The sequence below is a fragment of the Parambassis ranga genome, chromosome 10 (assembly GCF_900634625.1).
Source record: "Parambassis ranga chromosome 10, fParRan2.1, whole genome shotgun sequence".
Taxonomy (NCBI): domain Eukaryota; kingdom Metazoa; phylum Chordata; class Actinopteri; family Ambassidae; genus Parambassis; species Parambassis ranga.
Window position 1 is genome coordinate 9,212,097 of NC_041031.1, and position 127,252 is coordinate 9,339,348.

The window sequence follows — 127,252 nt, forward strand, 5'->3', positions numbered from 1 at the left end:
AGCACTGTTCAATATGTTCATCAGTATGCAGTCACTTATATATATCGAAAGGGGGTACAACACCGATTATGCTAAACTTAGTGTCTCAATCTCTCAGCAAATAGCTGTGAACCCATAAACATGTTGCAACACATGGCAAAGCTTTATTTTCATTCGAATTCTGTTGTTGGGGATCTCTCTCACACCTGACTGCTCCTACTCGTCCCAAATGAGCAAACGACAACATCTGGAGTCTTACAGGAAGTAAAGCTCTGAGGACAAGGAAGAGCAAACACACACACCCAGCCTGAAATAATGCACACATCACACACCACTGTATCTGTGCAGTGAAGTTTTGCTGCTCTTGTTTTAAAATGATGATCAGAAGAAGTGAAACTCTTTAAAAGGGGATATGTTTCAGACAGACGGGATACTCACACTAAAAAGAGAGAAATACAAAGTTGTTTACAGTTCAAAGAACAGGCGGATAGAATGAGAGTGTTTTTTCATGCAGTTGCACTACAAAAACTGTTCAAATGAAATTTTTTAAAAATGTTTTCTGTTCATCATGCTGCAAACAAAGAGCAGAATATCCATTAAGGGAGAGCATTTCCGATTCATATCCATTCATTAGCACTCACTATGTGTCCTCTTACTTATTTTCCTAAGCTAAGCAGTTGTATCATCATTTAAATTGTGGTTCACATGCACTTCATGGTGTGTGTCAATATGTGAACGCATCACCGTTCACATGGCCTTCACAGCTGTCTGCTCGGTTCAGTTCAAAACAAGCACAGGTTAACAGCTCAGCAGCCTGTCATCAGAATGGGATTGTTACTCTGGTTTTTGTAGTCTTTTATTGTGCTTTAAATGAGAAAGTAACATACTGTGAATTACCACTGAGCTGACAACAGTGAGCTCGCTCATTCTTCGCTGAGGAGCTCCGCTGTTAGAAGCTAATAATTCAAGTGACAGTTGTGATTCGGGGCTTTGAAAAACACGTTGATAGAGATTTGTTAGAACATGTGCTGAAGAGCTGTACTGGAAACACACCAGCACCAGTGAGTAAAATATATCTGTATTTAGAGCATGGTAGATAGTAGATACAATCCAGATACAATACTAGTATCGGGAAATATGTCAAAACATACCTCAGATCCACTCCAAAATAAACAGTTTAATGCTAATCATGTATGAAAAATTATACTTAGGTAAAAAAGATAAACTTTAGCAGGAACATGTAGGTTTGGTCTCATAATCATAATATTTTGCTTGAAACAATCAGCCTGAAAAGTGTTCAAAAATACACCTACCTACCTCTAACACTTACTAATTGCATACCGGTACTTAACCTTAAAAGATGACAACTTGTAGAATGTGCTAAAAAAAAAAATTCTTGATGAACAAGAGTACACTGTGTAACCTACTGTATGTAGGTGAATCCACCAATTGCTATTTCTGTTTGTATTCTGTTTTGTGATTTTTAGAGAGATCCATGCTAATTGTTTCCTCTCATTGTGCTTTATGAAAAGCTAAGCTAAGCTAATCACCTCCTAGAATGTGCAGAGATAGGAGTCAGGTGTGTTGTGGTTAAATTTTTAGCAAGAAGGCAGCTAAGTGAAGACCTACACATATAAAAGTGCTTCATAAATCTTCCTGACAGCTACGATTATGAGCCAACAGTCTATATGTTTCATTCAAACTCAAAGTAAGAGCCGTCCACTGAAAGTTGCACCAAGTATTTATGGTTGCTTGTCACTTAAATGCCACGTTGACTCAGTTTATTTATATCTTGATCATTCAATGCATTTGTGTGTGTGTGTGACAGAGAGAGAGAGAGAGTGCTACCATGATGACAGCCAATTAATTCAGCTCTTGGGGACTGGGTGAGGAGAAACAGTGACTTGCGGGCTGCATTAGTCATGCAGTATGGCAGCACTGGCATCAGGGAGCTCTCATACACTTTAAAGGTGACTCTGTGCATGTGTATGTGTGTGCCCACATTTGTTGTTGTGCCTCTTCTGCTATCCTGTCATCCCTCCCTCACCCATGGGGGCCCAGCATGAAACAGCCTCATGACTTAAGGATACCATCAACGTCGACGAGTGCAGCTGGAGAAGCTGAGTGTCAAACTTCCAACAAAGCATTTAACAAGCAGAACAGTGCGCAGTGCTAACAGCTCGTTCAAAGACTATGGCATAGTTTACCCCCTACAAGCACACAAACAAACATCTTTATTATACCTGATGTAATGCTGAGTCCAAAGAGACATGAGGAAAGCTTAAATAAAAAGAGGTATTCTGCAGGAAGCATCGGTGTATAAATGTAATAATCACAGCAAAGTGGGTCACACACACACTGTATACAAGTAATTAAATACCCATCTGTACACTCGCTTTGATACAACCTGACCCCAGTTGGACTTGCGCAGAATAGCAAGGACATTCGTGAAGAATATTTACTCCGACATAACACACACTCAGGTATGAGAATGTGAAGGACACACACATATGACTCTGCTCATTGAAATGATTTTACACTCCTTATCCATCAACTCCGGCCACGAACAGCCTGTGTAACAGCTTGAAATCCACTATTCTAAGGTCACAACAGATTCTACATTAGTCTCAGACTCAGTTCTGTTGTCTCAGACACTTCTGCTTCCTTTCTTTAAAAGTTACAAAAACAGGCGTACATGCCTGTCAGCCAACCTGATGGGATGTGTGATGTTAGGTGAGACGTACTAAGTACATGAAAAAGTCACCCAATTTAACCTGTGACACATATAAAGTTAAACAAGTCCAAGTTAGAGAAGAAGAATTACCAGGTCTGCATCCACCCTCTGCCACTGCTGCTATTTTGGTAAAGTGCTTCACGAGTGCTGCAATCATTTTCTACTCATGGTTGAGGTTAGATTAGTCATTAAAACAGAACACCTTGAGGTTAGGAGTTAAAAACCAGGGTAAGGTTGTGGTTAGTCATGCTGACTGTCACATAGAAAGACGTCTCAGTCTGCATAAAACAATGCAATTAAATGACATTAATATTTTACTAGGGGAAAAAAGCACATGCTCCATACATAAAACACAATTGCGGTGGTGCAGTGGGTAACACTGCTGCCTCACAGCAAGAAGGTGTCTGGTTCCACATACCAAAGATGTGCATGTTGATTAATTGGGGGCTCAAAATTGGCAGTAGGTGTGAATGTGAGTGTGACTGGTTGGTTGTCCTTGTGTGGCTCTCCAATAGACTCTCGTCCATTGATGAGACCCTATGGAACAAAGCGGGTTAGGTAAATGGATGGATAGTTGCTAAAGAGAATGAAATGGAGGTTTTTGAGATACATGTAACAAAAATAACACATCTATTGTAAATTTATTAAATATATTACTGACAAGTAAAGTAAAAATTATTTGTTTGTGACCTGCAAATTCTACAGCAACATCTTTAATTACACAGTTTAGTCATTTATACTTCAAAAAGCAGCAATGCATTTCAGCTAACATTGGTTTGTAGACAACTTAACAAAACAGTTTTGATATGAATTATAAGAGCATACGCAGTCTTTTAAAGGACCACTGTGTAGATTTTGGTGACCTCCATTGGTAAGACTGCTCATTACAACCAACAGCATCCTTGTCCATCCCCTCTCTCTTTCCAAGTGTGACCATTATGTTGATATATGAATGTGATAGGCCCTCTCTGTAACCAGTCCTTGGTTTGAAGCTACAAGCTAAGAAATCAGCTGTCAGACAATGTTGTTGTATTTTGTGCCTGCAAACACAATAACAACACATATATAAATAAATTAAAGTTTAACTTTCCTGCTGGGGACTGAAAAATTCCACCTTAAAAAGGCCACGCCTGTTGTTACAGGAACACAAAAACATAAACAGAGACACTGTATTCTCTCTCAGCTAGTAGATCCTGCCTGGTATCATACATACTGGTCTTTGAATTGACTGACATACTTAATGCTAAACCTTTCATAATGCATCCCACACCAGAAGATGGTGCAGCGTAGTGATGAGTTGGCGTGGGTGTAATTGCAGAGGTCTGCGTGTCTTCATGACGATCCTCCATTCTGCTGGTTGAAGGCAGGTTGTCTCTGTGAGAAACAGATGATGAAGAGGACCAGTAGGTGGCTGGTGTGCTGCCTCAGCCAGTACTCTGCTTACAAAGGGCCATTAGCCAAGGTCTGCAGCTGACAGATGAAGGCCCCCTGATGGTGCAGGATCACGCTGTGATTTACAATCTTTATATTTAACCAGAGAGAGATTAATTATTACCGGCAAATTGACAGGTCCTGGGAGAAACGGGAGGTTTCTGACGGACATTGCCATTCCTCACAGCACTTCCTGCTAGAGGGCTTCGCTCCTGACCTTGGGATGCCGGGCATGTTGGACCTCCTGCCTCCTCTCAGCAACACCTCTCTGGTCTTTTCTCTTTAATAACCATCCTTTATTCTTTGCAGGGATGCCACTCATCCTTGGTCCGGTTTTTAGTCGCACAATGGTTTTCAAAGTAAAGCAGAGACTCACTGTCAAACAGAATTCACGTATATTTTTGACTTGTAGACTTGTGTTCAAGCATGTGTTCAAGAATGAGTGAGTGAGTCAGTGTGTATGTGTGTGTGAGGCAAAACAAGCCTTGCCCAAAGCAAGAAAACAAAAGAAACACACTTCCACTCTCTCTTAGTTTACTGATGCCCCACAGATGTTCTCAGACACTTTTTGGCATCCTGTGTGAGGTTTTGTGTCATCGCTCATGTGAGTGACAGGCTTGGTCAGGTTACTTTTGTGGGGTACATTGTACTCACCAACAGGATGCTAAATGAGATTTTCTTCACAGCGACAATAAAAAAAAAATAAGGGTTGTCTTTCACAGTGAAATATTCAGACACTGAGACTTCTAGTGTTGTTCTCGTTCTCACACGGTGATGCACTTTTTTCAGATTATTCCATTTGGGAAGGATTTTCAAAATATCCCTCATGTCAGTTGAATGAAATAGGCAGTAGATAGGTTGCTTATGTTGCAGTCTAGATGAGGAGGAAGAAAAGCAATAAACTGTTTATATATGTGGACATCTTGCAATGGTATGTGCATACTCAAATTCGCTGGGATTCACCTTTGATGTCAGTGCCAGTACGGTACTTTCAGTTTCCCAGTTGGTTATTTCAGGAGGATTGATCTCACTTACTGGCCTCGAAAATCTGAGGTGACTGCTTACATTGCTAACAACATTTGCTTTCCCAACTTTCTGCATAGAAACAGGTGTGATGTCATTCTCAGTTCCAACTTCCATTTTTCTCACTGGGGGTAACAGAATGATTAAAAAAGATATTCCACGCACGTTTTACTTTACCATAACACGTTTTTAACTCTCTGTGTAATTTGCACATCAAACATAGTTTTGCCACATTCTCAGCATCTGCTTTGTTTTCTTCCAGTGCTGCAGAGAGAACAAACATTCGGGAAATCAAATCTCATTTCTGCCAGTGAATTCAGTCCACAGAGAGACACGTTAGTCAGCACTTAACACCGGCGTTACCCGACTGTCAACTACCTTCTATCTCCAGCTGAGTAAATCATACAAATGAAATTTGGCTTGTTATCTACCGCAGATCTGAATGCAGCAGGACGCTGACACAGAAATTCCCTTTTTGAAAATGAATAAAGAGAAACTACGGTCTCACTTGACAACAAAGTGCAAACACAACAATCCTGCATTAGAAAATGATCTGATTCACAAGTAATATCAGACTGTGAGTCAAACTATAAGGGGGGGACGTGCTGCCCAGGCTTGCAAATGAATGAGCTATCACAGGAATAACACATCCTTTACACCTCTCATCTTATACAACAGCTTTCACTTCCTTGCAGCTCCAGCTTCTTTACAAGTCCCCCACCTCTCTCCCCCTTTCCTTACCCCTCACCCCTGCCATGCCATCCTCATTCATCTCTGTTCGCTGCTTACCATTGCCAAGAAACCCACCCATGGCACTTTCACTTGAAACCAACGCTTGCACTATGCAGGCTAAGGATCACAATGAAGGACAACATGCTAATGATTTCCATTCAGTCTAGCCTCTGGGGCTCAGGAATATACTATGTCTGGAATAAATCCTAAGATTTATGGCATCAACATTTTATCTTCTTTGAAGTGCAGGAATGATCCGGAATGGGGCCGCAGGGCTGGACGGGGAGTGCCATGCAGGAACCGTGCCCACCTTTGTTAATCCTTTGGCACCCCCACCAGCTCACATTACAGATCGAAATCACTGAAGGATTATAACAGCAAATCAGCTCTGCTCAGTTTAAGATGCAGTTTACCATCAGTAAGTCTCTGCCTTCCCTCCACCTTCCCTCATTTCTCTCTCTCTCTCTCTCTTTACCACCCTTAAATCACACCCCCTCCATCTGATGTTAGAGCTTTAAAAGGAGAGATCACACCAATCCAGAGTGTCAGCATGGGAACAATTAGCAGGCAGGTGCAGAAAATTGCTCTTTTCATAATGAGGGTTATTTTTACATGCCCCCACCATGAGCTGGACATGCTGCCTCATTGTTGCTCAGACTCACGGTTCAAGACTGCTACTTGTTCCACATCCTTTTCCACCACGATTCAAATGTAAGCCACAAACATAAAGGCTGCGAAATCTGACATCCGCCCAGATGTCACTTCAGACTGAGACATCAGCGATTCTCAATCCAATTACATTAATCGACCATAGAAAATCCATACTGAAGGTTGATGAACAATCTTTACTGCCGAATTACAGGGATGGCATGATTATAATTGAAGCTGGTTGTGGCTGTCACTATCTGTCTAATGGAATAATCTTGTTGAACTAACCCTCTGACCGTGATCATGACAGACATAATTATCAATTTTTTTTGTAAATATTGTGCTGCACTCTTTACGTCATCCTGATTTCTCGTCAGTATGGAGACTGTGGTTTAAATGCAGGACGGCTCACTTTGTTTCTAAACACTTCTGGCTATAATAGACAAGGGGGGAAGAGGACAGGTCAAAGAGGATGACAAGGAAGATGTGAGCAGTCCACCATGATTTCCAAAGCATTGCACTGACATCACAGACACTGAAGGTCATGTGCTTTTAAAGGATTGCTTATTGAAAACAACCTGCAATGATTCGCTGATGCCCATATGACTTTATAACAGCTCGCACTTTGTGCAGCAAGTTTAATTCAGTCCACAAGGTCAGAAAGGTCAGTGGACAAAGTGTTGCTCATCTTAACTGAGTCACAGCCACATGCTGCTCCACTCAGCTCCAAACGCAGAGCACTACTGCTCTCTACTGACTGCTGTACCATTCACCAGCTGAAATGATGCTTCCTTATCAAGATGTAGTCTGTCCCTGATAATTAAAAGCATCATGAAAACAGAGTGATGCCACAATTTGCTTCTTTGCTAGAAAGTGTGGGTGGATTTTTTTTCTCCAACAGAGGAGTTTAGAAGAAAAAAAAGGGATATGATCATGCTGTGGCTTGTATTATAAGGGATGTAATCCCCTGTGATCTGAGCGGGGCCTTATTACTATACGATACACATCTTTATCCTCACAGTAAATAGCTTTTCTGATTGCTGACCATCGCTGAAGCCTCCAGAGATATGCCCTCCTTGGACAACAATCTGTTTTCTACGTGTTTGGCAGACGGTGGGTAAATAAGCCTATCAGCTCTTAACGGATCATTTAGCCTGAGGAGTGTGTTATGGTATTTATATAATCACTGTGTTTGTTTCTCTGATTAAAGAATGAACCCTCCCCTTGTTTGATTTGAATGGTTGCCTGTGGCAAGTGTATTATGCTGTCTCCACCTTGTGGTATCAGATGATATTACACGATTTTCTATGTAGATTTTTTTTTTGCAACAATTGAGGCACACGTTTATAAATTCTTCAAATACACATATACACATTATATTTTCTCATAATATTTGCTACTTCTATACAGTTCACTTTTAAAAAAAAATAAATAGACTCTTGTCCTTTAACCTGCACCATGAAATTAGATATATTTCAATAAATGTTCAATAAAAGTTCATGAACGACCTGGAAAATATATATTATTGTAGGATGTAAAATAAAGCACAGAGCTGTGATATCCAGCTTAAAATGTGTAGTACCATCAACACCACAAAATCATGTGATACATGATACATCATCACCTTTCTGACAGAGTGTGAGGGAAAATTAGAAATGACTTCCACAAAGGTGAAAAACAAATGTTTTCTATTTTCTGAAACTAATATGTAAATTATTTTAAATGCACTTTTTTAAAAAAAAAAAAAGAAGTTCTTCATTATGAAGAGTTGTTGAAAGTTTAGTTCACTCATGTCCTTGTCTGCTCGTCAAAACATCACATAATGGCGCAGTAGCCTGGGCATCCATTACAGACTGTAAGTGTCTATTCACTGCTGACAGCTCTCAGAGTCCCTGATGCTTAAGTGTCTGGAAGCCTTTCTTCTTCTTTTGATGGACTGGGTCTTTACAGCCTACTCTACGTTTGTCTATCTGCCATATGGTGTGCTGCTACATGAAAAAGAGCACACTCAGAAGTGTATTTTTTTTTATTTTAGGCTGTCAAACATGAGGCAAAACTCAGCCACGGCCCATTATAAATATTTCCCCTAACAACTCAAACTAGGCACCACCTTTGTTTTTATAGTTGATGATGATGGTGATGAAAATGTCACTATAATAAATATTATTGCTGCAGCTGCATCAAAGTATGTGTATCGTTTCTCTTAGTTTAGGCCAGTTTGATTCAAATACTGATTTTTCTAGGGCTTACATTAATATGTGCATGTACTTAAAAGTCTGTTATACAGTTCTTATGCTAATATTAGTGCTCTGATGTTTTGGTGGGCCAACTTGAAATGTGTAAATGAAACACATTAACATTTTATTAATGCATATAGTCCTATATATATAGGCCTATTAATGCTGCTTAGCTGTCTTAGCAACAGCGGTAGAAAATAGACCATTGTTGTCACTTAACAGCAGTGTTTTTTATAGTTTTTGTGGGCCACGCGTCTTACAGTAGGCGGCCCCATAACTCCTGTGATCACTGGTGCAGCTCCGGCTCTTTGTTGTCTCCTCACACAGAGTAAACTGCGGTCCCCGCGGGCCCCGTCTGTCTCCCGCATCAAAGGTTAAAAAGGCACCCCGCAGAGACTTGGTTTGAGGCATCGCGACATTTCCACTTCCACTTCACTGCAGAAGGGAGCAGTTATCCTCGCGATGACCGTGGAGCCCATTGTGATGAGGTGTAGGCTACTGAACAGGTCTGCACATTCAGCACACTCAGCACAAATGTACACGCAGCGCAGCTGAACGGGAAAAGTCTCTTATTATTGTCCTTCTCAGAGTTCATCAATTAGCCTTTCTGCCACAGATAACATTGACTTAATGAACCGTTCCCTTAACTAGAATATTACTTCCCCCTTCCTAAATTAATGAGGCCGCTAATTGTCCTAATTTGCGTCTGAAACCCGGGCATTAAGATTTCTCTCTCTCTCTCTCTTTCTCTCTGTGCTCACCAGAACCACCTCCGTAGCTTCGGGTGTGAGGGGATAATTACAGACTAAAGACCGCTCGCAACATCAAGAGGTTCACTGTTCCTAGTGAGGAAAAAAATGGAAACACTCTGTTGTTCCTAAATTAAAGAGTCTTTAATTAAAACACCGGGCAAAGCGATGGCTCACTGTGGAGAGCAGTCAGGAGGAAATCCTCTCTGCGTCAAACTAAGTTTACACCAGTGTCCGTTTGTTATTCATGCTGCAGGAAAGCTGTCTGCAACCAAGCCGAGGCCCAAATAAATACCATGATACAGGTTGTATTGGTTTTGTAATTTAAGTGTAATTTATTCATTTTACTTATATATTTATGAATATGTTGAGACTGTATTGGAGGCAATGTCATCACTATAGGTACAAATTCTGATTTTTACTTTTTTATTTTTATCATTTCTAAAGTCAACAGATGAGATTGAATTTTTCAGTAACATCTCTCTATCTCTCTCTCTCTCTCTCACACACACACACACATACACATATTCCTACAATTGGTTGCAAATTCACAAAGGGTACTTCCAGCATCATACATACATGAAAGGACTGAAAGGCAAAACAGACATATGTCTGTAACAGGCCAGAAATGACAACATTCAGCTCCCCTCTCCCTTCACTGAGAGAGTCTTTGAGTTTCCTGTTGCATCCACCACATTACAATGTGTGGTGAATCTCTCTAGTAACAGTTAAACAGCGACCATGTGAAGTTGTGTTGACACAAGTAGGCGCTGCTGCTGTGGATGGTTCAGGTCGGGATAAAGTGTTGGGACTGATGCCAGGTTCCATCATAGGCAGCTGCATGTGATTCCCAGGTTGCTGTGTGAGTGACGTGTTGTGAAAGCGCTGATGAATTGTGAAACGACTGACGCACTTTGTGCAAACTACACCATCCAGAAGCTCCAGTGTGTGTGTGTGTGGTGCAAGTCAAGTGTATAGGGTCTTGTAATGCAAGCACCGTGACGTGTCACTTTCTTCTCTCAAGTAGCTATCAAAGTATAAAGCAGAGCGGTCTGCCTCTGCTGAAGGTCACTACAGGTTGACCTCAGTGTGTTCCTCACAGCTTCTCAGCCTCTGCCGCCACTCCCCTTGCTCACGCCCAGCACCAGATGGGAAGTGTAGCTGCATTTTTTAAAGCCTGCACGCAGGGTTGCAGGCTGTTGCGCTGGCAGTGGGGCTGAAGGAATGAAATATTCATGGAGTCCAAAAAATGAATGGACACCCGGGGAGGAAGAACGTGCCGATTTATTAAACTAAGACCAGGCCTCATTAAACTGCTGGCAGCAAGGCAGGTCACGGTGATTTTCTTTACCAGTGCTTGACCACGACATTCTCCACACACACACAAGAAAGAAAATAGGCTACTAAATCCAAAACTCCTCCAAGTACCTATAGAGCATCTGAGCTCTGCTCTGGTGCTGAAGTTGCTCCTCTCCTAATGAGTGATTAGCGCTTGTTGTCAGAGCAGTGAGTGTCAGTGTGAAAGCTCAGTTGTTGCTGTGGGCAGCATATGGGAGACGTGGGTGACACTGAGGTGTGTAGCTTTGTGTGAAGTGCCAAGGGACACCAGCTGATAGGCACAGGCCAGGGGCCACGTAACTATAAGCAAAAATTGTTGCCTATAATAATTTGAATCTATCTTCTTCATGTGTTAAAAAACAAAATGATAACAATAAAAACAAAACAGCTCTAAAAACATGACACATTATAAAGGAACTTTATTTGTATTATGGCCTCTGAATGTTTTTGTCCTCGCTAAATGATTCATAAATTGCCTTCAGACAACTTATCAGTTATCATGACTCTGCTGGCTGCAGGCAGGTGTGTCTCAAGTCTTGCCTCCCACCTGCTCGTTTTATTATTCTTCTGCAAATAATCCGCAAATGATTGTGCATATTTTACAGTTTGTTTGAGAACAAACCTGAGCTGCCAGACCTCTCGAGGGCTGGCCCCCGTTAAAGAGTCGGTTAGTCTGTTTTGCTCATGAGAAAGAGGTCAAAATTTAATTTCCACCGAATGGGGTGATGATGAGGAAGATGAAGATGAGATGATAAAATCCATATTACCTGCACCAATTTAAAAAGCGCACAAGTAGCTGCACAATAAGTGAAGTGTTTTGGCATGTGCTCTTGTTACTAAATTATTAATGGAATATGAAGACGAGACTATAGTGAAGAAAATCTTAAAATAATTTACGCCCTCTTCTCCAAAGCTTTCCAAACATACAGTATGCGCCACGCTCCTAAATGATTAATACGTTCGGCTCCCCTCTGTGTGAGGATAACAACAAGGTCGTGATTGAGTTACAAAGCACAATGGGAGAAAAAAGTCGAGCTTTGTCTAATTGTTCTTTGACAGGGTCAGAGGGGATGGTGCGATTGGCTGCCGCCTCCTGAGGCTGAAGGGCTGTCAGGAGTTCTGGGAGTGACACCAAGGTGACTAAGGGGAGGCTGGAGCCTATAAATTGTAAGCGCAATGCAAACCAGTTCACACACTGGGCATCAGCCAAAGAAAGTCTTTTTAACGACTTTTTCCTGCCGTGCAGCACCACAGGCCATTAACAGTGATGGCAGCAAAAGCAGAGCTTTCCAACTGGCCAGACTACCCAGAGGATTTCAGCCTGGCCCACATCAACTCCAAAACGTGGATTTCTTCTAACTCCATCCGTGCGTTCTCGAGGAGGGACGCGCACGCAGGTGCAGACGCAGGTATCTCACTGGAGAAACTTGTGCCAATGAGTAAACTCCCGGACTGCGTGTCCGTCACAGGTATTACACAGGCGGGCCCCGGTGTGGCAGCAGATGCAGACAGGAGCAGCCACTTCGGCCCTCAGAGACACCGGCGCGTCGCAGCCAACGCCAGGGAGAGGAGAAGGATGCACGGCCTGAACAAGGCGTTTGACGAGCTGAGGAGCGTCATCCCCTCCCTGGAAAACGAGAAGAAGTTATCCAAGTACGACACCCTGCAAATGGCGCAGATTTACATCACAGAGCTGTCCGAGCTCTTGGCAGGCGTGGTTCACCAGGAGTGCAAGAGTCCACGTCCAGGCTCTGCGGACAAGACCTCCAGGATGAGTCTGATTCACTCTCTCAGGCCTGGAGCCTCTGTCCAACCCCAGAACCTGCTGACGGGAGAGCCCTCGCCCTCCCTGGGTCACCTGATTATACTCGGACCTACGTCTGACTTGGATAAATCAGGGACTTCCAACAGCAGTGATGGAGAATCTTCTCATCTGAGTGACATGGAGGAAGGACAGAGTGGGAGACAGTAACCACTGAGTATAGATATGTCATATATCAGTAATAACTGTCTAATGAAGAACAGGTGGAGCTTGATTAATTTTCTTCCTGAGGCCACGATAAACTCTGGCTGTTTAATGCACTTTATATGTCCTGAACCACTACTGACGCTTGTCTTATTAAAACAGGTATTTTTTTATTTATGTATAGCTGAGGGTATTTTATAAGGGTTGTTTTGCTACAATAAAGATATACTTAAGACACAAGTGTGCATATTCAGTTACATTATTATGAATAAAACATGCAGCAATCACACAAAAACACATTTTGGAATTTCTCTGCCTGCCATTTTTTAAAAAGCACATAATATTCCAGCAGTTTAAAAAAAAAACAATAAAAATCCACAGCTAAAGAAAAAATAAACAAATAGCAACAAACTAGAATGCTTTACTGTACCATGAAGGGATTTTATAGCAATGCATCATCCTTTATGGCAATGCAACATAAGTAATCACTGAAAAAATGTGGGGCTGCCCTCTCCATAGGGAGGAGGAGGAAAGGGAGGAGGGGGTTGGAACTTTGCCAGGTCCTTAGAAAGGATTTCTGCCAGCCTGTGCTTAAAACTGCCAGGAGTCTCTGTGGGGGCCACGAGGGCAGAGCAGCCGACGGCCTCCTCCATCTCCTCCATCTCCTCCATCTCCTCCATCTCATCCAATGCCTGCGCCTCAGTGTTGTTCTCCGGCTCAATGAAGTTATTCACAGGAGGAAGATTCTGGTTTCGGGGTTTGGGCAGTGGGGCATTAGGAGCTGATCTGGGGAGCATGTGGGGAGAACTTGCGGGGGGGAAGAAGGACAGCTTATTTGAGGGAGAATCAAACAATTTCAAATCGGAATAAATGCACTCTAAATCCTCCATCTCAGTATTATACTGATCTTTCCGGGTCAGTGGAGGTGTCTCTCTCCTCAGGTTGTAGTAAATGGTGTCATCCTTGAAGTCACCCATGCTGAGAGCATCCAGGGAGTGACATCGGTGTTCCTCGTCATAAGGCTCCTCACCGACAAAAAAAGAACAGCTTTGCTTTGGTTTTTTTTACAGAGATGTCATTAATAGTGGAGTAGTGGTTGGCAGACTCATCCTCTGTGTCGGCAGAAGCTTCTGCGGGGCTGTAGGCAGGAGGACCAGCAGGCTGATTGGCTGTGGCTGGGAGGGTAACATCAGATATGTTAGGTAATGATCTTCTGTTGACCCTGACACACTGGAACTGTCGGTCCCTCTTTGTGGCGCACTCCTTGGAGATAGCCTGGAAGATCTCAGGTCCATGTGGGGTCAAGAAGATGAAGACTCCTTCTCCTGACTCACAGCGACGGCCTGCTTCAATGCTGAAACCACCCTGCAAAAAAAAAAAACCAACCCATTGACAGAAGTTGGTCACTGTCTAGGGACAGTGGCTTCATATTCATAGATTAGAGTGGTATTGTCATTCTCCTCTAATTCTCAATGGGTATGTTTTACAAAATATTATATACCTCCACCTGTCCAAATTTGCGTAACAGCCTATATGGCCAGCTGTAGATGACATGACCAGTGTTGATGGCCAGCAGAGACAGTGCCTCTGTCTCTATGGAGATCAGGTACTCCCCTGCCAGCCTGCACCTCTTTGATGCCTCTGTGTTCTGGACAGTCACTTGGTGCTGGTTAGAGGGAAGAGTTAGATCTAAACATAGAAAGACATGATCACACACTGAGGTCAGAGCAGTGTAACTACACATAAAAAAGGTCTACACAGCAAAATGTCAGTAAATGGGCTCAAATTATTCAAAATATATTTTCATATTGAAAATGGATGACTAAAAATTGCTTGCATTCCAGTAAGCTCTCCACGTGACGGGGCTGCCCGTGATGGTTCACATTAGGAGATAAAGGAAATGCATTTGTAGTCACAGCTGTCTGACGCTAATACATTCTGGCTTTCATGTTTGAATAAATTAGTGGCTGCAGCTGCTGCACACACACACACACACATAAGGTTTCTGCTGATGTCATAAATTTATGATGCATCTTCTTAGAGTATTAGCTCAGGCCAGACTATTTATGGGTACCAGAACAAGATTTTGAAACACGAACAAGTCAAAGTGAACTTCTTGACACAACTAATCCTTTTGATATGCTCATATATTCCCACATCTGACATCTTCACCATTTACTTTACTTTATTTATTTTGTATAGGATTGCTTTGGACTGATCAGGACATTACCGCTCTTCCATGATGAGTAAAGGTCATTATCCTCCATGGTCAAGCCACTTCCTCCCTTAAAATCCCCTTTGTCTGAGTCTCCAGGATCCTTCTGTATACAGAGTGGCACAGTAAACATCATCTGCAGTGTGCACCTCCCTCTTATCACCATTTTATGACTTCAAAGTAGTAAGATGTAAGAAAGAACATAGCTTGTGCAAGCACAAGAATTAGAGAAGTGAAGCAAAAGAAGTTACAGACGCCATATCAACTTCCTCATTGTGTTATCTGTCCATACCCGTGGGTAAGGTCAATCCTCAGCTTTCCCAAAATAAGACACTGATATGAAATTAAAGAGGGATGTCACACTGGGTAGGATATTGGATACCTGGAAGGCTAGAAGACAGAGGGCACTCAGCCAGTCTTGGCTAGTGGTGGAGGCTAAGGTGTAGGTGCACTGTGTGGTGTTTAGGTAGAAAGCTGTGCACCCGGCAGGGCAGGACTCCTTTGCAGCTGGGGTAACACTGAGGCAGTCACGGAGACGCACCACTTTCCTCTCGGGTGTTTTCACCCGAGAAGTTTTCTTCTGGTCCGTAATCAAAGAGCTGTCAGTTACAGTGTAGATCTCCAAACGGCCAACTCCTGTAGAGCTGGCCTTAAAAAGCACCATCCAGATTTTCCTCCATGTTCTCTGTTGAAGGAAGAGTAATGGGAAGTGATTGTTCTTAGAAGGTGCTAGACAGAACAAAAAAAGACAATTACGAACAAGGCTAAAACTTAAAAAAAGAAAACTTCATCATCATGTATGACCCACAGACCAAGTCCTTGTGATTTCCCTGTACTTTACTTACTTAGGTATTTTTAGACTGCACATTTATTCACAGCATCACCCTTTCGTTATACAGAGGTTAAACAGTCGAGCTTCACTTCACACATTCTGACAAACATGTTGCTAAAATAACCTAACTGGCACCCACAAGTCTTTAAAGCTTGATCTGTTATATTTTTATATACATTTGCTCGAATATGTCATTTACAACACAATTGACTTGATTTTATTGTAAAACAGCTGTTTATATTTTGACATTGAGAAACTATAGTTCTCTATGCAACCAGATTACACACTGAACCTCTGATGAGGTGAGCCTTTGTGATGTATTTAACTGTTAAGTATCATGAAAGCTGAGGATTTGACCAAATAGCAGTTACTAAGAGTTTAAAGTGAGCCTAGTTAGGAGTCCCTTGAAAATAACTCACAGCTTGGAAGAGCAGCAAAACGTTGCTTCACACTCTCGAATTGTAATTATCTCTGTGACCGAGACTCTTCACTGACAATACAATAGCAGCACTGTAACAAAAACGTGTTGAATAACCATCAGACTTACTTTTCCAAACTTGACCCCCTGTAGATACAACATCCCTTCCTTGAAGATGACATCCATACCTGCAAACCCTGCCTTTGAATCTCTTACTCTGAAATGAGTGCTGCTGTGTGGTCAACACGTAATAAAGAAGTTAAAATTAGGTTTCCTGAACAATAGTTTCCTTTACGTCACCTGCAACCCTAAACAAAAAAAAACCAATCAGCATCTCTAATCTATAACTTTACAGTTGCAACAGAAACACACGAGTTGTGTGTCACCATTTGCTTTAGTCAAACTTCCTTTTGCATTATTCTGCCTGTTGTGGCAATTTCCTGAATACAGTACCGTTAGCACTTTGCCTTTCCTCCACATATAACAAAATAGAATAACAAATATAGTAGTTTTATTTACAATCTGAGATTCCAAACTGTATGTTACAAAGACACAATATGCAAAACAAATAGGAAAAACTTAACAGACCAGGGCCAGAGACAATCATTTCACCTAACACACCTACTTTAGGTAATGTTAAAATACACTTCCTTAGATCAGTGACACGTTACTAACTTCAGCTTCCTCAGAAGTGTTTTTCAGTTACACTGAACACTGAAGGTTTTTTTCTCTCTCTATTTAAAACTCTTAAAAGTCCATTGAGCTATGAGCCAGGTAGTCTTTCCGTCCAATGTTGGTGACCTGCTTGGTCTGCATGGCCTCCAACTTGGGACAATCTGTGATACGATGGCCAAGACCACCGCAGAATGTACAGCCCCTCTCTCCTGTGAGGACACAAGAATTAGACGTGTTAGAAAAGGTTGAATGTTGGCATCTGTGGGGACAGGGTTTGGTTTAAAAAACTCACCTCCAATATCCAGCATGGTCTCATCTCCTGTCTGGAGTACCTGCAGGACTGGAGGAACCTTCTGCTTGGCTTCAACAAGCAGAGCTTTCAGGTCCATCAATACTGACTCATCTATTGGACATAGATAAGAAATACACATACTGTAAACATGTTGTCATACAAGTCATGCAAGCATGAGGGGATCATTCTGATTATTACTCATGTTGTATGCAGTATATAATATAAACAAAACTGGAATAAAATTATGTATATGAGTCACTCACTGTGCTTTTAGATTATTTAAATATAGATAGATATAGATTTGGATTGCAGGAGGTTTATTGCTTTCTAACTGCGTCAACACTGTCCATATATTCCGTTTGCCTTTTCCATGACTTTGCATTGTCTTTAGTGTAAATTGTGCCATTTTTATTTATTGTCACTAAACCTGTAACTGTAATGTGTCTTTGACATGAGAGAAAAATCTGAATCCAAGACCTCTTTTTTTGTAGATATATAACTGACTGGTTTCAACATTCTTACTGAGACACGGTCAATACTCCACTCCATAATGAATGTGATTTTTGTCTTACCGCAGCCTTTATTGATGAACGTTGTGGCAATACCAGTCTTGCCTGATCGGCCAGTTCTTCCAATTCTGTGGACTAAAATAAGAACATTTTTTGGAATACCAGCTTGAGGTGTGTAATCATTTTAAGTGAGAAAAGCCAATTATACATTATACATATAGTATATCTTATTACCATAGTTTTCTATCTCTTCTGGCATGTCATAGTTCACTACATGTTGAATTGCTGGGAAATCCAGACCCTTGGAGGCAACATCTGTGGCGACGAGGACATCTTTCTTTCCTTCCTTAAATGCTTCTATGGCTTTAGTTCTTTCTTCCTGATCTGAAACAAAATATCAACAAATGTCACTTTAAACAGCACTGTCCAAGCAAAGAAACGAAGTGACATTTGCAGGGAAGATGGCACCTGGTGGTAATGATCAGCAACTACAGGAAAATTAAAGATTAAGGTTGGTAAGGCACTGAGCACTGAAATGTGACAACCCTTTGTAAGTACTATTACTATGTATTAAACTATGTATTTTCATGTGTAGAATAGAGCTGTGCATACCTTTTCCACCATGTATGGCCACTGCCTCCACCCCCTTAAGCAGGAGATACTCATGGATGGCGTCAACGTCAGCCTTCTTCTCAGCAAATATAAGCACCTGATGTAACGAAGAAATAATTCTGTGATGTCTGATTTCATGTATATGAGGTATGAAAGTGTTAAAATGCGTGGTTGTACTGACTGGAGGTGGTGTTTTCTGTAGACACTCCAGGAGATAAACCATCTTGGCCTCCTCTTTGACATACTCCACTTCCTGCACACATATAAAAATATTCAGCTCATGCAATTTTGACACAAGCAGGTTTGTAATTTGAATGCAATCCAACTCCCCGACTGATGAACATACCTGGATAACATCCAAGCTGGCAGCTCCAGCTCTGCCAACGTTAATAGTGATGGGTTTGACCAGAGCACTCTTAGCAAAGTTCTGGATTTTCTTGGGCATAGTGGCACTGAAAAGCAGTGTTTGTCTTTGTCCCTGTAAGCAAACAAGTTATTTTTTATTTTTTGTCCAGTGTCAAGTAATTGAGTGCAGCAGCTGGACGACAGGCTCCTTGGCAAGATGTGGGTAGCTCTTGGATGATAGTGAAATTTTCTACCTCTGAAAACATTCGGACTGTGTGAGAAACCTAAATGTACTGAGAAGCAGTGAAAAATGTCAAAATAGCCACATGATTTTTACTGTGCGAAAATGAGGGAGAGAGAAACAGCCAATGAGAAAGATCACAGTAATGTGTAATTCAGCTGATAAAGAAGTAGGTTGTGTGTGTGTTATAGACACCTTGTGATGTCCACCCATTTGTTGGAATCAACAGTTTTATTATCTGATTATTGAAAGTTAATATTAAATCTGTGCCTCACCTTGAAATAGGAAAAGATGGTCCTGATGTCTTCTTCAAAACCCATGTCAATCATCCTGTCAGCCTCATCCAGAGCCAAGTAGCGGCATATGTCCAGACTAACCATCTTCTTTTGAAGCAGGTCCATCAGTCTTCCTGGGGTTGCAACCATCATGTGCACACCACTATAAACAAGAAGAGTCAGAGAGAGTCACAACAAACTAAAACACTATTCTCTCATTGTTGTTAAGTTTCAATCAATGCAGCAACATTTGCTCCTTTCATTATTTTGCTCGTCTCTGAATGATACAGCTGAGACATTCAATTTTGGCTCATCACTGGTTCAAACTAAAATTCTGAATAACGTCCAATTTTTTTCCCCTCATAATGCGTCAATCTTACTTACTGTTTCACTACTTCCATCTGCTCCTTAACAGACATTCCTCCTATGCAGAGGGCCGAGCGCAGCTGAGGGGCTCCTTCCTCCTCCAGCAGCTTGCAGTAATATTCTATGATACCATGCGTCTGTCTCGCCAACTCTCGCTGGAATAAAAGACAGGGTAAAAAAAACACGCTTAGGGAAGTATGAGTATAAGAGACACAGCTTATGTCATCATATCCGCAGGGTAAAATGCGAGAAATGTGTTACATGTCTTTAATCAGGTTTAAAACTTCAGATGTGTCAAAAAAAATTACCATACACCTACTGTGTATTTAGAGACAGACACATTTACCAGACATTTATTAGAACGCTAATAAATCTGACAATGTACTGTATTTAAGGATGTAGCATCTATAAAATAATTTGATCTTACTGAAGGACAGATGATAAGTCCATATGGTCCCTCTCTCTTAAAGAATGGCAGCCTTTTCTCCTGCTCCAGAGCAAACATGATAATCGGCAGAGTGAAAACCAAAGTCTTCCCTGATCCAGTAAAGGCGATGCCAATCATGTCTCGACCTGACAGACTACAGAAAAACAGTGTTGGTTTGGGAATAATTAACTGTACTCAACCAAGACAAGTCACAACATTTGCATCATAGCTTTATATATACTGGACTTACACTGTAGGGATTCCTTGAATTTGAATTGGTGTCGGGTGCACGATGCCCTTCTTTTTTAAGCCTTTTAGAATTGCTGCAAACACAATAAAGGTTTGTTAATCATGTGAGGCCACTTAAGGCTTCATACAGAAAGACAAAGTATGATATTAGTGAGGTGTCACCTGGTGGAAACTTCATCTCCCTGAAGCTTTTGATTGGAGGAGGGATGCCATCTCCATCAACCAGAATGTGAAATTTCTTCCTGACACGTTCATGCCTGGTGTCTGGCATATTAAGAATATAGCGTGGTGCCTTCCAGCTATAAAGAAAATTGAAGTTACGGTAAACAAATGATTTCAGAAAAACTCAAGAATCAAAATGTGACTTAGCAGAATTCACTGCGCCCACCTTGTTTTTATGGGGTCATCATATATAATACCTTTGGCCATTTCCTTCACAGACATCAAAGCTGGAAGAAGAGAAGTGAAAGTGACCAGAATTAGTTTTGATAACTTATATTTGAAACATTTCTTTTGACCACATACTGTAAGCCACATGCATTTGGAAATATTAATCATATATCATCACATACTGTAAAGCCAAAAGTTGAATGTGGCTTCACTGCCAAGCAGATTAGTACTTTATCATGCATGTAGCTTTGGACAGTGTTCAAATTTTACCTCTGCCCTCTGCCACACTCTCAAGAATCTTTTCTTCCTCTTTCAGTTGCTTCTCTTTGGCTGACTCCTTTCGAGCTATGGAAACAAAAACAAAGCAGGTGATGTAGTGTGGACTGGATGATCAAGTAAAACATGGTGAAAATGACTAAACAGATTTGCAGTCGGTCTTTTTTTATCCGAGTACCTTCGGCTTTCTCTTTGAGATGCTGATGCTGGTCAAGGAGACTAACATTGGAGCGTGGACCGAGACCCTCATCTTCATCCCTCTGCTCTTCACCACTGTCTTTCTGTTCATCATCCACTGCCTTCCCTCGCAGACGTAACATCTTCTGTAGCTATAAGTATATTATGTTAAAAAAAATGCTCTCCATCTCCAAAGAGTTTTAATGCGAACGCTCCACAGTAACTTACCATTTGTTGCTTTCTGATTTTAACAGGAACATATGGAACGTAGTCGTCATCCTCTGAACCTTCAGAGCCGGATCTTTCATCCCCCACATTGGATCTCTGAACACATTCATCAAATAACACTTTATTCGTGCATCATTTTGTTACATATATCTGTAGACAATATATGAAAATGCTACTAAATGACAACTACCCAGCAAACATACTAATTTCATACAGTGAAATGTGTTAGATGTATCAGAGTAGAGATGCATACTAGCATACATCTATCATTATTATACCCCACATATGTTAAATAACAATTTGTGAGTGTTATCTAGTATGTATTTGTGCTACACACTTCTGCAAACTCTTTACATTAAGACCGGTTTCTGTGTGTAAATCGAAACAGCATATCCACACAAACAGCCAGTGTCTCATTTTCAGACAAGCTTTAAGCAATCACATCAGCTATGAGCCGCAACGTTTTATATTTAACTCTACTACAAACGCAGGCTATGTTACTCTTGGATGGTTGTTATTTCTTAACAAAAACGTCACCATTACGTTTTAAATATGGGTACGATAACACCGTTTAGCTAATGCTAGCTATGATACACTCCGTACTCTTTAATCTAAACGTGTTTAATCAAGATAAATACATCCTGGTCCACCACGGTAGTCTGACATTTTTCATTAACCTACTGTGCCTCCTTTGCGCCTTAATATAGTTATATAACAAATATATAAAACATATATGTAAGCTAGCTGGGCATTAGCTAACGCTGAGCTAAAGAGCTAGCTAACCTTAGCTAGTGTAGTCCTAGCATAGTGCGAACGATAAAATACGTTAAGTTTACCTTTTTTGGACGACTTTCGGTCTCCATTTCCATTTTGAGATACACTAATGTTTTATGTCCCAAAGTAACAGAGTTATAAAGCAAAACCCAGACACACACACATACGTCAACCAACGTAACCTAGCAGCATGTTTACACAAGTGGAAGTTTTGCTACTGTACAGCTGGATCCATACTCCGCGAGACAAAGACATTTTTCCCCCCTGCAGACGTTACGCCCACAAAATGACGTCATTTTTTGTCTCTGACCGCCCGCTGATCCGCACTCCTGTGCACAGGGTCCGGGCCGAACTTTGTCTTTCAAGGCTGTGCGGCAACCATGCTGTGATTGGTCGGAATTTATTGTGGGCGTGATGAAAGTGGAGAAGCGCAAGAGCCTCTCCAGGTATATAGGTGTATAAACAGCACTGATTCAACAGATTTAGATAAGACCATACCGGTTTGCATGATGAGCAATAAAAGAAAGAAAGAAAGGCAAGTCAGGGTGATTTGTCACCAATAACTCCAGACAGCCATTCACACATACCAGATGGTGACTGTTATTACCATTCTATATACTCCTACATACCCGGGCATAACAGGCTCGTTAACAATGTCTGTATATCTTTGCTATTGTTACTTTTAATGTCGCATCTTCACAGCTCATCACCGGACAGTTTGAAGTATCGCAGGCACATTGGAACACAGTAGATGTGCAAATGTGGTCATAAAGGCACAAACACTGAATCTTTGCTATTGTTACTTTTAATGTCGCATTTTCACAACTCATCGCCGGACATCTCACGCTGTTGCAGGCACCCTCTCTGTATAATGCCCTCTTGCCATGGCACAAGTCCTTGTGGTGTGTAAAAAAACTCAGTAAAGTCTTTCCTTATAGTTTAGTGGGCGGGCCGTATGAGGAGTTCTGCACACACGCGTCTCGCGGAGTATGGTACCTCAGTGCGGAAAAGACATTTTTTTTGTATCTCTTTACCACCCGTGGAGCGCGTTCTCCGCTCTTTGTCTCGCGGAGTATGGATCCAGCTTACGGGAGGCTGGAAGGGTCAAACCTTATCGAGACGCAGCATCCGAACAAAGCGAAAGCCTGGCGGTGAAGAACCACGCTGCTGTATGATGGATACTATTGGACAGACTTAGAAAGCAAACACCACACTTATTTTTTGTCAAACTGTATTGTTTTTAATCTTTCCGAACGAAAGATTTTTCACAGTATCAAAAGTGAATTTAAAAAAAAAGAAACAAGCCAACATACACTTGGCTATTATTGGTATAGTATAAATCTACATTCGAAACATTAAGATCATCTTCTCTAACTGAATATAACCTGGAAAGCATCAGAGATGTTGATGAAACAAAACCTCAGCACAGATTCAGGAAACAAATCATCCAACTCAAAAAAGCCATCAGCTAAGACAATGACACTGGTGCAGAACCCAAGACCATAGTTGTACCATAGGATCTCTTCTGTGATATTTATGTTTAGCAGAGGTGGATGTTGCCACCAAGTTCATACTACAGGGAGGGAGGGGGGGTATGTTGAAAATGCATCCCTTACTCACACAACCCTCAGAAACACAAGACAATGGCTCAAAGGGGCCTAAAAAATCCACTCAGTATGTACAAGCATAAAATCAACAAGGTGTCATGGCTTCAACGTTAAAAAGAACATTGCACACTGGTGTAACTGTTACTGCTAGGACATGGGATAAAAACAGATTGAGTGGGATAGGGGCAAATATATGGCCGCTGGTGGTGATAAATAGATCAAATCTGGGGGCGGGGAAACAAGATTTCTTTCCTTCATATCATGCATAGGCATGGGTTAAATAATGGATTTAGGATTTTAAGATTTACTCTGTGGACCAGTTGTAAGAGCAATAAAGACATAAGTGTATAAGCTTTAGAAAACAGTATAATTACTAAGTCAAGTGTTCCTGTGCAATGTCTACCTTTGATATCTAATTTTTTTTCCCCAATTGTTAAAAATTTAGACAAATATTCCAATAAAAACTATAAATAACCACCAGATGCACTGCAGCCTGAGTAACCCTCACTGTATTCTGCAGATGAGAGGGGTACAAGTGTTGTTCTTTAAATTAGGTCAAACAGCTGTCTTGTGTCTTCTTTGACAGTCATACAGTATAAGACAAATGGTCTAGTGTCTAAAATTGCTGTAGTGGGTCTAACTCTAGCAGTGCATAATGTAATGTATGATGAGCACCGAATCGAGAATTGGAATTCAGAAGTTTAACCACGTTAAAATGTCTCATTTGTGATAAAAACATTTATTTCATGTAAGGTAATTGTTTACATACTACATACGTCAGCACATGATTGCAGTGGATTCAACAGACTGGTTTCCATTTTTTGCATCTCTCATTTAGTGAACACTGCAGTAATAGCAAAGGGTAGAGTTGGCCTTAAGAATGCTCCCTGGCTTGTCAGTCGCACGTTGTTGTTTCAGTCTTCTGAATGGAGAGTATGGTGTTTTTTTTTTGAACCAGGGTCCCTTGGCTTAGTAAGGAAGAGGAGAAAAGTGGGAATGAGAGAAGGCCTCGGGCCAAAGAGGGCTCTACTGAAAGAGTTTGTGGTGCGAAGTTTTTTCTCTGGCACTCATCCAAGTTATTGAGCTGCATTGGAAGGAACCTTCTTGAGGCTAAAGTTGGACCAGTTCACTGCTACCTTCTGGCGGGTTTGCTTAGCAGAATCCAGGCAAAACCTACAAGGGAGCAAGGACAGACAAACAAAGCAAAAGAAGGAGATCCCCACTCGGTCAAATAGTTTATTTAAATAAAGCAGTTTATTGTATTTATATCACCCTACAGTGATGAACTTACCTTTTAAAATATTCCACTTCCCGATCAATCTCATCCATTTCTGTTGGATCCACATCTTTAGGGAGAAATACGTCATCTAAGGAGTGAAAGTTCAGATTTAAAAAAAAAAATTAAAAAAAATCAAACTTTATTAAATCATTGTGCACACTTGATTGATATATTCGCCCATACCAATAGCGCTGCTGGATTTTTCACCCTTGTTCTTATTCTTCTTGTTTCTTCCCTTGGATTGCTGCTGCTGTTGCCCATTTGCTGGAACAGTGGGGTGAGCTTTGTTTTCTGAATCCTGCTCAGGCCGTCCTCCTCGTGTCTCTGTGTCACTTCTCCCCCTTTGTGCCATCAAAGGTCCGTTTGCTGCATGTTTGGATGATCTACCCTCCTCAGCTTTCTTAGGCCCATTTCTCTGGTTTTCTGCTGAGTGCTGAGTCTGTCTGTTTCCAGACTTCAAGCTGTTAGACAGCATTTCTTTAAACTCATTGGTTCTTTGCGCTTCATTCCCAGAGGCAGCTTTGGTTGGTTTGTTGGAATTCTGCTCTGACACACACAGCTCCTGTCTCTGCTGCTGTTTCTTATTCTTCTTGGCCTTTGCACCCCCATTTCCAACTGTTGTGTTCTTGGGATCAAGAGTCTCCTCTTTTGATTTAGCTGTTGTTTGGACTGGCACCTGTGGCAAACTGTCAGATCCACTGGAAGTGCATCTTTCTGGGGAGCGAACTCTTATGAGCTTTGAGAGACTGGGGGTTGTGTGCAACCGTTGAATGTCCTTTGAAGCAACACTAACTCCTGATGCAGTAGTGGTTGTGGTGCTTGTGGTGGAGTTAGAGGATGAGACTATGGATGTGTCCTCCCACCCATTAACTAGGTCCAGGTGGCTCTTAAAGGATCCAAGTGAAAGTGGAGAGAGGTCAAGGTCTATTTGCTGTAAGTCAGAGGAACCGTTCAGATGGGACAGTAAATGATTTCCCTCCAACGTCGCCGCCTTCTTTGGGAAGTCGTTGACATCCAGATTAAGGTCATACATGCTAAATGAGGCCCGGATCGAATCTTTGATGGTGTTTTTTATCTCTTCTAGCCGACTTGTAAGAAAACTGTTAACACGCTCAAGTTCAAGCTGTGGCCAGTCCAGCAACCGACTGGCTTCTGGCCCATCAGACATGGGCTCGTCCACGGGCTCACATGGATTGGAGTGGGGGTCACTGCCTGCAGCATCCATGTTACCCTGCTGAGCTTTTTCCTGCAAGAGATGTGATAAACAGACACCCACGTGTAAATGGGTAAGTTCACACAAAGTGAAATGTTGAATGATGAACATAACAAAGAAGTTAAACTGGCATAAACTTGACATATACAATAAATACAAAGTTAGTTAAGTTTCCACACCTTCTTCTTTTGTTTGTGTCGAGCCCTTTTGGCAGCCTTGGCACTGTTGACAGGTTTGGGCTCTGAACTGTTTATGAAGTCTAACAGCTCGTCCACGTCCCGGTTGTCAATGGCACCAGCCACTGTCAGTTCTGTGTCTTGACGTTGAGGCAGCTCCTCCTTACGCCGGGTCAGACGTGAGCGTAGCTTCTCCCGGATCTCTGCGTAGTTTCGGCTAGTTGGTGCAGCAGGAGGCTGTGACCAAACAACAAAGCAACGTCTTACATTTATAAATGTTTAGAAAACAATGTAGCTTTAAAGGTTAATGGCTAATAGAAAGTACCGCATTGTGTCCAAAGAACTCGCAGTAGCAGCAGTCACAGTACTTCCCATCCTTCTGGTTAGTTGAAGAGGAGGCACAGGAGCTTCTCTCAGAGCTGCTGTCTTCATCCTCACCTTCCTCCAGCTCAGGCGAAGGATGGCACAATGTCCCATTAGTCACTTTGTGCCCCTTACATGTTTGATCCCTGCAAAAATAATAATAAAAAATGTATTTATATTCAGAATATCACACACTGATATGATTTCTCAGTTTAACTAGTTAAAGAAAACCAGTCTTGATATATGAACACTAACCTGCAGGCCCCAGCTGTTAGATGGCCAACGTTGGAAGGGGCCACCGTTCCCGGGCCGTGTCCATTACAAGAGTGGTTGCAGCCCATTACTGGCGTGCCCAGTTTGCTATGTTGTGTGTTCACAGGAGGAATGTGGGAGTTTTTGCATGGGCTGGGCTTGTGGACTGATGTTGGGCTGTCTGGAGAATTGAGTTTAGCTGCAGGGCCATGAAGGTTTGGTACCAGTGGGGAAAAGGGAGCGTGCGCTGCCACAGCTGTGCCGCAGGAGGAGGTGACATGGCCATGCTGCCCAGAGTTCGGCTTTGGGGGCACAAGAGAGGAATGCTGGGAAGACAGGCCGGTGGGACTGTTGGGGGGTACCGACAGGTCTGTATGTTGATGGTCATTGGGATGGAAGGCTTCACCTAGACAAGAAAAAGACATTAAAGAAAAATACTCAGCCGTTCATGAGCAGTCCTGCTACTATTAGAACCAAAGACTATAATTATCATTCATATCTCACTGAGGCCTGAATACCTGGATCTACCTTGAAAGTGAGTTGTAATTTCTTCCCTGTTCTGCTGTTAAAGCATCTTAACAATCAGCTATATAATTAATGAATTAGTGTTTTTTTACAGTTCTTTTTTGTAAATTAGATAGACGCGCACAATTAATGCACAAGAATCACTGTTTTTATGGAGTCAGTATGCATTATGATGCCTATGTTGAAAAGGGGTGTGGTAAAGGGCCAAATATACATACTACAAATGACTGTCTTCCCCCTTTGATAATACTTTACATAAAAACTAAATTAATATGACAAACAAAGCATTCAAATGTAGTGGGTTTATTAAACAAAATGTGTTGAAGAACAATTACCTGGTGGCGTTGGTCGACGGCACATGGTCTTGAAGTGCTTGGAAGTGGTCTTACAGAGGTCTGCTGAGGTAGGCAGAGGGTTCCCAGCAGAAGATCCACTGGAGTTTTGGGATGACGGGTGACTGTAGGGACAGACTTTGGTCCCTGATGTTTTCACAGACTTCCCAGGCGCTTCATGAAGTCCTCTTTTCTCGAGACAGGCAGACCCAGCTGTTATACCTGCAGTGAGAACAAGTGAACTGATAGTGAATTTAAAGCAACATGACAATTGTTACAATCATGGGGAAAGTACATAGCTGTGTTTGTCCATATTATATATTGGCTGGGGATTAATGTTGGGGGTGGGGAAAATCCATTCACATAATTTGATCTATTTAAACATGGATCTTGCGCAGAGGACAAGCATTTGGTCAAACTTTATTTTTGATGATTTTATCATCTTCTGGGAATTGAGGAAAGTTAAGAGGACCTGGCTGTATGCTATGCAAACTTTGTGATGTAAAGGTAAGTATGTTGGCACTAGCTTTGCTATTTGTTTCAAGGCTTTTGATGCTTTTTACAAAGGACTGTAAGTGAAAGTGAAATGTATTTTCATAACTGCAGTCAGCTGATATTAAATTTGTTTTAGAATACATGGGTCGACTAAACTGGCAAGACACAACAAACAGTATTTTTTGTTATAATATCTAAGAAGGTGTGAAGACTAACAGGTACAACCATGTCTCAGCTGAGCGCTGTTTTGCGCATTATTGGACTGTTTACATTTTTTAATTCTTTTTTACTTTGCTGGCGTGTTTAGGCCTGTTTATCTATGACCGTGAAGAAACCAGCTAAAGAAGTCAGTTTTAGTCCTTTTTTTTTTTTTTACAAAAAAAATTAGAAAGTAGAACTTTCTACATTACAGCATCTCAATAGTGCAGCATACTTATTTATGTTGTGAAAAAATGATCTCTTCCCAGCCAGCACACACTGCAGCAGAAGTGCTGTACAGTAACAAAACCCAGGCTTAAAAGTAACCATTTGTTTAAAAGGATACTGGTGATTATACTCTAGCTAGCATCAAAGCAAAACTCTTTTCTGTCTCTTTCCCTCCTACTTTCCTTAAAATTGAATTTTTAGTTATTTAAGAAGGGTGAAGCTACTCGGATGGTGCTTACATGTACTGCTTTCACTTACTGCTGTCCGCAGGTAATTTGGCAGAAATGACCACTTTGACAAAATTGCTAAACTTAAAGACACACACACAGTTCAGTCAAGTACACTCTACAAAGTAGTCTGACGAAAGCAAAGAAACAGGGAGGGGAAAAATAGGCGAAAATAAAGTCATCACAGCTGTTTGTCACACCTGCCCTCCGGAAACATGTCTCACTTTCACATTCAATTCTGATCTCTAACAAGCCACGTCTAAGGTCAATGAGGCTAGAAAATGTTACTTTGTATTATTGTCCTCTTACACCCTGAGTAGACAAAGGACAACGTATTAAATAATAGATTAAACTTGATTAAACTTTAATTTACATGCTATGATTAATTATAATCCATCCTTAATAAAACCTGATTTATTTAATCATATTCTGCTTTTTCTTTATGCTTGACAAATAATCTCATTGGATTAGGTTCTGTCAATGTATTAACTGCAGGCTATGAAAACAGCTAATTTAGCCAAGTGCTGTCATTCATGGTAACGTTTTAGAACAGACATAGTTGCTTTGTTTTTCATGTTGTTTATCATATCTGGACTACACTAACGTTTTAATACTCTATATTCACAGGATGTATATTTGTTCTTATAATATGTGTTATAGCCTAATATTAATGTTTACTAAATTTGCAGCAGTTACTGCCACTGTTATAAAATGTTTAGATTGTTTGCCATGTGTTGACAGACCTTGTTGTGAGTGTGAAGAAGTGTTATGGTTGCAGTGTTCCCCTCCGTTGGTGTGGGCAGAGTTCCAGAGACCTGACAGTTTATGGGCTGACAGGAAGGAACTTGGGTCCCAGTCTACAGTACTTTGCTCCGGGTAACCGTTCCCACAGCTCTGGGACTTACAGGAGGAAGAGTGTGACAATGGTACCTGAATTTGAAAAAACAAAAAACAAAATTACAATTAGTGAATCATCTGCTGTCAACATAGGTCTACATATTGGCTGCAATGGAACCAAATTGCAGTGAAACAAGACCAAACACAAAAACTGGACATTACTCATTGCACTGCATTATTCAGAAATTTCACCCTTTGCTGTCTTCTGGTCATTTTTCACATTTAACCCAAAACATCAAAAACAGTATGCTTGCCTGCAGTGAAGTAAGATGATGCTGTCAGTCTTCAAAATTTGCATTTCATTCAAAGTATTTATCTAGCAATGACAATGACGGGAATTGTCGTCTTTCTCTCTCTCTGACCCAAATGTGTCCCTTGTTATTTACCGGCGTTGGCTGGTCCTGTGTGCTCCGCCTCTCCTCCTCTTCCACACTCTTGCAGCAGCTCTGACAGATCCACAGAGGCACCTCACCCAGCAGTGACTGTGACAGTGAGGGAACTGCGTCGGCCAGCTTCCGCCCCGGTGCCTCCCGCAATAAGGCCTGGGACAAGGCAGGCACAGCATCAGCTAGCTTCGTCCCATGTCCCACAGGAAGTCCATTCACCGAGTTTGCTCCCCAGTCCTTAAATTCACGGTGGCACAGGAGGCAGCAGGTGTGCATGGGCTAGAAAGAGACAGAGAACATAATGAAAACTCCAACTATAAATACCATTTACAGAACTTTCTTTAACAAGAAAGAGGGACTACTTAGTCAGAAACTCTGAATGTCTACTTTATCATCAATTGCATCACAAATTTCACTTAAATCACCCTAAACAAAACAGCCTTTATTAAAAATAAACAAATATTATTATTAATTATAACATATTATAGAATGCCAGTGTGTGATTAAACAACCCAGAATCACAAGCAACTTCCAAGTGTCAAACATTATGTTGTAGACAGTCACTAGTATAAGGAACATGGAGCTCAACATAAGATGCAATACATGGTGCAGTTTTAAAAAGCTCAGTAAAATTGTTGAAACAAAATGTAGCAGTAGTGTCCTCGTTGTGGTAGGATTCAGTGGATAAATACATAAATATGATCGTGGGTACATCTTAAGTATAAAACGTAATGTATTAGTCGAAGCAACAGTTAGTCAGGGAATAGTTTAAAAACTCAGATCAGGTTTAAAATTACTTGGGTCCCGAGAAGACCACTGTCAGTCTTGTGGCGTATCATTACATCTTAAAGGTCTGTGGTAAACCCACACAGCTAATGTTACTGACACTGATTTAGCTAGCCATCATTAGCCGATAAGTTAAGTGCTTGCACTGAAACTTTCTGATATTAGCTCCTGTTACGCTGCGATAAAAGAATAAAAACACAAGCACGTAATAGCATGACACGCTCGAGTAATAAAAGCATGCCCGAGTTTGCTGTTGTGATTGCTTCCCCGTTTTATTTAGCAAACTAACTAGCAGGTTAGCATCTAGCTGGGTTAGCATCTTCTGACTGTGAGGTGCCTATGGATGGGACCGAGTGTGGGCAGCAAGCACGTTTACGGCACGCTAGCTGAAGATGATAGCCCGGCTAGCCTGTTAGCTAACGTTAGCTGCACGGATGAAGAGTTGTAAACGTTGATAATGGGACGACCTGCTTGAGCCACAATGTCACCTGTCCCGTGGAAGAGATGGGCTGCAATGCTAGCAACATTGCCTGAAAGCCGCCTGATGTGAACGATCCTGTTCGATAAGTTGATGTTATTATTTATTTATTTTCACATCAAACGGCATGTAGCTCTACACCCACGACAAGTACACTATGACTAAAATAGCTTCCCACAACCCAATGGATGCATATAACTTCACCTCTGCACTGTTTGGCTTCATTAAATAAAAGCACAATAGAAGATGCTTGGATTAGCAGACTGGTGCTAGCACAGAGGCTAGCTAGCCAATTTTGAACGCATCGTTTGGCTTGCTGCTAGCTACCTGGTTCGCCCTGGTTGTAGCCAGCCTATCCAGCCCAGCATCTCCGCCGCCACCGCCAGCTGCATCGCCGGGAGAAACTGAGCTCTTCGGTGCGGTCTGCTGTCCAGGTACAAGCTCCTTCTGGGCGATCCCTTGCTGCTTGCTTTTCTTCCTTGCCATCGCGACGATGTTTATAATACGCTTTGGCCAAGTTTGCACCAGTTTCGAAGATTTTAAGGGCACACTTTCTTTTCTTGTCGGACCTCAAAATGTTCTCTATCTCCTCCAGTCAAGACAACAGTCAATATGGCGGAGGACTGGCACACTCGGGAGTTCAAAGGTTAAAGAAACTGCTGGCAAAGAGGCTTCACTTCCGCATGGAGAACACAGCTGTAATCCTGTTGTCGCGGTGAAGCCAGGCGCCGCCATGTTTAGTAAGGGCAATGCTCCCCTCCCACTTTGTCCGGGATAAAAAGACAGCAGAATTAGCCAATTACATAAAATTTCAAGTAGCCCTCATGTTTACATTTGCTACTCAACGATTTTCTCAGCATTGTGTTGTATTTCAGTTTAATATGTGTCTGTGTGACCACACCATGCTTTGTATTTAGCCTAAAATAATAAAACATGCTGATACGGCTTGAGTTGAGGTAGTTTTCTAACGACGGTGGAAGAGCTGCTAAGGTTTATAGTATAATATCGAAAGTGCATAACAATAAAACTCGATAGAGCTACTTCATAGAAAACCGGGTTATTTATAATATTATATTCCATAAATGTGTAACGGCGTGTAAATATCGAGAAACTATTGTTTAGTATAATACGATATTAAAAATAAAGGTGCAGTGCTCTGTAAAATATGTGCAAGTGGCGATTGGAGGGAGGGGTCGGAGGCTTGACAGTGACGTTTTACGTTTTCCTCCTGACGCATTCGAGTGCTTTGGGAAATATAGGAAATGTATGCATTTATGATGCAGAGGGAAGCGATATTAAAGTCTTACACAGTTTGTAAGCATTTTCCATGATAATTTAATGTAAATAAAAAAGTTAATGTTTGTCGCAAAACAGCGGAAGTACGTGGAAGTAGGTAATTAAACACATAGGTGCAGCTTTGGCAGGCATTTTGCAATTTTCCTCTTTTAATACACATAATATGCGCAGTGTAGGCCCACATATTTTTTTAGGAAACATAAAATCCAAATTGGTCTACCAGAAGGAGCAGCCGAACCTGGCCCTTAAATCCTGCCCTTGCTGTTTTTGTGAAACGGGGCTTTGGAATTTCCGTGTTGACGTACAGCACTTGAACGCAGCGCTGGTGCTGGGTTTTGTGGATGAGGACGTAGCAGCAGGCAGCAGAACACAGACTCATCTACTTCAGGCTGCCGACGCTTTTAGCACAGTGGGTTGTTTACCTGCGGTCGTTTTATTAAAGAAAAAACAACAACAACAACAATGGAAGGAAACATGTGCAACATCCAGGTGCTTCTTCGCGCTGCTGAGTTTTTGGAGAGGAGAGAACGAGGTAAGCATTTTCTGACAGCACGGAGGGGGGACTGGCTGGTTATTGTTAAAACAACAAAACATACAATAAAGTGTTTATTATTGTGCACCCGAACACACTGCAGAGACACCGCACTGTGTAATTACGCGAGATTTCATCGAGATTTTTGCTAAGAAGTTATTTTTGGGCGATCTATGCCATTTGACTCAGTGACCTACATATCGGCCGCATCATTGTACTCAAAGGCGCCAATCTGGACCAGTTTGAAAACGAACCCGGGCGCTGAGCGGTCATTAGTCTGCATGAAAAACAGGCTGAAAAGGGCCAATGCAAGGTTTTCCATTCATTGCTTCTTCACTGTATACTCGGCGTCGTCTGGTTTATTTGTGACGGTGTTAAACCGGTTTTACCACAGCGGACAGCTTGGAGGTGATGGCGCCAAAACCAAAAACAAAACGTCCAGCTGATGACAGCGGCAGGCTGGTTCAGTCCTCCCCATTTCCCCGTCAAAGCTGGCGTCATCTTACGGCACACAGCAGTGCATGCTTATTTATAGCAGCAGGATTCATACATGTTAATAATAAATGTTATGTTTGATGGAGCAGCCTTTTGTCTTTGTCTCATGTCTCCTGTCTCCTGTGATGTGTTCCTGCTCAGAAGCAGAACATGGATATGCCTCAGTCCTGCCTCCTCTCAGTCCAAGTCTCTCGGATAAGAGGAGCAAACAGAAGTCAAAGAAGATATCTGCTGGTGGCAATAGGTGAGTGCATGACGGAACAGACAACTACAACTGACAGGAGGGTGTGGTTGTCAGGCAGACTTTCAGTTTTAGACCCAGCCTTACACACGTCCCTATTTCTAACGCTAAACAAACTGTGTCTTGCAGGTCAGTTCACAACGAGCTGGAAAAGAACAGGTAATTAATTTTGCCACAATAACACCAAAAGTTCATAGTTTTTTTTTTCTTGTGTGTGTCATCGCAAATTGAATGTGGTTATGTTGGCTATAGTTAGTGAGGGAAGACGTGGATTAACTTCATTTGTTGTGATTTGTAGACGGGCTCAGCTGAGGCACTGCCTGGAGCAGCTCAAGAAGCAGGTCCCTCTGTCGACAGACTCCGTGAGGAACACCACGCTCAACCTGCTGAGACGAGCCCAGCTCCACATAAAGGTCCAAGCAACATGAAAATCTTCCACATTCAAGCACAAATGGCTCACGGTGGTAGTGCTTTCCTGGTCTTTGTTGTTGGTCCGTTGTTCACTTGTGTCTCTCTCCGTCTCGCTTCAGAAGCTGCAGGAGCAGGACGAGCGTGCAGAGCAGATGAAGGGACGCCTACGCTGGGAGCAGAGAGAGCTGCGGGTTCGGCTGGAGCAGCTGCAGAGAGGCACGGAGAGGATGCGGAATGACAGCCAGGGGTCTGCCATGTCCTCAGAGAGGTCCGACTCCGACAGAGGTAAGTCTCACAGGCACTGTCACCTCACTGATTAACAATGCACAGCGACTACTGATGAAAATCTAGTACAATACATGCATTTTAAAAATTATAAATAAAATGGAATGTAAATATATAGTGGAATTTAAAAAGTAAATTAATCCAAAAAAATTAATTCTGAAAAAAATTTTTCAGAAATTATGAATGACTTAATACGTTCTTTTTTCTTTTGCTAATGGGTTTGATGTGTGGTTGGTGTCATTACAGAGGATGTGGAGGTTGATGTAGAAAGAATTGTGTTTGACTGTGTGGACTCTGACGGACTCAGCATTACACACACCGGTGCAGACCACTGTTACTCCAGCACAGACAAAACCTGGCTATGACAGCGAGGATTGAACAGTTACCGGTAACTGGTGCGCAGAGGAGAGGAGAGAGGAGGAGAAAACATTCCAAAAAAACAAGAGGGCGAGCGAGGATGGATGAGAAAGATGTTACTGTTCAACTGAACACATTTTTTTTTACAGAGGCATTCGCCTGTCAAATCGTGTTGGACTTAAACATTGGTCGTGAGTGAAATGTGTCCATTTGCACTGAACAGCAGCTAAAATCACTGGGCTGGGATGGATATTGTACTAATTCATACAGCATATTTTCTGGAATTTGCCCCGTGAAGCCACAGGGTGTGTAACTTCCAATGATGGAGCAGTTCCATTCTCTTCTGTAAGGGCTTTTGACTCAAAGCTTTTAACTTATTCTTTACTACAGTATGTCTGTACTGAATTCTGCCTTAAATCAGATTTGGTTTAGTATTCTATACAGCTTTTTCTTAGCACTAAGTTTATATTTTTGTAATGTTAGCATGCACTTAAACATTAAGCTGTGCTATGTAATCTATTATTTGTCCTAATGTATAGGTTCAGTCATGTATTTCGCTCTTTTTATTCTGTTGCACATCACGTCCATACGTTGCACTTGTTTCGTGTCAAAGATTTTTTTGGCGCATATCAAAATCAAAACCATAAACAATAATAATTACCAGGTCAGATTTGCACATTGATAGCCAGCCTGTAATTACATGCAAGGAGCGTGGGCCTGTGTTCGACCGTGAGAGCATTAAAGGGACTCCTTGCACAGTCACTGCTTACATCACCTGATGTCAAGTGTTGCTATCAGAACATCACTTGAGCATTTTTCATTTCAGATGTTGACTCAGAAACATCACCGATCGGGCAGATAACGTCTACTTGTAATGATTATGCAGGAATGCAGTTTATAACAAGTGTGTATCCTAATAACTCCTATAATATTTAATATCTGAAGGTGCTTTTAATCTTCACTTTTGTATATGCAAGATGCCTTATTACTTTTTTAAGTCTGTCTCTCCGCCCAGTAATATTATGTAGCATTTTTGTACTGGTGTAAGCTTTTTTTTTTTTCAAATGAATAAATATTTTCTATATTTATGTGCTAATTGTGGTTATTTTAATTAACTCATTCCTTCCCAGGCCATGAGATTTTCACAATTTTGCTGTCAGGGTTTCTCTGTAGGACTTCTGTATTTCCTTTTAAGTCATTAGAGCATTGACACAATACTTTACCAGGCTGAAACAAATCAGGACTAGTACACAGACAGCTGAACACTATGATCAGAATCAAATCGTTTATTATCAAGCTGATGTTTCATTAACAAATCAAATACATTGTTGCACAGGTTTTCCCCACACAGTACAAGGTATCCTTCCTGCCAGATGAAATCACTGATATCCTTTCCACCCAGCTCACCACAGCATCGGGGATATCAAGCTATGACTGGCAACACAATAGATTGTTCTTCAGTTGATGTGTCTTCAGCAGTGAAATGACACGGGATTAAACACTGAAACTAATAAACAAGAAGGCAACAATCGGAACTTTTGTAGTAATGCTGATCTTTATACAAGAAGCTGTAAAGAACAGGTAACTGAAGAAAGAATGGTAACACAAAATGTAGGAACAGAGTAAAATGCAAACACTGGAAGAGCACAAAGGTTGAGCAATCATCAGAGTTGGCCGCCATCACTTTATGGCACTGGGAGCCATATTCACCTATTCTAAGATCTCTATCGCTAGCAAATACTGAGATGATGTGGCATCAGGGGTACAATAGTGTGACATGAAGAGGGAGGCTGGAACAGGCTCTTGAACCCAGCTCAGGCCTTTTATGGTCCACCCACCATTTCAGTCGGACATGTCCTCACAGAGGTGTGTACCCTTGAATGGGATTGTTTTTGTCTTACCCCAGTGCTGTACTGAATGATGAGAGGGGGGGTAAACAAATCAGTCTCTGTCCCAGTGTCAGTGGCAGCAGTACCATTTGATTCATGCAGTTCATCACACATACTGTTTCTTCTGGGCATGCGAGGCAAGGTCTTTGGCTTTTTCTTTAGCTGCCAGGGCCGTCTCTCTTGCACGCTCTGTAGCCGTTTCGGCTAAGGTTCTGGATGGAGTTTCTCCTACAAAGGAAAGAGGTTGTTCAAAAAAAAACAACGCTGTGAAAAGTGAATGAATTTCCACCCACAGAAGGAATTAATAAAATCTGTATATATGATTGTTGAATTATGAGATTTCCAATCCTTGCAGGTTCAGAATGTGGCCTAAACCGCTGCACAGAGTGTAATCAAAACCTTAGACATAGCATCAAATGCAAATACTAAAAAAAGGACAGATGTACTTTACCTTGCATTTTGGAAAGCACATATTCAAAGCCTTTCATGGTCTTTGTAACACTGGTCTTAAACCTTGCGAGGCCAAACTCCTGGAAAGTAGAGAAGACAAATTCAAACAAGAGGTTTCTAATGAATTTAACAACCTATAACTCATTTTATCACAAATGTACTGCTACTGTTAAAAGGTGACTAAGATGACGTGTCATAAATCTTTAGGTAATTCACATCTTAGTGGCGGCTTTAACTGCTCAGCTGTTGCATCTCAACATCGTGTATTGTGTTACCAATTACAGAATGATGGATAGGTGAGGGAGTCTCTCCTTCGATAACGCCCCACGCTACTTTCCCTGGCTGCCCCGCATTGCTCTACTGACCTGAATAGCTCTGGAGAGCCCGTAGACATTGGAAGAGATCCAGGCTTCTCTTTTAATCTCAGTCCAGCTGCCATTCTCGGGGTTAATTCGGTACTCACACCGCTCTTCCACAGACTGGTGCAACACAAACAAACAAAACATAAAAATGTGAAGCCATGTGTTGCCTTGCTGCTATGTTAAGTGCTTATAGAAGGAAGCTTAAAGTACCATGAGGCGAGCATGGCTGATGTTCCATGTTAGTGTGGTCATGGTCCTTTTCTGAGGGTCCACGATGGAGTCCTCAATGATATACGCTGAGCTGGCCATGTGCTTTGGAAGATAACGCTCCATCCATCGAGGTGCCCGGCTCGTTTTGGTCAACAATCGTCTGGAAATGAGGCAGTTGGATGGGGTGACCTCCCGGAAAATAATGTCCTCAGTCAAGACGTGGTTACTACAAAAGAAATAAAAACTTGCATGTTAATAGAAACCCGCTGTGTAGGGCTGTGATCACACGATTATGTTCACTGTCAGAGAACTGAAAGTCAAAGGTGTCTTGCTTAAGATCACATTCTACTTATCTCTCTTATTCTTGATATTAATACTGTCCGTTATCATACTGATGCTCTTTTCTGGTTTGTGGTTTGTTTATAGTAATAAATAACTTCATAACTAATGAAGTGATGAGGTGTCAATTATTATTATTATATCTATGTATCATGTCATGTTGCACTGTACATGATAAGAGTTTCCAATTGGTCTATAGCTGCAGGAGTGCTTTATTAGATAAGAAATGAAAGTTTATCAGTACTCCAACCCTCCTCATCCTCACCTGTACGGGTTGGGATATCGTTGCCAGAAAGCAACACACACTTGGTCCCAGGTGGTTTTCAGTAAACCTGCGCAGCAGAAATATTTCACCATTGTTCCCCTTGTTTACTCTGGCAAAGCCCTGCAGAGATACAGAACAAATAACACGTGTGAAATCTGCAACCAACTCTCAGAGGAGGTTGATGAATGTGTTCTCCCAAATATGTCAACAATGAGGACGGATAGCAACAGATGAACAGCAGCATTTAGTGTAGTTTAAACTACGTGTGTTTTAATCCTATCTGCTACCAAAGAGTGTTTTTCTGGATCTTTCAAACCAACGGTTTATAACAACTAAAGTCATTAAAATACATAACAACTCAAAAACATCACACGGATTGTTTTTATGCGATCAACAGCAGAAATTACGACCACATACGGATTAATAAAGTAACAGTAAAGGGTGAACATCAGAAAAAACGATTCTGGCACATTTGTCACGTCCGCACTCCTTTAGCTTCCGTGATAGCATGAGCTAGCCTAGCAGATCACATGAATGAATGACGTACGATGAAGAATTTTTTTTTACCAGCGTTCGGCAAAATTAAAATGTCGGTCCAGAAGCAAAGACGGTTACCTGCACGATGACACCATTTATACAACTTGACTTTGCATTTTAAACTCCTGTCGGGATGAACTTCCTCGCGGAGCTACCTACAAATCGTGTCAAACATGAGTCGAACTAGGGGGAAGGTCAACGCATACGTCACATCCGATTAGGTAAGCCGCTGCGATATCTGCTCAGAACACTAGGGGGCAGCAGACGACCGCAAAATAATGTCACATAGTTTACTTTATATGAATATTGATAGGAAAAGTTTTGTAATATATAATATTATATATATATATATATATAATATAATATTAAAACAAATGAACGCTAATGCAGTAAATTATTATTCTAACATAGCTTGTTCTAAATACTTTACTGCCAAATATCAAATTGGCTTGCTTTAACAATAATAGCCTACAACCCATAAAAGAACATATGCTAAAGTAGGAAACCGATAATGTGAGTGTGTCAAGAATCAGCAAAACAAACTGTGAAGCCAGGTTTATTTTCTCTGCTGTAAAATGAATCACACAGCAAATGCTATACTACCTGCTAATTAAAAGCTTTATTGGATTTACTTGAACCATTTTTCCCAGAAATGACTTTAAACATTTATGGATAAACCTTGTATTTGGTAATGTTTAGAGAGATTTTCCAGCTGTAAGGTTCAGAGGTTAAAAGTCTACTTCCTGTATACTGTAGGTAAAGCAGGATACATGCCAGTATTTTCAGTTTGATCCGTTCAAAACGGTCCATGATGCGTTTTCACATTTCATTTTCACGGTCCACGTATCCAAGCCGAGGTCTCACAAAACATGTATTTCCCTTGATGGTCAAGTCATGGTTGTTGTGAATAGTGTGGGTTCAGAGGCCTGTAATGTTCCTGTGTTCATTAAATAACTATCAGAAAAGGACACTTTTGCCACAGTGTAATGAATGTAAAATTGCACATTTTTTTTACATATAATTCAAGCAGTGTCTTGTGATGAAGATATCAATAACTAATAACTGCTCTGGCTTTACACAGGTCATCCCCGATCATCTGGAAGCAGAGTCCTGCTGGTCCTTCTAATCAGAAAAAGCTGGATGCCAGGGTAGGACTGTTAGCGTCCTGTTTGGGCAGAAAAACGTCCTTTGGATTTCTTGGACAGAGATTGAATGCTACACTGCAAGAACATTGTAATTAATACAAAACACAGCATTTGGATTAAGTAAAACTAATCTAGTATTTACACAGAGAACACATTATACATTTACCCAGTTAAATAACACATATGTAAACATCTTAAAACACATATTTGAATACAAAACTACGTAGTACCATTCACAAAGGTAAGTAGAGCCATACACAGAGCAATTTGCATGCAAAGCTTCGGCCCTCCCCAGTGAAGATACTCAAGATCAGACCATTCGAGTCAAAAAGGCTACTTTTGTACCACAGGCACCACAAAGCAGAGGTGCACATACTGTGTTCATATTCTACAGGCATTTTAAACTGTCAGGTACTCATACAGCAGTGGGAGGGTGTCCACCATTACGACCATTCAGAGTCAGCCCTCGTGTGGAGCGTGTCCTGAACGAGCCCTCCGGGTGGAAAGAGTCTGGCTTGTCCTCGCAACGGAACACCATCAGAAAACCATTTCTATAGTTTTTATTCATCCACCCGTACAGGAGAGGGTTGGCAAAAGTTGAACACATGGCCACGATATGGAACACTGTGTATATCAGTTTGTACTCCTTAAACCTGAGCACCAGGTCCAGGTCACTGGCAAGCTGAAACACATGAAACGGCAACCAGCAGATGGCGAACACTACCACCACCAGCGCCAACATCTTTGTGGTGTTTTTGCGTCGGTTGATGCTGTCGTTACGACTTGATGGGCTGACATGATTCTTCAGTTTGACCCAGATGCATATGTAAGCATAACTAATGATGGCCAAAGGGATAATATACTGTAGGAGCAGCATTGAGAGGCTGTAGATGACACCATCCCTGCTGGTCCCATGGGGCCACTTCTCAGAACAGACAGCGATGCGCAGGTTGATGGAAGGGATTTCTTCATTGCGATACTCTCTGAAGATGGCAAGGGGTGCTGCCAGCACAGAGGAAATAGTCCAGGTGAACCCCATAATGAGGAAGCTGGAGCTCCACGTAAGACGCCGACCAAGGTGGAAGACAATGCAGCGGTAACGCTCCAGAGCTATGACAGTCAGAGTCAGGATGGATACATGCACACTCAACGCCTGGGCAAAGGGCACCATGTGGCACAACACTGCCCCGAACTTCCACTCATCTAGCAGAGTGTAAACCAAAGTGAAAGGCAAACAGAGAGTGTTCACGAGAAGGTCTGCCAGGGCCAAGTTAGCTATAAAGAAGTTGGTCACTGTTCGCATGTTTCTATAGCGAATGATCATGTAGATGACAAGAGCATTTCCCAGCAGCCCCAGCAGGATGATGAGGGAATAAGCTGTGATCAGGGTGATCTGGACCCCGAGGTGCTTGGTGACGTCGATGTGGAAACCAGGTGGGTGCAAACCCATGCTGTTATTAAACAGAAGTGAGGGATCCATTTCATCAGCCTCCCATTCTGTGTTGTTGGATGTGTCTGGTGGACTCATTTTTTGGGTGATGCTAGATCAAAGCTGTACTGTCACCTGAGCAGAGAAAAGACATAAAGTAAAAAAAAAAACAAAATGATGATGTGCAACAAGCTTGACAGATTGTTATCTCCAACAATGAACTGAAACAACAGTAAGGGAGACTGTGAGCCTCTGATTGACATTTCTTGACAATGTGGCACACACATGGTATCATAAACTGCTCGTTTCACCAGAATGGTGTAACACTCAGCTAGTCCTGGCAAGGACAACGACTGTAGTGGTTGATTTAACAGTGAGTGTTTTTACACACTGTGGAAGACAACAAATTTGCGGTTCCTTAAGTGGTCACTTGAGACTAGTTTTACAGACCTACAGCAGAAATAAATACGTACAAAAACAGTCATTTTTAAGTTATGGTTGGTTTGGGTTCTTTCCCCAAACCCTTTTGGAACTGTACTCATGCCTGGACTTAAATCTAGACTCAACACTGCCATCCACCCCATTATCTCCGTTTGTGGACTTTGTTCTTTGCTGTTCATCTTTACAGTCTTTACTTGCCATGTGGTTCTGGGAGTCACTGACTGAGTTACCGAGAAGACCCCTCAATGCTTTCTCGTCACCAGATATAGCATTTATAGGTAAACAAGTTCACTGTGCCCTGGATCTCTGTGTTGGTGCTGATCCAGCCATCAGAGACTGATGTCTTTGACCCACCTCTTCACGAGTCTAACACCTTCCAGCCTGTTTGCTCTCTCTGCTTTACACTGTCCTCTATCCTCTGTCATTCACAGTAAAGAGCCGCAGACATTCCGGTCTGCATGTTTAGACAGACCGAGTGGCAGTACTAGTGCTGTATACCGGTACTTAAACACATGTAAGTCATTCCCTTCTCAGTGCAGACTGAAGTGCAGGATCCAACTTTATAATGAAATATGACTGAAAAGAGCCAATGTATAATGATTTAATTATTCTCTTCATAACTCCTGAAAAGGGTAGCTTGCATTGCAAATGTCACACTGATATTGAAGCCATCAAGTATTTAATTGAAGAGTTATGAAACAGTGCAATTAAAGAGATAAGAGAACTCTCTAATGGATGCAGCCTAATTTTAAGAACAATTGTCCTCGATTGCATTGAGAGTTTGGATGTTCTGAAAACCTAGGAAAATTAAACAGATGATAATCAATAGAAAATCAGCTGTCTTTGTTCAAAAACTCAGCTAAAAATAGATCATTTACCTCCAGCTATTTATTTTGAAAAGATTTTTCTTTGGTCAATGCTCCACAGGTTGCTTATTCATTTGCAGGATGCATTGGAAACATGAACACCTGTGCTATTATAAAAACTCATGGAAAATAGATGGAGGGAGCAATGTGATCAGAAAGAGCAGTTCAAAGACACATCATTAGAGCTGCAGACTGCTCTCATGCACAGCCATAAAGGGAACACTGTGCACAATATTAAACAAGCGTATTCCAGTAAAAGGATTCTGTACTTCATTAACTTGTCATTTCTTTCAGTTCACATGTGTAAGGCTGTATAAAAACTGCTGCTACAGTTTGACTCCCAGTTACCTGTCTGCATCCCTTGTAAAGCAGATAAATGCTTGGCTGAATTAAACTGACTTCACTTTGATTTTATGCATCTACTCTCTCTCTTTATCATAAAAACACTTTTTGGTGTATTTACATTTTTTTTGACAATTCCTGAAGATTTCTTAAAAGAATCTCTGAGACAAACCAGGACAACATTTAGTGAGAGGTCATCTCATTGGTGACAGACACTCTTTGGATGCTCTGGGGATCCAACCTATTTCTAGACAAAGATTTCACTGACATCATTTCGGTAATCTTATCCAACTATTATATGACGCAGCATTGTTTTATTGGCTGTAAACTATAATTTAATGTATGGGTGGCACAGCATTGTAAAAGTATTACACTGTTGTCTCAGCATCTAAAACCAAAAATCTGAAGTGTGTGTGTGTGTGTAAATATGTATCCTAGCTACTGTGCATTTCCCTGGATTTAATACACTCCAGGCAACATTTGAGTCCCTTCAGATCAAAGCACATGATATAAAATGCAAGGTGTGAGGCCTATCACACACACACACTGAAATGACTTGCAGGGTAACTGCACAAAATTGTGGTTATGACCACTGAAGTGTTGCAGTGCCATAACCCAAAAAACGCATATCCAAGCTACCTGGACTTTCCGGGCGCACAGCTGCACAGGAGCACGAAGGAGGGAAGGTTTTCAGGCGAAATTTGCGCTTAACAGCATCATCAATTTCTCTCGCGCAGCGACCGCAGGCTGATTAGTCCGTTACTAAACACTTGCAAGATAAAGGACCCACGGTACAGCTGGATTCTAATGAATTCTACGCTCTGCCAATAAATTATGATGAGGCACCGTTGCTAATCAACTATGCATTGATGCGTAATTTGTGGCCATTTGTTTAACTTAGTCAATGGTGCGCATTCAAAAATCTCCAACTGAGCCCTCACAGCGACCAGACAGGTGCGAATCATTTGCCTCGAGCACTGACACATAGACTACTGTGGCACATCATTTGGACACTTGTGTATCCTGCTTTTTCTCATATCCAAATTACGCACATATCCAGTAACTAACTACAGGTTACGCAGTCAGAGGAGAACACAGAGCTTCATATGCTGCACATCAGGGTTATATATTTGTCACAAAGTATCCGCGCAACATTCATGCGTTTAAACGAACGCTATACACGCATTAATGGACTCACCTTTCCCTCTATATCTCCTTTGGAAACGGGTCTTCACTCGAGAGTGACATGAAACAAGTGGGGAAAATCCCGAAGCTCCTCCCAGCCTGTGGCTCCCAGTGCGCATCTTGTGGCTCGACTGTGCGTTCCTGAGACAGGTCCATAGGATTCAGCGCGAACACATCTGTGGCATATACACTGTCACTGGACACCAGTCTGTTCAATACTTGAAGATAAATACAATTTAACAACCCAAAATGTAATATAAAGTGCCAACGCAGACATGCGTCACTGAGTTTATTACATTTGCAATTTTTTTTATGTTGTCATTTATTATACACTGTCTTTCCGGGCAAGCTTTCCACTTTATTCGTAGCCATCAGTTTCTTCTGTAGAATTTTAAATGAACTTTGGAACAATAACGGGCTGTAAAGCAACTCCTTATATTGTTTTATTTGACTGTTTTAAGCTGGTCTCATGTCTCCACTGGAAGAAAAGGCATTAAACTGCTCTGTGACACAGTTTCATGTTGTGGTGCAGAACGGCATTGTTACTTTGCTGCATGTTAGATTTAGTTGATGCCCAGGGAAGACAATAAAGACACAAGCCTCTCACAAGCTGATTCCAGTCAGCTCCCATGACTTCCCAAAATAGATTAAAGTTGTTGCTGAATGTATCGTTATTTTTAGTTTGAGCCATAAACTCACAAGCATGCACGTGCAAAGACGTTTTTTGAGTGCCAGATTGTTAAAAAATGGTGGATAATGTTTCCACATGCAGCATTGAGCTGACTTTAATGATTCAGTTCTTATGGTAGAAAGAGCAGATGGAGCCATTTTCATTCAGTAATGCAGCAAAGCTTGGAAGTGTTTATTAAAAGACAATGCCATTGTCTTCAGGAAATTTGTCATGGGTGATTTTTTTTGTGACAAAACAGTAGATCTGCACTACAGAATATATCCAAGAAAAGTACACAGCTGACAAGCTTGTGTCAAGCTTGTGTGTATGCCAGACTACTTGATTGTTAACATGCTGTCACTTTGACAAGGAGCTTTCCCTTTCCACCATGTACCACAGTGTCTGCCTTGTTCTTCATGTCTGAATTTCTCCCCCTCCGAGTTCCTATTCCACCAGTTTGGCTCAAATTGTTCAGGCACACAGCACCGTGTGAGACTCTGAATCTTCTTGGTGAGACTTTATTTGATGATGCAATAATTGATGTGCTGATTATTTCAGCGACAGAAATGACCCTTATTGATTTGGGCAGGCTGCAAGTCCACCTTAATTCATTGATTCAATTATAAGAGCCAGCCCTTGGTCTCCACATGCAACTTGGTCACTGAGCAGTCAAGGTTAAGAGTTCCCCCAGCTGGACTAAAAGGATTTTTGTCCTTGTCACAGGTTCTAAACTGGGGTGACATTTAGAAAACTCTTCAGCTTCAGTTTTTCCACTTTTGATGTGTCAATCGCCCGGTGATAGACTGGTGACCTGTCCAGGGTGTACCCCACCTCTCACCCATAGGTAACTGGGATAGGCTCCAGGCCCCCCGTGACCCTGCACTGCAGGACAAAGCGGGTCCGGATAATGGATAGATGGATGGATGTGTCAATCATATCAATCTTCATGTATGTGCTTAGAGGTCTTTTTTCAGGATTCCCCTCATATAACCGAGGATCATGCTATTATGGCCTTCTGCCCTCCCTCTGATCACTGTTTCTGACCAGAGCACTGGTGCCACTGATCTGCCAGCACAATCCCAGACTGTGGCGTCCCCCAGTCCGTCGCACAGCATAAATGATTGTTGCTCCAGTCTGTCCGTCCATCCATCTGTCTGTCAGTCTGTGTGTGTGTGGGCTTTGAGGATTAATGGCTGTGGGAGTACAGAGGACAAACAAAATAAGAATCCTCTTTGTGCCTCCTCTACTTTTTGTGCTTGTCTTGTTTCCTGTTTTGGTGTTTCTCACAGAGGTTACATTGACTGTTGGGGATGGACCTGGCTTTAAATTCTTCGGTGAACCATGCATGCAGCTTCCAGGGCAATCTCACTGTTGTTTTAGGCAATTTAGAGGTTTTAAAACCTTGAGAGAAAGTTCACATTTGAAAAATTCTCTAATTACAAGTTACACATTTTCTGTTAATCGCACGCACCCTCTGCTGAATGTAGCCTCCAGGACTAGTTCACAGGGAGCGCTGCATAGCCTCTGACTGCAACTACAATCAGCCATATAAAAAAAACATAATCAGCATTATGTTAGCTTGAACATGGAAAAAAACATTCAGGCTAAATCTTATATAGCAGTCTGGGGGTGTTTGATTTGATCCTGTATTTGGCAGGAGTCAAGGCAAGACAAGACAAGATAGAATTATGGGAAATGTAGGATGCAGTAAGACTGAGTTCTTTAGACCTTACTGTAGCACAAAGTGTGTGCTCACCACAATTTTATCAAGTTTATAAAATGAAGATAAGAGCAGCAGCCTCAACTTGCTGCTGTGTGCTTCGACACATATGGACCAATCATAAGGAGCTAGTGGTTTGCACATGCGCAGAATATGTGTACGCTGTGTTCCTAAACATAAGCAACAGCCGCAGCGAGGGGAGCACAGAGCAGAGGGAGCCAGGTAAAGTACGGGGTTTCATATGTTTCCACACAATAACCATATACGTTCATTAAAGTGCTGACTAAACGTTCATTATAGTCGCTTCTTAACTGCCTGAGCTGTATGTTACTTTGAAACGCTGGTTAGAAGCTTGCAGCTAATCGCTAGCATGCCTCAGACGGTCCCCAAACCAAACAAACCGCACAATACTAATAACAATCAAGCTGTAGAGCCCCGTGATAATCACCTGATGTCCACTGCTGTACAGTGATTAAGGTTTACACGCGAGGTGCCTGTCGACTGCACATGTTTACCATTTGTACAGTGATAACAAGACGTAGAATTGTTTATTTATTCTAAAGTTTCTGCAGACATACGTCTTCTCTCTTTCTGTTTCTCTGCACCTCCAGACTTTTGCTTTCACTTCTTCCGTTTGGACAGACTTTGAAGGGGGAAAAAAAAACACCACCTCCATCATGGCTGCTGCTCCTTCCACCAAAGGCAGCCTGAGAGAGGACCTGACATGTGCCATCTGCTGTGACCTGTTCCGGGAGCCTGTCATGTTGTCCTGTATGCACCACTTCTGCAGACCTTGCATCTCCAGGTACTGGAGAGGGACACAGGGACCTGTAACCTGCCCGCAGTGCAGAAAGGAGTTCAGCTCCAAACAGTTTCAGACAAACTACCTTGTGGCAGCCATGGTGGAGAAAGTTCGGGCCGCCACCTCTGACACTTACGTCAGGAACCTGGAGGTGAGTTCACTGCGTTATGTTTCACCCTTCTGCTAAGTGTTGATTCATGGTCATCAAGTGTTATTAAGTGTTTAGCAATCTTAAACAAATAACTTTGTGTTCCAAAGTAAACTAATCAATTCTGAGCGTGGCGTCTGTATTGTTGGAGTTAAGTCTGAGTTCAATGTGACTGTATTCCATCTGTGTTTATTGAACAGTTCCACCCTGAACATGTTTTGCTTGAATGGCTGAGGCTAAAGGTCACTCTCCACTCCCTCTATATTACTTTGTGTGTCAGAATAACTTAACCATAGCCATGGGACTAATGTACTCTGCACTCAGACAATAAAGTCAGCTGTATGTTCCAGTGTCGTCCAAACAATGACATGACAATAACTTGTCATGTCATTGTTTTTCATACCTCAAAGATGTGCTGATCCAGTTTTATGGTGGATTTTACATAAACACAACGTGACGTTTGGAAAATACACTTATCTGTATTTCCAAGATAAGAACATTGATCTCTCTTTCTGTTCCTCCTGCTCCCTCTCTCTCTCATGTCATTTGTTACATTGTAATGATGGCAAAATATCACAATACTGGAACCACACCACAAATGTAATGTTCACGAGATCTGAGTCAGCACTAAAGACTGTAAGAAGTGGACCTCACTGTGACAAGTTTTGCTTTAAATGTTAAATGCATCTAAAGCTGACTTTTCAGAGAGTTTTAGGTTTGAGTGATATCTTTTATATGATTATTATGTAATTGTCTGTGTAATTAGGTTTCTTCTGTATGTGTGAATGCACACTGTAAAAGGCCAACACCCAACTTAACTATTTAAGTGTAAGCTGTGACTTGTCACTCGTCATAATACCTTGGAAAACTCTTCTGCTTTATCATCTGTTTTAATTAATTTTGAATTTACAAATTCAACATTGATTGAACATTTATTAAAACCACTACATAACACACATTAGGTGGATTTTGTGAAGTTAAGTTTGGACAAAACACTTGCTACTAAACACTAAGGCAGTAATTGTCACTGGATGACTCTTTCTGGTCATTCAGTGTTACAGTTGCTAATGAGTTCTTTTATTCTCCGCACAGTCGCTCTTTGTTCCAGTGTTCCGTCCCCACACTAATTAGATTTTCACACTGCTTTACAGAAACAACTGAGAGACACTTTGGAGAGCATTCGCCTGAGGAAGGAGGACTATATCAACAGTATTCGCAGAGACAAAGAAAAGATGAACATCATAAAGGTACTCTGCTTTGGAGATCCAAAAGGGATGGCAGCATTTAACAGATAAGATTGTACATGTCCCTCCCTAATGGCTGTTTGCAATGTGTCGCTGTGCATATTCAGCGATGTTTGCAGTTGTGTTAAGTGACAGATTATCCTTTGATATGTAAAACATAATGGCTCTTACACTGTGGTGCATATAAACGCCTTTCCTAACTGCCAGCTTCGCATATGAAAATCTCCACTTCTATATATAACAACAAGTGCTTGAGACAGATGGAACATAAAAGCTCCAGTTTAGCTGATCATGCCACACCGAGATGATGAAAAGGAAATCGTTCTCTGTAGTTGACACATGGATCTTTTAAGCAAAGTGTAGCTTCATTACCAATAGTTTGTTTCTTTTTAGACATGTGTTCTTGTGTAAAGGAACAATCACTTGGAAACATAGGGAACTCTTAAAAGCACAGGTCAATAAAATGTGGCACTGTCACATCATTTCCTCTCTCTTTCACACCAACAATTCATTACATCTATAGAAAGTGAGGACAGACCTACAGGCTCGTGTCAAAGGTGAATTCAGAGCTCTCTATCAGACCCTTCATGATGAGGAAACCTGTATGCTGGAGCAGCTAAGGAGAGAGGAGGAGGAGGAGCTGGGCAAGGTGCAGCGCCACCTGGAGGCTATGGATGTTGCTGTAAAGGAGCTGGAGGACAACATCCGAGTGCTGCAGCAGGCTAGTGCTGGCACTGAGAATATGGTGCTGACTGAGGTGAGGGCTTTGTCATGACTCCGAATGCATCAAAGTTGCTGTAAAACTGAGATACGTGCATGTAATTTATTATATCTCAATTTTTTAATTCATTTATTAAACCCGAGTTTCATCTAATTTCTGGCTTTTGTGTCTGAAACAAGCTGGTAAAGTGATTTCTCTTTTCCTTCCTCTTTCTCTTCAGCTCCCACAGCTGAGGTAAGCATTTATTTTACAGTGATCAATTGTTTTGGCATTTTGCATCTGTCATATGCTTATTTGAGTTCAGCCTTCACTGAAGTATAATTGGTTCATTTATTTGACAGACCATGTGTGCAGATGGATGTTACCCCAGAGTTTGATATAAATGCCTTCAGCAAAAAGTACACAGGCCCACTTCAGTACATCACCTGGAGAAAGATGTTCAAGTCTTTAAGTCCAGGTAATTTACCCCCTGATATGCTTCATTACACAGAAAGAGACTTTGGTTTGGCAGAATGATAGCGATGATAGCGGCAATTTAAAATGTACTTTATTACACAGGATATTATCACTGTCACATTTTAATGAATTGTTTCACCCCAAAGGTCCTTGTCCATTAACGTATGATGTTGACACAGCGCACCCGAGCATTCATGTCTCCAGAGACAAAACTGTGGCAGTTGAATGTAATGTTATGAACCACCATACCAACAACAACAAGCGTTTCCTCCAGTGTGTCAACATTCTGGCTTCCCAGAGCTTCCAGTCAGGTCGACACTACTGGGAGGTAGAAGTGGGCTCTAGCCCTAAGTGGGACCTGGGCATGGCCTCAGAGGCTGTAGACAGGCACGCTCGGATTAAACTCAGCCCAGAAAGCGGTTACTGGACTCTGCGGCTGCGCAATGGGAACGAATACTCAGCTGGAACGCAGCCGTGGACAAGGCTGCAGCTCAGGTCTTCCCTGCAGAGGGTCGGGGTTTATTTGGACTTTGACGAGAGGAAGGTCTCCTTCTACAATGCTGATGATATGAGTTTGCTGTACTCATTTGTCAACGGGCCGAGAGAAAAGGTATTCCCTTTCTTCAGCCCATGCATTAGTGACAGCAGTCACAAACCTACCCCTATAAAACTTCTCTACTACCCTCCTGTTGCTCTGTCTGGCTAACATGGCTGCATCTTACTTCAGAGTTTTATTGAAGGAAGCTGCACTTTTTGGTCAGTGTTTCCAGGCTTATCCTTTTGTCAAATCACCACTCTTGTTGCCTAACGAGACAGTCGGGACACAGGTAATGTGTCCTGCAATCTACTGCCTCTGTTAAAAGAACCTTTGATGTGGGACAGCCTTGTCATGCTGCTATAATGCAGTTGTTTTTTTGTAAAGCACCCTTTCGAAGAAGCAGTCTCTGAGTTGAGACACATCTAATTTATGCTTTTCTCCATGTAAGTGCTGTTCATTCATATATCAACCAAAGACTGTCAGAGCATACAAAGCAGCACTGCCATCATTGTGCCATATCACACGAGTTACAAGGGGTTCTCTTATTGTACATGTTTCACTCATGACCAAATATTTTGCCAGATAAAGTTATTATGAAAATTGCCACATCAAAACACCAACACTGCTGTTATCATCCTGAAGTGGCTCATTCAGGTTGCAGGACCAGTCAGGTTAAATGCACTATACAACACAATATTCTGTCTTTTTACGTACGCCTTGCATTTAAGTACAAGTTCTATAGCACATATCCTTAATAGATGTAGATAGTCGACCTTTGAAATGATAGTCTGAGTAATTATCTCTCATCATCAAGTCAGACTATCTTTAGTCTAGGGGTTTTAATCATGCGGTTCAATCAGAATAAGGAAATCATGCACTTTAATTTGAGATTTTGTATTTGATTAAACGGTTTTTCATGATTTATACATGAGTCTCCAAACGATTTGCTGGATCACTTTTCTTTTGAAGGTAATTTTCACCTTGATCTGTCATTATGTGTATTGATATTTATTATGTGCCTTGCTTTAAACACTTCTTTTGTTATTAGTCGTCAGTCCATGCAGTGTCTTTAATGTATGCATGTATACATTTTTTCCTGACTCTGATGAAATATCTAATTACTGTAAAAACCTGCTGATGCAAATAAATGCATTTTTCTTTCTGAGACAGCTTTTAGTTCCTTTTTGCAGCTGTGGCATTGCACCTCTGGTTGTTGAAGGTTGACCCTGCTTCAAATAATCAAGGATGTTATTAAGCATCATCAAAGCAAGAGTGCAGCTTTGTGATTGATGGGAATCTAAACTCATTTAACAGCAGGGACAGTGGAGGGTTGTTGACTGTCCTGCACCTGGACTGGAACTTTTGAATGAATGAGCACATCTCTGACACTCAAACAGCAACAAGAATAGACGGTCTCTCGGTTATCTTCACAAACACACAAGCGCACTGACGTCCTGTTTCCTTCTGCCAGGTGAAAGGTCAGATAAACAGAGTGACAGTGGGGTTGCCTCTGGGCGTTTTGACAGGCCTTTGGGACATGTTAAGCAGGATGCTGCTGCATGCTCTTCTGATTGGGAAAAGTGGCACAATGAGCCATACCAAAGGGGAGACCTGTGCTTTTTTCAGCACGTGGCATGTACATTGAATGGGTGCATTAGTGATGCACTTACCGCAAACATTTTCTCCTATATGGGCAGTTTGAGAGACTCTCAGCTGTACAGTAAATACCAAAAGGGGATGAGATGAGACTCTATACAGCTACATATGGCTGTTTTTTTTATCAAAACCAATGGCTCTTTTTGGACTCCACATCTGCTCAGGAAAGCTGTTCGTGCCTTTAGGTTGTGAACTGTGCTAAATAGCCTTGTAGTGCTGTAATCAGCACAGCGGTGGGAAACATGTGAGTTCATCAGGCTGTATGGACCCTTTCAACACAATATATGGAGGATTTTTTTCTCAAAATGTGTTTCTTATAGAGATAAATTCAGAAAAGGACTACCTTAAAGTACCTTGTAATTATTATTTTTTGTGATTAAAATATACCAGATTAATTGGATTGTGGCAGGTGGGATCTGGCTCTGGCACTTTCCCCCCCCCAGTGGGGTCTTTGGGGCCTATTGGGGCAAAAACCAGATAATAACTGAGTTATCGTTGATTGACATTGGTTTGTTTATCTACTAAAAGCCTAATTCTATTCTAGGACCATAAATCAACCAGCTCGTCAGGGATTTGAGGCTATAGAAATACTTGAGCTTGTTGAATGTGGAACTGGCAGCTTGCCTGTTAAAAGACTTTGGTAAGCAAGAAGGACATGTATGCAAAATAGTTCAGAAAGAGGGCCATTCTGGCCTCTGAAGCCAAGGGTACACATACACATAAGATAATTGCATCTAATTTTCCTTCTGATGCTGTGTATCACAGAGGATAAAGTGAATCTTCCTATAACTCTGCATGCTTGCTGCCCTGGCCCAGAGATAGTGACCAGTAGAGCCTTTATAGAGAGGAGTAGATGGAGAAGAGATAGGACATTGGACTTAGATGTCTGATTATGAATGTTTATCATCTGGTGTAATAATAGGCAAATATTTCCTAACATGTATGATCAGAAATCAGTTAGAACAGCTTGAAATGTATCTGAATGTGAAAAGCACTAGAACTACAGGACTCATGTGTCAGGTTCCCATTTGTTTTGAGCTGCAAGAGTTCAGAGGAGAGTAATTTGTGTTCAGCTGCAATCCACTCAGTGCTATTAGCTTCATGGCAAATTAGCTTTTAAAATATCTATAAGCAGTGTTGTAGTGGGGGGGCTAACATCTGAACAACTGAATGACAGTGAACCTGACCTACAACTGATTTTTAGGTACCACAAAACAAATCATGCTGAACTGTGATAGTGACTTCAAAGTAGCTTGGCAGTGCAGTATGCTCCAGGCCCATGGGCATGGATCCCATTGAGTGAGTGAGTGGGTTGCATGTTGCTCCACATCCTTCCTATGATAGTAGCCATGAAGCTGTAATCTGTTTCCTGACCTGAGGATGGGCCGGATGGCGTGCTGGCACTTCAAGGACGGGTCCTTGAGTCCTCAGCTGTCTCTTAGGAGCCAGCAGGACTATAAACTCAAAACATTTCATCTGACGCAGCAGAGGCAACTGTACTATCCTGCATGAAGACTATTGTTTGTTTGTTTTTCATCACTTAAGTAGCTCGTGTGCAGTCTGTTATTAAATTGGCCATGTTTTCATGCATTTATGACATTATCTGTTTTATTCGTACTGAGTTCTGGTAACTCCCTGGACAAAGATTTGTTGGACTATCAACACGTTTTATTGTGTTTATGTTCCTCTAAAGCTGGGGGCGCTGCCGGCCTGAAACCGGGGGAACATTTTAATTACAACCATTCAATCACAACATTGTGTTTTAAGGTCAAAGAGGTAGATTGCCGTAAGGGATCTGGATGGGGGGGGGGGGGGGGGATGCATGCCCACAATAACACACTGTGATCCTTGGACTCCCTGTTATTGCACACTTTAGATGTTAGATTCTTCAAATAACCGCGAACAACAACATATTCATATCAAAAAAAAATATTTGTCCTCATTCATCTTATCGACAGCTGCTGCTTGATATGTGGACAGCTCTGAAGGACTCTGTGGTCAGCTGTAGCGTTGTTGTTGTAATGGGTCTCCAAGTGGGCAATACAACGCAGTATTGATTTTGCAGCATGCTTGTGTTGGAAAGTAAAACTGTCTGGGATTGATTAGTGGCTTCAATTGGCATGTTCAGGGTCCAGAGGTTTGACTGACCCACAAAGCTGCAGGTACTTCTGGCAGCCTACCTGAAACAGCATCTATATGTGTTTGCTTGATCACCCAAGTGTGCCCTCTCTGACTTTTCATCTCTGGTACACAGGTTTTCAATTTTCTAAAACCACTCCCTGTAAAGTAAAACAGGACTGATAGCAGTTCACTATGCGCAACTTGTGCTCCTAGTACATGATTTTCATTCACACTCTGTGGACTCCCAGAGGAGGATGGATGTGTGGGCGGATGGAGTTAACAGCATTTGTACAAGCCTGGAAGAATGCTATTGGGTTTAGTTTTGTTGGAGGCATCATTACATCTGACCCTTTAACATGAATAATTGCAGTCTCTTAAATAGGAGGTGATCCCCAAAGCACGGCCCTTCTCAGATTTTGTTTGTATAAATCTGAGAAAGAATGTGTGGCAAGCGTATTCTTTTCTTGATACCTCAGATTAATGGCAGGCGTTTGACCTGAACAGATAAAGCTGCAGATGTATCTCACAATAACAGATTAGGTATATTATTGTGTGGATTAAAAACAGCTGACCAAAACACAGACTCTGCTCCAGCTATATTCCTCCAGATACTGGTGTGTCTTATCTTGGTGCGGTATTTGTTCCCTTCCTGCGGTGACACTGCAGTACTCCTGTGGTGGCTGTGGAAGAATTTTTGATGGTATTAGGATTACCTGCCGAGCTATTGAGGTGTCAGAATGGCTTTAAATGCTTTGAAAAATCCATGAAATTAAAATCAATGTCAACCTTTTTCGCACTAAAGCAGCACATGGAAATACACATTTATAGTAAGTGTTGGGGAGCAGAATACATGTGGTTATTTTAGAATTTAGTTATAGTTGCAATTTAAATTTATATTCCTGTATGATTATATGATTTTACATTTACATTATTGGACTTTCACTCAGGAGTCTGAGGTTCAAGTCCTTCTGACACCAGGAGCTGTTTTGTTTTCACATGCTGTTATATTCAGGTCTGTGCTTGAAGTTTAGGTTAAGCCTTAAAGGTAGGGTAGGAGATTTCATTCTGATGCACTTTTTGTTAAATTAGTGTAACTTCTCTTTACAATTCGATAGCAACCGATTAGTTCAGCAGTTAGTTAAAACAAAGTGGAAGCTATAAAACGCTAAAAACATCAGCCAATCCTACAAGGCGCACCTGCGCTTATAGTTGGCTGGTTGGCTGCTCTCTTCCTGCTCTGCGTGCATCAGAGAGGTACGTGCATGATGGCCAAAGTCACAGACTGGTTAGGAGGCGTGGCTTCAGGGTGAGCTCCGAGAGAACGGGGCATGTGTTTACTTTCAAAACTGGCTGACTCTCACTGAGTTTTCAAAATCTCCTACCCTACCTTTAAACAGGACAGGGGGTTATTTAAAAATCCATTTAAATCACACAAATTCATGACATTAAACTCATTTTTTTTGCCATTTTCGGCTAACATCGGAACAAGTCCCCGCCCGCATGAACATGAAGAGATGCAGCCGCAGAAAGACACCCACATGTTCCATTTTCAAGGAAATAAATATTGACCTCAGGAGGAGACTGTTCTTAGCATTGTATATAGCAAATGGCAGAGTGAGACCAGCCACATCATGTCATGTCTGTGTATCTCGGTCCAACCCAAACATCTGGACATATATAACATACGTATGCATTTGGAACTGAACTCTTGATATATACTGTGTGACATTGCAGATTTACATTATACTGCAGGAAAACAGATGAGATAAATAGGCCTAGCACCTTTCAATGATGGTCTTATTTTTACTTTTGTAAACTTAATGTCTGCATTATGCTCTCTGTATCAGCCTGTTAGCATTGTGTGGTAATTGCATGGTAGCTTGTTAGCAGGTGTAGCTAAACAAAATCATTTGTTCTATTTTGGGACATTTATTTTTATCTGGAGGCAAATATCACACAGGAAAAACACTTAACTGTTATTTTTATTTCACTCTAAATCAATGCTGTGCAATAAAATGGCAGAACAATTAGGCTATCGTGCTTCTGCCACTACATTTACTCTAACATGCAATAATAATAAACAATGTTGAAGTCCTAATTAGGCACAATTATATTATTATATTATAATGTTCTCTCTGAACTTTGGTTATCTCTTATCAACCATCAGTGCATTATTGCAGCTCCTTAATATAGGGGATGAAGCCAGTGGGATCATTCAGGAAGGAAATTAGTCATGGATGTTAGTGAGAACCCCCACCACCCCACCCCACCTCCACACACACCGACCAGCACTCACTCCAGTTCAGCTTGTTTTATGGACTGGGAGGGTGTGCATGCGCTTCAGTCACGAGCAAAGGAAAGGGAAATCATTGTAAATTCCATTCAGTGCATCCTTCTGACAAAACCAAAAAAAGAAACGTGTTTTTTTTCCTCTCTCTCTTTTCGGACACTTGAGCTCGGACCTCTGGGCAGAGAAGACTATACAGACAGCACCTGAGTTCTATCCCTCCATTCACGGACATTCAATCAAACCATCTCCACGAAGACTTTTATTATTAATATTTGTATTAAAAAAAACTTTGCTCAGGCTTCTATTCTACTGGACCGGGAGATCTTGAGATGAAGACAGATTTAACGTTTTTCTGTCGGACTTGGATTGGAATAGCATATGCCTCAGGTGAGAAGACTTTTACTCAGTCTGAAAGTTTGGAGCGCACAACTTATATATTATTGCGTGGAAAATGTGTTTACGCATTGATCCATTTTGATTTCTTTAGAGGCTTTGGGTTTTATTCGGTCTGACAACTGAGCCAGGTAGACTCTGAATGTTTGGGCATTTGTGTGTGCGCCAACTTCTTTCTGTGCTTTTAGCTGCAAATTGAATTTCTTTCTACATTTTGTTCAAACTAATGCGTAATAAACCTTAGGCTACATATTATCCCAACTCCTTCTGTCAGCAGTACATTTTCATTATATTTTGGAATTCACCATTTACCACTTAGGAATGACTGAGAGTTTGCCTCTCAGTGTGGGGCTGAATTACTGCGCCTAGATACGCAGAGGCTCCAAGTCTGCATGCAGATAGGCACTAGGGGGAGGCATGCTGTTGTTGTGTTTGATAAAGATGCTGCTGCTGCTGCTGCTAATTGGTGATGCTACAAACTCAGGGAGAGGAAAGCTTGCAGGTTATGTTGTGTTGAGTTTGAGTGACTTTATGTATGGAGGCCACATATACAATTTGTAGGCAGAGTGGGAGGAGAGCCCACTGATGATGTCATGTGGGAGTGGGAGGATGGTGATCCAGATCTCTCTCTCTCTATAATCTGATTTTTTTTTTAGAGACAGTCTGGCTCTGGCTCCATATTTGAAATAATGCATGGCTGCTATGTTATGGTTGTATGCAGTTGAATTGAACAGCTGTTCATAAACAACAAGGAATAGTTTTGTGAAGGGGAAGTTGCCATATGCCTGAATCATAACACTGAACTGGGCTGGACGGGTCACATACACCCAGAACAGGAAGACATTTAGTCCTCATTTGCAGTAGAAATGAAAATGTTCTTCTGTCCAAATTGCATTGCAGCACTGAAACAATGAGACATACATAAACAATCTAACGTTCTTCCTCTTATTGCACAAACATAATCTATATATTGTGTGTAGAGTTTGTCCAAACCTGACCTCCATCCTTCTCCACTGCTGCTGAAAGCTCAATATATCACAAATATCTTGGAGGCAGAGTGCTTCACATCTCACATTTTTCAAGTACAGCCTCTCAGTGGGGACCTGTGGGATAGTATGTCACATAAAGGTGGAGGGGTGAGAGAATGGGGGCATGTTCTGGCTTTCTGCTGCTTTTTGGAATCACTTCAGGCTGAACTTTAACATGTGTGTCATGGATAGAGGTTTCCATCGATGGTACAGTCATACTGAGGGTTAAGTGTACACTTTCCGTAAAAAATATCTCTTTGGTGGCAACTTCAAGATAAAGGCGATGAAGTTTGAGTGGAGTAATTTGCCTTGTGTCTGACTAAAAGTTGTGTTTTTAGGAGATTAAAATTCTCGGATTTGTCCGCAGGGTTTTCTTAACCTTCCTTACCCTCGCGGATTTCTTTCAAAATCCAAATATGTGTGACATTAAAAAGACACTTCTGGGTCTGATGCAAGCATGATGAGAGCACCGGCTTCTTATTATTACGATCAGGGGTGAAGATTGAGGGAGAGTGTATTGTAGACCTGCCAGCCCAGAAGTCATTGTCATTTTAAGTGGGGAAAAAGATGTAATTTATGCAGCAGCTGCATTTATAAAGCTTCAAGATTTCACCCTGAGCCATTTTCTGCCATCTTCCTGTCACGCTCTGTCTCTGGTTTGAATTATGGTGGTTCCAAAACAGATACAGAGTCTTATTTGAGAAAGACATTGCAGTGCAACTGTTTCTGGTGCATCATTCAGATCAAATCAATTGTCGTTAATTGATATGTCTTCTCACAATTTCCTTGTTTATGTTGCAGCATTAACAACATATTGAAATCCTTCTCAGTCATAAAGAACACATAGAAAGGAGGGAATCTTTTTTTAAGCTGAGCTCTGTAGCCAAATGATCTTTGGCTTACTGTGTGTGTTTTGGGTGTGCTGATATTTCTTTTAGCAGTGTGTTTTCTGTACGCATACCTCTGCTTGATCAGATCATCCCAGAAATCTGAGTCTCAACTCTGGGTATTATTCTAGTTGTCCACTTATAGAGGTCAAGTTGTTTTAGCCAACAATAACCCCCAATTCCCAGTACTGATCTCAGGATTCAACCTCAGGACTCTTAGGAGCAGACTTACGGCGTCTGTCCTTGAATGTCTTGTTCTATCAGCTGGAGAGCAGCTCGGGATGAGAGAGGAATGCCGCCGCCAGTGCTCCGTGTGGGAAGGTCTCTGCAGTAAAGTCCAAATAAATAGGGAGTCCAGTGCCTCACTCATCACTGGCATCTAAGCAGCGAGACCCTTTAGGCATTTGGATGTCTGGTCACTCACTTTCTCATCATGCTAAAGCACCAACACCCCACATATGACTACAGCTGAGAGATAAGCTCTTTCAACACCAGGAATCTGCAGCAAAAGCCAAATATGTGTCGTACTCTGTGTTGGATAGTTTATGAAAACCATCTGTTTTCATATTTTTGACCCCTCCATGCTTTTTGTGCCCAGTTCCATGGCTAATGGCAGTGGCAATTGGTTGGTCCAGTTCCAGACAGAAATACCTCAAAAAGAGTTTGATTGACTGTCATTTATTGTAAAGGCTCCCTGGAATTTCCCCCAGCTTTAAGGAGTATTTTAAAAAGTTGACAGCTTCTGGATCAGTTAATGATTAGTGTCACATGCAATTTGGTTTAGACATCAATAACACCTGGTTATGTTTAGTAAGAGATACTAATCTGTGTTAATATAGATGTGTATATATATATACATATTAACCCAGATTTTATATATATATATACTGTGTGTGTGTATATATATATATATATATATATATATATATATAACATTAAAATGCTGATTTTAGCATTTAGTACAGACCACTCCTGTTGCAAAGTTAATACAGTGTATATATAGTGTCTGTTACATTTTATATTCTATATATTACATAACTAGCAGAGCCTTAATGACTGATTTGAGGACTGTGTGCCAATGCGCTCTGCCCCACACTTCCTGTACAACTGCAGCTTGTACAGTGAAGAATACCAAAGAGGCTGCTTGTGTTACAGACAGGTCGCTGTAGCAGCCATTTTAATATCACCCCCTAGTTATTTCAGGTTAAAAAGATTATGTCTGCAAGTGTAAATAACCACAAGACAGACACACCACAGTTTCAGTGCTCATATGTAAAAAAGTCAGAAATAATTGTGCCGTGAATGAAAAATAGAAAGACTTTCAAACCCCTGGCTCCTTTCTCACCTCTGCACAGCTGGCCAATCACAGCGTAAAGTGGGTGTGAATGTCGGATTACTGAAATCGTCTGACACCCCCCTGCAGTTTCTGAGCTGTTAAGTCAGCTGATGAAGCATGCAGGTTGTTGGTCCTCTCATTGCTTCATCCACCACAACAAAGAACAATTAGGTGTTTGGACGGTTCTCACCTCTGTCTGACTGCACATAACTGCTCGGTCCTCTGAGAATCAATAGCACTGTTGTCTCTCCGTGAAAGCCTGACTTGCCTGTTAAATTATGAGTTATAAAAGGAAGGTAATTAAAGCTTTTTAAAGTCTTTTCAGTCCCATTCCTTCCTGGTCTTTTTCAGTGTTCCTACTGTGCAAATGAAATGTTAGTCACAGCAGGCTCCCGTTTACTTGCATTCTTAAAACGCTCTCCCACACTCAGAATAATTACCATGCAGAAGAGGTATAACCTATTGATTTGCTTCCTGTCTCTCACTCTCTCCGTCCTTTCAATTGCATATCAGAGTGTCATTGTTGCAGTCAGCACATAGACAGTGTTTTAGTGATGCTTGCTCGCTGAGTACTTGAACTATGATTCTCTTAGTGTATAAAACCCCACATGGAAGGATTTAGTGCACAAAGTGCTTTTACCCAGCAGCTGCCATTTTTAAGGGAAATAACAGATGATCATGGAGGAGACATTTCTCTGCTCAGCTTAAATCTCGGCAAGACGGTGTGACTTGCTGAGAGGTTGATCAATAAAGTAGTGAAAAAGTACAAAAGCTTCGATGTTACAAATCCTCTTTAATATGCTGAGCTAATGCTGTGAGATTCTTTATGCTCTGTGGTATCTATTGCCGGACCTGTTTGGACCCTGGACCTTGGGATAAGATAGCTGCATGACAGTTATTACTACAAACAGCCTTTGTTGCCTAGAAACATGCATCATTTAGAGCACTTAGCTGTTAATTATGAGCCACTAAATCTCTATTACTTTCAAATTGTTGCTTCTTGTGTGTGTGTATAGGCTTGCAACTTGGAGGTCTGAGTAGTGGTCTCTCACACCTCTTGCCATACTTCGTAGGTCACCTTAGGTTCATGGGAAAGCATCCATTGGCAAAGCCTGAGGAAATTGCCATCTTCCCTCCCTTTAGGCATTCAGCACCATAATTGTTGACCCGGTACTCCCTGCTTTGCCCTTGTTTTCTCCACCATCTGAAGCTGCAGCAGCGAACAGGGGGATTTGATGTTAGGTTACAAGCAGAGTAATGGGGGCTCCTCAAAATGTAGCCACTGAGAAATGTCAATGCGAGCAGCCAGGTCATGGTTTTACCAGAATGTCCTTAGCAGGGGAAGCCATTTTTCAGTGATAAAAATGATGACAAGCAAAAAAAAAAAAATTACTGCCTCAAAGGAAGGGCTTAAGCTGTCCGGTGTGCCTGCGAGGCCGTTACAGGAAGGTTTAGTCAGGGACAGAGGTTTAGACATAGGAAGCTGGCCCAGATGGCTTGTCACCGCATCCTTAATTTTGCACCCCTCCTCTGGCAGGATGTTGGAATGGCCCCTCTCCTCCAGTAATGGAGAGGACAGGGACGTAGTGGATGTCATCCACCTCTGTAGTAACAATGAAATCAAAGCGGAGCTGCCAGTCAGGCCGTCGCCTGCGTTTGGCCCGGCCTTGTGTCCAGATGACAGAGGAAGTGGAGTTTATTTTTTTTCAAAGACACAGAGATAGAGAAAGAGAGGGAGAGTTGTGTTTTAGCCTGAGGCTGGCTGACTCCACATCCAAAGAGCAGGTCTGCTCAGTGGCCTGCTTGGCCTCCTGTTCCTCGCCAGAGCACCAGCTTTGGCCCTTTGCCACAGACTGTGTCACTGAAGTAACTGTGCTGTCATGCTGTCTCTTTTTAACCTTTGCCCACAACAGCAAATTACATGTGCAATGTAATTCAAGTAGTTTGAATTTGCTTAAACTCTGTTTAAAGGAGGTGACAGCTGCATCCGAATGGCCTTTAAAAGCCTCATCACACAGCAGCAGTACCTCTTCAGAATTACTGTATCTGTTAAAACCTCTGTCTTTATTTTTGAATGGCTCCCCTGGCTCATCTCTGAGGAAAAACTACATTTGTTTACACAAGGTTCCTCTTTTCCTGTTCCTGTCATGTGACCGATCAGAGATAAAACTACAGAGGTGCAGGGGAAAAATGCACAACGCTTCTTCACTGTCAATAAAAAAGGGAAGTGGGAGAAGCGCTAACACGATAAAAAACAGGAAATTTGCTAGCAATAAAATACACTGCTGTGCTTTTCACAGCAGCTTTAATATGCTTTGTGTGGTACTGACGGAGAGAGGAGCTCTCATCTTCATGCTCACCTTTAATGCTCAGAACTCTCTGCCTGCCCTGCATCTGTCGGCATGTCGGAGAAGCTTAACTGGCTTAGAGTGCCTTATGGCGTCGAAGCTCCTTCCCCTCTGTGCATGTGTGTGTGTAGGATTTACAGTATCTCGTCAGCAGGTGTTCTCCACAGGTGAAAAAGTCCAGTTTTAGTGCAAAACTGTGACAAGACCACAAGCAAGAGCCGAAGGAAATGTGAAGGACATCTAACTGGGTTAAAGTTTAAAGTTCATTTTGAGATAACTCCTATAATGTGTTTGTTTTTTTGGGGAAAAGTTATTTATTGATATTTAGAATGAGAGAGATAAAGCCACGCTGACACGGTGTCTTGGTGTGTGGGAGCAGCAGAAGTGGGAACAATTAATTTGAGACACGTTTGTATGATTTATAGATTTGTTCCATGGTTTAGGGACAGTGGACTGCAGTACATTCTGCATTTTTTGTACCTTTTATTACTTTGTGGGAACTCTGCCTTTGTCACATTTGACAGGATACAGATAATGTTGGGAAGGTTACTGTAAACACTCTTCAGCTTCAACATTGTCTTACATGGTCTTGTAACACTGGAAGGATTATCTCTTAGGGGACATTAAAGATTCTCTCTCTCTGAATGAATGTGGCTTTCGTATACGATCGTTACAGCAGTCACTTTGAAGGCTTAATTTTGATTTGACCTTTAATTCTCAAATGCCCTCATCCATAAAACACAGAATACATAAACGACTTTCAGTGACTCACCAAGACCAATGTCCTCAAACAGGACATATGGGGTAGATGATAGGATTAAGCCTGCTCCAGTCTTTCACCCAGTTTTAGGCACCAAAACTATCTGTTTTTGGCAAAGAGTGGATTTGATTTAAAAATCTGTGGCTTCCTTGGTGGTAAAGCCTAACCTTAGCCAGTATTTTTTTTATTCTAAACCCAGCTGTGATTAAAAACAAACGTAACTGCAGCCGAAAACCAAACAGGTCTCAGTGTCAGGGGGACTCAAACCTCAGTCTACTGAGTAAAAGTCTCTGTGTTGCATATTTATTTTATATGACTGAAGTAAGTTGTTGCACTTGGATGCATCAGTCTGTCTTTTGCACCTCTTCTGACCCTTCAGAATAAATAAAGAGTAACCAGTTGCACATCTCTCCTCCCTGCCAACCAGGTATGTGAAGCTGAAACATCAAAGTGCAGCCTGGTGCACACGCTGAGGGATCGGGCACAAATGTCCTTGAGAAATTCTCACTTGTGCTCACATACATACATACATACATACATCTGGTGCTCCCATCACTACAGAGGCATGCAGCCTAGAAGAGGCAGCTGCGTGAACCCATGTGTCTAATGTAACCATCTCTTTATTATTATGTCTGTGACATGTTTGGCATGTTTGAGAACAAGACCAGCCTCGTCCTTATCTGAATTACATTTTTACCTACCAAAACACTTAAACAAATATTTTTCAAATCTTGACGTTTGCCTGGCAGAGCCATCTGGACCTGGTGCAGAGTACACACATTACTCCCACAGCAAGGATGGCTTTTCACAACAACAAGGAGAAATCACCTTTCTCCAGACAAAACTCTAGTTCTTTCCAAGGACGTACTCAGTGATCTGTTTCTCTGGCACAGCGTCAAATGACTGTCAGTGAAACCTTCATCAGAATTTCATTAGTTTTAAAAAAAAATCCCCAGTGATCAGTGTGTCAGACAACTCAGAGCAGAAGTGTATCAAGTCATTAGAGCCACTGTCATTTCAAGCACTCCAGAGCACAGATAATTAACGCTTTATTATCAGACAGTGCTAACGCTGCCTTTATCTGCCTGAAGTGTTCTACATGTATAAACTACGTGTGTTTATATCCTGAGTAATCGTGTGATAACAGAGGGAGTAAGTGAGCTTGGAATTACTGTGTTTTATCTTCGCAGTGTAAAAACCGATGCTGCTTTTTGTTGGTAGAGGCTAATCATCCAAAGCCGCTGCTTATCTCTGCACCACCAGCTGGAATGCATGGGAAAAGAGGAGAACCAGGCTCAAATATTTTTCTGGCTCGCTGCCCATGTTCACATTTGTGAAGTAGTTGTCAAAGAGCCAATCTACATCCATTTGAGTTTTTTAGGCCAATGAAACATTGAAACATGTTGTTTCAGTCCTACATGTTGTTACAGAACTTTTTCTTCAAACTTATGGTTAAAATAATGAGGCGTCCATATGTTTATACATAAAGATTGGATTGAATATTGATGACCTGGATGACTGAGAATAATATAAACTTCTATGATAAATTAAATAAAAATCAACTTAAAGTTCAAATACAAACTTTTCTTTGGTGCATGAGTAATGTTGTGTCCTTAAACCAATGTTCTCTGCTGCTGCTCCGCTTACTCATCGTCCACCTACATAACTGTCTGTGCTGACTGTCCTCCAGCTGAAACTGGTGTCTGGGAACAAAGGCTTTACAATATGTATGGCGACTGTTAACCTTTTTCCACAATCAAATACAGATGAGATAAATGAGCTAACTGAGTGATAACAGTCATAACAATCTGTCATGAAAAGCAGCATGAAAGGTCACAGCAGGAAAATGTGTTTATTATCGTGACAAGATATGCTATCAGCCATGATCCTCCATGAATGGATGTGGTTTTTTTTAAACAGATAGTAATAGGATGATATTTTTTCAAACCGTTTTACATCACTGATAGGCTGAAAGCATTATACAGTGGAGATTCTGACATCCGGAGGTCCTACTCAGCCGGATATAGCCGGATTGAGCGCGGATGGGCGTGTGCAATAGCCGGATAAAAATACGTATGCATCTGGATTCTATCCAACTCAAGCTGGATTGACCTTCCCCAGTCTGAACGGGGTCAAACTTATCAACCTGTACAGAGTAAATCCCCTTTTCCCACCTCTCATCAATCTAAAGTTTCCAACCAGCAGCACGGCTGGTTTTGTTGTTTTGGCCTGCAGTCATATGTTACCCCAGCATATAGTAAGTTATGACTTTGTGACAATTCCGTAAGAGAGAGAGCCACTCAGGATGACAGGTTATATATAAAAGAGCTGGAGTCTTGATGAGGCACACATTGTCCTCAAACTCACCCTGGAAGTAGACGATGTCAGGGGGTGCAGAGCTCAGAGCACACCGGCTTCATTTGTCATGAATTCTATCAGTTTGAATGATCTGTGAAATATTTGGCCGGACTTCAAAAAGCTCTTAGCTTGACTCCAAGTGGGTGTAATGGCTTTTTTTGCCTTCGGGTGTGAGACACTCTCACTACTCTTGCTGAAGTGTGATAGACAAATCTATTGTGAGCCGTGAACAGCTCAGATGACCAAAACTTAAGTTTTCTTTTTTGATATATTAAACATTTCTTTTCCACCCCCAAATACAATAGTACGCCTCCAAGCAGCTTCATGTTTTATCTCTCATGCCAATCAGTTGTGACATTTCAATAAGACTTACAATTTGCATCCTGTCTGTCAGTCGGTGATCTCTTAACAGATTGTGAGGGGAAGCATCCATCACTGAGACTCTGGGATTTGGTTCACAGCTCATCACTCAGTCTGTACATCTAGCAGTAGAATAATGTACATCAACTTATACATAAGAGTCTCACATTTCCCTGTGATACCCCTCAATCCATGGTGTGTTGGCTGGCAACTATGTGCTGAGTATAAATGTGTAAATGTCAGAGATTCTTTATTCTTGGAATACATCTGAACATTGTAATCTCACTGTGTGCGTTTTTATATTAAATAAGAAGCAACAACAGTGTCAGACATGTTGGTGGCGGTGTGTGTGTGCTATCTACCGCCATGTCTTCATTATTTCCACTATGGGGGCTCCACATTGTGGCTTTAAAGTCATTTAACCAAGCAACTTGTTTCTTAAAAAAATGTTTAATGGTAAAGTTTAAGAAAAGCTAATAGTCCTGTTTGAAAGAAACCACAATAGCTTTTTACAAAAGAATTGGAAATAAACACCCAACCATCCACCACCGCCTCCCCCTGAATATCACACCACAGCCCATCTCTGACATGCATCTGAATCTGAATGTGTCTGCTCCATTTATATTGCTGAATTTAAAATATGAAGACTTTGGCTGAACACGGACAGCATTCACAAGCAGATGAAATATATGGCAGAGAGACAGGAATGTGTCATCCTTAACCCAACCAAATAAATGTATAATGCCTTTCTCACACACACTCAACATGTAAAGTTGCAAAACTGCCAGCAGATACAGAGCAACTCCTCAGTGAAGAATCTGACTCCTGAGCATCTCTTCACCTGCTTATTATGAGCTGTCTGTATGCATATAGAGATTGTAACTGTATGATAGTGTGTAAATTAAACAAAATGTATGAAGCTATTTCATAATAAACTGATCGTTAGATATGGCAGGTTTATCACATGCTGTGTTTCCAGGTTTGATGTATAGTAAGCGCAGGCATTATATCAGTAGGAAGGTGTGGGAGGTCCAGCTCATCTTAAAGACTGAGACCGGACTGAAGGAGCACATCTCCTTCCTCAGTGTGTGTGTGTGTGTGAAGGATATCTGCTCCTCCTAAAATAGCGGAAAGTGGATGCTGTCCTGACAGGAATTTCCTTTCTCACTTTCCTTGTCCGTAGCTTCTGGGGGGTCCCATGTTGGCCCCCTGTGTCTCTCTGACACTGACCACTGCTTAGCTTTAGAGCTTTTCAAGGTGTGAGGAAGAGCAGACAAAGCTGCGCTGTGCTGTAGAGAGGTGGTGATGGGACTGGAGCTGATGTCAGGTTCACATCAGAGCTGAGACAATATGTTGGGAAACTTTGCTTCTCCTCTGAGGCCGAGTTAAAGATCTCTGAAAAAGAGGGGAAGGAATATCCTGCTGCGAGCCAAGCTGTGAATGATTCATGGACTGCCACCACTTCCCACTTCAACCTTCAACATGTTTGTTTTCTGTCACAATCACTCATCTGTTGTTGTTCTGTGGGGTTTAAATATGTGTTATGAATATCATCATCAGTTTCAATATAAATGCAAAGACAGCAACAGCTGTCACTAGTGAAATGTGTAATGATGTTATTAATCATATTTAATAAGCGACAGGGGACTACAGGCAGTAATCACTGGTGTTGTTTGTCACACAAATCAGTTGCACTTTGCTATTGCAGGCTGACCTCTGAAAGTTTTCTGGATGCCTGTTGAGTTGTGACTGCTCTTGGAAGCTGTCTGTGCTGATCACTCTCCTTCAGCTGACATCAGCCTTTGCTGTAAACATGACTAACAAAATATTTACAACAGAATAACTTTGTTGGATTGTGCTTCCTGGGCAGCAGGATGTGTTTGAGGGACGGGGTTTGTGTACAGCTGTCCTGAACGCTGGGTTTTGATTGGCAGCAGGTCATGACTGACTGTTGTGAAAGCGTTGCTGCTGCTGCTGCTGCTTCCTGCTCTGTTGTCTGTGTATTTGAAGACTTGTGAGTCAATGTCTTATGTAAAATCTGCATATGCTGCTCTGCATGACCCTGAGTACTTTTGTTTGCCTATAAAAGAAATAATATTGATCCATTGTAGGCTTTTAGATATTGCTCTATTTCTCCTTGAATAGGTAGAAAAGGGAGAGCTGGGAAGGTGCACCTTTGTAGCACCTTTATTACAGCACCATCATTTTCAAACAGAGTCGGATGTGAAAAATGATTATCATTTGTTTTGTTCATGCACAGAAAGCCTTTTTAGTCTCTGCTGCTGCTCTGTGTGTGTTTTCATCTCTAATGGTATCCAGGTGGGGCATAAGTCATGGTGGCAGTTTATTTATGATAGACTAGGTGTGGAGACTCACAAAGCATTAATAGCACCCTGAGGGGACTCTGGGACGGTAATGACGTTTTTCGACCGGCCGTATTAACCAGGCGCAAGTTGGTGTGAATGCACTGGTAATGAATCAAGGACAAATGGTCTTTGCAGCTATTTCAGTGGAGAAGGCAGGGAGCTCAGAGCAACATTTCCCCATGAGTGGGCCATGATTTCTCAGCCTGGGTGTTTTTAAGTATGGGGGACCGACCGTTTTAGCCGCAGATTGCCTTACAGCTTGTAAATGTAATTATCGACGTGTCTGATTTCAGATTCCTGATGTGTTTCGGAGATTTGACAGGCTACCAGCGGCTCTGTCAAAACCACAAGGTCCTCACTGACCCATGTAACATGAATCTAACACAGTTGCCGTCTTCCTTCCCTCAGCTCTGGTGATAGGCTTTTCTATGCCTCCACCCATCCTCGACAGCTCCACAGACGACCTAGTGATCCCAGTCCATACAACACTTAGTATTACATGCAGGTGAGTGTGAGTGTGTGTAATGTGCTCCAACAAAAGAAATGCTGCTTATCAGTGATGCAATCATTTTGAAGGCTGGATTGAAGCTTGATGGAAAGCAGAGTCATTTATTTATGAATCTTAAAATCATGTTGTTTTTCTCAGCTCTATAAACACAGATTAACAAACACAGATTACTAGATATTGGGTTTGGATATGAAAAACCTCTGAACACAAAAGCCTTTTTGTTAGCCTTTTTGAAAAAAAAAGTTCACTCTCCTCCTTGTTTAAACACACAAACAAAGGCCATGGGTCCTGTTATTCTAAATCACAGCCAGCACTGATTTTAACTGAGCGCATATGTGAGATAGGATTCAGTTTTAAAAATCATCCTTGATCCTTATGAAATCTCAGCTGTGCTGTCTGTTGCCAAGCTGTCACTCCATTAACCATTTCATGCCCGTGGTAAAGAAAAAAATAAGTTTTCTTGGAAAGCTGGGGATACTGTTGGCTTTCTCCCAACACAGGACTTAAACAGCAGAGTAAATCTCCAGGGGGAGAAAATCAGATTCATTTTAGCCAATTTATGCTCTGACGTGTACATTTTTCTAGAATCTGGATAGAAATGTGTTACTCACAGGGGCTGGGAAATAACCCACAAAATACTGTCAGTGCTCTCTGTCATTTTCTGCTTTTTTCCAGCCACCACATTTTGGCAATGTCTACACCATGTGGACATTTGTATTTGATGGAGTCTCAGCAGGTGTTGAAAGCACAGCTATCAGATATCAGAGAGCCATTATGATTCCATTCAATCTCACTCATGATGCCTCTAGGTTAACATAACTGAATCTATGTGATAAACAGGGGATGTGTGGAGGACTTCAAAACATCACACACAAACACTTCTCAAATGTCATGGTTATGGACACTGACTCATAGAAAGTACTGTGTGTTCCATGTTATTTGGATGTTGTCTCCTCAGGGGACAGCGCACATTGACTTGGACCTGGCCTGATCAAACCCTGATCGGACAGGAGCTAACCGACCGTCAGGCCCAGCTCCTGACCACCAGGGCCCCCGAGCAGAAGGTGGTCTTTGTCAGCGAGTGTCCAGGCCAGCCTGGGAGGCCGTACTGCAAGAGGCTGGTCCTGGACAAGGCGCAGGGCAAAGACACGGGCTACTACCGCTGCTCTTATAAGGATGTCAAGGCCGTCATTGACGGCACCACTGCCGTCAGCATTTATGTCTTTGTTAGGGGTGAGTCACACACTCCTCCAGCACCTCTGGTGCACACACACACACACACACACACACACATCCTAATAGACTGACGTAAACCTGCTTCAAAATGAAAACTGAATATATTTAAACTTCATTATAAAAGACTGGTTCAATCTTTTTTCCACTCCATTTAAAGGTAATTGTCAGAGTGAAATTAAACTGTCCAACCAATTTCTATTTAGACATCAATTTAGGAAGTAGTGAGTCTGCATGTTTTATCTTCCTGTCTGGTCTGCTGCTGTCTGGAGAACCCAGTCTTTTTAGTTTCTGTTTTCCTTGGGAGGTCCACAAGAAAAACCTTCGCTGACAGATCTTCTGTTTAAATACTACTTCGATATCAAAGCAGCATTATTAGAAATGGAAGTTGTTGAGTTCACCCCAGTGACACCCAGGAAGCTGGCAGGATCAGTGTTTCGGAAATTAGAGATGTAGAGTCTGTGATAAAGGCACGACTGACCAGCCCTTTCACTTTTATAATTAGAGGAAGGATATATTGTTCATTTCTGGAGAGTGAAATGTAGCAACAAGTGGTGTTGAATTCAACATGTTATGGTTCTCTTTAGTGGTTTGAGTGCCTTTATTTTGTTATTAGTTCTATTATAGGTCATTTCCTGAGGCACACAGACATCATTCAGTTTGAAGCTAGCTGGTTAGCATGCTAACTTTAATATATCTCTGTAACCCAGAACATGGCCATAGGTGTTTACATACTGTTAATCATTTCAGATCATTTGTTTTCCTTTTTGTTACAGTACTAGCCTTCCAAACTGTCAAGAGCTGCCTCTTTAGTTTTCCCTCACTCCACACTCCACTGTGGCAGCGATAGAGAGGTTGATTGTCATGTAGGGGAATCCTGCTGACCAGTCCACTCATGTGAAACATCTGTTTATTCCCTCTGACAGGGTGCCAAAACAGTTTCCACAGATCTAACCAGGGGGCTGATAAGAAGCAGATGAATTTGCAGCCGTAAATTAAAGGCAGTCAGCATTAGGATGCAGAGGGGACACATGTGGGTTCTGTTAAACAGGCAGATGTCGAGTCTTTACCCCGCCCGTGCTGCATGCTGTCCTCTGAAGGCTCACGCACACATATGACTGTACAGTATGACCTGAATGTGGGATATCTATAAGCTTGCATACATTTAAAATACACAAACATTTCTCTCACTATAGCTTCAACCCACAAACTAAAACATCTTGCAGCCTCGGGTGGAACACCTCCTAAACTGACCGCCTTCTAAAACCTGCAGTGATTTATTGAGAGGAACTTAAACTACGAGGGGCTGTGTATTATTTCTATTTCTCGTGTGTGTATTCAGACCACCGCAGGGCAGAAATACAAACCCCTCGATAAGACCTCTTGTTTGGCCTCGCAGCAACTTTAAGTGATAGCTTTGAGTGCTGCAGAAAAAAAAATGTGCAAATAATAGAAGGCTTAGTGTGGGTGAAAAAAAGAAATAAAAGAATCAAGCAGGTCGTAGTCATACAACAGCTCTGCCTGCTGTACAAAATGTGCTGGTATTGACAGGAATGCCAGGGAGATAAGCATTTTTATAATAGTGTGTCTCTTGTTGTGAGAATAGGATTTTGCAGTGATAACAGCTGCAGTGTAAATTGGTGACACGGTTGCTGTGATGCCTCCCAAAGCCCTGTGTATCACTAGCTGTATGTAGACAAATGAAAAAGGGAGAAATAAAAGCATTAAAGACAAAGCACAGGAGAGATGTTTTCCAGCTTGAGGTGAAATTGTCACACTGTTCAGAGGAGGATTAAACCCCTCAGCTGTCTCTCAGCCGACGTGTAATAGCAGTTCTTAATGCTGTACGCGGTGTGAGGACAGACAAGCTGCTGGGTAATGATGATAAACTCCACATAAAGACGAGTCCTTGGGGGTCATTATTAGACGGTGAGAGATCTGACTGTCTGTTCATGAAGTTAGCTCAGTAATAGATGCCATTACCCCAGCTGGTATCAGGGTTACCCTTTAACAGCTCTGTCTTTTCCATCTGCATCCAGACCCCGAGCAGCCCTTCCTCAGAAGACGTGTCGAGAACCAGGGCCAACTGAATGACCTGGAGACCATTTTAATCACACGCCTCTCCACACACGTCACAGTGCCCTGTCTGGTCACAGTGCCCGACCTGAATGTCACTCTCCACACGGTGTGCACAGTCTTTCCTAGCTCAAATTGAAGCTGTCAGTGACGATGTGATCGATGATCTGAGCTCCCTGCAATTATTTCTTTCTGTGTCTGTGTGTCATTTCAGTATCCCACGCCTCTGGATAATAATGGGATGACATGGGATAACAAGCGAGGCTGGTCCATCCCCAGACAAATTATAGACAGTGCACCGATGCTCATTGGAGTTTCGTGTTTGGCCATGCTGGAAGGCAAACCTCACCAGTCTGCCAGTTACCTGATCCACACCACAGGTAAAAAACACACTGTGTTCACTCCAGAGTCCAGTCTCAGTTTCAGCACTGAGACCAGCAGAGATCCTGCAAAACTTTGACTTAAGCTGTTACAAAAACAGTCCTGACCCAGGACAAATATTTGAATTAGATTCGAGACTGTTGCTGAAAGAGAAATTAGCTGTGGAAATCTAAGGTGGTGTAAGACCGACTGCCTGGCAGTTACTGAGCCAATTATCCCTCCCTGCAGATGATTTCAAGGCTTTTATTTAATTATGTCATTTCCTCAAAAACAACTCCCATTTTTTTCATATAGGACAGGAGACGTTATGCAAGCAGAACGCACAGAAAAGAAGAACAAGAAGGGAAGGCATAATTAAATTTTTAGGAAATTAAAGATGAAGAGGCGATGAGGCTTTATGTGGAGGTTCCCTTTTATTGGAACTGAACTCTGTGGGACCCAAAAGTCTCTTTGCTATGCTGTGTGAGATCATTCACCTCTCTCTTCAGATGCTGAAAGGAAACTCATACCCAGCGCCTCAGGCCAAAAGTAATAGCTGCATCAGTCAGGGAAGAAACTTTCGCTCTGAACATTGATGGAGTGTTTAAACAATCAGGCAATTATGCTCTGCAGCGCTGACGTCGCCTGCACACATTTCCTTAACACGTTATGTCATTGACTGCAGCTTGAACATTAGGTACACTGGTCAAAGCTTTGCTGCTTTTTCTCTTTCTTATCTTTAATTGAAGCTTCACAGTATGTGACTATAATTGCCTTCAGTGATATAGTCTGACACATGAATGGAAATAGTGCGAGGTTGTGACAGACAGGTTCTTTATAGTAGGATGGCTGCTCTGGTCCAAAGGAAAGTCATTTCCTCTGGCCCTGCGAGGAAGGAAAAACTGCTGACGATGTCACTCTGACCCCTCTCACTGTCTCCCTCCCTCCCTGCTTCTGTCCGACCATTTCTCCCTCCCCCTTTTTCCCGGACAGGAAGTCAGGTTTACGATGTCAAGCTGTTTCCTGAGGACCCAGTAGAGCTGATAGTGGGGGAGGCCCTCACCCTGAACTGCACGGCGCTAGTAGAGTTCGACACCGGGGTGAACTTTCAGTGGTCTTACCCAGGCAAAGAGGTACATGGCCACATGTGTCCATCACGGAACAGCAAACCTGGATTAAACATGTTGTTTGATGCTACTCACAGTTCTCCTCATTAGACCAACAGGTGGGTGGAGACTAAGCCTCTTCGTGAAGCTCTGTCTCATGCTACAGAGGCTGTTAGCATCCTGACCGTCCACAGTGTCAATGTCACAGACACTGGCCTCTACAGCTGCAACGTCACCAGCATAGACTCAGAAAAAACCCAACAAACTCAGGTCATAGTTCATGGTAAGCAGAGGCACAGTACACATTACATTTACCATTGTCAGCATGATCACACACATTTTCCTGACATTTTGACATGTGTTCATTCTGACCCTGATCATTCTATGTGAGTTGAATTCATTTGAAGCTATGCTGACTTCCACCTATCATCCCCTACAAAGGAGTCATCTATAAAATCTTTCAGAGTCACCATCCAGCTACTGACTATGACTGTGCCTGTAATTTCAGAAAGACCATTTATCAACCTGGATTACAGAAGTGGGTCTGTGGTGGAGGTGACTGCCGGCCAGAAGTCATTTAAAATACAAGTAAATGTCTCTGCCTTCCCCACACCTGAAACACAATGGTAAGATGAGACTCTCTGTTGTATCCATAAATGTAATGGGAGGTTACAAAAGAATAATTAGATCTCACAGAGCTGAGATTTTATAGATTCATTTCAAGGCCAAAGCATGTCAGCGGGAGCATATTATGTGCTGCAGCGGTGGTTGTGTATTGCGTCCAGGTATAAAGATGGAAAGCTGATAAATCATCGCCCGGAGTTCAAGATGAAAAGGATAAGGATGCACCATAACCACGCATTGGAAATTAAGGATGTTTGTCAGGAGGATTCTGGGGTGTACACAGTGGTGCTGAAAAACAGGGCAGCTGCACTGGAGAGGAGGCTCAATGTCACGCTTGTTGTCAACGGTATGTTTGTGTTCGCCTGTGTACCCTCAGAGGAAACCATGCTTATTGTTTTATGATGGGCAACACAGAATGTATGCGTGGTGGTTTGACACAAGCATACAATGTGTATGATAGGTGCTGCATACAACATATATATATATATATATATATATATATATATATGAGCCCTGTGCATGTGTTCTGATGCTTATAAATTATAAACAAAAATCAAATAATCATAGAATAGAATAGAATATGCTATCAAAAGAACACTACTATAACACTAATCACTAATGGAGAAGTCCTCATTCATGTATTTATGATGATAAAGTAATAAAATAAAGTTTCTCCTCATGCTCAAAGATATTTCAACCAGAATCCAAATGATTGCATAATGGTTGCTCCTTCTGTGTTTCCTTGGTTTCCAAATGTACGAGGGTATGCCAGGAACTATAAATATTATTGACTGATTGGTCGACTCTCCTTGTCTTTAGTCCCCCCACAGATTCATGAGAAAGAAGCAGCAGATCCCTCCAGTCCTTATCCCAGCGGCAGCAGCCAGACGCTAACGTGTACCGCCTATGGTCTCCCGGCTCCCAGTGTCAGCTGGCAGTGGAGGGCCTGGGGCCCCTGTGTCCTCAACAGCACCCAAAGCAGGCTGTAAGAAAAAAAAAACTTCTGTCTGAGATCAGTCAGTTTTACTGACTGGGCTGATATTTTTGCCAGCTCTCTGTGAGCACAGTCAGGGAGTAGATGAGGTGTGATCAAACGGGACAGAAGAGAGGACAGGAGTGGGATGCAGTGTGGGAATTATGTGAGGCCAGATGACAAGAGGAGGTCAGTGTGAGCTGGACTAAGTGAGGAACAGAGGGAGGACATGACGATACCAGAGAGGGAGAAGAGAGAGACGTGGAGGTGGAGGGATAAAGCAGAAGGTGGGGGACAGGTAAAGAGGTGGAAGAGAGTGTCTGTTCCATGTCTACCCAGCTTCCCCTCACATGCTGTAATAATCAGCCTGGATGGTACTCTGCTCCTATTGGCCACGGTCTAGCTCTCACTCAGCAGTGTCACTTTCTGGCATGCACACATAGACACAAACACACAAACCCTGGAAATGCACAGAAAATGTCCACAAACCACCTGGGTGTATTTTAGCCCATCAGGCTACTTTATATCACACACACACACACACACACACACACACACTGAAACACATAGTTATTACCAGGCCTCGCCCCAGGCTTTGCCTTTCTCCACTGCTACTAAAAACACACACAACATGATATAATAGATTCTCTGGACAGCTATTTTTCCTTATTTCCTATTCCTTTAAGCCCCAGTGGAATGGCTGCGCTTGCTGAATATCTAATATTCTCCGACTTCCAGCATTTTCCTTCAAGGCTTCATTTTTTGAAGTTATTGCAGTTCTGACATTTTCACATGGGCAACATGAGCACAGATGCAAGATACCTGACCTCTTCTTTGCAGGCATCACGTTTAGTGTATAGACTCAAACTTAACTCAAGCTGACCCGTTTGTATTCCTCGTCATGTGCATCTAACACGATATTTCATGGACAGCGATGGATGGATAGATAGTTTTGACATTGAATTTCCTCTTTTGATCTGATGGTGAAACATGCAGTGCAGGACTTTAAATTAAATCTGTGTGAAGTGTGGTGGCTCAAGGTGGACTCATTGTCAAGTGAAGTGTACTTGATAAAATATTTCCAGAATCTTGGGGTTGCAGAGCTTAAGAATTACTTTCACCAGTAAAGATAGCCGTGTATGATAAGAACTTCGACTTCGTTGCTAGGACACAATCGGAGTGTGCTGGTAATACATTTTTGGATGGAGGCTTGATGTCACGTCAGATTGCAGGTTAACCAGGAGATGTTTGGCTAGTTAGTCAGCATACTGAGATTTTTATGTTTACTTATTTTGGGCTATAGTTGACAGTTTATGGGTTTAAATATGATACTATTTAGTCATTTCTTCACTGTAGGATTATATCTCCTGTATATTCACCATTTTATTTTAGTGCATGTTACATCCCCTGTGGTGGTGTCTAGGGGTGACCAGGGGTCTTAGCATATCAACCAAAAGGAGTCAGGAGTCAGGAATCAGTGTTGGAGCAAACAGAAAGGTTTTAATGAATAGCACACACAGCTATCAGATGTGGAGGAGCAGGGGACCAGCCTTATCTATCTCTCAACAAAGGGCCTGGCTAACCTATTTAAAAAGATACTTCAACCAAAATAAAACACAACGGGTGGCACTGACCACACTGACTAGTGTGTGAACAAAGTGTACGGGGTATCGCAACTTACCTATTCCACCCCCATCCCTCCCCCATCTTAGTTTTTCTAATCAACTGAGAGCTAACGCTCAACATCTTACAGGCATCAGTAGTACAGCTTCCTTTAGTAGAAAACACAAAAGAAAATTCCATTTCATGTTTCATTACTTCAACTATGATGTTCACACTGTGGATCTTCATAACAGAAATTGATACAGTACTTTCTCCATTAGTTGCTTGGACACTTAGCATAATTGCTTGTGATATGGGATGCAAGCTGATCTGAAATGCAATACGGTGTTCAGAGGAGAGAGAAAAAAAAAACAACATCTTATAAAACCTCAGGATTGGATATGGTTTGATATGCTTCTGAATTCTTGCCCGCTCTCTGCTGTACATGTCAATGAGGGGAGATGTCATGAATGTGTCTGCGCTTCTCTCCAGGGTCCGTCGAGACAGGAAAGGCCGGAGTGACAGGATCACAGACTGTCAGAACTGGCAGAGCATTAACTCGGAAAATTCCATGAATGAAATCGAAGCTATTGAAACGTCTGTGGAGGTGGTGGATGGACGACAAAAGGTTGATCATGGCTTTTTTTTTTTCATAGACCTACTGTTTCATAAATGCACAAATTTTTAAAGGCCATAATAAGATTATGTGAAAAAAAACACAGGATGATTAGGACATAACCCAGAAAAGAGCACATTTATGTAAGTGGACTTAACCATGAACTGGGATATTTTTATGTAAGTGTCCCCAATTCTGAGCTCCATAACAAAATTTGTCAATCAGGAGCCATTTCCACAGTAGAAATATTTAGAACAGTCTTCCTCTGCAGACTTCCTGTAAGGACTGGTTATAAACACATCCAGGGGCACATGTGCATGTACACACGCTCATGTATTCATAAACCGCCACCATGAGAGGAAATGATCACACAGACGCACGCTCACACACGCCAACATCCATTTTTATTTCACCCACACCTGACTGAGTTTGCTTCTTGTTGACCTGTCAGCACAAAATCTGGTTTGTGTCAGCTCACAAAGAATTACATGACAGCAGCCTGCACGTCCTTGTTGAACACGTGAGCTTCGTCCTGGTGAATTCAAGCCTCATTTACTTTTTTTCCTCACCTTACAGATTGTGAGCAGGCTTCAGATCCGCAACGCCAGTGTTTCCGTCATGTACAAGTGCACAGCTGAAAACAAAGTTGGCAAAGATGAGCGGCTGATCTACTTCTATGTAACCAGTGAGTATGTCAGGATAGCTCCTCGCCGGTGGTGTTGATTGGTTTCTGCTTTCACCCCATTATGGTAGAAGTAAACAGAATTTGTGGTGCTCACAGCATTGGAAAATTAGATTTAAAAAATTCATCAGCAACTTATACTTACTACTAAAGAACGTGGATGAATTATTAAATAGGTTTTTCAAGGACAAAACAAAGGGCCTAATGAGGCCCCTAAACTGTTTGGTTCTATTTAAAATGACAGTGCCATAAACATCTTTTAATGAAAGGAGTAAGAACTCAGTGCCTCAGTGTCTCTCCTTTTCTCTCATCTCCAAAGCTATCCCTGAAGGCTTCAGTGTGGACGTTCAGCCCTCCACAACTCCCCTAGAGCAGGAGATGGTGTCCCTGTGCTGCACGGCAGACAATTACACCTACGAGCAGCTGCAGTGGTACCGCCTTGACCCCCAGGCCCTGCAGGACAAGCAGGGCAGGCCACAAGAACTAGACTGCAGAAGTGTACACCTCTTCGCAGACGCGCTTCAGGGCCAGCTCTTCTTCCAGGAGCACTCCAACAGCTGGGTCCTGGATTTCACCTTTCAGTCCATACAGCTGCAGGATGAAGGTCTTTATGTCTGTGAGGCTCAGAGCAGGCGCAACGGGGAGAAGCAGTGCCTGTTAAGATACATCTCTGTCAAAGGTGAGCGCTAAAAGAGATGAAAGCTCCAGACGTAGGGATGAACACATCAGCAGGCATAGAAAACACTTCCTCTAAGCACGTCTAATTATAGAGGAAAGCTCAACCTCTGGCAGGGGAAACACACATGGGTCACAGTGGAGCTGGCGCTGAGATGCTGGAGGCTTAACACACACACACCTACACACCCACACACTCACACACACATAAAGAGGTGCCTACACAGCCCACATCCACACATAATGGAGAAAGTACCTGGTGTTTGCTCAGTGACAGAAAACAGAGCTCCAGGCTGAAAAGCAGCGATGAATTCATGTTTCATTCTTGTTGCGTGCTGTAACTTTACTTCAGTGCCTGAAGGACAGATGTATTTCTTAATGGGATTCTTTTACATTTGCCCTTTTGCCAAATATCATGTGGACTCACAGTCCTCTGGTTGATATTGCATTGTCCACATCAGTGAAGACAAGTGATGAGTGTTGATTTTACTCTCATGTCTCTCCATGGCCTCCCTCTCCTTCCGTAGCCCTGGAGCCGCCTCGGTATAAGCAAACCCTCACTAACCAGACAGTGAATGTGACCGAGTCTCTGCGCATGCAGTGCGATGTGGAGGGCAGCCCTGTGCCCCGTCTCTCCTGGTTCAAAGACAGCCAGCCTCTCCACCAAATGTCAGGTGCATGAATACACCTACACAGGTGACACACACATATTTACACCATGCAGCCACCCACTGGCCGAGTCAGCAGCCACACATGCATACCGGTCTACATTAAAATCTGCTACATTCTGAGGTGTTTACGTGACTTTTGGCAGACACACACACTCATACTGGGGTCCTGATGGGTGGCTGATGGATTGCTCCACAGCCACCCACGGACCTCACACACATACTAAACGCTGCTGGCTCATTAGCTTTCTTAGTGTGTGTCTCTGCTTAACATCTGAGGGAGATGAGTGGGCGGGGTAGGTCAATATGGGTCTGAGTGACAGCTGATGCTCTGGCTTTGCTCAGAGGGGCTGCCTGGGACATGTGGCTCCACACACAGGACAATGGAATAATAAATGAACGTCACAGATTGAAAAGCAGAGGTGTGATGAGAATTATAAAAACGTTGCTGAAAATGTTACTTTGTGTGAGGGGAATGCTGCAGCACATTCTTTCACAGCCACATGTGTGTATGTGTGTGTGTTTGTCACTAATCATCCCGTGCTTGCCTGCAGGGATCCAGCTGCAGGATTCAAACCGCACCCTCAGTATCCAGAGGGTTAGAGAGGAGGATGCGGGTCTTTACACCTGCACCGCCTGCAACCAGCGTGGTTGTGTCCACTCCTCAGCTGCTGTCAGGGTCATCGGTGAGACAGGCACACACACACACGCACACACACTTTCTCTCTCTCTAACACACAATCCCAGAGACACCTGAATCTACTCATACACTCTCAGCTCTAACGTGCTCTTTCGAGTGCACTCAGGCCTGAAACCACAGTTGCCCGGGAGATCTCATCTTCCCACAAAGTGTACAGGCCTCTGAGTTTTTAGGTACCTCTCCAACTTTCACTGCACCTGTCCTTGTTGTGCTTTTGTTATGTAAAGCTGCCCCAAATCAAATTACTGTCATTGACTGTAGAGGGCCACTACATGTTCAGAATGAATAATTTAATGGGTTTGCTGGAAGTGGTTTCTTGATGAATGGCTGAAATGAGTTAAGGTTTGCTAAGCACATTGATTTAACCTACATTGATTTAACCTAAAGATTTAATGTAAGGCCCCTGCAAGAAAGCTGGAACAAATGCTTTGTAATACAGCACCCCCTATAGTTGGTAAAGAGTAAGACCTGTGACAGAACAGAGTGGGATTTAAGTGTTCCAGGAAATTTTAATCTGAGTGACACTCTTCCTTTCTCCACGCCAAGGTTCAAGTGACAAGGCCAACGTGGAGATTGTGATTCTCATCGGGACCGGAGTTATCGCTGTTTTCTTCTGGGCCTTGCTCATCCTCATCTTCTGCAATGTGAAACGGGTCAGAGGGCGCCACTTTTCATTGTGTGTCTGTCTCTTTGTGTTTGTGTGGGGGGGGGGGAAGCTGTCGGACTGTGACGGAGGCACTTTGACCTCTGACTCACAACGTGTCTGCTGGCATTCAAGCACAAACGCTTTGATCTCCCAGATCGCTCCCTGTCGGCTAATTTACACCCTGACAGAGTGACTGTTATCTGATGGGTGTGAGTCCAGTTATTCTGCTGTTAACCCTGTTAACAAACACTTCTGTAAGAAGCCTCTGATTTCTCTGAGTTTTTCCTGACATTGTCATCTATGAGCTCATTTAACACAGTCATTAACAAATCACATTAACAAATGTTCGTCATCAGCCTTGATGGTCTATCTATCACACTGACTTGTGAGTGTTTATACTTCAGCTGGACACTGTTAGCATTGTAGCAAGTAGCACAACATTAATGTGCACTATATATACATTGTCCATGTATGTCTAAACAAATGTTTACTTTGGTGTGCAAGCTAGCTTCCTGCGTTAGTACATCATAACATACTCAAGTAATTGTTATTTAAGTGTTTCCCAGTGACTCCTGGTTTCAGCCCACTTCAGGTAACACAGCTGTGTGAATGTCACAGTGATTCACAGTGATATATGCAGTGATAATAAATTAACTGCATCGCCAGTATCTCAGCCAACAAGCAGCAAACAAGCATCCCCCGCTGAAAAGTGCACTCTTAATGACACTTGGCAGGTTCTGTAGCTAATTAGCTGATGCTGCATGTTACGCAGCATGTAAACGCACCTGCAAATATCACCATCAATTTACATCCTGATTTTATTTTTACTCTTTAAGACCACTGCTAACAACACGCAGCCTGTCAGCTGAAGGCTGCAGCAGTTTGTTTGTCTCGTGTTTCCCTGCTGGAACTCAGCCTGCCAGCTCCTGTCAATCAACCGCAGACGAGCCCCTCAGGCTGGCTGAGGCCAAAATGAGCTATGATTTACCCACAATACCTTTTAGAATTAAAAACAAGTAGAAGTACATTTCCAACTGAAAAGTAATTCAAGAAGAGAAAAAATAGAGAAGAAATGAAAACACAGCTGTTGTAGTGTACAGAGCCATCCTGGTTGTACTTTCTCCTTCTGACCTTTTCTTCTTTCTGTGCTCATATTATCTGCAGTGTTCCTTCACAACACTCACTGTCATTCAGCCCTGAATGATCCCTTCACCTCCTCACCTTACATTAGCTCCATCTCCTTCTGAACTTTAGGTTAACCCGGCCGACATAAAGACGGGCTATCTGTCAATCATTATGGACCCGGGGGAGGTGCCACTGGATGAACAGTGTGAATACCTGCCCTACGATTCATCACAGTGGGAGGTCTCCAGAGACAGGCTCCGACTGGGTGAGCTACTAGACGGAATGAGAGGAAAAGATGGATGGATGGATGGATATGTGAGGGAGGTGTGTGTTGAGGGCATATGCAGGCGTAGATGAGATCGAGTAGATGGATGAAACCAAATTATTTTTCCATTTCCAGAATCTGTAATGGCATGAGTTTGGGCTGCAACCAAGCCAGGCAGAGTGCTGCCAAGTAAAGTGCTAATGTTAAATATGTGCTCATTCCCAGAACAGCTTTTTTCAGAACGCCCTGAGAAAAAGCATCTGCTCCACGGCAGAAACTCATGGGACGACATTGTTTTCCAAATGCTGCAACTGATATTCTAATTCTTCTTCTGTGTCATACGGATGTCATGTGCATTTACATGTAACAGCTGCTTCTTTGCTCAACTGTTTGTTTATTCCGGTGAGACTGAAAGCCAGCCTGCATGAACATTCTGTTGTTGTTCTTTCTCCTGATACAGGAAAGGTTTTAGGGCATGGTGCTTTTGGAAAGGTAATTGAAGCATCGATCTACGGCATCAGCAAGAGCAACAGTTTAGACACAGTGGCTGTCAAGATGCTGAAGGGTGAGATTTAACTGTGTGCATACACTGTAAGCTGCAAACACCACTAATGAACTGATTCATTAGCTGAGCACTCCTTCCAGTGAATCCCCATGAGTGCAAAAACCACAAGTGTATTTCACTGTTTAAACTCATTATTTGTCTGTTTGCGACAGTTTGTTATATTCTGAAGTATAATTCCATGTAAAGCACTGATAGGAGTGTAACTTTGTGTGCACATGTTACAGATGGAGCCACAGCCAGCGAGCACAAAGCCCTGATGTCAGAGCTGAAGATACTGATTCATATCGGTAACCACCTGAATGTTGTGAACCTGTTAGGAGCCTGCACCAAACCAAATGGTGAGTACACTCATTTATTATTTAAGCCCTGTTGTCAGCTAAGGCCAGAAGTTGTATTTCTGTTTGTTTAACTTCTTCTGTTTAATTTATTATTAAAGGTGTGTGTGTGTGTGTCTGTGTCACCAGGTCCGCTGATGGTCATAGTGGAATACTGTAAATATGGGAATTTGTCCAACTTCCTACGAGCCAAGAGAGAGTTCTTCCTCCCCTACAGGGTATCAGTACACAAACAGACACTACTCATATTCTGTCAGATTTCTTTACTATTGCTTTGATGCTTATGATGCTTTGAACTGTGTCCCCCCTCAGGACCGCTCTCCAAAAACCCAGAGCCAGGTGAGGCGGATGATCGAAGCGGGTCAGATGGACCAAAGAGCTCGCCAGCCGCCTTCTCCGGCCACCCCTCCGCTCAGCAACCCGCAGAGTCCATTATCCAACCCATCCAATCAGAATCCTGCAGTAGAGAAAAGTACAAGTTATTACTGAGCCATTATCCTGCAATAAAATCCTGCTTCATGTCCTCCCCTCTGTCTGACGCCCCCTCTGCTCCATTTTTCTCTCCACAGTGGAGGACTTGTGGAAAACTCCTCTGACAATAGAAGATTTAATTTGCTACAGTTTCCAGGTGGCTCGTGGGATGGAGTTCCTGGCCTCCAGAAAGGTTAATTGTTACCACTATGCTATATACAATTAATGAATAAGCTGTGGTGAAATGTCAACAGAGGTTGAACCAATAATCTAAGGGGTTCAATCTCCTGGCTCGTTGTGTGTTGCACGGCAGCTCCAACACCTCTCTCTCCGTGTGTGTGTGTGTGTGTGTGTGTGTGTGTGTATGGGCAGATTGTTTCGCCCACTAAGGTAGAAAAGCAAGTGCAGTTCAGCTCTTCAGTTCTTTGTGCTTAATAATTATCCATGTGACTTTTGTGCCGTACTAATTCAAATAAGTACAAATTACTAAATTAAATACATTCCAGAAAAAACAACTTGCACAATAATGATTAGTCTCTTTATCATTATCATTATTCACTGTTGCAAAGCATTCAAACTAACTGTACAGCTTAATGTAAATGTCACAGTATAATAATAATAGACAGGTGGGAGATGTGTGTCTGCCTTAAACACACTCTTTAGATTTTAAGGCACCAGGTTGTAAAAATTAGATCGACTCCTCAGAGTACATAGGGTGGACACGCTGCATGATCACACACACATGCACAAACAGCTATTCTCTATGTGCACTATGTATGATGGATGTGTGTGTGTGTATCTACAGTGTATCCACAGAGACCTGGCCGCCCGGAACATTCTCCTGTCAGAGAACAACGTGGTGAAGATCTGTGACTTTGGCCTGGCCAGAGACATATACAAAGACCCAGACTACGTCAGGAAAGGCAATGTAAGGCATCCTCACACTCTGCTATGCTACAACTCTACATTCCTGGTTCACTATCCGTCACCATTCACTGCAACTCTTTTGGTTTTATAACCAGTTAACAGCAGCTGTCATTGGTGTTCATGTGCATTAATGTTCCCTCAGGCTCGTCTACCTCTAAAGTGGATGGCTCCTGAGAGCATATTTGACAAAGTGTACACCAGTCAGAGTGATGTGTGGTCTTTTGGAGTTCTCCTCTGGGAAATCTTTTCACTCGGTAAACTCAAAATCACGCACTAATCTTTTATGAGGAGTCATTTCTATAGAAGTGTGATCAATCAAATGCAATCTCCTCCTGAAGTGTGAAGTATGTCTATAAATTCCTCTGCCTGCCAAAACAACTCATTTGTTCTCAAAGTCTTCATCCCTTTTATCCAAACACACAATAGCTTGTTTTCACTGTCTATTACTATTCTCCCACCCTCAGGTGCATCTCCATACCCGGGGGTGCAGATTGATGAAGACTTCTGCAAGCGTTTGAAGGATGGCGTTAGGATGAGAGCGCCAGAGACAGCCTCCCCTGAAATGTATGTCTTCTTTAACTCATCTTGGCATCATGATGAAAAATATGTTTTCGCTATCATACAGGACTGATAGCTTTAATTCCTTTCAACTAATCGATGGAAAGAGAAAACTCATAAAGAAGAAAATGAGATTAAGTGTGCAGTGCTGGTCTTGTTGTGACTTTGCTGCCCTCTGCTGGTAGATATGGCATCATGCTGGCCTGCTGGCAGGGCGAGCCTAAAGAGAGGCCGACGTTCCCTGCTCTGGTCCAGATTCTGGGAGACCTGCTGCAGGACAACGGCCTGCCTGTGAGTTCTGTCAGAGAAATAATAACTCTATAGCTATAAGTGATCACATTGTCCTAAAAACATCTCCTCCTCACTCCCCACAGGATGGAAAGGACTACATTCCCCTGAACCACTCGCAGAACTCAGAGGACGATGGCTTCTCGCAGGCGTCATCTCGTCCTCCGTCAGAGGAGGAGCTGAGGCTGGCCTGCAACACTCTGCCCACAAGGTAAGCACCACCCACACCTACACACTATTCTGAGGCTTAAAACTACATTTCCCACTAGGATGTAGAATATAGCTAAAATATCTACTATTACAGCATTCCCTCATTATTTTAGGTATTCAGATTCATTTCTGGGCCTTTATAGGAAAAACACACTGCTGGTGTATATCCAGTTAGGATGTAGCATATCATAAGTACTGATGTAGGGCTGAGAATTTCCAGTCAGTCTGAAAATGAGAGAGTATTGCAGGTTTTCACTTCTGTGGCAATATTAATATATATCTTTAGCATTAGTATCAAAACGGATAAATACACATCTGTAACCTATAATTTCACTGTTTATCCATGAACAGTGAGTGCCGCTGCATCCATTCAGTGAGGCCTGTGCATGATGTTTTTCTAGTTTTTTTGTATCATAAATCTCTCCTCTCAATTCATAAATTTGATGAAAACATAACAGAAACAAGCACATAATATGAATAGTATAGCTGTCACCAAAGCAGGCCTGCGCTTTGTCATGTGACATAAAGAGGGGCCATCATTCTGTAAAAGCTAAAAAAAAAAATGCCCTGATGAAGCAGAGCACATAAGAGCTCCGATGTGACAGATAACAGAATATTAGACAGCGGGTGGTGTTTTACTGTCATGTGTTAAAGAGTGTGATCTCCAAGGCCGAAAGTAAAGGCCATTAAAAGCTATGCAAGTATACAAGTGGTGCCAGCATATGACAATATAATTATGATATCAAGCATCAGTATTTACGAGGAGGCCCATGATTGTTGTGTTGGGTGTGCAGTGCCTTACACAACAGGCACTGCACATTTACTTTTATTTTAGGTCTATATATTATTATTATTTATTATTTTATATGATATTGTAGGTATTATAACTGCGTGCCTCTTGCCGGCTGTGTGTTTGTGGGGCCGTCTAAAATGTGCCAGCCCAGAGTGAAGACATTTGAAGAGTTTCCCCTGGAGAAACACCCACAGAAAGCTCCTCAAGTAAGCTCCTTATCTTCTTATCAGTTGTTGATAATGTGACCCAGCTGGTGTTTGATTTTTTTGGGGGATTTTCTCCTCAGACATTTATATTTATAAAATACGCATCCACGTCAATGATAGGCTGTGTGACTGACTGTGTGTGTCTCCTCCCAGGACAACCAGACAGACAGCGGGATGGTGCTGGCCTCCGAAGAATTTGAGAGAATTGAGCACAACCACAGGGGTGCCGTCTTGAAAAGGTTAGTCACACAAAGGCTGTGATCCGCTTTACGGAAAAGGGACACTGATCCAGATATGCAGCCGGTGAATTAGTCACAGTATTTGGCATTTGAACTGATACTTATTACTCACAACAAATGTCATGTTAAGCAAAGCCTTTTATATATCAGTGCTTTTATAGATGTCTCACATGAGTCAATATAAGGGAAAAAATAGTCATTCTCTCTGCTTAGGAACTGTACAGTTGTCACCCACAGCTTTATGTGGAGCTAAACTATGGTAGGTTTGGAAAGCAAGTGAGCATCAGCAGAGTCCTGTAAGTAGGAGTAGACACTGGGTTGAATCATTTACACCCAGGACTCATATTTATTGGAATGTAAGCTAAAAGTAAAAAGTGAGACACATTCATCTCACAGCTCACTCCTACAGCAAAGTGTGGGAGGAGACCTAAAGAGCAGATACTGATTTAGGTATTGTATTGTTCATATATAAAAAAAACCTCAGGAGCTGTGAGGTAACAAACCTCTCAGAGCAGATCCAGGTTGTGCTGTATGACTTCCCTCCCTGTCTGTTTTCAGACTGTGTATTTTTGCTCTGTTCTATTTTTAAGTCAGCTGAACATGAGTGACTTTTGTCTGTGTGTCCAACACGTGACGCTTATTCAAGTAAAAACAACACGACTTTAAGAAACAGCATTCTGTGCATCTGTCTGCACGGGTTTTCCTTCTGTCTCCAGCCGTATGGGCAGCAGCAGCAGCACTGAGCCTCTGACAGCCTCCCATAATTCCCCCGGTCAAAGCAGCAGCAGCGCTGGCAGCTCCCGGCACCGTCCCAACTTCTTCAGCCAGCTGTCAGGACAGACCTTCTACAACAACGAGTATGGACACCTGTCTGAGGAGGGCTTCTGTGACTTTTACTTCTCGGCCGACACCTCCCGTCTGGCCTCTTCGAATGTATAATCCTACCAAAGCACGGACAGTGGACAGCTTAAGACAGGAGAGCAGATGATGATTACAAATAATGACATGTAATTAGTCATTTATTAAAAGGACAGGTCACCCCAGAATCAAATGTGTTTCTGCTTATCCATCTTTGTTTTAGTGTGAGTCAGTTTTTGGGATTTCTGTAAACTAGATGGCAAAAAGAACACGATGACCTGGTTACTCCAAAAAGATCCACAGACTTTGCTCTCTACAGTTTCACCTAACACTTTTCAACCAAACTAATATAAGCAATAAATGAATTGCTCATAAGGACTGTAGATTTTGGGGTGAAATGTCCCTTTAATGTGAATCACAATGACAGCTGCCTTATGTCCTCTCTCTCCTCTCTTGGGCCGCTGCCTCAACAAATGGACTTGTGCCTGAAGTTCCTCTAACCAGCCACTGGGTGGCAGCAATATGATAAAAAAAAAACAATTTTCTATTCACGCATACATATTTTTTATCTTTTATATACAGAGTATTCTTCCTTTATTTGTGCAAGTTATGACTCATACAGGAAGAAATAAAGAAATTTATCTTCTTTTTGCTCTCATGTCTGATTAATGTCAAGATCGTGCTGGTTCTGTTATTATTCCTGTTAAGCGTAGGTCTAAAGTGCAAATTTGCATTTGTCCCACAGTTAAGTAAGAGCCACCAGCTCTGTGATGATCAATGCAACGGACCAATCGGAGAAATAAGCAGATGTACTATGTGGTATCAGTCTCTTCACGGAGGCTGAGACGCTTGGAAAGGCAACACCGTTAACAAGTGACGGAGGTAAACAGAGATGTAGGGCAAATAATGGAGTGAGTCACACTAAGCAGTGCTTATGAGAGGTGGACGTAAGCATGATGATAGCTGTGACGGCTCAACACCCGCTTACATGGTCACATCACAAATGACAACCTGCAGGGAGCTGGCTCAGGCTGCCAGCTGAGGGAAATGAACAGGGTCTGGGTGCAAAGTCCATTTCTGACACATTTACAGCCACAGGACATGTTAGACAATCAGAGACACAAAGGTTCCATTTTCATTTTGTATGAGTACTGTTAAGGGCAGCCTCATTATTTTACTACCAGGACTCTGACTTTGTGGTTTATTATACAATCGACCTTGTAGGAGAGGTTTGTCGAGAATAATTGAACCAAAATGAGACACAAAGACATGGAGGATACAGTGTGTCAGTAACTCTATGGTACCTTTACTCAAGGAACACATAGCATTACAGAGTAATTTGAGACGGAACAGGAAATGGATGGTAGAAAAACAGGTTCATGATTATCACCGTCCTCGATCAGAGAGGTATAAAAGGGAAAAAAAAGCTCTTGGCCGAGAAAGTTCTCTCCTTACATAAGCTTCATAAACAAACACTTAATCATGTACCATGAAAATAAATCTAACTAAAGAAAAACAACATTCACCACATATTCCCAATCATTGAAATGTAATAAAAAGCTATGGACACTTAACTGTGAAGTATTTGGTACAAATGGACTGAATGTAAATCTACACACTGGAGTCTGGAACATGTATAACAAACACTGAACCAGGTTTCATTTACAGACTGACAGACAGGTGAGAGCTGATGATAGTACAATAAACCTAAAGGCACACAATCTGGCGATAACACTGGAACGACCAAGTTGTGTTTGACAGAGAGTAACAGAAACATTTTCGGTCCAGCCTATGCCAGGTTTTTTTTTTACTCAAATACCTTTTCCTTCAGACAATCATTGGCAGTTTTGAGGGACCAAACAGTACAGACTTGGTTTAGATGATCTGTTTGTGACCTATGACTCTTTTTATCTGTAAATATTTCCTCCATTAATTTAAAAGGGCGGAAATTATATGGAGATTCACATGGTGCTAAAATCAAAATTCTCTTTTTGTAACTTCATTTTAAAACATATTTGCAACAACCCTTAAGGACAGGTTGAATCCTGACACACAGGTTAGAATTCATCTGCACAGTAACAAAAGAGATTCCCTCTCCTGACACTGAAGATGGGGGAAGTGTACACGTGAGAGTCAGAGTCCACACGTCAGCAGAGCAGATGGAGCCTGAGAGGATCTTCAGTAAAAAGAGACGCGGCCGTGTAGCCTGGTAGCTATATCGAGTGCCAGAGACTCTTTAATTGGTCACGGTGATACAATATCCGCAAGGAAGTTGTGTCAAGCAGGACTGGATTTAGCTAACAGGCTAGCAGCTTTGCACTTATAAATAAAATGTGAGGAGGGGTGGGAGGCAGTCCTCATGACATTTTTCCTATCTGGATCTTCTTCCAGGCCTCCGAAGCAGTGAATATACAGGAGTCGATGATTCCCGCCACAGTGAATGTCCCTCCAACGATGGCGCAAATCTACAGGAGAACACATCAGTGTGTCAGTCTTCCATTTGAGGCAGTTCTGACCTTTCAATCTTTGGCAAATAGCAGCTCAGTATCAGCTGGTTTTAATCACATTAATGTTAACAATACATTACACAGTCACCTCAGTATGTTGTGGACTACAGCAAAGCGCCTTGCTGCAGCTTGACTCACAATCTTGAGTCATGAGTCATGATCACACTACAAAGCACCGTCATCTCCTACCCATGCCTTAAGTCATGATAAACTTAAACAACAGGAAAGACAAATAATGGTGTAGCTCATCAGCCAGGAAGCCGGTTTATTCTTGACTGCACAATCAGTCAGCAGGAAACTTTCCTGATGAGGTGGTGCAGGCTGAAAGCCAAAAAATTCCTCAACTCACAAGGTGAGGTGGGAAGTCGAGGAAGACAAATGGGATGCAGGAAGGAAGTTTGGACAAGTTAAGTTATTAGCTTTCATACCTACAGTGAGATGAGGAGGTCTATACTACTCAGACAGCTGTAGACTAAAGCCAAAGGTGGCTGGTCAGGCTTTGACCAACCAAAACCTTTATCTCAACTTGTGACATATCCCTTGTACATTTTCTATTTTAAAGATTTTAAAGTTTAAAGAGGAGTTTTCCTTATATTTTCAGCAGAATGTAGCAACGGACATAAACACAACATAAACATATTAGCCTATAAAGCTGCAATAGCTAACATGGTAACTAACAGTAACTTCTGTAGGATATTTCTGGCTTATAGCAGCTACATAATGGTTCAGTATGGTAACTTTATGTGTTTGCTTTTGGAGCTGTTGAGTGTGATTAAACAATTTCCCCCTGGGATTAATAAAGAATTTCTGATTCCGATTAGGTGCCAAACACCAGACAAAACCAAAAGATAAGATAAAAGACACTAAATGTGTTTTGGAACCAGTGCTATATTTTAAACCCGGTTCCAAAAACTCCCTAAAAACTTTTTAGAGTTAGGCATTCTTAACATTTTGACCTCGGGTTTTGAGATTAATATACTCACTGTTGTGATGAAGCGGTAGAAGGGCTGCCTCCTCTCTGTGTACTTGACTGTGATTGGACTGAGGTCATATCTGAACCAGATTGCTGGGATAATTCTGCCAGTGTGGCTGTAAGCAACATATTCCTGTGTGGGGAAAAAAAAGAGAGCATTACAAATTTTTAATGTGCTTCAAGAGCTGCGCCTGGCAGGAGAAACTGATTCAACAATACAAAGAAAGTTAATCCTATTACGCACAGAAGTCAATTCAGAGCAGTTTGAGGCTTCATTCTTATCGGCAGTGATATGAGTGGTGTTTATGAGTCATTACAGATCGTGTCACTCATCTTGGCTGAAGTAAATGTAAGGAGGCCACAATTGTGATTTACTGTAATGACAGTAAGCTTATATAAAGCTTACATAACAAAAATAAAAAAATAAAAATTGTGCTTCTTCACCCACACATGAATAAATGCCTGCCTCAGCTGGACCCTTATTTACGCTTTGGAAATGAAGTTTTGGAATTTTTTACTCAGGCCCCCATCTTCCCTGCTTCACAAATGACCAGCACTGTTGTGACCACGCACTCTAAATCCCAGCTGACAGTCAATACAGTTCTTGGAAGTGTGTTTATGGTTTGTTGACATCTAGGGAGTGTTTCCAGTCACCAGGGGTGAGCTTTCAATTCCGAGTGAGCGCATAAGTTAACACACCAACGTACATGCTGCGGCCATATGTTGGAACGAAAACACTGCGAAAAACAACATATGGCACAAAGGTATGATCTAATGATAACATGTGAAGGGATGTGCTACCTTGTTAGCTACTGTGTACTGGTACGAGAACCTCTGTTTGCCGGATAGGTCTTCATATACTGTCGGTACAATCTTCAGTATGTAGTCATATGAGGCCAGAGCTGCAAAGGAAGCAAAATGATTCCAATTTAACAAAAACAAAACACACTCATAAACATAGTTCTGATCATGACACAAGCTGCTGCAAGCCTATTCATTTGAGATGCTGTGTTAGCTGTGTAAATCAAGTTTTTGGATTCAAGAGCTGTCCACTAGGTGTCTCATTTCATTAAATGTCACACAGAGGGTCATAATGAGTACATTCACAGTGCACACACGTACGATTAGATGACAGCTTGTTGGCCCCTCCTAACGCATTAAAGGCTCCTTGGACTTTCTGTACCTGTGTGACAAAAACAGAAAAAGCTTTAGGCTTGATAATGTAACTCAGTTCTTCTTGTGTAAGACGGAGGTGCAGACCTGCAACTTTTCTCCAAAGGCTAGTTTGTGGATGGTGTGGGTCATGTCAGGGTTTTGTGGTTGAGCCGTAGCACTATGTGTCGACACATGAAAGTTTCCTGGCACCTGATGACACACAAAAGGCAAACCTGTGTCAGTAACACTGCAAGCCACTGCAACACTTGTATGACCAGGTCTGAATGTAAATGCACAGTTGGATGGAAACTAATTGTCCCTTGCTGTCCAAATGCACCCGTTTTGCATATTTCCATCTATTCCAGGAGCATGAGTGTTAAATGTTAAATGAGTGCTGGGTTAATCATTTTAAACGTTGTGGAAAAAGTGACGCATGCGATGGAGATGGAACAAACAGGGCTTCACAGGGTTTTTATTCTCTGTGTGAAACTGAATCCAAGAGCTTATTAATTTCACAGAACTCAATTTAGACTAAAGAAGGAAGCAGACATGTTTAACTCAAGTTCAAGATAAATATACACCACAGAGGCCAAGAATGTGCATTCCGAAAAAATATCAGGCCCCTCATCCAATTCATCAAAACATAACCTACAGGTCACAAAAAAGGGAAGAAGCAGAAGAAATTCCTTCAGCTAAAGTGTTACTTTACTACTCTTACTTTGTTGATAGTGAACTCTCCCTCGAAGCGACAACCAGCACCATGGTTGAGAGGAATCTTCATGGAGTTGTCTATGTGACCGACCTCATGGCGGCCCATCTCATCTTGAATGTCCAAACCCACCACTGAAAGGAACACAGCAGATAATTCACACAAATATTGAAGAAGCTTCAACATTACACAGCTCCAAACCCTAAACGTTTGCTTGTTTTAGTGCAAAGACTATGAGATCTATCAAAAATCAACAATGTAAACAAAAGAGGATAATCTGCATATTTATGGTGATGATTTTGAGCAGTATTAGATAATTCAGCTTTTTGTTAGTTTTTCTGTTTACATAGCTGTGTAAACCTATATTTCCAAATTGTCTGTTATTTCTGGAGTACAGACCATCGACTATAACAGACCGTTACTATAGAAACGGTTCTGATGATTGGAGAGGCTGTAACCAATCCCCTAATAATTTACAGCACTTTTTTTAATGTAAAAATTGAAAATGTTTGTCCCAACAAACCAAATCTATTTAAAGACATCACCGGGCATGTTTACAGATCTATTGAACTCTTTACATATTATTATTATAATAACCACAAGAACAAAGACAGAAACTCTCAAATTAGTCTCACAAAACATACACACACACACGCAAAGTTCTAACAGACCAGTTATCCTGCCCCTCACCCCATCTCACTGTCTGTGTTTTTCCATCAACACTCCACTGACCCTCTCCTCTACCGACCGCCGCATGTTGGCACACTGGCAGCCAGTGGCCTATTTTCAGAGGCAGAAAGTTAGCCAGCAGCGCAGAGACGTCTGCTGGATCTGTGCTAAAACCTCCACAGGCTGTCTGTCTGACCTTTGACATTCAAGACAAGTTTACCCCCTGCCTGCCCCCTCCTCTGTCTATCCGGATCTCAAAATACAGTGCACAAATATAAAGTGAAGTGTGCCAGAATGTGTGCGAGGGAGCATGAGAGAGAGAGAGAGAGAGGGAGAGAGAGGGCCGTTTCTCCTTTTTAAGACATTTAAAGGGTCTGGAAGTGAGCTGATATACCATGGATCCGTGTGAGGGTTATTATAAGGTTATTACACGTGGTTGTGCATTTCCATGAGGTGTTAAATCAATCTGTAAAGGTCAGCGGACAGAGATGACTGTTTAACTGTGGAACAGCAGTGCAGGTAAATAGTAAAGGAAGATGGAAATGCCAAGTTTTCCATGATGAAAAGGTTTCTCCATCCAACTAAATTTACAACGGATGAACCTGTTACAATTCCTGGAAAATAGACTGATGTACAACATTACCTTGAAATAAGCTGAGGAACATTTCTGCACTTTACTCACAGATGCACTGTGGTTAAAGCGATGTGTTAAAGCTGGTATTTAAGAAGGCTACTCTTAAAAAAAAAAAAAAAAAAAGCTTAATTCTTCAAATAAACAAAACCAACGCACATACGACCATCAACAATTTTAATTAGGAACGGCAGGGGACAGCTATTGTTTAGCCATTTATGCCATGAGTGAGCACATCAAAACACATGGCCGGCAGCTGCGTGTCTGCATGCCGCAGCCTCCATCACAGCAATCTGGACTTAATTTTCAAACAGCATTTATTATTAGCTTTGCCATTTTTGGATATCGCCCGAACTGAATGAATGTGCACGTTTTGTGCACTGCCAAAGCCTCGCCAGCGTGTGATTTGTGTGTCATGCAGCATAGTTTCTGAGGGGAGTCATGAAGAGCAAATAACCAGTGACTTCTCTCTGTCCTGGCGCCGTTCAACCAGCCTGCCCACTTCTCTGAGTACAGTAGGTGAGCCAGCAGAGGCGACTTCATGTGTTATCTAGGAGCACGCCTCACAACAACACAACTGGGTCAACGAGCCATTATGTAGCTTTGAAAATGTGTGTCTTTATCTAAGGCATCATTTATCTGTTGTCGAGTTGCAGTGCTGAATGACAGGGTGTGGCTAGTATGATACAGATAAAAGAAAAACAAACAAATAAACTGTAAAAATGAATGTGAAAGAAAAAACACACACAGGAGAGAGAAACAGAGTTGTGTATATGTGTATATATATATATATTATGTATATACTCACAATCACAGTGCAAGTTTGGCAAACTGATGTTTAAACTCACATCTATCTTCCCACCACTGTCTTTATCAGGGTCATCCACATACAGTTCATTTACTCTGTAATGGAAAAAGAAAAAAACACAAGAGTTAATCCAAGAACACACTTTTAAAGGGACTGAAAAAAGGGGCAGGTTTTTTTTTTAATTAGGAAATAAAAAGATGTCCTTTGCACACCACTGGGACTCATCTTCTGCCAAATTGCAAGCAAAGAGCATTTGTGTATCTCTGTCAGTGTAATTTCCTTTCTGTCACACCCTTCCCAAGTCATCCCTTATACACATTGCCAAGAGGCTGACGCATGCACACAGCCAATTTCCTGTGAGAAAATTGACTCTATTCATTGGTTACACCACTGGCTGGCAGACTACTTTATAATAAGGGCATTGACATTCATGATTAGGTCCCTTTCTTGTCTTGGGTTCTTGTGGCTATGTGGCAACCGAGGGGCTGTGTGTGTCGACAACAGGATATTACAGGATGGACTGATGATGCTGCGATACCTACATTTCAGTGGCTATGAAGCCCGTCAGCTCAGACAGAAACAGGAACAGTATGAAGACACAGCAGAGGATGGAAACTGTGGGCAAAGAGAAAGAAAGTTAGAATGAGTGCCTTGTTTAAACATAGTTGATGTCACTTCTTTCTGGTAATCTCATATTACATTAGCTTTTCAGCGAATGATGCAAACCCAGTGACCCACTCTAATCCAAGTCTTTCGGAATGGCTGACCTAAGCTATTGACTTTAATGAAATCACAGCAGCCATAAAAAAAATTTCCCTAAATAGTGGTTTTACTGGCGGTGTTGGGCCTGCCATTACGCAGGTTTTTAAAGACACTCCTACACTAATTACACATTAAATGCCAGCACAGCAGGCGGCCATTACAGCATATCTTCTTTCAGAGAGGTGAGCTCATGCTATGCCTTCATAAGTCCTACAAACAGCTCATTTTATGTTTTCTTAACGGCTCCAGACAGAAACCAAATTAGGGATGTTGACCTAAAATAATTAATAATTAAATTGACTCAATATAAAGACTGAGCTTAAAAAGGGAGAAGCAGGTCTAAGCTGGTCCGTTTCATTTCATGTGTCAAACTAATCAGACGAAGGGTCAAATAAAACACTGTCATGTGTTTACTAAGATAAATATGGAAGCAACTGATCTGTCTCTGCGCAACTGTGGTCTATCCGGTATGGTGAGAGCGCCGGTCAGAAAGCTCTCACTCAGCAGGTGAGGCGTGTTTACGTGGCAACTGTCTCCAAGGCTCGCACAATCACATGACCCCGTCATCGGCAGGGCGTTGTAGATCAAACCTGTGGCTGGTGGAGGATTTACATAGGGTAATGTTTAACCAACAGATAATAGGGAGTGTTATGACACCCAGTAGGTTACTGATTTAGGGTTCAACACAAGAGTTGTTCACTGATTCTTTCCAGGCCTCAAAGGGTGAAATACTGGACAAGGATTACCAATGACGGGTGTAACAACTGATTTAAACTTTAACTGCCTCGTAATGGAAATACTGATGAGCCAAAGGATTTCCAAAGACCTAACCTAAGTGGTTAAACCCAGCCACAGTGCGCATTCATTCACAGGGCTGTGACACACAGAATCGGATACAATAACACCACGAATCAGTCACTGACATCTGAGACTAGCCTTACAATTCCGTACACAGATTTATTTTCTATTGTTTGTGGTCTCACTTTATTTTATTTCCTTTCTTAGGTTTCTCCCAGCACAGGCAAAACAAACTAATATTAGGAGACACAATCAACCTCAAAAAACAGATTTATACATTACATCCAAAACAAGAAGGGATCCGGAAACCACTGTGGCAAAACAGACATATTGTTAAAAGTAAATACTGAACCCAAAGGAATGTGTCCCTAAAACAAAATAACAAAAGCAGACGGGGTCACATATTTGGCCTTTTGTGAAAGGGGGGGCATCTGTTTCTCGTTGCCTCTGAACTACACGAGCCCAGAATGTGAGTTAAGCTGCTGCTGTGGATGAAGCAATAACAATCATCTAATATCCGCATCAACCCAGTTCCCTCATCCCTAGACAGTGGAAGGAGACAGGAAGGGAGTGGACTGTGTACAGGAAGGACCTCCATCCATTTCCTCCTGGGTGGAAACAGTGATGTATATATCTTTAATAAACTCTTCCCCCGTCATCCAGGAAGGTGTCACAATCTGCCTAAAAGTGCAGAAAGTGGCAGCTCTCTTTATCCTTTGTGTCATCAGTTCTGTTTGTTTTACCCTCTGTACTCCTCAGCTGACCAATGTATAACCAATACTAGAAAAGATGACCTAGGAGTCAAATATGTGTCATCAGGCCTTTTGTATTCTATCAGCAGTGAATAATCAATGTAAGCTCTGATTACACAATGACTTATTGATGACAGGCAGGACACACATGACCCAACAGGAAAAACATTCTGATGACTTCTGAGGTGCCTGTGGCGATGAAGCAGCATGATCATTAACATTCTCACATTTCTAGGTGTGCTAAAACAGGCACAGCTCAACGCTCTATCAGGAGGATGCAACCCCGCGCCGGGACAGGCAGGTACTTGAATTACAGCTGTCAACTCATCTCCTACATAAACTGATCCTCAACAACTTCACCTCCCTGAGCAGTGACTGGTACCTCTCTACACACTTTCTAATGAAAAATGTTCATGTTTACCTCCAAAGGTATGCTAACAGCCACCTGTGAAGCCCTGCCAGTCCTGCATAGGATATTGCTATTTGGAGATAGATCGCCTAAAATAGAGGTTCCCTACACTGCACAATGCTTAGATATTAAAAACTATAAGATATATTTCCTCATTTATGGCTTTAAACATTTGAGCAGTAGCTTTCCAAGAGTAATAACAAGATGATTGACCTGTATGATAAATATAGACCCTTTCAGACATGCTGTCTGGCACATTGCTGGCCTCATCAATGTGTTAAAGTGATGGTCTCTGTGAATCCTGTCCTCTGACTGATTAAAGACTCTGTCCAGGTCAACCGAAGGCTCATGTCCTCTTGTGACTTTTTAATGGAGAAGTGACTAATGTGCGTATGCACACATGAAGCTAACACCTTCAGGTGCTGACAGAACGTACCAGCTAACCAGATCCTCATTAATATCACATTGACAAGCTTAGGTAAACTCCTGTAGAGGTGGTGGCTACCTGAGCTTAGCACAAAGAAAATCATTTAATACATAGAAACTAAACTTTAAAAACAACAATAAAATGACTGTGTGTGACTTTTACATTGTAGTTGACTGCAGGTAGGAGAAAGTGTAGTTTGTTTTGCACTTTTTCTTTTCCCAAATGCTGCATGTGGAAGTCATATTCAGGGACACACACAAGTCAACTTTTAATAAACTAAATATTTAAATAATACAAAACCAGGCACTCATAATTTTGGAATGTGCATTAAATATTACTCACTGAAAGCTCCTGTGTATGTTGGCTGTGTGAGATCTTTGGGCACTTTCCTGTAGATATCAAATCTGAGAAGAGACAGGAAAAGAAGGAAACAAAAAAAAGAGAGGAAAAGAGAAAAAAATGGTAAATGTTAGCAGTACGTGCTGAGAAAATCTGCACATTCTGTACCCATCAGGCTACGCGATATTACAGAAGAGAGGTGGAATGTTAGCTCTGGACCGCCGCCATCACACATAACAGATCCAGACAGCCGGCCGCAACACACACACACACTTTACAGGGTTACACCTCTTTCTTTGAATGTGTGCTTTGTAATTATGACCTGACCCCAACAAAGGTCTCCAACACTCCACATACAGGAACACACAAAGCCAACATAAACACACACTCACACCACTGAAAAAGGGATGCTCAGTAATTAAACCAGAACTTTTGGCAGTAAGAAGCTGTTAAAATTATAGCAAAGATTAAGATCTTTGCTAAATGTGTTTCAAAAATGTGCACAACTCACTGAATCACAAGGAGAGGATGATGATTACCACCTGACACAATCAATCTCTCCTCTTGTGAAATACACTTGTTGCCTATTTGGGGAGCTAAAATAGGAGGAAAAAATCTACTACTCAACACTGAAACTATTCAGGTTCAGGAGATCTTGCGCATATCCTTTTTGGGCAGTGAAACTTTTTCGACCCTGAGCTTCCTCGCTGACTACGCACACCCCACCCAGTCTCTCTTTCTCTCTCCTCTCACACACATTCTCTCCTTCCTCATCTCCTACCAAAACACTCACATCTGTTCACATTTCTCCCAGTGAGACCTGCCAGGGAAATCATCACAGCTGATGCAATGCAGGGTGGGGGAGGAAGCGGGAGGGAGGGCTTCCTGTCTGGCCCTGGCCCCTCTGCCCCTCTTGTTTTGCTCTCGCCTTCGCTTCTTTGTTTTTATCTACAGCACAGAGACCCCTGGATCCTCTCTCTCTTTAGTATTAGATCACTACATGCTGATAGCTGGACCTGGACCGTCAGGAAATATAGGGCAGAGGCAGGGAGTGGTCGTTTGTATAAGGGTGAGAATAACTACTAGACTAATACACTTCTTGAATGTAAAGCCTTCATGTGCACAGGGTGTTTCCTTGTGTCCGCTGCTGAGACCACCAGACAGTGCTCATATCTAGCTGTACAAGCACGAATACATAATTTTAGCAGGCACAGTTTCATGATGTTGAATTCTGTGAAAACTGTGAGCATGGAAACTAAATCTCACTCACTCAGTTGGTCACTGGACGGAATTTGATGCTACATGTGAACTGCAAATAGCTGGAGATGGAGACACAGTAGACATCTGAACTTCATAGTGGGAGATGTGTACTAAATTGTTTTGCACCATTTGAGGAATCCCAGCCTCTAAAACACATGAGCACATGGTTGACACCCAGGAATCACATGCAATCATGCACCCCTTGCTCCATTACACATATTGATGGAATGATGATGGGGAAAAAGGAGCTGTAGGGTAATAGGGTATAACACATTTAACCGACCAGCAATGAGCAGTACAAGTTGTGCACATCCCACAGATACACAACATCCTGTCTGAAAAACGCATCTACTGATACACTATAACTCTTAAATGTGTGGGCTTAAAAAATAGGATACAATAAAAAAATGCTAAGCTGAAGTATACTCATAAGCCGACATGCCAAAAAAAGTTAATACACAATTTTTACTTCATCAAAACTTTGTGCAGACTAATTTAGAGATTAATTTCCTCCTCTGACAACTTTCAGTATCTAGGTACCGGCATATTAATGACCTGAGAGTTCACCTCTCAGTGTGCTTGTAATTTCCTGAATTACAGTCAACACATCTCCCTCTGTCACAGCTCACTTACTGTTAAAAAAAAGGGGACTGTTTTGCAAAAAGTGAGGACACAGTGTACAAGCATTTCTCTGTTGACTCCATGAAATGAAAAGACAAGGCTGATGTTCATCTTACTAAATAGCCCAAATGTTGCTAATGAGTCACAGTGAGTCAAGAGTTTATCCATAGACAGTTAAAGTCCTCACGTATGACCACATCGCATCACAGATTATAAGCAACAAGTACCCGTATCTTCCTGTTTATAGGTTTACCGTCAAGCATCAAACAGCAGTCAGTGCTGTCTAAAAGAAGAGATCATTACATCTGTTGACACAACATCCTTACTGAAGCTTTATCATCTCCATGATCTAATTCTAACAGCAGAGTACATCATCAGGTTAGTCCAAACCAAACCTCTCTGTGTCAACAGATGACATAATCTAAAGGTCAGTTACACTGAAGGATGAAAGCCTTTCAGTTATTCATCCATTCCTTCAGTCATAAGTAATGATGTTATCCACATTATTAGAAGCTGATCATTGGACACGACGTTATTGCTGAAATGTGTAAATTTAGCAATAACCCGATTCTACTAACAAGTATACAAATCCTCATATGCCTCAAAAACGTGTGTTAAACTGCAACAAAAAACAGTGCATTTCTATGCACTCTCGTTTGACATCTGCGATTATTATCACTGCAAACTTGATTATGTATATGAGATGCATGTTTAAAGTTTTTCAAAACATCCTGAGTGAAAGTAAAAACATATCAAAATACAGAGTAACCCAATCCCTGCTTTTAATCTTAGATTTTGTATAGATAGCCAAAAAAAAAAGATTGAGGCTTAGCAATATATTTTATCTTTGCTAATTCTGGTGTGGTTACAATAATACACAACACAGCATTACGGGATATACATGTTGTATACGGTGTAATCTACAGTAACAGAAAGACGTCAACAACACATAGTGGTGACTAATGCTTTATGATTTCTTTCTCAAAATAACTAGTTTGTTAGTCAATCAAGCCATTTTTCAGTGGAGTATCTGGGTACAACATGACCACCTGATGACCTATTCTCACACATTCAATGTGTCATTAAAACACAGCTGGGAACAGTGATGAGTGCAGAATAGAAGGCTGTAAAAAAACATGGACAATTTTGAGAGAATGATTCCATGAAGCACATATATTATGTTGAACTTAAAAGATAATTTTGTATATTATATATTTTATGCAAGGATGAAACTCTGATCTCAACCAATATATGTCACCATGCAAGATGGCTGTCAAATCAACACTTTTGAAGCAGTGATGGAAAGGAGGACACTAAACAAACTGTTATCATGGATAACCCTGACCACCCTCTCCACCCTGTACTGGCTTCATTACAGGAAATCCTTCCTGCCTCAAGCAATAACACTGTATACCCCCTCATCATTGTGTCAAAGATAAAACTCCGAATGATTGTTGTAACTGACAGATATTGCACACGGTTTAGCTCCTCAATTGCACACTATTGTGTTTGAACATATATTTTATATCTCTATTTTCTTGTAAATAATGTTAATACTGTTTTCTTTACCTTTAGTGATCTGTGATTAGTATACTGAGTGCCTGGAAACTGCTGCTGTAACAGTGAAATTTTCCCAGCTTGGGACAGATAAAGTACTTACCGTATTCTATTCTATCCTGTACATAAAGTCTTGTGACAGTCCACCAGCATTAGCAGGACATTGCCTCATTTAAAGAGGCCACCCTTTGATCTGCGATCACATAATATTTGGACACAATATAACTAGATAATCACATTTATAAGAAAAAAAGTGGATTAAGGATCTTAAGAAATCTGAAAACTTTCTAATTTTATGAATAACTTGCTCTCAGATTAAAGGTCTATTATGTAGTTATTCAGAATGTGTTAAGATGTTGACACCCATGATATGCCCCCTATGCTAATAGCTGCAAAGTGCAAACATCCTGTCCTTTTGTTGTAATTAGGGAGTGCTCTATTTACAGGTCAAACTTCCCTGCTGACTAGGTGTGAGTACTGTACTAGTTTTCTTCCTGTTGCCCAAGTATCAGTACATTAGCTGAATGGCTCTGTTGTGTATTTCTGGCTGTTTATTGGCAGCTAATGACTCCGAGTTATTAAGGAGACGCTTTGAGTTGTAAATAAGGTTAAACCCGGTCATCACGTTTGTTTAGTAGAGCACGCCGCTGGGTTACTCAGCCCCAGGGACACATCAGTTTCACCACTGGAATCTGCACATGCGCAGATGGCAGCCAGGAACTCACACAAAAACTCCTGTGAGCAGACCTGACTCTGAGCATCACTCTCTGGAGCTTCAACAAAAACTCCACCACCACCTCCGCCGACAATGGAGCCCATTCATGCCAAATGTAAAACAGTTACAAGTTTGTCTGGCTCATGCTTTGCCGACCCTTAATTCAACCACAGGTCAAAAACCTACAAGCACCGCCGCCGCAGCCTCCATAGTTGAACCCAAAGGAACAGAAGTCCCGTACTCACCTCCTAACATCGAAAGGCATGATGTTTGCACGTTTGACGGGGGGATTAGCGAACAAAGCTACAAACAACGGGCGACCATACACCTCTCTTCAACGCTACCGGTTGTTCATCGGTACCGGGCTGACGTCAGCTTAGGACGCTTTGCAAAAGCCGATTGGCTGAGAGCTACTTCCTGTTAGCTCTGATTCTACTTCCGGCAAGAGCGAAAAGCGATAGAAATGTATTTATTTTTTTAAATTACTGTATTTATTAAATACCTGAACGGCCTAAAAGATGGTGACAGCAAACCTATTTTTTTCTATTTATTTTTTATAACATTTAAGAGACCAAACCATAATAAAATACAGTAACGTTTATTCAAATGCAATGTATTATTCATATTATTATTCATTTATTTATGCTAACATTATTTTGTGTGTTATGTGTTAGGAACAACTTATAATAGAGGTCATATTTATCATATTTTTCATTTCCAACACTGCAACCTTGAGTATGTGCCAATGTCAACCTGACACTGTCCCCATCCCCTCTGTAAAAGTTTCATGTGATGCTGCTACACTGAGAACACTTGCATTACAATAATAACAGCTGTCTTACTTGATATGATGATGGTGTTGTTGACATTTTCACTCATGGTGTTTATCTGTGTAACTCATGACTTTCACACAGTCTCTCTTTGTGACATTTTATGTGATATTTTAGACTAATTTACTGTATTTTTTCTGATAATGAAACAATTACGGTACATTAATGAAACAATACTGAGACTGTTGAAATAGGTGCATATATAATATGTATTGCATTTTTATTTACTTTTTTAAACATGTTGTTATTCTGTAAACCCACATTGGATGATCTGTAGAAAAGCTAATGTGAGCTTACATCATCATAATACCCAGAAACAGAGATCCGCATGTCATATTTAATGGGGACAGAAAAATGCTTATCATAAACTGAAAATCCACAAACTCTATTTTCTATGGTTTTTCCCGCTCCTGCAAGTGTTTTTGTTCTCCCCCTACTCTCACAGACATGAAACAAAACATATTTGGCTGTTGTGTCTGTTGTTGAGACACAAGCAGACTGGACAGGCCCTGTGCTTTCCCATGATGGTACAGCTGTTGCCCGTGGTGACAATGACAGAAAACAGACAGGAAAGACGACAAGTGACAGAGCCGGACCACAGGAAACGTCTCTGTGTCGCCTTCTGTTTCACTTCCCTTTCAGTATGAGAAGCGTTAGTAACATTATTATGGGAATCAAAAACACAGGCTTTCAGTGCTAAATTTAAATAATCTGTCAACATGTTATTTTTCTTACTTTGGGAGGAAAGCTTCACACGTATCTCTATGAGAGAACAGGATTTTGCTGGTCCTCGTGACAACAGAGAAAATATGATACATGTGTATCATTGAAAGAAATTGGCAAATCTTTACGAAAAAAAAATCTACTTCATGGAAGCAGACAATTGCTTTACTGGGTCACTCCTGTATCTGGCAGTCTCTGTTTCCCTTTTGATCAGGTGTCTAATGACTTTCCTAACCGTAAGCTGCCGTCACTCCATGACTGGAGGGAAGACGCATATACAGAGAGGACAAAATGTTTGGGTACAGGCTGTGTTCAGAGCCCTCCTCCTCCTCCTCTGTAGTGTGTAACATTCCTGCTTTGTAGCATGTGCCTCACAGTTGACTCATCTCACAGGAGTGTGAGCTTAAACCGGCTGGAGAGTTTTTACACTCTTTTGTGATTGGTCATTTTTCAGCTTCCCCTGTCCTCTCCTCCCCCCACATCATCCTTCCTCATGTAACACATCCATGTTTCTTTTGCTTCTTGAAGTACAACAGAGAGGGTCCAAACAGGTCTGGATGTGTATTCAGCGAATGACTGAAAGTTTGTACGTGTTTAGGTTTCAGTAAATAAGAGAATGACATCATTGTGTTCTGTTTAACACAGTGTGTGTGTGTCAGGGATGATCCTTTAAATACACATCTATACCCTCAGTGAAAACTATATTATGATGTACAGAGAGTGTTGGATGAAACTCAGACAGGATCCTGAGTGGACTGCAGTGTCACAGCATGTTGTTGTCTCTGCTTACTAAACATTGATTTCACAACAACACAACCTCTCTGCTGTGTAAGTTTCAAAACACACAAAGACACACCTTTTTTTTCAAACAGATCAGTGGCATCCATCAATAATGATCTTCCAGCTTCCTCATTATGAGTCAACAGTGCTGTCCATTCTGACTCAGCAGCCCGCATTAACCAAAAGGGAAACCCAGAGCAAACAAGTTTGCTTTTCTGTTTTTATGTTTTTTTTTATCTTTCAGCCTTACTTTAACTATCATAGGTGAAAAAAAACACACGCCTGATCCATCTGTTTCAATGATGTCGCAACTGAAACAAAACTAGCAGGTCAAGAGATCTCCATCTGGTGTTGTCTTCCTGGTATCAGTGTTTTTGTTTCTCAGCATGTGGAAATTTACTGGACTTCAGATTTCTATACAGTGATTAACTTTTATGGTTTGCCTTTGCTCTCGCTGCATTGAACATTATGTACCGCTGAGTAATAAAAACAAAAAAATAAACTTTTATTGCACCCATGCCAGATATTTACTTATTATCTTGTTATTTGTCAACTCTCAGCTGAACAGGCTAAATAGGAATCTAATTAAACACTAACATCATGGAAAATTTGGCAAATTCCTTATTTGCTGACATCACATAGAAACACTTAAAATGAAGAATGATTTGGTTAACTATGACAGGATTATAATCATTCTGGTGATTATTAAAATGTCTTAGTAGAATATTGAGTATTTTAGTATTCACGCTGTTGTTGCTGATAGTTTGGAGTGTTTGGACCTGTAGGTTTGTGGCCCAGATGTTATCCAGATAGTATTTTTAAATAGCTGTGATTAGAGTCACTTCTGATATTTTGCAGAAAGTGTTTAGATACCAGTGATGAATGATAAATATTGATCAGGCTAAAGTCCAAGTTTTAACAAGTGTGTATTAGTTAGGGTCCTGAAAGAAAGAAAGAAAGAAAGAAAGAAAGAAAGAAAGAAAGAAAGAAAGAAAGAAAGAAAGAAAGAAAGAAAAGTAAACAGTGACCTCGGCTGCGCTACGTGCGTGGCCTGTAGAGAAATGTCCCGTATATGCGCGAGCCCTCGTTCTGGCCTGCTGCTCTCGGGACGGTCATGATGACGTCTGCACTGCTGGCAGGAAGCCAGGAGGGGCGGTCCTCTGACGTCAAGTAGGCTCTCATTCACAAGCGCGGCTCGTATATAAACGGTCTACACGGGGTTCTCAGGCAGAAGCTACTCACTGTCATAGTTTAACATATTAAAGTCTATTAAAGGACCGCTACTACCGGATACTCAACACAAGAAGAAGGGACCACGTTAGATATAGTCTTAAAACTTTTTGGTTGTTGTTTTTCTTTTTTTTTAGCGCGTGTTTGCTCTTTACGCTAACCGGAACAAAGGACTCGGCGCTCGGGAGACCATACTCGTTTTTTTTTTACCCCACAACAACTCCTGTTTGAAGCTTTATGTATTTGGATTTGACATTTCTTTCCCGCCGTACTACTATGGTCATAATGGAGGTTCCCACCATCGACTGCGCGTCCCTCTGTGGCTGTTTGGAGGGCGACGTCCCGTCCTGCCTGGTGCTGGACTGTCGCTCCTTCCTGTCCTTCAACTCGTCACACATATCGGGCTCCAGCAACGTACGCTTCAGCACCATAGTACGCAGAAGAGCCAGAGGTGGCCTAGGACTTGAGCATATCGTCCCCAATGAGGACACCAGGAATCGGCTCCTGTCGGGGGAGTACGAGTCCGTGGTTCTGCTCGACGACCGCAGCTTGGATTTAAGCCAGGTTAAGAAGGACGGGACGCTGATGCTTGCTGTTACAGCCCTGTGCCGCAACCCCTGTGGAACCAGTGTTTTCATCCTTAAAGGTGAGGTTACTGTTTAAAAACAATAACCCCACTTAATAGTTTCACTACATCCAAAGAACGTAGCAACAAATGCGGATTACAGCTGTCACCACACCAGCTGGTGTTGCAGTAATGTTCCAAAATAGCCCCCATAAGCAGTTGTCACCTTTCTGCACTCCATGTTTAAATGTCTGTGCTGTGATCTGACCTTGGTCTCTCTCTCTCTCTTTTAATTTTCCAGGTGGATTTGACAAATTTTCTACAGAGTATCCAGAGATGTGTACCAAACCTTCCCCTCCACAAGGACTTAGTTTGCCCCTGAGCTCCAACCATCCTGAGAGCGCAGACCCAAACTGCAGTCCCTGCAATACACCACTATACGACCAGGTTTGTGTCATTATTGTCTTTTTACACCACACAGTAAACACAGATGCTGCCTTATCCCCCGGTGTAATGTTTTTTTTGAGATAACTGAGTGTGTACTGTTTTCTGTGTTTAGGGAGGTCCAGTGGAGATCTTGCCATTCCTTTACCTTGGCAGTGCATACCATGCCTCAAGAAAAGATATGCTGGACATGCTGGGGATCACCGCTCTAATCAACGTCTCTGCCAACTGTCCCAACCACTTTGAGGACTCCTTTCTCTACAAGAGCATCCCTGTCGAGGACAACCACAAAGCTGATATCAGCTCCTGGTTCAACGAGGCAATTGAATTTATCGGTGAGTACATCCACCATTTTTACTGCTAAATCTAAGGTGCCTGTCCCAGCTATTAGCCCGGTGATGGTAAGCAACACAAACCACCCCCCAGCCCCCCTTCACTCTTGGATTTAAATTTAAAAAAAGTTCCCTCCAAAAACGACCAGCTGGCACAGCACAGGCTGCTCACTCCATCACAATAGTGGTTACATCATCACCACCTCTCAGGCATGAAAAAGGGGATGCCCCCCCACCACCTTTTTTTCTAATGAATTGTGAGGCAGCAGCCCAAACTAGTTTGTAGTGGAGGGGCTGGCTGTGCTTGAATAGCTCCCTCCACACCACTCTTTGTTCTGACCGAACAAAAGGCAATTTCACTGTCAGCCTTCCTCCCAGATCAATACCCCCAGCAGGGGTCTGTTCCCCTTCTTTGTCTATTCAGTCTGCCTCCTCTGGGAATAACCCCCACAAACACACACCCTGCAGCACTATTAACTCTGGTCCTGTCTTAATGTTGTTGTTGAATTTAAACTGACACTGTGGAGTTTAAATGTAATGCTACATTGAGCACCTCATTGATGTTAACTGATGTTTATTGTCTTTCCTTCCTCAGACTCAGTAAGGAATAAAGGAGGCCGTGTGTTTGTACACTGTCAAGCAGGCATCTCCCGCTCCGCCACCATTTGCCTTGCCTACCTCATGCGGACCAACCGTGTGAAGCTGGACGAGGCCTTCGAGTTCGTCAAGCAGCGACGTAGCATCATCTCCCCCAACTTCAGCTTCATGGGTCAACTTCTACAGTTCGAGTCCCAGGTCCTGGCCTCTTCTACGTGCTCCTCAGAGGCAGGCAGCCCGGCTATTGGCAACAGCAGCACAGTATTCAATTTCCCCGTCTCGATCCCCGTACACACTTCAGCCGGTCAGCTGTCATTCCTCCACAGTCCCATCACCACCTCTCCCAGCTGCTGAGAACACAGACTTTGTTTTGACTCTGCTGCACAGAGCGCTTCACAAAGCTCGCTCCTGTGCATCATCCATTCATGGTGGTGCTGGTATCACTGGACAAAATGGGTGTTGTTGTTGTTTAGGGTCAGTTCAATTGACTCAGCTGGCCATATCTCTGTTGGTTGGCCCAAACATTTCAAAAGGAGAGTTAATGACTACCACCAGGCAGTATTGATGTTTAAATGTGAAAGTCCACCACAGCCTGTAAAGGCCCCTTTATTCAAAGATTGATTATGTTTTTTATTAAGGCAACTGCTTTTGATAATCACAATAATAATCACTTGTAAGCAAACAAAACAGAGAGGGCAAACAGTTGTCTCAGGAATATTGCTTAAACCTCTCAACGGCAAGGAAGTTACTCCTTCATTTGATGAACAATGAATGTATCCCCCTATTCTCGGAGTAAGATATGGCAGAGCTCTTCATGTGCAGTTGTAGAGTGGAATAAGTTGCCAATTTCAAATGTCTGCCAAGACATCATCAAACCTTGACGATCCTGACACATTGGGGAAACCGACCATAAAATACCTCATGTACATGTACTGTGTACTGCAGTGCTGAGATGGACAGAAGCCCTGAAAACTACTAAGAAGGGGCCATGTAGTCCTCTTTGACTGCATTCTGACATATTTATTAACTAAAGTAATATATTTCTTTATATCTATTTTTGCAAAGTTTGTTTTAAATGTTGTTTTTATACGGCTGAATAAATCTGACTTTTGTACTCAGATCTGCTCTGTTTTCATCATTTCTGTGTTAGCTGCCAACAACACTTGAACACAGACTTAACTTTTCAATATATGACACATTAAAGCATGTAGCTGTCAACAGAAATTGGGCTGCAACATTTATATTTGAATGTTGTGTATTTATTTGGTCCATAAAGTGAAAGTGTGTTGAACATAAAAAGCTCATTTTTATATATAATGCATCTGAACAAAAACTGAGAGGAACTTCCACATCAGACATATCTTTGTACCACCCTTCCCTTTTTTGTTCCATGCGATGGAATCCTGTTATATATCTGCATGAGGATTTGAAAATAAGAAGCATGATGTCATGGCGTCAGCCATTGTTCGGGCCACACTCCGTCTCTATGAACCCATCTGAGGCCCAGGCAACAGCAGGAGGCTTAAAGAATCAGCTAAGGAGCCCTCCCCTCTGTGACCACAATAGGAGCAGCTGCAAGGCGTTTGGGAAAAGTGTGACAACTAAAGAGCATTCAGGGCTCAGTCAAGTGCCGGCCTCACACACACCAGTGAGGAGGTGGGGATGGAGATAGCTGTGAAAGGGAAAGGAATATGTTTGGTTTGCAAATTAGCCAAAACATTGGCTGTGATCCGGGGTGGGGTGTGAGAAAAAAAGACTTCCTGTAGAGCTGATGAGGATGATAATGAAGACACTGCACAGACCTCCCAATGATTTAACTGTCTGCATTTAATGAAGCTGAGGCTCCTAACATTTGGTTAACACTTTTCAGTCTCCAACAGTAATGCAAAATGTTTGTCTGACACAAAACACTATCAGTGATGATGCCTCTGTGATGAAAGGCTCATTCATTACCTCACCAGCTCCCTCAGACAGGCTGTGCTTTTGGTGACATATGTGCAACCCCCGCCCCACCCCCACCCCCCCTCAACCAGCCCACCCGCCTTTGTGTCTTTAGATTTCCTGAAGAGAGCAAAAAGACTGGCAGGGGTGTGAGTTTGTGTCTGTGTGAAAGTCGTTAGGCACCTTTTATGATCTGATGCTCCGGAGGGAAAAAAATCCTGCAGTCAACTGTCAGGTCTGAAACACTGAAGCACTGTGATCTCATGTGTGTGAGAGGCGATCTGGATGTGGTTTGTCAAGGAAAACACCCACCTTGATTGATCAAAAAGAAGAGGAAAATTAGACATGTTTAAGTCATCTTTAGCCACTTATAATGCTGCATGATTTATAGACATAAATGGTCTTAATCTCAGTTATACTTAGTTGTTAATTGGCTCTTAAATTGATCAACTGAGAAGTGACTCCACTTCAAAGTCATTTTAATTAACACGATCCTAAGAAAACATCATGTGTCAGCACAGGATGAGACGGAAACCCACCCCTCATTCAGTCAGATCCAAGCTGTGGGAGCTGGTGTTATTTTCTTGTCTACACATAAGAGCACTGTAAATGTTAGCGGGCATCACTTTTGAACATTGGCCAACAATGGCCATGTAGAATTGTTGTCATCATGTGTCATCCACTTTGTCACAGAGAGAAGGAAATGTGTGGCGGCCAGAAGGTTTACAGTTTGCTCTACAGATGGCTGTGTGTGTGATCACACACACAGCACAGCACACATTTGTCATGTGTGATGCTGACACCCCCCACCCCCCCCCACCCCTCCCTCCATGTTTTATTTCAACAAACGAAAACATGCAGAGACATCAGATGATAACCAAATAAATCAAACAGAGTCATTCATTTGATGAATGAAGAGTTGACAGTTATAGGCTCCATTTTATTGCAACAACACCACTACAAGCCAGGTATTAAAACAAGTCAGATTATCTTCCAGAAACATAGCTGCAGGTTTGAGATGACGAACTGCATAACTCAACAGGTAGAGAAACATGTTGAGGAGCTGAACAGCTGTTTTTCTGATTCCCTGTCAGTCACTTTGTCTCAAAGCACATACCACAGCAGGTAATTATGGCCGGAATGCATTGAGTTCTGCTTCAGTTCTGCTCCACTTCTCACTTTAGCATGTGTGTTGCTGATGTTCCAAGCATTTTTGGTCAGTCATGGTCAGATGTTTAAGTCAATCTAAACCAACTGAAAACTAAATAAATGATTATAGGTGCTCAAATCTAACTAAACAGTGAAAATTAAAGAAAACAACAACGATTCTCTGGAGTTGGCTCTCAAACAGCAGTTTGTTGGTCTTTATAGGCCTCTATCTCACCTAAACGTCCATATACTGCACAGAATTTTTGAATTATTTGTCAATCAAGCCATTAATTCACTGTCTATCCTTCATTTTAAATGTCACACAAACAAAGCTCCTCTTAATCATCATGCGCTATGTTCAGAGTTCCCTGAGGCTTCACCCACACAGTGAAACAGTCTGCTTATTGTGAAGTTATTTTAAAATAACCACACCTGAGAAAAGAAGGCAGACGGGAAGGAGGTCAGCAGATCCAGCAATGAAACTCCTCAAGATAAAGTGGCTGTTTTTTCAGGAGCCATCTGTGTGATTACTGGATATTGAGATGTCCCACTTCTCTCACTTCATTGTACCTTGAAACTGGATTAAGTGTCTTACATGAGGGAGAAGATTTAGTCCACACATTGATGTCATGGCAAAGTACACACCTGTAGTAAATCTGTAAGAGGATTGTGAGTGTGACGGGAAGGCCCCTGTAACATCCTGTGTGTGAAGTAGCACAGGCATTGTAAAAGCTAATCTGGACATCTACACACTTATGGCCCAGTCTGGTGTGACAGATTGGGCCACTCACCCCAGAAACCTTCAATGGGTAAATAATGAGTAATGTTTCTCCTGAAAACAGCAGAGATGCACGTATTTAACCTTCTGTGTCAGTGTGATTGCTGAGTGCAGCTTTAAAACAAACAAACAAAATGCTGCAGAGCAAGCTGCAGTTGCGTGACAGGAGCACAGATGAGGGCAGATCTGGGACACGATAGCCAAAGACTATAGCTCAAGGAATGTTAAGACATTATGTATGGCTGCAGTGAAGTGGCTTTTCCTTGCCAGCAGGGTTCCCCTTCCTTTGACAGTCCTTTCTGGAATGTCGGGCGGGGGTTAAAAAGAAACTATGTTGGCTTAACAGGGGTGTGCTGGTTGTATTAAATATGAATCTTCCATCGTTTTAATTCCACCTGTCCAGATAAGCATTCTGCAAACATGCTGTAAAGTGATAAAAAGCTGAAGTAACCACTTTTAACTCCTTACATATTTGACCGTTAGCCAGCATTTAGAGCACCCATCAATCCCTGCAGAGCCTCACTGACCCCACAGTCTCTGAACAGAGCCTGTATTTTTCCACTCACTGGAGGTACGGGGTTGTGTTCACAAGCATAAGTGAGATCCTGTGTGGAGTATTCAAGGAATGTCTGGCATCCTGTCTTCTCCTGACTGCAGAGCTGATGATGTCACACCCAAAGAACATAAATCACAGAGCTGCATGCAGATGTGTTTGATGGCTAAAAGATTAACGCTGGACTCTACATTTACATTGTTTTTAAATTAAGACATGACCTATTAGTGTCATGACCTATAATAAAAATAACTAAGTGCTGCCCCAGTGTTAGCTGGGATGTCTAACAGTAATGACGTCAGCAGACAAGCTGAAGAATAGATCACTTATGATAGCAGTGCTCCTGGCAAAAGCATGGGACTGGGCCTGAATCTGCTCCTTTTATTCAGGCCAGGATCACAAAGGCTGCAGCAGATTCCACATGACTGAGAAATGATGAGGCCTCATATGGTGCTGGAGCAAATAGTGTTAAAGCGAAGACTTTTGACACAGTGTGACATGTGATCTTTCTTCAGAGGGGTGATCATCCTCCTGTATTGTGTACTGTTGATGCTCTAAATGTGCTGCATTATTAGAATATGGATCATCATCTTGTATATCAAATCATTCAACACAATATGATTGAAAAATGGTTACAATTTTTTACATGACTGCTGTGTTATTGTGTTATATAACCTCTTAGTCACAGATGACACTTCACAAACTCATTAAAGATTGCATGCTGTCAGCAGGATCATTCATTAACCAGATTCTGTCCTTACAACGTGACAGCTGAACAAAACACACAAACAGGAGGGGTATAAAACATATAAAACCACACCTAGGTGTAATATAATTTCATCCGTTTCTGTTTGTCTGTGACCACAGACTCAGGTGAGTGGATCCAAAGTGTCATGTCAGGCCGAAGGATCCTTGCGTCCGAGTGGTTCATTGAGCGTGAGCGCCATCTGATGGAAGCTATTGTGCTTTTCACCATTGAGAAGGAAAGCAGCCTTAAGCATGCACAATACTGTTTTGTTTTTGTCTCATTAGAGACAGAAATGCTATGCAGTGTGAGAATCTGTTTTTTTATTTAAAGGTGCTCCAATTCTCAGAGTCGCTCTTGGCACCGAGGAGGTGGTGAAATCATTGGCGTGGCTGCAGAAAAGTAAACAGCCTAAGGTTTTTTTTGAGTATATGATCATCCTGACCTCTGCTTCTCCCATTTAAATTTAAACAACAATTCAATAAACACCCCCAATGGATGAAAACTGCTGAAGTGAGCTGGATAAAACCTGAGGGATTCAAACAGGTGGACTTTTGACCACTTCTGTTAATGAGTAACAGCTGCTGATCAGTCTACAACCAGTGGGAAGTGTGACTACTGGTCTTCACTGAGAGTTAATGATCAACATATTCAACTGCAACATTGATACACTAAAACAACATAAAATTGAAAGTCAAACACTGATCTAATTCAACCTTTAGCAAAACTGGATCACTTACAGCTGCAGTGACACCGTGACACTCAGACAATGGACACACAGGTGTTATTAATAACATAACAATAGAACTTAAGCCTGTGTGCTTTGTAGTATATTTAAGGGACAACAGGGATGACTGGGACAGTATCACTTCACCAGAGGATCATGTGATGAATTCTGTGTATGACCTTGGCTGTGAAGCTGTGTGAAGATGTACGTAAACAGGCAAAACACTAAATTGTGTATTTTTTTATTAATCTTGTAATTCCTTCTATAAACCAGCATGTTGTTATTGATAAACACATTTTATTTTTAAAACAATCCTAGATCTCAATGAATGAAATATTCCAGTTGATAATCTTCATTCATTACATAGTGGAATATGTTGAGAGCAAAATAACATTAAAATGATCAATATTATTCAAAGTTATTGACCCATGGAGGTCTGGATTTGGAACCATACTTAAAATAACTGGAAAATCACATTTTGGGCACGCTGTTGGGCTGTGAGCACAAGCCCCACTTGTGGACGTCGAGCCCTCATCCCACCCTCATGGAGTCTGTTTCTGACAGTTTGAGCAGAAACAGTCATATTGGTGGCCTGCTGCAGGTCATGTTGCAGGGCTCTGGCAGTGCTCCTCCTGCTCCTCCATGCACAAAGGAGGAGGTAGCGGTCCTGCTGCTGGGTTGTTGCCCTCCTGCGGCCCCCTCCACGTCTCCTGGTGTACTGGCCTGTCTCCTGGTGTCTCCTCCATGCTCTGAACACTGTGCTGACAGACACAGCAAAGCTTCTTGCCACAGCTCTCATTAATGTGCCATCCTGGATGAGCTGCACTACCTGAGCGACACCGCCTCATGCTACCTCTAGGGGTGAGAGCGCTGACAAAATGCAAAAGTGACCAAACATCAGGCAGAAAGGATGAGAGCAGAGAACTGGTCTGTGGTCAGCAGCTGCAGAACCTCTCCTTTATAGGGGCTGTCTTGATAACTGCCTCTCATCTCCACCTGTTGTCTGTTCCATTTGCACAACAGCAGCTGAAACTGATCAGTGTTGATCCTAACTGGACAGGCTGATTTCACAAGTTCGGAGTTACATGTGTTGTTGTGTTCCTTTTATTTTTTGAGCAGTATCTATCTATCTATCTATCTATCTATCTATCTATCTATCTAGAGAGAGACAGCCTAATATGCTTTATTATTAAACTCATGTTGCTTATCATACATAAATAATTAACTCATAGATAATTTAAGTAAAAGTATAAGTAAAAAAAAATCTCTGCTGAATCTAAAACTATCGTCAGTGAACAGGGAATAAATTTGAGCTTATTTAACACATATCGACTCTGTGTAACGCTTCAACTGAAAGTTCCCGCTCTCACTGGATGTTTTAAAAGCACCTTGAGGGACTTTCCCCTCCAGACGGATCGGTTCGCGCTCACCTCTCAAGGACCGCATTCTCCTCCCGCCCGCTCACACAAGTCCTCTTTTTCCCCCAGCGGTGTGTGTGTGTGTGTGTGTGTGTGTGTCTCCAACGGTCCTTAGTGTACATGAACTACACAAACACAAATGCGCACACACCTTCCCCACGTGCCAACGCCCGTCCCCCTCTCAGGTTGGATTTTATTGGACAAAACTAAGCGATAACAAAAGGCACGTGCTCACCTTCAAATTTCAGGCGGGATGTGATCTGACTTAAAATAACAAATTCACACACAGAGCCTCTCAGATACCACAAGAGACCACGTTAATGAAAGCCTCGTTCCAGCTGCATAGTATTTGTTTTTAGTGGGAACTTTCTCCAATAGGACACAGAATGGGGAGCAGCCAGTCTTCAAACCTGCCTGTGTCCTCTGCTTTGAGCAGCCTGCCTCTTAGCAGCAAAGACAAGAAACTAAAGTTCAGCACAGAGGGTAAGACAAACTTTTTATCTCACTGCAGCTCCTTTTTTTAATAATTAATGAACCCTATCTGTGGGACATCAACTGCAATGTATTACATTACAAGGTTGGGATGTATAAAAATGCATTATATTCATCATCAGACTACAGATTATTCAGACATATGTGGTCAGGGAATACATGAGTTAAATGTCTATCTATCTTATCATACATCTGTTGAGTCTTTTTTTTTTTTTTGCTCCAAATGTGATCCCGGTCCAGAATGTGAGTTTAACCACATCTTAATTGAGTTAAGCTTTGTTATGTATTGCTTTGGACAGACAGGAAATGCCTGTCGCTCATACGTTGCCCCATGTGGCTGAGTTGAGGTTCAGAGGCCGTGTCATCACTTTCCCAGACCCCTGCAGGCTGATGAGAAAAAGACAAAATGGTTGTGTGAGAATAGTTAAGGAAGTGACTGTTTAAGAACTAAAATAATCCAGAGAAAGAAAGAAAACAAACAATGAGGGAGTGTTTTCAAACTTTGGGAAGTCCCCCTACTGTCTGTTTTTTCCCGGTTTATTTATGTTTGTGTCAATGAATCACTGCTATTCTTCATTTATGTTCTGGGGGACAGAGTTTGTCACAGGAGCAATATTTTAATTATAAAACAGTGTGAGCATTTGCCCTGAAAAAAAACCCCACAGTCAGCAGGAGCACATTCATTCCCCTCAAGTGAAAGAATCCTTTCAGACCTCGTGTTACTGAAGGCCACTGCAACCTCACACGTCTAAATAATCTGTATTTACATTCACTGCTCTGCTGTTATGATGGAAGAAGATGGAAGTCATTTTTTTAGTACACACCAAAACACGTCACTAGGGGGCGTCACTGTATCACACTGATACCACAGTTTGGGTTTGGCACTCAAGGATCTCACTTTGTGGCAAATAAAAGGGAGAGTTCACTGGATTATTGTAGCCAAGCTAAACTGCATCTTTCACCATTCGCTCTCTCTCTCTCTGTGTGTGTTAGGTCACTGAATAAGATATTTAAACATCCAAATGTCCAAATATAAACTCTGCTTCAGACATGTTTACTCTGTGGATTAGTGGAAGCAGTTGCTTATTTCTTGTTACTTCAAGTAACAGGTGTGGTTGTGTAAGGTCTACAGGCAACAGAGCACTGAGGGCCTCTCTGTGAGGAGCAGTGGTGCCTATATGTGCTGTATTTGTTTGGGCACTATAAGCCGTGATGCTGATGCTGAGGATTATTTCAGCCTTTATTCTCACTCTTGGTATTCAGTCATTTCTTTACACATAGGGCCTTACAGTGCAGTGCACAAAAATCTCTCTCTTCATCTTCAATTAGCTGCAGAAAAACAGCCTTTCACTCATCTAATCCATCCAGATTAAACATTGGCAGCAAATCCCAGATTTCTCTTATCGCAGCTTCCTCCCCTAAAGTCCTACTTAAGTAATGTTTCCGCTTTGCTCCTTGTCTTTTCCCCTGATGTCCAAGTGGGGCTATGAGTTGCCGTACGTAACAATTTGGCCAAGGTGGCGGCCATTGTTCAGGGAGCGAGGACTAAAATAAGAAGTAGTACTGATAACAGATTGCGGGATTTTTTGCCTCTGTATTGCTTCTTGTTGTCACTAATCTTCTGTCTTATTACACATACTTTATGAAAGGAAGTTCTCATATTTACAAGTTCCCAAAATAGCCCAGTCACCCAGCACTCTCAGTATATCAGTGTCCTGTCTGAAGCAGGGGCCCCGCAGAAGTTTCCCACACGTGTCACAGGCCGATGTCATGACAGCAGAGCGAGGGAGAGAGGAAGAGGGCCAGGGAATGGGAAGGAGGGGAAGATTAGCTTTAAGGAGAGAGAAAGAAAATAATGAGGGAGGCTTACAGACTCATGTTAGAAAGAGACGAGCCTGAGCTGATTGCAGCAGAGGGACGTGGAGAACAGGAAAAGGGGCACAGATGGACGGAAGCACTCAGCGGTGTCGAAGTGTTAAGGCTGAACTGAGTGTCTGTGAAATTGACCCTGATGTTTTCCCTGCTTCAAGTCAAACGCAAGGGTTATGTAATGTTGGCATATATGGCACCCACAGCATTGTCTTTCATCTCATTGATAAAGAAGAACAAATTCCAGAGGTGCCCTCCCTGCCTCCCTCCCTCCCTGCTGGGCTTAGCTGTTTACCTGTTTGAACATCTTAACTGCATACTGTACATTGTAACATCTGAAAGGGTCCTGGACATGAGCTCAGATTACAGAGTTCCCACTACTGGCTCGTGACCTTCCATGGCGGGTGTGTTTGATGTCTGATATGCAGTCTGTCTGTTGAGTGATCCTAGCAACTATTGTCCAGTTTAACACAGTCCAAGTGGCCAACAACTTCATCAACAGTTTGGACATCTCAAAGCTTCAATTGCTATCTCTGTTCTTAGATTAAAGGAGATTAAAGCGGGTTTGTAGAAATCTTAATATTTACAACACCAAGTTGACAAGATTTCTACAAATATTTTTATACAAATCTAAATGTTTACTTTAAATATGTCCATCCGGCTCTGTGTGATTTGATTCTGATCATCCTCGTCAATCAGCTGTCTCATCTTGCAATTATAAGAAAAAATAATTCATCTCTCATCACTTCTGTTTGAGAAAAAAGTCTGTGTTGGACTCTGGTTGAGACAGAATCAAGCTGATCTGAATCACAGTAAAACCAGAGAGAGCCTGGATCTTCATTGCTGATCTGTCTCTGCTTCCCATTTTAGTTCCAGGCACAGTGCTGTAAATCAGCCATGAACAAGAGCTGCTATACTCTGCTTGGAGATATGAGGGCTGATAAGTTTGTAGCCCCAGGTAGAAGGAGTCTTTTTTGCCTCTTTTGTTAAAGTCAGTGTCTTGGACATCCAGAAACCTTCAACTACTGAGTTCTTCTTCCAGATTGGTAAAGAGATATTAGTCTGAGGGTGACCAATCAGGTGAAAAGGAGAGAGATGTTAGAAGAATTTAAATCTGCATACTTGGATCTTAGCCATCACCACTGTGACCTCCTCTTACTACACTGAATCTTCTTCATTTTGTTTTGCCTGCAGACCAGGTAGATTTTTAGGAGCTGGGTGTATTGTTTCTTTATGGTGGACTTGAGTCTCCTTGAAGTGCAGAAATCTCTGGGGATCCACAAGAAACGTCCAAAGAGTTTCAGCACCAACATGGGTTTCATTGGAACCACAGGGTCTGGGTGACTGCTCCATGACCTTCCATGAAGATGGGAGTCGTTTCTAGGCTCTCTCTGCCATGTTTGAATTGATGTGATTGTAAATGATGACATTTAGTGATGAGCAGTTCGACCTTTTAATGGAATTTAGTCTAATTTGCTGTTTGATCATTTTTGATAGACCGTACATTTCACTGTCACACTATCACATTGTGTGATGCTGAAGTGACACCTCAAGTAACAGGGAAAAAGGATGGCTGAATGTGCTCAGTGAAGGGCATCCTCCCAGAACAGAGTGGTGTAGCTCTAGCCGATGCCTCAGCGTCAAGCTGCTCCATGGGAACTGTGGAAGGATGGCAGCTGTTTCCTTGGAGACCTGGGCTAACAGGACCTGCTCTCTAATTACCTACGCCCACCCAAGTCAACAAAAGGCAGGGAGGATGCCTCAGCTCAAGACCCTTAGTACAGAGACAAAGAATATTGCACATGTTGCTGCTTTGTTCTGAAGAAAGATGCATGGAGGCAAAAGGGCAACAGCTAAAGAGTTGGAAACTGGAAAGGAAGCGACGCAGACACGTGGGATACAATGCTGGCACAGAGCTAAGGCGAGAGGTAAAATGTTGGAAAATAAGAGCTGAGAAGGTTGTTTTGCTCATTCTCTGTTCAGCATGACCGGTTTTGGACTAAAGGCTAGCGTGGCAGTGAATGTGTTGAGTGACTTTCCATCAACTGATTAAGCCCAAGCGAGGCATCCATGTTCGGACATGAGCGTTGGCGTGCTAGGCGAAGTGAAGCAACCCTGTTCGCCTTCATTAAAGTAAAGCAAAGAAAGCTGCAGGCCGTGAAATTGCCCTTGACACCGAAAAGAACAGCACATTAATACCGGAGCTCCTGGTGCAGCGCTGCTAATGGCTCTGATGCCTTTTTTATGACAGTTGACATGATGTGTGACTCATGCAGCCAGAGCTCAGGGAGGGAAGGCCTGACTTATGTCCCCCCTCTTCAGAGAGTCAATTATTCGTCCTTCATGATGCACAGACCAGTGAGAACGAAACACTGCTCTGTGCGTAACGTTGTTTTAAGGGTGAGCCAGAGTTAGAGTTCAGACACTGAGATGCTATCATGAAAATCGCAATGGTGGAAGTTATTTTGATAGTATTTAAAGTTCCAATAAATTCTGAGCTGACAAAGCAATCACTGTGACATTTGACATCAGCCATGCTGGTGCAGCCTGATTTTTCTGCCTTCTTTGGGAAATTCAGAGCTCTGTGGCAGTCTTAACCCCGAGAGAGGGACAGTAAAAGGGCAACTAGTAGAAAAACATTTGGCTAGAGTTACAGAGCCATACAGCTTCGGTCTGTCTTACATGTCTCTGACTGCAGAGGAATGGAAAGAGAGGAGCACTGGGTAGAAATATGCTATTATGTAACATAGTACCTGGAGCTCTGTGTTATCCCTATATGCCCTTTCCTTTTGGTCTGCAAGACAAAACGAGCACACTAATGGTCAGTATGCAATATGACAGCTGCTGGCTGTTGTTCTTCCACTTCGTGGAAAAGCAGGAATCCGTTTTTTCTCGAAGCACAACTTTATCCTGTTGGTAAAGATGTCTGTTTTAGCTGGGTAATAATAGCAGAAGTATTTGGTGTCATAACCTCAGTGGGTCATAAGCCCTATGCAGTCAAGGTCTTCATCCCTACGGGTGGCAGCAGCACTATGCGTGTGTGTGTGTGTGTGTGTGTGTGTGTGTGTAAAACCCTTTTTGTTACCTCTGGCAATGTATTGTGAATATTTTAACTTTGCATTCGTGGCTTTGTCTCTCTTTCCTTCTGTTATTTTTAGCGGTGCTATCACGTAATTCAAAGTTCATACATGGTTGAACGTTCACACTACAGTACAAGGCTTAAAACTCAGTCCCACTTTTCAGGAACATTAAGTTTAATAAATTGCTGCCCGAGCTTTGGTGAGAAATTATATGATCGACACATAAAAGGGGAGCAACATAAGGAAATTGATTAAAATGGTAAAATGGGTTAAAGCTGCAAAGCTCCAAAACCTTAATGCTCAGCAGTTCCCTCTCAAACCACTCATGTTCCTCTAATGAGATTTTGGATTCTTTTCTCCTGAATATTTGAGTGAAGCAATTTAGAGGTTAGAATTTTGGAGCCCCAAGGCAAATTCTGACAAGCCTTAAACTGCTTAGGAAGTCATTTCCTTTTGAACTGTGTATAACATAAATTCTAATGATGTTAGCAGGCTTAATTGGGATTTTCGTAACTATAGGTCTGTTGTTTAATATATACCACAAGAATTCACTGCTTGCCTGACTGGATTAATGTGAATATGGCACTTTTTTACAACTGTGGTGCAGCAGTGAAAGGCTTTGGGTCAACAACATCCATCCTGCCTGCATGCACATTGTCATGTCCCTTCTTTTAGCCATACGTCAGTTTTATTTTTTACTTTTAGAAATGATTAAAAATATATCTCTTTACCTTGTAAATTTTGATGCTAGACAGACAGGTCTATTTGTGGCTTGTGCCTGGCAGACCCACGGCTGTTTGTGTGGAGTCATGTTAAAGTTGACAAAGACCTTGACATGAACACCAATAAGCCTTCCTGTTCCTCTTTACCCAGAGACTGGAGGCCATTCAGGGCTGTGACAACTGCAACACTCCATGAATTTTTCCACGACACCCAGCATTACAATCATTGCTTTAAAAGATGAATGCAAAGGGGACACATTTACAGAATGTATTCAATGTGTTTAGATCCATCTCATAAATCTTTATGGATTGTGCATGAGGGAGTACTTTGGTTTCACCAGCACCTTAAGCTGCACTTGTATCTAAAGGCACTTCATGCAAAAGGCTAGAAGAAGCCAGCCGTGTTGTTCTGGGCCAAGAGTATTTCCTGCATCTCCTTCGGTGGTGCATCCGCTCCTCATCCCAGAGAACACTGAGACAATAGAACAGATGGAGGAAGAACACTGTCCGTGCATCTGGTTTAACGCATTGAAAGGCCATTTTTAGCCTGTCTCCCACTGACAGAGAGGCCTAAAACAACATTTTAGTGGAGACGTGCCACTGTTTCATGTTACATGTAGTAGAACACCAGAGAATTTAGTACTATGTAGTAAAGTGCTGCGTTTAAATGTATATTAAAATGCTTAATATCAGCAGAAAAAAACAAGTTTCGAGCATTTTTCCCAAACTGTATTTGGACCAGCAGGGGTCATTTCATGTCAGGGTCTGGCATGTTACGTAACGTCATGATTTAGACTCCTCCAATGGAAAAATGAATCTGGAAATTCTTCATAGTGCCGTCAATATCTCTGTCCATTGCTAGGATTATACAATGTGTCGTCCTCTGTTCCAGCTGTGGACTTTAGTCATGTAAAGTCCAACTTTACATGACAATGTTTTTTGTTGTCCCAAAGTGAATATGACATATCCATGTCCATGTGATGTCATCAGAGGCTGAATGCACACACACACACACACACATATATATATATATATATATATATATATATATATATATATATATATATATATATATATATATATATATATATATATATACAGTACATGGCTACAGTCCAGCAATGTAGATGGCAACTCTATTTATGCTATTAAATATATTATTATATATTTAAATATATTATTATTAAAAACAATAATAGTGTATCAGTACTGTATGTCCATGTCCATGTTACTTTCAAATAAATAACGAACTGTAAAAAGTGAAGTTACTTGGAAATAAAGATCTAGTTATGTGAAGATGATCAGAACCAGACATCACATGAAAATAGTTTCTCTCAAGTCAAAGTCCGCTTACTTGTTAGATTTTTTTTAACCTCTTTCATCAGTGGGCTCTCTGTTGTGTTGGAGATACTGAGCTAATGATCAGCTACTGTATCTCCATGACAACTGAACCACTTTGTTGCTGTATCTTTAAACAGTGGAGCAGCAGTGATTGAATGTTTTATGGAGGTGATTCCTTTCAGATACAAAAACACAGTTATGGCAAGAACATGAATTTAAAAAAAGCACTGCAGTACACTGTGCTCTGTGTGTGCAGCAGCAGCAGTGGGGCTTTGTTTTCCCAATTTACACCACTTGCCAGTGATTCACTACACAGTGGTGTTTTTAATTTACTGAAATCTGAAATTGCAGAAGTGAAACCAAGCATGGATTCATGTTGTCTGCTTGAGACTACCACAGCATTCAGTCTTATGATCTGAGGATTTTGCAAATTAGAACAATCTGTGAGGGCACTGAGCACATGGCAAGAACTCCCCCTAAAATGGCTCCAATTAAAGGCGAACGCTGCTCTGTTGCTTTGATTAACAAAACTTTTTTTTCCCAGCTCTGTATGTTTCATCATCTACGTGAGAGACTTTTTACTGATACAATGGCCTTGGCAGCAGCTGAACTCTCGCTGAGTTTTTGAAAAGCAGGTGCTTGACTCCAATGGCCTGTTAAGAGTTGACCTAATCAAAAGACAGGAGTGCATATTGAAAACAGATGTGAATGCACTGTGGTAGAAAACCAACAAAAAGAGGTGACCAGAAAAACATTGCTGTATGAATGTGGCTCATTGTGCAGGCCCATGTGCGTTTGATGGAGATGGTTGCGTTCACGTTGAAGGTGGGTATGACTCACTTCATCCATTAGATCAGTGGCTGAGGTTTGGACAGCAGCCCTCCCCTCCTGATACTAAGACCACCACATACAAACCTTCCCAAACAGCCATCTGCTCAGCATTTCTGCACTGCCTTTGAATCTTTAGAGAGAATTAAAATCCTGCAAATATAACACTCTGTTATCCAAGGAGCAGTCACTGCTCTGCTCCACATGGCAGCAGTCACAGCGCTCTGAGCCAACTTTCCTTGAGCAAACGAGGCATGTCTGCCCTCCTTCTCTGGAAATAACTTTATTCGCTGTAGGGGCCCTCGTGAGATCACTGCATCACAGATGCTTCATACGCAAAAGGGGGACAGTATGCATTATGGTTCATTTTAGAGCACGCTATTGCTGTTTGTTTCCAGTGATATATATATAAAAAGATGCCTCTTTGCTAAGCTACGATCTGCATCTAAACATTGTCACACCACTAATAAACATCTAGAAAAATGTGCCAGTTTGCATGTTCTACTGTTGGAAACTATGAGCTGAAAGTGCCAATTTAAATGAAAGTTGAAGTCACCTCTCAGCTGGACTGGGTTGCACCAGCTGTTATCGCTTTTTTAAAACTAGCGAGTTGTTAATTGTGGTCACATAAGTGAAATGTTAGCTCAGTTTTAACGAGTTGAACCTTCAGTGATGTATAAATAAGTCACTGACTGGTGGCTACATCTGAAACCAGTCCACAGAGTGAACAAGGATGTTGTTTGCGGCATTACATTTCAGCAAAGCATCCATCACAGCTTTTAATTTCCTCTGACAGGCATTGATGCAGTCTGTCACATAGTGTTACCAACTGAGGGTGAGGATATTGTCCCCGTTTAATTAGCCCAGCTAGGTGCTCCAATCAGCCCTTTGTTGTGTTTTAATCGATGTCAGCAGTCAAATTAGTCAGCTTGGGCTACGCACACAGAGTGAACGTGTTGACTAACAGCTGAAGCATCCCACTCCTAAAGTCAGAGTATGTTCAATTATCTTTGTGTTAAAGGTAGGGTAGGAGAGTTCATTCTGATGCACTTTTTGTTAATTAGTGTAACTTCTCTTTACAATCTGATAGCAACTCATTAGTTCTGCAGTTTCGCTTTAAAACGAAGAATATTAATCATCTGTGGAAGCTATGAAACGCTAAAAACATCAGCCAATCCTGCGAGGCGCCCCTGAGCGTATAGTTGGCTGGTTGTCACTCTCTTCCTGCTCTGCGCGCATCAGAGAGGTACGTGCATGATGGCCGAAGTCACAGACTGGTTAGGAGGCGTGGCTTTAGTGTAAGCTCCGAGAGAAAGGGGCGTGTGTTTACTTTCAAAATCTGGCTGACTCTCACTGAGTTTTCAAAATCTCCTACCCTACCTTTAAGTTACAGAAATCCACCCAAACGTTAGTCGTGCCATAACACACAAGTATTACAAGTCTTTACACCTTTATCTGAGCTCTCACAGTCTAATTGACACAGCCAGGACCGTTGAGAGAGCCAGGACATGACCCACATCTCTGGCTCCTCCCACCAGACCACAAGAACAAATGTTGTGGTAATTCATGTTAGCTGTCTGTTTCCGGCCCACCACATATCCGACTGGCCCTTTGGATGTGTGTCATGTAACCATTTCTTTGAGTGGTTTATCTGTGGGTTAGGAAGTCATGTTTGTTGTCATGGATACAATAGTAAACAAAAGATTAACATTAGGGAATGATCGCTGCTTGTCCTTCTGAAGGTAGTAGTATCATGTGGTCTGGAACATTTGATAGTGTGATAGTAATGTCTCCTCCTAGAGGACTCTGTCACATGTAAACACTGGAGCCTTAATGGACGAAAGGACTGACACTGACATACTTTAGGGTACGGCACGCATGTGTTCCCCAAAAAGTCCAACTAGTCCTTTAACATTCCTCTGGATTGTTTCTACAGGCACCCAACGGTGTCTTAAATGACGATCCTAAAAGAACAGTTCTGCGCCTGTAGACTGAACTCAGCTCAGCAATCATTATGCTTTCATTAACACCCCATAGTCTGAACTCACAGCAGTACAGCAAGCATCAGGGGGGATGCAGCACTTGTTAGTGCAGCTCTGCTGTGTTTACTGGGAAGGCTTGATTGCAGAGCTCATTGCAGCCTCAGATTCACTTCCTGTGTTAATCCCCTTTCTTTCTGCTCTTTCTGTGTGAGTCAAGGGCGAGGGCGTTTGGGGTGGAGGGAATTTCACTTCTGCTTTGCTTCACCCCAAACACTATTCAGCCACGGCTCATATAAGGAGTCACCATATCCTGCTGAAACAAACAGCATTGAAGAGGTAGAAACAAATGCTTTTGTCTGTGAGTTATATTTAGTTCCCGTCATGCCTTCACCCAAACTCTCACATGTCTGCTCTCAAAGTCTATTAGATCATATACGATCATGTTGTCAGAGCAATCTGTGGTTTGCAACTCATCGCAAACATTCCTTGAAGCAGTGTCTGTTTGCAACATATAGATGTTTTCCTACATTTTCAGTTTCTGAGTATTTGACATACAGCTGCAGCAGCAGCACCTCGGGCTTCTTCTTCTTCTCTTAACACTCCTCTCTGGGAGATGTGGCATCCCAGCTTTCACTGATGGTCTCATTCCTACTAACCCTGCAGGCCATGGCTCCTCAGAGAGCAGTGTGGTCCAGAAGACAGGAAACAGCTTGAGAGAAGACCTGCAGTCAAGGCTGTGGGAGGGCAGAGGATAGGGTGGGAAAAGAGGGGATTTCCTCATATGGTGCTTGGACCGCTATCAAAAGTGTTCAGAGCTTGTCTGTTTGCCCGCTATAGGAGTGTGTGATTCACTCAGGGCTGATCAC

General features: G+C 42.0%; 11 protein-coding genes across 13 annotated transcripts; 5 read left to right on the forward strand and 6 right to left on the reverse strand.

The window, feature by feature from the left end:
* The first annotated feature begins 12,082 nt into the window (after window positions 1–12,082).
* Window positions 12,083–13,105, forward strand: atoh1b (atonal bHLH transcription factor 1b). Its single transcript, XM_028415761.1, has 2 exons — window positions 12,083–12,624; window positions 12,709–13,105. Exons 1-2 carry the CDS (start codon window positions 12,139–12,141, stop codon window positions 12,841–12,843), a joined length of 621 nt encoding a protein of 206 aa, XP_028271562.1. The 5' UTR covers window positions 12,083–12,138; the 3' UTR covers window positions 12,844–13,105.
* Window positions 13,106–13,219: 114 nt separating this feature from the next.
* dok3 (docking protein 3) lies at window positions 13,220–16,657 on the reverse strand. The gene is given in 6 exon segments (XM_028415771.1): window positions 13,220–13,866; window positions 13,868–14,202; window positions 14,339–14,526; window positions 15,068–15,158; window positions 15,435–15,737; window positions 16,432–16,657. Coding segments are annotated over 6 exon segments (1,518 nt in total). The 5' UTR covers window positions 16,489–16,657; the 3' UTR covers window positions 13,220–13,322.
* A 139-nt stretch (window positions 16,658–16,796) lies between these two features.
* ddx41 (DEAD (Asp-Glu-Ala-Asp) box polypeptide 41) lies at window positions 16,797–22,469 on the reverse strand. The gene is made up of 17 exons (XM_028415700.1): window positions 22,201–22,469; window positions 21,365–21,460; window positions 21,138–21,288; window positions 20,954–21,028; window positions 20,682–20,742; window positions 20,456–20,592; window positions 20,295–20,367; window positions 20,045–20,198; window positions 19,636–19,772; window positions 19,252–19,414; window positions 18,737–18,868; window positions 18,572–18,643; window positions 18,391–18,487; window positions 18,013–18,162; window positions 17,842–17,913; window positions 17,270–17,380; window positions 16,797–17,186 (listed from the first exon to the last, which is right to left on the reverse strand). Exons 1-17 carry the CDS (start codon window positions 22,231–22,233, stop codon window positions 17,050–17,052), a joined length of 1,851 nt encoding a protein of 616 aa, XP_028271501.1. The 5' UTR covers window positions 22,234–22,469; the 3' UTR covers window positions 16,797–17,049.
* A 1,994-nt stretch (window positions 22,470–24,463) lies between these two features.
* On the reverse strand, window positions 24,464–32,202 carry fam193b (family with sequence similarity 193 member B). Its single transcript, XM_028415679.1, has 10 exons — window positions 31,908–32,202; window positions 30,317–30,595; window positions 29,777–29,963; window positions 27,889–28,107; window positions 27,032–27,434; window positions 26,739–26,922; window positions 26,417–26,650; window positions 25,208–26,270; window positions 25,037–25,112; window positions 24,464–24,918 (listed from the first exon to the last, which is right to left on the reverse strand). Exons 1-10 carry the CDS (start codon window positions 32,064–32,066, stop codon window positions 24,822–24,824), a joined length of 2,901 nt encoding a protein of 966 aa, XP_028271480.1. The 5' UTR covers window positions 32,067–32,202; the 3' UTR covers window positions 24,464–24,821.
* Window positions 32,203–33,222: 1,020 nt separating this feature from the next.
* Window positions 33,223–36,204, forward strand: mxd3 (MAX dimerization protein 3). Its single transcript, XM_028415760.1, has 6 exons — window positions 33,223–33,408; window positions 34,045–34,147; window positions 34,274–34,303; window positions 34,443–34,557; window positions 34,675–34,840; window positions 35,087–36,204. Exons 1-6 carry the CDS (start codon window positions 33,339–33,341, stop codon window positions 35,203–35,205), a joined length of 603 nt encoding a protein of 200 aa, XP_028271561.1. The 5' UTR covers window positions 33,223–33,338; the 3' UTR covers window positions 35,206–36,204.
* Window positions 36,205–36,468: 264 nt separating this feature from the next.
* prelid1a (PRELI domain containing 1a) lies at window positions 36,469–39,449 on the reverse strand. Its single transcript, XM_028415757.1, has 7 exons — window positions 39,328–39,449; window positions 38,713–38,832; window positions 38,109–38,334; window positions 37,902–38,015; window positions 37,538–37,616; window positions 37,203–37,314; window positions 36,469–37,110 (listed from the first exon to the last, which is right to left on the reverse strand). The coding sequence occupies exons 2-7, from the start codon at window positions 38,802–38,804 to the stop codon at window positions 37,095–37,097; spliced, it is 639 nt and encodes a 212-aa protein (XP_028271558.1). The 5' UTR covers window positions 38,805–38,832; window positions 39,328–39,449; the 3' UTR covers window positions 36,469–37,094.
* A 1,360-nt stretch (window positions 39,450–40,809) lies between these two features.
* Window positions 40,810–44,713, reverse strand: npy7r (neuropeptide Y receptor Y7). The gene is made up of 2 exons (XM_028415738.1): window positions 44,671–44,713; window positions 40,810–41,958 (listed from the first exon to the last, which is right to left on the reverse strand). The coding sequence occupies exon 2, from the start codon at window positions 41,920–41,922 to the stop codon at window positions 40,810–40,812; it is 1,113 nt and encodes a 370-aa protein (XP_028271539.1). The 5' UTR covers window positions 41,923–41,958; window positions 44,671–44,713.
* Window positions 44,714–47,192: 2,479 nt separating this feature from the next.
* trim105 (tripartite motif containing 105) lies at window positions 47,193–52,123 on the forward strand. 2 transcript variants are annotated; one of them, XM_028415728.1, is made up of 7 exons: window positions 47,193–47,269; window positions 47,659–48,000; window positions 49,149–49,244; window positions 49,765–49,998; window positions 50,183–50,196; window positions 50,304–50,419; window positions 50,565–52,123. In XM_028415728.1, the coding sequence occupies exons 2-7, from the start codon at window positions 47,725–47,727 to the stop codon at window positions 51,122–51,124; spliced, it is 1,296 nt and encodes a 431-aa protein (XP_028271529.1). In that variant the 5' UTR covers window positions 47,193–47,269; window positions 47,659–47,724; the 3' UTR covers window positions 51,125–52,123. The 2 variants fall into 2 exon arrangements, with proteins under 2 accessions (XP_028271529.1, XP_028271530.1); XM_028415729.1 differs by having other exon boundaries at window positions 47,204–47,269; window positions 47,690–48,000.
* Window positions 52,124–57,055: 4,932 nt separating this feature from the next.
* On the forward strand, window positions 57,056–88,813 carry flt4 (fms related receptor tyrosine kinase 4). Its single transcript, XM_028415674.1, has 30 exons — window positions 57,056–57,410; window positions 69,268–69,364; window positions 70,326–70,600; window positions 72,640–72,785; window positions 72,891–73,056; window positions 74,030–74,169; window positions 74,254–74,425; window positions 74,651–74,768; window positions 74,928–75,112; window positions 75,586–75,751; window positions 77,834–77,969; window positions 78,534–78,642; window positions 78,959–79,318; window positions 79,842–79,988; window positions 80,537–80,668; window positions 81,229–81,335; window positions 82,583–82,718; window positions 83,179–83,283; window positions 83,508–83,621; window positions 83,748–83,836; window positions 83,931–84,090; window positions 84,188–84,282; window positions 84,895–85,017; window positions 85,159–85,270; window positions 85,481–85,580; window positions 85,760–85,865; window positions 85,949–86,073; window positions 86,951–87,071; window positions 87,225–87,310; window positions 88,027–88,813. Exons 1-30 carry the CDS (start codon window positions 57,353–57,355, stop codon window positions 88,247–88,249), a joined length of 4,209 nt encoding a protein of 1,402 aa, XP_028271475.1. The 5' UTR covers window positions 57,056–57,352; the 3' UTR covers window positions 88,250–88,813.
* A 632-nt stretch (window positions 88,814–89,445) lies between these two features.
* On the reverse strand, window positions 89,446–103,662 carry ergic1 (endoplasmic reticulum-golgi intermediate compartment 1). Of its 2 annotated transcripts, XM_028415746.1 has the most exons (10): window positions 103,506–103,662; window positions 99,111–99,172; window positions 96,163–96,235; window positions 95,621–95,715; window positions 93,522–93,646; window positions 92,909–93,013; window positions 92,771–92,831; window positions 92,450–92,550; window positions 91,659–91,781; window positions 89,446–90,633 (listed from the first exon to the last, which is right to left on the reverse strand). In XM_028415746.1, exons 1-10 carry the CDS (start codon window positions 103,523–103,525, stop codon window positions 90,526–90,528), a joined length of 873 nt encoding a protein of 290 aa, XP_028271547.1. In that variant the 5' UTR covers window positions 103,526–103,662; the 3' UTR covers window positions 89,446–90,525. The 2 variants fall into 2 exon arrangements, with proteins under 2 accessions (XP_028271547.1, XP_028271548.1); XM_028415747.1 differs by lacking the exons at window positions 95,621–95,715; window positions 96,163–96,235; window positions 99,111–99,172; window positions 103,506–103,662 and adding an exon at window positions 94,203–94,882.
* Window positions 103,663–106,812: 3,150 nt separating this feature from the next.
* dusp1 (dual specificity phosphatase 1) lies at window positions 106,813–109,881 on the forward strand. Its single transcript, XM_028415736.1, has 4 exons — window positions 106,813–107,469; window positions 107,690–107,835; window positions 107,948–108,167; window positions 108,760–109,881. Exons 1-4 carry the CDS (start codon window positions 107,061–107,063, stop codon window positions 109,113–109,115), a joined length of 1,131 nt encoding a protein of 376 aa, XP_028271537.1. The 5' UTR covers window positions 106,813–107,060; the 3' UTR covers window positions 109,116–109,881.
* The last annotated feature ends 17,371 nt before the right edge of the window (window positions 109,882–127,252 follow it).

Bases quoted from the DNA above. Each gene is read 5' to 3' on its own strand.
- prelid1a (XM_028415757.1), bottom strand. From the start codon at position 38,804: ATGGTGAAATATTTCTGCTGCGCAGGTTTACTGAAAACCACCTGGGAC. The intron at 37,617-37,901 runs GTCAGTAGAGCA...TCTACTTTCCAG, and splicing joins GGCTCTCCAGAGCTATTCAG to GAGTTTGGCCTCGCAAGGTT. The intron at 37,315-37,537 runs GTAAAGTACATC...TTTCCTTTGTAG, and splicing joins TGTGCTTTCCAAAATGCAAG to GAGAAACTCCATCCAGAACC.
- dusp1 (XM_028415736.1), top strand. From the start codon at position 107,061: ATGTATTTGGATTTGACATTTCTTTCCCGCCGTACTACTATGGTCATA. The intron at 107,470-107,689 runs GTGAGGTTACTG...TTAATTTTCCAG, and splicing joins CAGTGTTTTCATCCTTAAAG to GTGGATTTGACAAATTTTCT. The intron at 108,168-108,759 runs GTGAGTACATCC...TTCCTTCCTCAG, and splicing joins CGAGGCAATTGAATTTATCG to ACTCAGTAAGGAATAAAGGA.
- ergic1 (XM_028415746.1), bottom strand. From the start codon at position 103,525: ATGCCTTTCGATGTTAGGAG. The intron at 93,647-95,620 runs GTGAGTATATAC...TGTTCCTTTCAG, and splicing joins GCCAAACTTGCACTGTGATT to TGGTGGGTTTGGACATTCAA. The intron at 92,551-92,770 runs GTACGTGTGTGC...CTTCCTTTGCAG, and splicing joins CAACAAGCTGTCATCTAATC to CTCTGGCCTCATATGACTAC.
- npy7r (XM_028415738.1), bottom strand. From the start codon at position 41,922: ATGAGTCCACCAGACACATCCAACAACACAGAATGGGAGGCTGATGAA.
- flt4 (XM_028415674.1), top strand. From the start codon at position 57,353: ATGAAGACAGATTTAACGTTTTTCTGTCGGACTTGGATTGGAATAGCA. The intron at 79,989-80,536 runs GTGCATGAATAC...GCTTGCCTGCAG, and splicing joins GCCTCTCCACCAAATGTCAG to GGATCCAGCTGCAGGATTCA. The intron at 85,018-85,158 runs GTAAGGCATCCT...ATGTTCCCTCAG, and splicing joins ACTACGTCAGGAAAGGCAAT to GCTCGTCTACCTCTAAAGTG.
- fam193b (XM_028415679.1), bottom strand. From the start codon at position 32,066: ATGGCAAGGAAGAAAAGCAAGCAGCAAGGGATCGCCCAGAAGGAGCTT. The intron at 26,651-26,738 runs GTACTTTCTATT...GTTTGGTCACAG, and splicing joins AGTTCTTTGGACACAATGCG to CCTCCTGCTGCACCAACTAG. The intron at 24,919-25,036 runs GTAAGTTCATCA...GCTCCCTTGTAG, and splicing joins GAAGTGGAATATTTTAAAAG to GTTTTGCCTGGATTCTGCTA.
- mxd3 (XM_028415760.1), top strand. From the start codon at position 33,339: ATGGAAGGAAACATGTGCAACATCCAGGTGCTTCTTCGCGCTGCTGAG. The intron at 34,304-34,442 runs GTAATTAATTTT...TGTGATTTGTAG, and splicing joins AACGAGCTGGAAAAGAACAG to ACGGGCTCAGCTGAGGCACT. The intron at 34,558-34,674 runs GTCCAAGCAACA...GTCTCGCTTCAG, and splicing joins GAGCCCAGCTCCACATAAAG to AAGCTGCAGGAGCAGGACGA.
- trim105 (XM_028415728.1), top strand. From the start codon at position 47,725: ATGGCTGCTGCTCCTTCCACCAAAGGCAGCCTGAGAGAGGACCTGACA. The intron at 48,001-49,148 runs GTGAGTTCACTG...ACTGCTTTACAG, and splicing joins CTTACGTCAGGAACCTGGAG to AAACAACTGAGAGACACTTT. The intron at 49,245-49,764 runs GTACTCTGCTTT...TTACATCTATAG, and splicing joins AAAAGATGAACATCATAAAG to AAAGTGAGGACAGACCTACA.
- ddx41 (XM_028415700.1), bottom strand. From the start codon at position 22,233: ATGGAAATGGAGACCGAAAGTCGTCCAAAAAAG. The intron at 20,593-20,681 runs GTGGGCGCAGTG...TTTTCTTTATAG, and splicing joins GATGACCCCATAAAAACAAG to CTGGAAGGCACCACGCTATA. The intron at 18,163-18,390 runs GTATGCACAGCT...ATTTTGTTTCAG, and splicing joins GGCCATACATGGTGGAAAAG to ATCAGGAAGAAAGAACTAAA.
- atoh1b (XM_028415761.1), top strand. From the start codon at position 12,139: ATGGCAGCAAAAGCAGAGCTTTCCAACTGGCCAGACTACCCAGAGGAT. The intron at 12,625-12,708 runs GCGGACAAGACC...CTGACGGGAGAG, and splicing joins AGAGTCCACGTCCAGGCTCT to CCCTCGCCCTCCCTGGGTCA.